Source organism: Syngnathus acus, chromosome 3, assembly GCF_901709675.1.
Source record: "Syngnathus acus chromosome 3, fSynAcu1.2, whole genome shotgun sequence".
NCBI classification, from domain to species: Eukaryota; Metazoa; Chordata; class Actinopteri; order Syngnathiformes; family Syngnathidae; genus Syngnathus; species Syngnathus acus.
Genome location: NC_051089.1, coordinates 19,846,000 through 19,970,364, shown reverse-complemented (window position 1 = coordinate 19,970,364; position 124,365 = coordinate 19,846,000). Strand labels below are relative to the sequence as shown.

The window sequence follows — 124,365 nt, the reverse complement described above, 5'->3', positions numbered from 1 at the left end:
GCTTTGTTTGTAAGTGACATGGAGGACGAAGAGTTTGAAGGATTTAATGATTTGGAGTGACATAGAAGGTTTGAAAAACTATTATGGCTTTTACGCACACCCGGTCCTACTCTACGGTGCTTTCTTTCACCTCCATGGATGGAAGCAGGGGGCCGGCGCTTGGCCGGGTGGCTGCCCGGGGACGGTGGATGGGGCTCAGACATGGCTTTTACACACGCCCGGTCCTACTCTACGGAGCTCTCTTTCACCTCCGTGGATGGAAGTGGGGGGCCGGCGCTCGGCGGGGTGGCTGTCCGGGGACGGTGGATGGGGCTCGGACATGGCTTCTACGCACGCCCGGTCCTATTCTATGGAGCTCTCTTCCACCTCCGTGGCTGGAAGTGCCACCTCCGGGGATGGAAGTCCACGCCGTCACACGACTGTTAGTCGACGGCGGTGCTTGGGGCCGTGTGGTGGTGAACTATTTATGTTATAGTTATTTGATATATTTTATCCCCTCCGTGAGTCGTCACCTTATCGTGGTGGAGGGGTTTGCGTGCCCCTATGATCCTAGGAGCCATGTTGTCTGGGGCTTCATGCCCCTGGTGGGGTCACCCATGGCAAACGGGTCCTAGGTGAGGGGCCAGACAAAGCACGGCTCAAAAAGCCCCTTATGATGAAAAAGATATATGGACACAGATTTCCCTCGCCCGGACGCGGGTCACCGGGGCCCCCCTCTGGAGCCAGGCCTGGAGGCGGGGCTCGAAGGCGAGCGTCTGGTGGCTGGGCCTTCGCCCATGGGGCCCGGCCGGGCACAGCCCGAAAAGGAAATGTGGGTCCCCCTTCCCATGGGCTCACCACCTGTGGGAGGGGCCAAAGGGGTCGGGTGCAGTGCAAGCTGGGCGGCGGCCAAAGGCAGGGACCTTGGCGGTCTGATCCCCGGCTGCAGAAGCTGGCTCTTGGGACATGGAATGTCACCTCTCTGGCTGGAAAGGAGCCCGAGCTGGTGTGCGAGGCAGAAAAGTTCCGACTAGATATAGTCGGACTTGCCTCCACGCACAGTTTGGGTTCCGGTTCAAGCCCTCTCGAGAGGGGCTGGACTCTCTTCCACTCTGGAGTTGCCCACGGTGAGAGGCGTCGAGCAGGTGTGGGTATACTTATTGCCCCCCGGCTGGGCGCCTGCACATTGGGGTTCACCCCGGTGAACGAGAGGGTAGCCTCCCTCCGCCTTCGGGTGGGGGGACGGGTCCTGACTGTTGTTTGTGTCTATGCACCAAACGGCAGCTCAGAGTACCCACCCTTCTTGGAGTCCCTGGAGGAAGTGCTGGAGAGCGCTCCTTCTGGGGACTCCATCGTTCTACTGGGTGACTTCAATGCTCACGTGGGCAATGACAGTGAGACCTGGAAGGGCGTGATTGGGAGGAACGGGCCCCCCGATCTGAACCCGAGCGGTGTTCTATTATTGGACTTCTGTGCTCGACACGGATTTTCTATAATGAACACCATGTTCAAACATAAGGGTGTCCATGTGTGCACTTGGCACCAGGACACCCTAGGCCGCAGTTCGATGATCGACTTTGTAGTCGTGTCATCGGATTTGCGGCCGCATGTTTTGGACACTCGGGCGAAGAGAGCGGCGGAGCTGTCAACTGATCACCACCTGGTGGTGGGTTGGCTCCGATGGTGGGGGAAGATGCCGGTCCGACCTGGCAGACCCAAACGCTCTGTGAGGGTCTGCTGGGAACGTCTGGCGGAATCCCCTGTCAGGAAGAGCTTCAACTCCCACCTCCGGCAGAGCTTTTCCCACGTCCTGGGGGAGGCGGGGGACATTGAGTCCGAGTGGACATTGAGTCCGAGTGGACCTTGTTCCGCGCCTCCATTGTTGAGGCGGCCGACCAGAGCTGTGGCCGTAAGGTCATTGGTGCCTGTCGTGGCGGCAATCCCCGAACCCGCTGGTGGACACCGGCGGTAAGGGATGCCGTCAAGCTGAAGAAGGAGTCCTATCGGGCCGTTTCGGGACTCCGGAGGCAGCTGACAGGTACCGGATGGCCAAGCGGAACGCAGCTTCGGCGGTTGCTGAGGCAAAAACCCGGACGTGGGAGGAGTTTGGCGAGGCCATGGAGAATGACTTCCGGACGGCTTCGAGGAAATTCTGGTCCACCATCCGGCGTCTCAGGAGGGGGAAGCAGTGCGACGTCAACACTGTTTACAGTGGAGATGGCGTGCTGCTGACCTCGACTCGGGACGTCGTGTGTCGGTGGGGAGAATACTTCGAAGACCTCCTCAATTCCACCGACACGCCTTCCATTGTGGAAGCAGGGCCTGGGGACTCTGAGGCAGACACTCCAATCTCTGGGGTCGAAGTCACTGAGGTAGTTAAAAAACTCCTCGGTGGCAAGGCCCCGGGGGTGGATGAGATCCGCCCGGATTTCTTAAGGGCTCTGGATGTTGTGGGGCTGTCATGGCTGACACGTCTCTACAACATCGCGTGGACATCGGGGACAATGCCTCTGGATTGGCAGACTGGGGTGGTGGTTCCCCTCTTTAAGAAGGGGGACCGGAGGGTGTGTTCCAATTACAGGGGAATTACACTCCTCAGCCTCCCTGGTAAGGTCTATTCAGGGGTGCTGGAGAGGAGGGACCGTCGGGAGGTCGAACCTCGGATTCAGGAGGAACAGTGTGGCTTTCGTCCTGGCCGTGGAATAGTGGACCAGCTCTTCACCCTCAGCAGGATCCTCGAGGGTGCATGGGAGTTCGCCCAACCAGTCCACATGTGTTTTGTGGACTTGGAGAAGGCGTTCGACCGTGTCCCTCAGGAGGTTCTGTGGGGGGTGCTTCGGGAGTACGGGGTACCGAGCCAACTGATAAGGGCGGTTCGGTCCCTGTATCACCGATGCCAGAGTTTGGTCCGCATTTCCGGCAGTAAGTCGGATTCGTTCCCAGTGAGGGTTGGACTCCGCCAAGGCTGCCCTTTGTCACCGATTCTGTTCATAATTTTTATGGACAGAATTTCTAGGCGCAGCCGAGGCGTTGAGGGTGTCCGGTTTGGGGACCTCAGCATCGCGTCTCTGCTTTTTGCAGACGACGTGGTGCTGTTGGCTTCTTCAGGCCGTGATCTCCAGCTCTCACTGGAGCGGTTCGCAGCCGAGTGTGAAGCGGTCGGGATGAGGGTCAGCACCTCCAAATCCGAGTCCATGGTCCTCGATCGGAAAAGGGTGGAATGCCCTCTCCGGATCTGGGATGAGATCCTGCCCCAAGTGGAGGAGTTTAAGTATCTTGGGGTCTTGTTCACGAGTGAGGGGAGGATGGAGCGCGAGATCGACAGGCGGATCGGTGCAGCGTCGGCAGTAATGCGGACTCTGTACCGGTCCGTCGTGGTAAAGAGAGAGCTGAGCCAAAAGGCAAAGCTCTCAATTTACCGGTCGATTTACGCTCCTACCCTCACCTATCTATGGTCACGAGCTATGGGTCGTGACCGAAAGAACGAGATCCCGGATACAAGCGGCCGAAATGAGTTTTCTCCGCAGGATGTCCGGGCTCTCCCTTAGAGATAGGGTGAGAAGTTCGGTCATCCGGGAGAGACTCGGAGTAGAGTCGCTGCTCCTCCACGTTGAGAGGAGCCAGATGAGGTGGCTCGGGCATCTCATCAGGATGCCTCCTGGACGCCTCCCTGGGGAGGTGTTCCGGGCATGTCCCACCGGTAGGAGACCCCGGGGACGACCCAGGACGCGCTGGAGAGACTATGTCTCTCAGCTGGCCTGGGAACGCCTTGGGATCCCCCGGGATGAGCTAGATGAAGTGGCTGGGGAGAGGGAAGTCTGGGAGTCCTTCCTGAAGCTGCTGCCCCCGCGACCCGACCCCGGATAAGCGGAAGAAGATGGATGGATGGATGGATGATATATTTTATTTCGTGTAGCAACTTGTATGTTTTTATCGTTACAGTTCAGTAGTCGTTGGCTCGTTGAACTCTTGTTTTTTTAAATAAAGAGCCGTTTACCAAACCCACGTCTTTCCTTGTACTTTGTTAACGCTACAATATAGTTATATACTAGATCTGTGGAATAACGACGATGCTTACGTCAGGGCGCACGCGCGGCGTTGTTGACAAAGGACGAGGAATTTGATCGATGGATTTAATGATTTGGAGTGACACAGATGGTTTGATAATATTATTGCTCATATAATAGTTATTTGATATATAATTTATATCTCGTTATATGGGCCTGTGGAATATTTTTAAGTGCAAGCACTGTCAGCAGCACACACCCGGCCGGCATTGTTGACATAAAGGACGATCGATGGATTTGATGATTTGGAGTGACACAGATGGTTTGATAATATCATTGCTTATATAATAGTTATTTGATATATAATTTATATATCGTTATATGGGCCTGTGGAATGTTTTGAAGTGCAACCACCGTCAGCAGCGCGCACCAGGCCGGCATTGTTGACATAAAGGATGATCGATGGATTTAATGAATTGGAGTGACACAGATGGTTTTATAAACGTGTTATTTATGTAATAGTTATTTGAATAACTCTGAATGTTACGTCAGGCCCGTTCTCAGCTCTTCGTTTGTGTTTATGTCACGTTAGCATACCTATCGTTTAGCCTGTTGTTGCTCGTTCATGTCTGTTCTTGGTGTTGGATTTTGTTGAATAAATTTCCCCAAAATGCGACTTATACTCCGGAGCGACTTATATATGTTTTTTTTCACGTTATTGTGCATTTTCTGGCTAATGCGACCTATATTCCGGAGCGACTTTTAGTCCGAAAAATACGGTATATGTTAGGGTTTACAGATTATCTTGATCGTATGATTATGTTGGAATGTAACCTGTAATAATTAACCTAGCTTGTCCTGTCTTAACAAAAGTAGTAGAACAAAGTGCTAAGATCTTTTGAACTGATTGACTAGCTGCAGAGGAAGCAATCAAAGTTGCTTTGTTTACACAACGTCGTAAAATACCCCCTGCTATGCTTTGATCAGCAGGCCAGGGGCTTCAACCCCATCCTGTCCACTCTCACCCCCACTCTCACCCCCACTCTCAATAAAAACGCTCCTGCAAGAGGCCTGGGTCAGACCTCATTTGATCATCGCTGTACGCACAGCGACGAATGACTCTCCACCTGCAGGTGTTTAAAAGGGCATACTGTCTCCCGTGTGGTTCTTGCCAAAATAAGTTAGAGTGAGCACCACTCTAACAGTATTCTTTCATCGATTCTTCAAGACGATATATTTGGTCGGAATGTTTGCCATTTGATGTGATTTCGCCTCATAAAATATACATCTTTCATTAATCTGACCTGCAGGCACTGAAGTGATGGAGACTGTTATTCATAATACCGTTTTTTTCCATGTATAATGCGCCCCCATGTATAATACGCACCCTAAAAATGGCATGTCGATGCTGGAAAAAAGCCTGTACCCATGTATAATACGCACCCAAATTTTGACTTTTTTTTTTTTTAAAGTCCCAATGATCATCACACACGCATCTGGGTGTGGTGAAATTTGTCCTCTGCATTTGACCCATCCCCGTGTGATTTTGATCCATCCCCTGGGGGAGAGGGGAGCAGTGAGCAGCAGCGGCGCCGCGCTCGGGAATCGTTTGGTGATCTAACCCCCCAATTCCAACCCTTAATGCTGAGTGCCAAGCAGGGAGGCAATGGGTCCCATTTTTATAGTCTTTGGTATGACCCGGCCGGGTTACTTAAGTCCGTAAACGTAAAATTATTTCAGAAAAAAGATTATCTTTGGGAACAACCGGATGTTATTCTGCCGGTCAGTATCAAGCAAACTCGATAGCGAAGAAATATGTGAGACTCTCAACGGGATCACCAATATTTGAGTGATGTTCCAGTTATTTATCACAATTATTTATTATTAGAATAATAATATATATAATATATATAATAATTATTTATTATTCACAATTGTCATGGTGATCTTTCTGGTGATTTCTTAACTAGGCTGGATGTATTTTTTTTGTTGGTGTTGATTTCTCCGACTGCCCAGAAAGGCACCACCGCGATCACTTAGGTTAAAATGAAAAGAGAGGAAAGTGACGTTGTAAAGAACCATCCGTGACAAGATTTTCTTCAAAAATTGTTGTACCATGATTTTCTTCAAAAAAAATAAAAAATAAAAAAAAGAAAAAAAAAAAAATTGTACCCATGTATAATGCGCACCCCAGATTTTAGGACAATAAATTAGTTAAATTTTGCGCATTATACATAGAAAAAAACGGTATTATATTTTACAACAGGGGTCTCAAACTCCAGTCCTCGGGGGCCGCATTCCTACATGTTTTCCAAGTTTCCCTCGTTAAACACACCTGATTCAAATGATCAGTTCATCCTCACGTTCTGCAGGAGCCTGATAATTGAATCGGGTGTGTTTAACGAGGGAAACTTGGAAAACATGTAGGAATGCGGCCCCCAAGGACTGGAGTTTGAGACCCCTGTTTTACAATATAATATATAATTACTTAAATGAATTAATGTATATACTAGGTCATCAAATCAGTGTCAGTTGAGTCTGTCAACTACGATGCCTGTAGTATTTTTAAGGTAAAGCGGGTGTCGCGGGTGTCAGCAGCCAGCGACACAGTGTCAATACAGTTTGCCAATGTGTCGGGACGACACACGACGCCTCATGGACCCATCACTACCGTAAACGTACTCAGAAACATTAACGGAACAGCCTATTTTGAAATGAAATAGCCTCGCGGGTACAACAGCTATTCAGTGACGCCCCCTGACCACGGTTGCCGTAATGCTGGAAAGCGATGCAACCTTGTAATTTACTAGTTGTACTAAAACGTACTGAAACATTTTGGCAGACCACTGTGTACAACCAGTATGGATCAACAAATTCATCAATTGATCCATATATAAGGGGCTCTGCATTATAAGGCGCACTGTGTTTTTTTGAGTAAATTTTAAGTTTTTAAGTGCGCCTAATAGTGCGGGAAATACGGTAAGCAACAAACAAACACAACGACTGAGTTTGCCCGTTAGTGATTGGATGTAAGGATTGGTTGAAAATTTCCCATCCCATTCGTCCTCTCACTTGACGTCACCTCTTGCCTTTATCCATATTCGTAATGGGATGCAATTTTACAGAGACGATGCCACCCTCACTCTTACAAATGAAATACAAGTGGGGGGAAAATAATGAATGGACCAAAATACAAAACAGAGCCAATGGAGGAAGAAACATACAAACAAAAACAAAACAGTCTATGTAAGGAAAACTGAACAAAAAACATTTCAAAATGTTTGTATTAAAAAAAAACATTTATTTTCATGAAGTGAAATTGAGAAATGTACAAGCTGTTTTTAACAACGCAGTGAACAGATCATAAATGGGAGTTCTCAGCATCCAAAGAAATTAATCCCGAAATGATTTATTCGTTCAACAATAAACGACCTCGAACTGAGACCTACTCCTGTGGTCCTGCAGCCTCTCAGACAAATCAAAAGCCGACTGCCATTCTATCATAGCTCCTGTTTCCCACGGCTGGCTCTGTTACCTTCCAAATCTAGCTTGGCGCTCTCCGTCTTCTTTTTGCTCTTCTTCTTGGCGGTCACTTCATCCCCCTGCTTGCCGTCGTCTTTCTTGGCAGCCTTCCCAGGGAAGACCTGTCCTTCAACCGTGACGTCCAAGCAGCGCTCCTGGGTCAGCAGGAAATCTTTGACTTCCCAGGCTAAGCTGCCATCTCGCAACATGAATATCACCCTATTGGACCCCACCACAAACCTGCAGGGGGACACAGAGAACATGTGTACTGTTTTAATTTTATCAAGCAAAAATAAAGAGGAAATTGATAAAAAATCAAACATGGTCAAATACGTGTCATACCTTTGGATGTCATAGTTTGCATTGAAGAGGCTGCCCTGCCACAGGCCTGTGATCTCCTCCGTCTCCTTCTCAGTGGGTTCCCCTGACACTGTAGCAAAGACCATCAGCGTGCGACCCTTCTTGGACATTTTCAGCAGATCCTCAGGTTTGGACTGGTCAACCTTGGAAAAGTCAATAGGAGGAGGAGCTCGCCGGTGCTCTGGAAGATCACCCTCCTCAATGTCATCATCTTTCTGTGTGCATAGGAGGAGAAATGTTGTAAGAAGCGGTATTATTTATTGCACTTGGTCTAATTCAAAGTCTGTGGACTGTGAAACTGTACCCTGTATTATCAAACTGTTTTAAAATAATGTTTCATTTTTACTACACATTACTCACCATGGTGTTTTTTAATCCTGCGCACAAGCAAAACGTTTTTAAGGAAAACTAATACCAAAACTGACTTTAAAAAACAAAAATCACTCTGAAATCTAATTAAAACTAACTAAATTTGAAATGACAAAACTTAAAACTATATGAAAACTAACTAATTAAAATTCCAAAATTATAATAATCCTGCTCTGGAAGTGATTATTTATTTTACGTTAAATTTGTAATAAATTAAAAACAAAGTACCAGGCTTCCAAACCTACGCATTGGAGATTTCAACATTGTATCCTTTGTCCAGAACCTAATTTTCACACTTCTTTAGTCATTTGTGACATTTGAGGAAATAGATGTGCATATACTAAAGCAATTTATTTTCACTTATAACGGTTGAATGAAATCTCAGAATTTTCTGAAGGAATGTAAATGCTATTTAGTACCCTTACAAAAAATATTTTTTAGCTTAACAATGTTAAATAATTGCAGATTTAACAATAAATCATTTTTTATCATTATTACACATATATTTGGAATAATTATACAGGACTGTCTCAGAAAATTAGAATACAGTGGAGCCTCGGTTTTCGAACACAATCCGTTCCAGAAGGCTGTTCGAGAAGTGAATCGTCCGAATTCCGAATCATATTTCCCCATTCCAAATAATGAAAAAAAAACTAATCCGTTCCAAACCCAAAAAAACCCGCCTTCTTTAACCATTTTTTCATTTGCGCATTTTTGTCCAATCGCGCAACTGCAGCGCACCGCCGAACGCGCAACCGTAGCGCGTCGCCGACCGCGCAACTGCACCGCGCTGGTCGCATTATTGTGACAGAGCCGTCGCTGAAATTTAGAAAATATTTTTAAAGTCCTGATGTACTTTCCAAAATTTAAGAGGACATCAGTGCGCAGGGAGCTTAATTTTGTCCGATCGCGCAACTGCAGCGCACCGCCGAACGCGCAACCGTTGCGCGCCGCCGACCGCGCAACTGCACCGCGCTGGTCGCATTATTGTGACAGAGCGGTCGCTGAAATTTAGAAGATAATTTTAAAGTCCTAATGTACTTTCCAAAATTTAAGTGGACCTCAGTGCGCAGGGAGCTTAATTTGGTCCGATCGCGCAACCGCAGCGCGCCGGGCGCTCACTGTCTCATTGCTTTAGGAGCGTCTTTGTGTTTTAGGATGGCTTTACTGCTCCCACTTGCTTCCTTTGGAGGCATGATTAGAGTTAAATGCAATCCTCAGAGAACGAGAACGTCAGCAATCAGCAATATTAAAATAATAAAAGGCTTGCAATATTTCAGTTGATTTGTAATGAATCCAGAATGTATGACATTTCTGTTTTTTTAATTGCATTACAGAAAATAAAGAATTTTATCACAATATTCTAATTTTCTATGACAGATGATGCAAGCTCTCAGGCTGGCAAGGCTCTACAGCAGTGGTCCCCAACCACCGGGCCGCGGACCGGTACCGGTCCGTGGGTCACTTGGTACCGGGCCGCGGAGCCGCACAGGAAAAAAAAAATAAATTTTTTTTTTGTTTTTTTTTATTGACGATCAATTCATTCATGTTAAGACGCTCGTCCCGGTCACGTGACATGTTTCCCCAGTCGAGCCCGCAAAGCTAGCAAAAATGAGTAAGAATTTATTTTGAAAAATATAAAAAATTTGGCGAATCTCTCCCAATTACATCTGTCGGTGCATCTGAAAAATAAGGACTCTTGACACAGGGCGCTCGTCTCGGTCACGTGACATGTCACCACAGTCAAGCCCGCGAGGCAAGCAAAAATGAGCAAGAAACAGAGAAGTTTGGAAAGCTTCTTCGGAAAGGGAAAAACGTCCAATGAGGACACTGAAGAAGAAGAGGCTACGACTTCTCAGAAAAGGAAAGCTGCATTTAAAAGAACATTTCTGGAGTCCTACTTAAAATATGGATTTATCGCCACAGGTGACTCTGACGCGCCAAGTGCACTCCGCATATGTGGCGAAAGGCTAGCTAACGAGGCAATGAAGCCTTCAAACCTGCTTCGGCACATGGAGACCAAGCATCCTGCATTTAAAGACAAACCTTAACCACTTCGGGTGTCATTGTCTCCGATTACGCCTAGATGGGAACGGCTCATTTCTGAGAAAAGAGCTCGGTGCTCCCACTAATTCAACGTTTTATTTTTATGTGGTTTATATTTGGTTTTATGCCAGTCGTATCATTTTATTTCATCCTATTTATATATATAAATATTTAAATAATAAATATATAAATATATTTATTTATATAAAGGCCGGTCCGCGAAAATATTTCTGACACGTAACCGGTCCATGGTGCAAAAAAGGTTGGGGACCACTGCTCTACAGTTTACATTGACCAGACGGTGCCATAAAATTGTCACCATCATTCTCTTAATTATTCAGAAGCATCCTAGTCATCAAAAGTGCTACAATTATCAAATAAAGACAATGATGAAATCACTCGTTTTAAATTCACAACTTTCTGTTGGTGAATTTAAACAAATCTGACAGTCAGGTTGCTGATTGCTAACGTAACAAGGGACCTATAAATTAATTTGAAACTATTTTTTATTTTACAGAAACTAGAGATGTATGAGACGTACACAGTGGTACCTCTACTTACGAAAGCCTATACTTACGAACTTTTCGAGATACGAACCGCAACCTCGCAAATTTTCTTTTTTTTTTTTGCATCCACTTATGAACCAAATTCTGACTTCCGAACCGGTGCCCCAAACCCTGCCCACCCAACCTGTCTCCTTTACGCAGCCATTCCCTGTTCGTCTTAGCGCGTTAGCAGTGTAAAAAGCAAGTAGTGCAGTCGAGTATGTCTCCTAAGTCTATTGTGATGAAACTCAAAATCCTAAAGAAGCAAGGCGAAGGTATGCGTATCGTCGAGCTTGCGAGGGAGTATGCTCGGTGTTGTGCCAAAGTAGGTACCCCGTGAAAACTGGTATCACCTGCCACGGGAGTGCGCACGCATTGAGTGAAAAGCAGAAGCCGTTGCCGTGCGGCAAACTGTGCCAGCTTGTTTTCAATAAAAACATGAATACACTTTTGTGTTTGTGGATTTTCATCTTTAGAAGCGAGGTTCCTTATCTTTTTTTTTTTTAGGTTCGCCCTCGCTTACTGCGCAAGGTGCGTTCAATGACCATTCACACAGTCAGAAAACTCAATAATTATACCTAAAAGCAATGACAAGTACATGAGCACGTCGAAGCAATTTACTAGCCTGACTTTTTCTATTCTTCTCGGGGTATTTTATTTAAGTGTAGAAAATTAGACCTAGTTGCCCCCCTTTCCAAGCAAAAAGAGGTAAAAAAAATGGAGTGATATTTATTTATTTTTATAAAGACTTGAAAAAACAAAAATTAAACTGTTGTTTTTATCTTCTGAGTCTTTTACATAGTAATAAGGTAAAAAGTGTGACTTTTGGAATAGTGTGGCTATTTGCTTTTATATTTATTCCTATGGGAAACGTTGCTTCTACTTACACACTTTTCGCCTTACAAACCAGATCGCGGAACGAAACAAGTTCCTAAGTAGAGGTACCACTGGACAATATCAGGTCCACCAATATTGTCTTTTCCATATAATTTGCAAAAATCAAATTCCACACTTTTGTGCACTTTCGTACTTGCAGAGGAAGCCTGCGATAGCAATGGTTGGTTCGAAATCTGTACCATACATGCATAACCATTTGATATAATTTGAGGATCACCATCCCACCGATACTTATGTTTGGCAAGGGAACTTTGTCACAGTCGATCCAACGACGGCTAAATCACACCCAAGGGTAAATTTGAGGATGACGTTAATGTGTCTGAATATCGACAGTGACTATTTGGACATTTGAAAACGTGTACTGTAGCTATTTTGTTAAACATAAGCTATGCTAATAATGATCGAATGAATGAAAAGTAGCATGTTGCAGTACCTCCCACTGCTCAAGAAGACGAGCCATATCTGCATCATTGTAATCTCTTATGTCCTTCTTTTTCTTAGGTTTATCTTTACTGTCGGCCGCTAAAGAATGAAACAAACAAGTACAAAAGAGGAGCGCTACACATTTCCACCGAAAGGCAGACGTCATGTTGGCATATGGTCCCAGCTGATTGGCTGCGGCTTTTGCCGGTCACAAGACAGTGGGACACGTCTCAGCGGTAAAATTCCACGGGAAACAAAAACATTATCTGGGGTACTTTCAAAATAAAACCATATCGTCACCGGAGATGTACTGTGCAAATCTCAACGGACTAGGACACACACGTACAAGCCGTTAGTAAATTAAATTAGCTTGTCTTTATATGATTGTAAAAGTTCGAGCCAAAAAAAGCACATGAATTAAGATGAATACAAGCAGGTGGATTTTTCCGCATAATTGATCTTCCCAAAATGCAAAATCATTCGGATTATTATTGACCAGTGGGGGTGCATAGAACAGATTATTGTAAAGAAAACTCTTGACTTTATTTTCTCTTTAAACCTCCTCACATTGACTCAGTTGTGTCAAACAGATACCCTCTTATCAGGAAAAGGGAATAGGGTCTTCCAGATGTGACATACACAAAACAAGGGCGTCCAGGAGACATCGTAACCAGATGCCCCGAACCATCACATTTGAGTCCTCCCAATGCAGAGGAGCAGCCACCATGATGAACGTCTCACCCTCGGCATAGAAAACTCCGTTCTTATCTTCGTTACCTTGTTCAACTCGTGACCATAAGAGTTGAATGTAGATGCTTAAGGTAAATAAGACAACAAAATGCGACTATCTTTATTCGCTTTTCAAATTCCTCACGTCTGAAGCGACAGAGTTCATCATTGGACATTTTTTTCGTTTTCCTACACTGTTGGATTTGCAGGAAGCAAGTTTGAAATGTTTTCTCTTATAACCTACAATAACTGGCGTTCCTACATTTTAAAGTTTTGTAACTGTCATTGAAAGTGGAGTGCGCCAAAAATTCCCATAGAAATAACGCCGGTTACGCAAAAACAGAAGTGCCTCCCACATGCAAAGGATCATGAAGTGTCGGAAGAGGTGGATAGAATAACAGTGTGCGTGTGTGTGTGTGTATGTGTGCGTGTGTGCGTGCGCGTGTGTGCGTGTGTTAGAATGGACTTTAGACAAAAAGTTAGGAAAAATAAGAGGGCACTGATCTAAAAGAATCACTGGGTTATTCATTCATCTTCCAAATGTTATTTAGAATCTAATTTTGCAGTTCATTTTCTGTACAAAACCAAACTGTTGTAATCTATTCAAATAATTGGTTTGACATTTGATAATATAAAAGAAGGTTATGACACATTGTTAGTGTAGTCAAGTCAAGTCAAGTTTATTTGTATAGCCCTAAATCACAAGCAGTCTCAAAGGGCTTCACATAGACAAAAATTGACAATTATTCTCAAAGCATCCCCTGATCTTAAGCTCCCAAAAGGGCAAGGAAAAACTCAAAACCCCTGCCCGGGGAAAATGAGAAACCTTGAGAAGGGACCACAGATGGAAGGATTCCCCTTTCAGGATCACCAGGTTGTAATGGATGCAGAGAGGGCACAAATAATACATAATATGAAAATCAAAAGTAGATGTCCAAGTCAGAGCGAAGGGCTGCCAGAGGAGCCCTCTGCTATCCTGGCTGTGGAGGTTGAGCTGCAGTTCCCCCAGTGTAAAGTTAAAGTTAAAGTTAAAGTCCCAATGATCGTCACACACACACCTGGGTGTCGTGAAATTTGTCCTCTGCATTTAACCCATCCCCATGTGATTTTAATCCATCCCCTGGGGGAGAGGGGAGCAGTGAGCAGCAGCAGTGCCGCGCTCGGGAATCAGTTGGTGATCTAACCCCCCAATTCCAACCCTTAATGCTGAGTGCCAAGCAGGGAGGCAATGGGTCCCATTTTTATAGTCTTTGGTATGACCCGGCCGGGGTTTGAACCCACAACCTTCCAGTCTCAGGGCGGACACTCTACCACTAGGCCACTGAGCTGTAGTCCGCAAATTGCTTCAAATCAACCTTTGCTGATAAGATTTATGTGATAGGCTAGGGTAGGATAGTTTTGGATGAGAACAAAAATGTACACCAAACGCAATGTCCTATTAAAAACAAATATAAAAACTGGTCCAACGTTTAAGTTCTTTAGAACTTATCCTTCCCAATTACAATGCGAATTTGGCATCCACAGCCATTTGTCATGTCTCGTCCCCAGTTTTGTTATGTGTGTAGATTGTCATCGTCTCTGTGTGTCTGTGTGCTCGCCCCTCCCTTCCTGTGTGCCCATGATTAGTGTAATCATACTCACCTGCCTCTTGTTACCTGTGTTGTATTTAAGTTCTGTTTGTGTGTCACTCGCTGTCGGAGCATTGCATGCATGTTTGCTGCTGTCATGGTAATGCCACCCTATCTGTTTTGCCGCACGTCTCTGTTCGGTTCCTGTTGTTGATTTTGCCAGTAAGTTATGTCAGTCTACCAAGTCTGTGTTTTGAGTTTGCTTCAATAAACCCTGGTCCAAGCTGCACTTGGTCGCCCTGCTCCATTTCCTCCCTCCATCCGTGACAGAATGCTCCGACCACTACAGCGACCAGCGCTTGGACCTCCCTCCACCATCAGCTCCCACTGCGACGCCTGATCCACGTCCATCGTCCGAGCAGGTTCCAGCGCCATAGGCTTCGCAGCCGCCATCGGACGCCGCGACGCCGGACCCGCGGCCGCCATCGGAGTGCCTCCCGGCTCCGCGGCCGCCATCGGACTTCGCTCCCGCGACGCCGGACCCGCGGCCGCCATCGGAGTGCCTCCCGGCGTCATCAGACTCGCGGTCGCCATCGGGCTCCACCTCAGCGTTGCAGGACCCGCGGGCGTCGCCAGATTCAAGCCAGCTGCGCCGGAGCCGCGATCGTCCATGGCCCCACCCCCACTGCTGCAGCGCGTGCTGACTCTTGCCGCTGCGCACAGCTCCGCCTTCCAATTGCCGCTGATTGCCGTCCGGACTTCAAACTGCCGCCAATTGCGGCTCTGACTTTTCAAGTTTCCGCCGAGCACGGTTCCGTTCCCAGAGTTTCCGCCGAGCGCGGTTCTGTCCCTGAGTTGCCGTCGTTTGCGTTTCATGTCCCCCAAAGTCGCCGCCTGAGTGCGGTTCATGTCCCCCAAAGTTGCTGCCGATTGCGGTTCAGGTCCCCCAGTGTGTGCCGCGAGTGTGGCCCTGGGCCCCTGAACGCCGCTGAGTGCAGTTCTGTCCCCGAGTCGCCGCCCGAGTGCGGTTCTGTTCCCCAAGTTGCTGCCGATTGCGCGTCACGCCCCCAGTGTGTGCCGCGATTGTGGCCCTGGGCCCCTGACCGCCGCTGCGTGCAGTTCTGTTCCCAAAGTTGCTGCCGATTGCGCGTCAGGCCCCCAGTGTGTGCCGCGATTGTGGCCCTGGGCCCCTGACCTCCGCTGAGTGCAGTTCTTTTCCCCAAGTTGCGGCCGATTGCGCGTCAGGCCCCCAGTGTGTGCCGAGAGTGTGGCCCTGGGCCCCTGACCTCCGCTGTGTGCAGTTCTGTTCCCCAAGTTGCTGCCGATTGCGCGTCAGGCCCCCAGTGTGTGCTGCGAGTGTGGCCCTGGGCCCCTGGAAGCCGCTGAGTGCAGTTCTGTCCCCCAAGTCGCCGTCGAGTGCGGTTGTTTCCCCAGTCGCCGCCGTGCGCCGTTCAAGCTATTTCGAAAACCAGTAGGGCCATTTGGACTGGTGCGTTATCCCCCCCCCCCCCCCCCAAGCTGCACTTGGTCGCCCTGCTCCATTTCCTCCATCCATCCGTGACACCACTCATGAACATGGTCACAATATTACAAGGTAGAATACAATGGCAGTGACCTTGTTGTAAAGATCAGAGTTACAGCCCGAGTCATGCATATTTTAGAGCTGTTTCCCTGTGCTGTGTAGCACTCACGCTACAGTCATTACAAACGGTAACCGTAAGTTGCACAGGGATTAGTTTATACTGTATGTAGTATGTAAAAATTTGTGGGAAAAAGAAACATTCCTGCAGTTTGGTTATAATTCCAAGATAATTACTCCTATGCACAAAAAAGAAACAATTTATTTGGCAGCAATGAGCTTGAAAAATATCAGTATATTATCGTATATTTTAAAAAGTACCGTTTTTTTCCGTGTATAATACGCCCCCATGTATAATACGCACCCTAACAATGGCATGTTGATGCTGGAAAAAAGCCAGTACCCATGTATAATACGCACCCAATTTTTTTTTTTTCTTTTTTTTTTCTTTTTTTTTTTTTTTTTTAAAGTCCCAATGATCGTCACACACGCAGGGAGGCAATGGGTCCCATTTTTATCGTCTTTGGTATGGTCTTAACTAGGCTGGATGTATTTTTTTTGTTGGCGTTGATTTCTCCGACTGCCCGTAAAGGCACCACCGCGATCAGATGAAAAGAGAGGAAAGTGACGTGCGGACATGTGAAAAAGGCGGCTCTGTATGGGAGAGACGTTGAAGAGGAATAAAAACACCCTTGGAAACCAAAACTTGCCCCTCGTCGTGACTCGGAGCCGCAACAAATGTTTCGGATTTGTGTAGGGCAGTGGTCCCCAACCTTTTTTGCGCCACGGACCGGTTGCATGTCAGAAATATTTTCGCGGACCGGCATTTATATAAATAAATAATACATTTATATAAATAAATAAATAAATAATACATTTATAATAAATATATAAATACGATGAAATAAAATGATACGACTGACATAAAAACAAGTACAAATGACAAAAATAAAACTCACCATTATGTTGAATTAGTGGGAGTTTGTTTCTCAGAAACGAGCCGGTCCCATCTAGACTTAATCGGAGACAATGACACCCGAAGTGATTAAGGTTTGTCTTTTATTGCAGGATGCTTGGTCTCCATGTGTTGAAGCAGTTTTGAATGCTTCATTGCCTGGTTAGTTAGCCTGTCACCACATATTAGCTTTGCGGGCTCGACTGGGGAAACATGTCACGTGACCGGGACGAGTGTCTTGACCTGAATTAATTGATCGTCGATAAAATTTTTTTTTTTCTGTGCGGCTTGGCGGCCCGGTACCAAGTGACCCACGGACCGGTACCGGTCCGCGGCCCGGTGGTTGGGGACCACTGGTGTAGGGTACATTGTGACAGCAAACGAGCAGGTGATCGAGCAAGCGTCTGATACGAGAGCATTGCGTTCGTATGGAGCGTGTTTGAAGTGAACAGCAGAGACGAAAGGAACAAGGCAAAGTGTTGTGAAATAAAATATTACCTGTAATACGCATTTTGTTATTTGCTGATTGTATTAAACTATCACATTCATTGTCAGTCAAGAAGAGGACTATTATCCCTTCTTTGACGAAATGACCAGAGCACAGTACAAACACACTATTGTTCTTTCGGTATTTATTCAACCCACATTCTTTCACAACATGACAAGAAGAGAACAATACATAAATCAATACTCGTACCAGTACCATGATTTTCTTAAAAAAAAATAAAATAAATAAAAAAAAAATTAAATTAAAAAAAGAAAAATTAAAAAAAAATTGTACCCATGTATAATGCGCACCCCAGATTTTAGGACAATAAATTAGTTAAATTTTGCGTATTATACACGGAAAAAAACGGTATTTACCGTATTGGCCCAAATATAAGATGACCCTGACGACCCCCTCTTTTTCAAGACTCAAGTTGGAAAAAAGACTTTTTGAACACCAAATTTAATTTTTATACAGAAAATATTTACAGTACATCTGAAACAAATGATCCTGTCGAGCTCTTGAAAGCGTCCGCTCTGAGGACCACGGAAAGCTTTTCTCTGATTGTGAGCATTTTTTAGGCGATCTTTTTGAGCTCTCCATCTCCGTACATTACATTCTGTGATACCATATTTCACAGCCGCTTTGCAATTGTTTGAAGACTCTGCCTCATTTATCACCATCTTGAAGTTTGCATCATAACTTCTCGTAGGCTGCCGGTTAACCTGGCCGATCTTCGACCCACTTTTCTCCAGATTGTCGCCACGTTTCTGTTTGGGAGCCTGAGGACTGTATAGGGGGTTGGCTCGGAAGGTTTTCGCCCCCGGGTGTCGGTCAGAACACAGGAGGGAAGACGCGGTTCAGTTTTGATTGCTTTACTGAATTATTGGCAAAAAAGTAACAGGCACTGTGGCTCATAGGGGCATACAGGCAAACTGGCAAAAGGGTATAGGCACACGTTTGGTCGTAAGGATGTGAGAGCAGGTGCGTGTAGTGTACATGGGTGAGTGTTTGGGTGTGTGAATGTGATTCTTGTGTGTGTGATTATTGTATGAAGCGTGTGAAGGGTGTGTGGAGTGTGTTTGTGTGTGTGTGGTGTGTGGGTGCGTGTGTGTGTGTGCGCCTGTGTGTGTGTGTGTGTGTGTGTGTGTGTGTGCGTGCGTGTGGTGTGTGGTTCTGCAACAGACAGAAATATAGTACGTAAGTCAACGCTCAACTTCTGACGTCACACAACACTAGTAGACGGCACACATTACATAACTAACTACGCGTAACGCTTCCGCTATACTAAATAACCATAAATGAAATACTCTTGGCAACACACCAAACTTAAGTCATCGATCGAGACTACAAAATACATTTGCTGGCGACCGTTAGTCGCCGCGGCGCTGCGTAACGGCTACTCGTACGGTGCGAGGGAAACTTAAAGGAGCGCGCCAAAGCTATCAATCAAACGGCGCACACACGAAACAAACCGCGATCAGACAAACAGCACAACAGTAGACAGTAGTAACAATGAAATGTATATATACCCACTTTTTGTCAAAGACGCACACGATCACAGCAACACACTCAGTCGATACCAGCAACCTTTAACTTACCGCTGCGCACAAGCTCCAACAACTGTGATAAGCTGAGGTAACTCACGCGAGACTTGAGGCGCGGTGACGTAACTGTCCAAAAATGTATAATGTCTAGACCCCGAATGTAAAACGACCCCCACTATTTCAGTCTTATTTCAATGCAAAAAACCCCGTCTTATATTCGGGCCAATACGGTATGTATTTTTATGGCAGAAACTTGACTGAACTGACAGTATATTGGGGGGACAGCAGTGGCTCATCTGTAAGGATTTGGGCTTAGGAGCCAGAGGGCTAAGCTTAACGTACTGCTGTGAAGAAAAAAGATGTCAAAACGCAAACAATGCTGCCTTGTATTTTATCATTATCTCTTGTGGGGAAATTGAACTCACACACTGCTGTATATTTGTATTGCACACCACACAGCGAGGCAAGTATGATTGAACAGGATGTGGAAACAGTGCTGCTGCACCTCTTGAGTTTGGAGTGGTTGTGCTTGTACGTGGTTCAAAGGCGCTTCACCAGGAGTCAGGAAACAGACTAGCATGTCTCCAACAAGTAATTATAATTTCTCTGCATCAGGATACAAACAGCATGTTGTTCATGGAAAGTTGTCAACAAGTAATTATAATTTCTCTGCATCAGGATACAAACAGCATGTTGTTCATGGAAAGTTGTCAACTTGCAATTTGTCCTCTGCATGTTAAACATGGACGGATAAGCGCTCTCTTTTCAAATGTAATGGTATGCAATTGCAAATGACATTTTACTTGATGATACTGTCACTTCTTTTTCATCTTCTATTCCGAACCACATATCCTCACAAGGGTCATGGGCATCCCAGAGCCTAACCCAGCAGTCTTTGGGCAGTACATGTTTGTGTTCACGCAAAAACTTCCCGCTTGCTTAGTCACAAAGCCCTAGCTCCACCGAATAGTATTGATAACAAAAGCTGCCGTTCACAATGGCCACATAGTACTTTGGGAGGGTAAGCAGCGGCTGTAATTCTTTATCTTTGAGTACCGTTTTTTGCCATGTATAATGCGCAAAATTTAACTAATTTATTGTCCTAAAATCTGGGGTGCGCATTATACATGGGTACAAATTTTCTTTAATTTTTTTTTTTTTTTAATTTATTATTATTTTTTTTTTAAGAAAATCATGGTACAACAGGACTGAACGACAACAGTGTGTTTGTACTGTGCTCTGGTCATTTCGTCAAAGAAGGGATAATAGTCCTCTTCTCTTCTTGACTGACAATGAATGTGATAGTTTAATACAATCAGTAAATAACAAAATGCGTATTACAGGTAATGTTTTATTTCACAACACTTTGCCTTGTTCCTTTCGTCTCTGCTGTTCACTTCAAACACGCTCCATACGAACGCAATGCTCTCGTATCAGACGCTTGCTCGATCACCTGCTCGTTTGCTGTCACAATGTACCCTACACAAATCCGAAACATTTGTTGCGGCTCCGAGTCACGACGAGGGGCAAGTTTTGGTTTCCAAGGGTGTTTTTATTCCTCTTCAACGTCTCTCCCATACAGAGCCGCCTTTTTCACATGTCCGCACGTCACTTTCCTCTCTTTTCATCTGATCGCGGTGGTGCCTTTACGGGCAGTCGGAGAAATCAACGCCAACAAATAAAAATACATCCAGCCTAGTTAAGACCATACCAAAGACTATAAAAATGGGACCCATTGCCTCCCTGCGTGTGTGACGATCATTGGGACTTAAAAAAAAAAACAAAAACAAAAAAACAAAAAAAAAAAATTGGGTGCGTATTATACATGGGTACAGGCTTTTTTCCAGCATCAACATGCCATTTTTAGGGTGCGTATTATACATGGGGGCGCATTATACACGGAAAAAAATGGTATTTTGGGTTGACTTTACTGATGTATGTGAGTGACATTGAGAGATGTTTGAACTTAGGGAGGGATAAGCTAATTACATTTGTCATACCTACTAGTAAGTTTGGCAACTATTAACATTTTTCTAGGGATGCATTTTTTTCAGACCAATTCCAGTACAAGTGCTTGCGTAGTCACCAATACCAATATAGAATAGAATAGAATAGAATAGATCTTTATTTGTCATTGTCACATGTACAACGAAATTTAAAAAGTGCCAACCGATCCGCGCATGCGCTAAAAAATAAATAGAATAAATAGAATAAAAAGATAAAAAAAACAAGATAAAAACCCACAGAAGAACATACACAGACATAATCATTTACGTTTAGCTGCATTCAATGTGACTACCGTTGTAGGGTAAAAACTGTTGGCGAATCTGCTAGTCCTCGACCTAATTAATCTGTAGCGTCTGCCTGATGGCAACAGTTCGAAAAGGGAGTGGCCAGGGTGGGAAGTGTCCTTCAGAATGTTCTGTGTTTTTTTGAGACAGGGGGTTCTGTGTAGGTCTTCCAGTGTGGGGAGAGGGCAGCCAATGATCTTCTGTGCTGTGTTGATGACCCCTTGGAGCTTTTTCCTCTGAGCAGCAGTGCAGCTGGAGTACCAAACACATATACAGTACGTTAAAGTGCTTTCTATGGAGCAGCGATAGAAGGACACCAGCAGTCTCTGTGTAATGCTGTGCCTCCTCAGCACCCTTAAAAAGTAGAGTCTCTGCTGGGCCTTTTTAAGCAGCTCAGAGGTGTTCACACCCCAGGTGAAATCCTCCTCGATGTGGACTCCCAGGTAGCGGAAGGAGGACACCCTCTTCACACAGACCCCGTCGATGATAAGTGGTGGAATGTCCGTTTTATTTTTCCTCCTAAAATCAATGACCAGTTCTTGGGTTTTAGCCGTGTTTAGAGGCAGATTGTTCTCTCCGCACCACTCCGATAGCTGGACCACTTCGTCCCTGTAGGCAGACTCATCCCCCTTTGAGATGAGCCCCACCACGGTTGTGTCATCCGCAAATTTCACGATGGTGTTGCTGCGGTGGGCGGGGGTGCATGCATGTGTGTAGAGCGTGTAAAGCAGTGGGCTCAGTACGCAGCCCTGTGGGGAGCCGGTACCAAGACTGAGAGGTGTGGATGTATGACGGCCCACTTTCACCCTCTGGCTGCGACCCGTCAGGAAGCTCTTAATCCACCTGCAAGTATTATGTGGAAGTCCCAGGCCCTCCAGTATGTCCACCAGTCTGTGGGGGAGGATGGTGTTAAAAGCAGAGCTAAAGTCCACGAAGAGCATCCGCACATAGCTCCCCGGCTGCTCCAGGTGGGACAGTGCAGCGTGGAGGGCTGTAGCTACTGCGTCCTCTGTGGATCTATTTGCCCTGTAGGCAAACTGGTGGGGGTCAAAACCTCTGAACAGGAGTGCTGTGATGTGACCCCGTACCAGCTTTTCAAAGCACTTCATGACCACCGGGGTGAGTGCGACTGGCCGGTAGTCATTGAGGCTGGTGATGTGGCGTTTCTTGGGCAGGGGGACTATAGTGGAGGATTTTAAACAGGATGGGACGGTGGACTCGGTAAGGGACTGGTTGAAAATCTTTGTGAAGACTCCAGCCAGCTGATCTGCGCAGTCCTTCAGGACACGCCCAGTGACGCCGTCAGGACCCGCAGCCTTCCTCGAGTTGATGGTCCGCAGCGTGCGCCTCACCTCGTGCTCCTTCACTGTGAGGGTGAAGCTGCTGCGGTCTGTGGGATGTGATGTGGCCGCTTCAGGTGGCTCGGACTCGAACCGGGCAAAGAAGGTATTGAGGACCTCTGCCAGTGAGGCGTCCCCTTCAGCAGCTCCGATGGTGGTTCTGTAGTTGGTGAGATGCTGGACTCCCTGCCACACCTGCTTGCTGTTGTTGCTGTCCAGGTGATCCTCAATCCTCTTCTTGTAGGCAAGCTGGGCCTCTCTGATGCCTCTCCTCAGGTTGGCTCTGGCTGTGCTGAAGAGAGCCCCGTCCTCAGACCTGAGGGACAGGGCGGTGTCCCTCTCCTCCAGCAGCCGAAGGACCTCCCGGGTCATCCAGGGCTTCTGGTTGGGGTATATCCGTATAGGTTTGTCCACTGTGACAGTGTCTGTGCAGTGCTTGATATAACACAGAACACTGTCTGTGAACACGTTCAAGTCCCGGTGTTCGAAGATGTCCCAGTTAGTCCTGTCGAAGCAGTCCTGCAACTGCTGAGAGGCGTCATCAGGCCAGGTTTTAACAGTTTTAGTGATGATAGGAGCTGATTTCCTGATGGTGGTATATGCCGGGATTAGTGGAGTGACATAGGGTCAGACTGGCCCAGGTGAGGTAGCTGTTTTGCCCTGTAGCCTAGCTTGATGTTGGAGTAGACCTTGTCCAGAGTGTTAACTCCTCTAGTGGCACATTTAACATGCTGATGGAAACTAGGGAGTGCTGCTTTCAAATCTACATGATTAAAGTCCCCTGCCATGATGTGGACTGCGTCAGGATATCTGCTCAGCTGGCTGCTAATACTGCCATGTAATAGTCCAATAGCTAGCTTAGCATTAGCCTCCGGAGGTATGTAAACAACAGTCGCCATGACTATGGTAAATTCACGAGGGAGGTAAAAGGGCCTGCATTTAATAGTCACGTACTCCAGGTCCGGGCAGCAGTGACTGTCTACAGTCACCATATTAGTACACCAGTTGTTATTGACGTACATACAGAGCCCCCCCCCTTGCTCTTGCCGGAGTTCTCAGTCCTGTCATGACGCTGTGTGGTGTATCCTGCTAGCTCGATAGCAGAGTCCGGTATGAGTGGATGAAGCCAGGTTTCGGTGATCAGTACCATGCAGCAGTCCTTCACGGTCTGGTTCGCAGACATCTGTAGCCTTAGTTCATCCATTTTGTTAGCAAGAGACCTGGCGTTGGTAAGAAACAGGCTAGGGAGCGGTGGTTTGAACGGCTGCTTCCGTAGCCTGGTTAGCGCGCCGGCCCTGCAGCCTCGTTTTTGCCTCCTCTCTCTGCGCTGCCTTCGCTTCCTCCCAGCGGGGATGGTGATCCAAGGGGAGCCGGGGCGCCTGATGATATCCTCCGGTATGTTTTTCGAGCGGTGAAACTCCGCTGCGACACTCAACTCGCAGCAAACACCTATCCTGAGGAGCTCCTGCCGGTTGTAGGTGGTGTATGATCGACATACAGTGGGTACAAACACTAACAAAAAACAAACAATGCTTAGATCGGGAGAGCACTGAGCCGCTGCAACTGCGTGCGCCGCCATCTTTCCTTACCTGCAAACCTGCAAGCACCAATAACACTAGTATTTTTGATACATACAATTTCCCCAAAAAACAATAACATATTTTTTGAAAGACCTTCATATCCCGATATAGTATTTTCCTCAACATTACATAAGATTCATTCAAAATTTCTAGTCTTCTAATTTCTAGTTTGTGATTGTAAAACAGCCACAGTGGTGCGGCCAATACTGGAATCGGCCAACACTGCTAATACCGATACCATGAAATATGTCAAAACAGAAATTGATACCTCACATCAGTACTCGCCCACCCCTAAATGTTTCTCAAGGTTTGATAACTCAGAAGTCTGGGGACTTGCTTGGCACAGACTTATAAAAGGCTCAACTTGACTTTGGTTTGTATGAGGATTTTGACTCTGAATTTGATATACAACTTAACAAATGGCGCACTGGGTAGCACGCCAGCTCACAGAGGTGGTGGGTTCAATTCTTACTCCGGCCTTCCTGTGTGAAATTTGCATGTGCTCATGGTGCTTTGGTTTCCTCCCAAATTCCAAAAACATGTGTGTGAGTGCGTGCGTGTATGTGGATGGTTGTACGTCTATGTGTGCACTGCGATTGATTGGCAACCAGTTTAGGGTGTGCCTGAAGTCAGCTGGGAAAGGCTCCAGCATACCCGAGACCCACGTGAAGAGGACCGGTTCAGAAAATAGATGGATGGATGGACTTTTAACCTGTTTGGCCTACGTTTGAAAAAATGCATTTGCTTTGTTCTAGAATTTTGTCGTTGTCATTGTGCACACCAAGCTGGCAACCCACCAGTACACTATGATGTAGCATTTTAACAAGTCACAATATTAGTCTGTATGTAAAGTTTTTCCAAACTGAAATACATTAATCAGCAGGAGGACTTTCGTGTTGAGCAAAGTTTTTCACGATTTAAATAAAACTGACAACTGGTAGAAAGGGTTTCTACTATAACTTTTTCTCCACCCAAGTACATTTGTCGAGGAAGGAAAGGAAACAAAAAGGCCCGGATCAAAAATGCACCGCCCATCACTAATTAAACCCATAACACAGGTCAGGTACGTTAGCTTCATGTTTTAGCTCACTGACAACAGGTCACACATTAACTCAATTTAATGATTGTCATGTGTCTGTACTGAGAAGACAACAATAATGTGAAGAATAGTTTGGGACATTTATTTTTTTAAAAACTATGTATTTGTGAACATTTTAGTACAGTTAAGTAATGCAAGTGCAGTTACTGAGTGAAAAGACTGTATGAGCAGACTTGTGACTTGCTTGAAATTTAGAGGGAATTTGACTGTTTGATTTTTGCCACATGCCTTGTGTAAACTTGAAGGTTATGACTTGATTTTTTCATTTGAATTGTTTATTTTTTTTATTTTTATTTTTTTTTTTAAAACGTTTATTTCGAACATTAAAGAAATACAAGAAAAAAATAAAAATACAGAAAAATGATAACTCCATAGCACAATAGAATATAAAAGAAAAAAGATATTGCATTATAATTTTCCTTTATCGTAAAATCATATTTGTTCAAAAAGGGAGTAGAAGGAAGCCTAAGCTTATCTGACTCTACCCCATGTAACTACATGTTTCTATTTAATTCTGTCAAGAAATTGTCCATAGTCAATATATTAAAGAAAAAAAAAAACATATATACATTTTATACATATATATATTTATATATATATATATATATATACATATATATATATATATATATACTATATATTTTCTCATTAGAATACAAAAGCAACTTAAACAACTTCACAGCATGTTACGGTATCCCGTCAATATTTTGTCCTTATACATTTTTTTAAACTTAGGTAAGGTACTACAGTTCTTTAATTCGTCACTGCTGGTGTTCCATAGTTCCACACCTCTAACTGTTATACAATGTAACTTTAAGTTTGTTCTCACCAAATCTCTTTTAAACATACGTGTTCCTCTTAAATAATGGGTACTTTCCCTCCACGCAAACAACCTCTGGATACTGTTTGGTAATTGATTATTTTTTATTTTGTACATGAGTTGGATGGTTTTAAAGTCGACTAGGTCGTTGTATTTCAGTGAGTTCAATTTAATAAAGAGAGGGTTAGATGGTTCTCTATAATCAGCATTATTTACAAGTCGTATTGCTTTCTTTTGAAGAATGAAGATTGGATCTGTGTTAGTTTTGTACGTATTGCCCCACACCTCCACACAGTACATAATGTATGGGAGTATGAAGGAGCAGTACAAGGAATATAATGATGACTGATTTATAAGGTCTTTTACTTTATATAATACTGCTAGTGATTTTGAAATTTTTGATTTGATATACATTATATGTGGTTTCCAACTTAATTTATTATCTATAAGCACTCCAAGAAATTTTACTTCATTTACTCTTTCTATTTCTATATTATTTATTGTAAGAATTTTGTCTGTGTTGGTCGGACGGTTTCCAAATATAATATACTTTGTTTTACTTAAATTTAGTGTTAGTTTATTTGTATCAAACCAACTCTGTAATTTTCCCATTTCAATTCCCACAGTATCCAGTAGTTGATCCAGGTCCTCCCCACTGCAAAGCAGGTTTGTGTCATCTGCAAAAACTACGGCCTTGAGTAACCTGGAGACCTTGCATATATCATTGACATACAAAATAAATAACAAGGGGCCTAATATTGAGCCCTGAGGAACCCCACACTTTACCTGCTGTAGTTTTGATTTACAGTCCATAAGTTGCACATATTGAGTCCTGTTTGATAAATAACTGTTTAACCAAGTGAGTGACATACCTTGTATCCCATATCTTTCAAGTTTTGTTAACAGTATTTCATAATTTACAGTATCAAAAGCCTTTTTAAGATCCAAGAAAACACCTACAACATATCGTCTATTTTCAATAGCTGTAGTTATTTCAGCTACGAAATCTAACAAAGCTAGTGTGGTGGTCCTATTTTTCCGAAATCCATACTGTTGGTCACACAGAATATTTTGTTTTGTAATAAAATCATCAAGCCTTTTATAGAATATTTTTTCTAATATTTTGGAGAATTGTGGGAGTAGAGATATTGGTCTGTAATTTGAGAATATATGTTTGTCTCCAGCTTTATATATCGGAATAATTTTAGCAGTTTTCATTTCACTCGGAAAAACACCATTTGTCAGAGATTGGTTGCAGATATGTGTAAGGGGTTTCACCACACATTCAATAATATTTTTAACAAGTGACATATCTATCCCGTTACAGTCGGTTGACTTTTTACCTTTAAGTTCTCTAACAATTTCTATTATTTCCTTCTCATTCGTTCCCCTTAGAACCATACTTTCGGCTATGGGTACATCCTTAAGTAGGTCACTTGTACTCCCTTTTTTTGCTACTTCCTCTGCCAAAGTAGGCCCAATACCAACATAGTAATCATTAAACTCCTCAGCAATCATAGTAAGATCATTTATAGTTATGTTATTACTGTTTACAAAGTAAGAAGGATATCCTGGCTTTCCAGTTCTGTTTTTAATAATCTCATTTAACACTTTCCATGTTATTATTGTATTACTCTTGTTTTCCTCCAGTATCTTGCTATAGTAGTCCCTTTTACTGTTTCTCATTATTTTAATCAATTTGTTTTTGTAGATCTTATATTTTAATTCAGCTTCATTTGTTCTTATCTTTAAGAAATCTTTGTATAATAGGTTTTTCTTCTTGCAAGCACTTAAGATTCCCTTTGTCAGCCATGGTTTTTCCACCGAATTTAGTTTAACTGCTTTCTTTACAAGAGGACAGTGTTTGTCATAAAGTTCGGATATAATGGCCATGAATGTGTTGTAGGCTTCATTTACATCACCCACATATACCTTTTTCCAGTCTTGTGTTAAAAGATCATTTTTGAATGAGTTAAATGAATTACCAGAGTTCATTCTACACATTTTAAAAGTTATAGCATCCTTTTTTTTCTTTGTACAGTCCTGGATCACTGCAAACACTGGCAGGTGGTCGCTTGAATCATTTATTATCAGTCCAGTTTTGACTTCCTTTTCAATTACATTTGTAAATATATTATCAATTATTGTGGCACTGTGAGATGTAATTCTAGTCGGACGGGTTATTGCAGGGTAGAGACTCATACTGTACATTAAGTTAATAAATTCTGTTACTGGAGTCAGCTGAAGTGGGTTCAATAGATCTATATTATAATCGCCACAGACGTACACCATTTTCGTATTGATTTTTCTTTCATACATTCCTGATAATAATTCACTAAATGTCTCAATACATGAACCTGGACATCTGTATACACAGCTCACCAGAATGTTTTTAGATGATTCCATTTCTATTTCAACTGTAATACATTCCATGATATTATCTATTGCTTGAGACATACTTCTTACTATCTTACACTTATAGTTTTTATCTATGAATAGAGCAACTCCTCCACATCTTTTTACCTTCCTATTTAATGTATAACTCTCATACCCCTCTATGTCAATCTTTTCAGACTGATCTTCCTTTAACCAGGTTTCAGATATTGCAATTACAGTAAACGGATTATTCATATCTTTTAAACATTGTTTGATCTTAGAGATGTTTGCTTTCAAGCTCCTACTATTAAAATGTATAATTGATAATGCTCTATTTGTTGTCACATTCTTGTTAAATTGCTCCACAGTATAGTATTTGCTGTTCCTTTGAGTGTAGTTGATGAAGAAGTTATTCTCAGGATCAATATTGTTCTCTATGTCAAATCCCTTATGGTCAGTGAAGTCAAATGTTTTCAAATCAAGTTCTTCATTTTCAGTTATCAGTGCTTGTTTGTTAAACACACCAGTTGGAAATGAAAGGCATTTGTCAGTACTATTCATGGTGGGTTGATAATTTCACCAGGTTTTTACATTCCATGATCTAAAGGTACCACAACTTGAGGTTCAACAGAAAGATGTACAGGTTACTAGTCTCCTTCGTACCTCTTAAGTTGCTCTATGGCACTGATGCAGAAACCATGAGAACTTTCTGCTGCCCCAACAGGTTTGATGAACACCTTACAACCAGCAGTCCAAGTGGACTGTATTTTACCGCTTTTCTTAAGAGCTCTTGCTTTCTTAGCTATTTCACCATTTTTCTTGGTGAGGTGTTCATTAATGTACACGTTCGTGCCTTTTAGTTTTCTACCTTGCTTGAGCAGATTTATCTTACTTTTCCTGTTTGTAAATCGGACAATTATAGATGGTATGACAGGCTTACCATTTAGACTCTTAGTTGGTAGAGTGTGGCATGCCTCAATATTGACAATGTCAATGGCGATGTCTTTACTCTGGAGGAAAGTTTTTACCTGCTCCTCTGTTGTCTCCTCATGTTCAGGATTATCCTCTGAAGCAAGGCCTTTCACAGCCTGCTGGTAGCTCCGTGGTTTGATCCTTAGACCACTGATGATAACATCGCTCATTCTTGAGTACTGCTCCAAATTGTCTAATCTAATTTCCAGGCTGACAATTTTCTTATTTTGTTCAATGTTTAATTGTTTGAGCTGCTTCACCTCTCCCATCAGCTCTGTTATAATGGCCTGTTGTTTCATTATGATTTCCACATTTGAAGACATCACTTGCATTGATAACTTCAGCTCCTCCATATCCTTCTGAAGCACTTTCATGGCCATCCCGGCTATCAATCAATACCTGATGGTAGCTCTCCTCCTGGGCTGGTGGTGTTAGCCTACTAGGCCTGATGGTGGGTGTCCTCTTGGGGCTGATGGCGTTTGCCTACTGGGCCTGGTGGTAGCTGGCCTCCTGGTACCTGGTGTTGGCTAGGCTCCTGGAGGGATGATCGCTGGTCCGGCGCAGGTAGCTAGAGGTCCGGTGAAGGCCGCGGGTCCGGCGTTGCTGGCACGCAGTCCGCCGACGGCCGCAGGTCCGGCGTTGCTGGGACGAAGTCCGGCAACGGCCGCGGGTCCAGCGTTTCTGGCTCGAGGTCCGGCGACGGCCGCGAATCCGGCAACGCTGGAGTGGGACCCTAATGCGGCCGCGAGTCTGATAGCGCCGGGAGGAACCCCGGTGGCGGCCACGGGTCTGGAGTCGCTGGAGCGTAATCCGACGCCGGCCGCGGAGCCGATGGCGCCGGAAGGCTCCGACGTCTGGTGGCTCGGCGACCTCCCGACAGGGAAGAAGCCTCGGCGTGATCGCTCCTCGACGAGATCGCTCCTCAATCAAAGTTCCCGAACAATGAAAACAAACCAAAAAGAAATCTTGCTGCAAGAACAATGGTCCGCTGTTGAGATCCCAAGCGAGGTTCCTGCAAAGTCTCCGAGGTTCCTGCAAAGTCTGAAATTTAAAAAAAAAATCCCTTCGAAACAAGTCCAGCTAGGGTACTTCATCAAGTACAACACACTTATTACAACTTCATTTCACATTTTATTTTACATGACTTGTCGAAAAGGGAATCGGGTTGAAGCAATTCTGCTTATCTAGTCCCGTCCCGATTACAGCCAAGGTTTCATATAATCATGTATAGAGAGATACAAAAGAAAACTGAAATTTGACCAGGGTAACATGATTTGAATACAGCAATGACAAATAAAGTTTGAATATGATTTGAATACAGCAATGATTTGAATACAGCAATAACAAATACACTGAAAGTTTGAATATGAGTTGAATACTGTCACGGGCAGAATGGAGCAGGGTGACCAAAATGCAGCTTGGACCAGGGTTTATTGAGGGAAAAGGGTGGTAGAGGAGCGGATGAGGGGAACAAGCAAGCAGGAGTGCATCAGGGATGAGAACGGCAAATGAAAAAAAACACTGAAAAGTAGCCGGGGTCTGGGGCCGCATGCCCCACTGGGGGGGCCGCAGGGGGCCAGGGGCCGCAGGCCCCCCCAATGGGGGCCGCAGAGGGCCAGGGGCCACAGGCCCCCTATATTGGGGGCCACAGGACCCACAGGACCCCATTGGGGGCCGCAGGGGGCCAGGGGCAACGCCCCAGAGGGGGCTCAGGGGGAAACTCCTGGATTTTGGCAGTATAGCAACCCCAAAACCATTAATTTCATCACTCAATTTCAACAGTTTTGTTAAACAATATTCCTGCTTGGTGGGCTACCAAGGTGAATATAATACATCAAAATGGCACAATCAATTCTGGAGTTCTTCCTTTTGATGAAAACTGTTAATTTTTTGCAACATCTGTCTGTCTGTCTGTCCGTCCGTCCGTCTGTCTGTCTGTCTGTCTATCCATCTATCTATCACTGAAGATTTATTCTTTAACGATATCATGACAATAGCCTAACATTTCGGGTAGATGGAGCCCGTCAGCTTGGGAGGGCAATCCATCTAGGGCAGTGGTCCCCAACCACCGGGCCGCGGACCGGTGCCGGTCCGTGGGTCACTTGGTACCGAGCCGCCAAGCCGCACAGGAAAAAAAAAAAATATATATGTATATATATTTTTTTATTTTTTTTTTCATTGACGATCAATTCATTCAGGTTAAGACGCTCGTCCCGGTCACGTGACATGTTTCCCCAGTCGAGCCCGCAAAGCTAGCAAAAATGAGTAAGAATTTATTTTGAAAAATATAAAAAATTTGGCGAATCTCTCCCAATTACATCTGTCGGTGCATCTGAAAAATAAGGACTCTTGACACACGGCGCTCGTCTCGGTCACGTGACATGTCACCACAGTCAAGCCCGCGAGGCAAGCAAAAATGAGCAAGAAACAGAGAAGTTTGGAAAGCTTCTTCGGAAAGGGAAAAACGTCCAATGAGGACACTGAAGAAGAAGAGGCTACGACTTCTAAGAAAAGGAAAGCTGCATTTAAAAGAACATTTCTGTTCCGTGAGTCGTCACCTTATCGTGGTGGAGGGGTTTGCGTGCCCCTATGATCCTAGGAGCCATGTTGTCTGGGGCTTCATGCCCCTGGTAGGGTCACCCATGGCAAACGGGTCCTAGGTGAGGGGCCAGACAAAGCACGGCTCATCAGCCCCTTATGATGAAAAAAATTAATGGATCACGTTTTCCCTCGCCCGGACGCGGGTCACCGGGGCCCCCCTCTGGAGCCAGGCCTGGAGGCGGGGCTCGAAGGCGAGCGTCTGGTGGCCGGGCCTTCGCCCATGGGGCCCGGCCGGGCTCAGCCCGAAAAGGAAACGTGGGTCCCCCTTCCCATGGGCTCACCACCTGTGGGAGGGGCCAAAGGGGTCGGGTGCATTGCAAGCTGGGCGGCGGCCAAAGGCAGGGACCTTGGCGGTCTGATCCCCGGCTGCAGAAGCTGGCTCTTGGGACATGGAATGTCACCTCTCTGGCTGGAAAGGAGCCCGAGCTGGTGTGCGAGGCAGAAAAGTTCCGACTAGATATAGTCGGACTTGCCTCCACGCACAGTTTGGGTTCCGGTACAAGCCTTCTCGAGAGGGGCTGGACTCTCTTCCACTCTGGGGTTGCCCACGGTGAGAGGCGTCGAGCAGGTGTGGGTATACTTATTGCCCCCCGGCTGGGCGCCTGCACATTGGGGTTCACCCCGGTGAACGAGAGGGTAGCCTCCCTCCGCCTTCGGGTGGGGGGACGGGTCCTGACTGTTGTTTGTGTCTATGCACCAAACGGCAGCTCAGAGTACCCACCCTTCTTGGAGTCCCTGGAGGAAGTGCTGGAGAGCGCTCCTTCTGGGGACTCCGTCGTTCTACTGGGTGACTTCAATGCTCACGTGGGCAATGACAGTGAGACCTGGAAGGGCGTGATTGGGAGGAACGGCCCCCCCGATCTGAACCCGAGCGGTGTTCTATTGTTGGACTTCTGTGCTCGACACGGATTTTCAATAATGAACACCATGTTCAAACATAAGGGTGTCCATGTGTGCACTTGGCACCAGGACACCCTAGGCCGCAGTTCGATGATCGACTTTGTAGTCGTGTCATCGGATTTGCGGCCGCATGTTTTGGACACTCGGGCGAAGAGAGGGGCGGAGCTGTCAACTGATCACCACCTGGTGGTGGGTTGGCTCCGATGGTGGGGGAAGATGCCGGTCCGACCTGGCAGACCCAAACGTTCTGTGAGGGTCTGCTGGGAACGTCTGGCGGAATCCCCTGTCAGGAAGAGCTTCAACTCCCACCTCCGGCAGAGCTTTTCCCACGTCCCGGGGGAGGCGGGGGACATTGAGTCCGAGTGGACCTTGTTCCGCGCCTCCATTGTTGAGGCGGCCGACCGGAGCTGTGGCCGTAAGGTCATTGGTGCCTGTCGTGGCGGCAATCCCCGAACCCGCTGGTGGACACCGGCGGTAAGGGATGCCGTCAAGCTGAAGAAGGAGTCCTATCGGGCCGTTTTGGCCTGCGGGACTCCGGAGGCAGCTGACAGGTACCGGATGGCCAAGCGGAACGCGGCTTCGGCGGTTGCTGAGGCAAAAACCCGGGCGTGGGAGGAGTTCGGCGAGGCCATGGAGAATGACTTCCGGACGGCTTCGAGGAAATTCTGGTCCACCATCCGGCGTCTCAGGAGGGGGAAGCAGTGCAACGTCAACACTGTTTACAGTGGAGATGGCGTGCTGCTGACCTCGACTCGGGACGTCGTGTGTCGGTGGGGAGAATACTTCGAAGACCTCCTCAATTCCACCGACACGCCTTCCATTGTGGAAGCAGGGCCTGGGGACTCTGAGGCGGACTCTCCAATCTCTGGGGTTGAAGTCACTGAGGTAGTTAAAAAACTCCTCGGTGGCAAGGCCCCGGGGGTGGATGAGATCCGCCCGGATTTCTTAAGGGCTCTGGATGTTGTGGGGCTGTCATGGCTGACACGTCTCTACAGCATCGCGTGGACATCGGGGACAGTGCCTCTGGATTGGCAGACTGGGGTGGTGGTTCCCCTCTTTAAGAAGGGGGACCGGAGGGTGTGTTCCAATTACAGGGGAATTACACTCCTCAGCCTCCCTGGTAAGGTCTATTCAGGGGTGCTGGAGAGGAGGGTCCGTCGGGAGGTCGAACCTCGGATTCAGGAGGAACAGTGTGGCTTTCGTCCTGGCCGTGGAACAGTGGACCAGCTCTTCACCCTCAACAGGATCCTCGAGGGTGCATGGGAGTTCGCCCAACCAGTCCACATGTGTTTTGTGGACTTGGAGAAGGCGTTCGACCGTGTCCCTCGGGAGGTTCTGTGGGGGGTGCTTCGGGAGTACGGGGTACCGAGCCAACTGATAAGGGCGGTTCGGTCCCTGTATCACCGATGCCAGAGTGTGGTCCGCATTTCCGGCAGTAAGTCGGATTCGTTCCCAGTGAGGGTTGGACTCCGCCAAGGCTGCCCTTTGTCACCGATTCTGTTCATAATTTTTATGGACAGAATTTCTAGGTGCAGCCGAGGCGTTGAGGGTGTCCGGTTTGGGGACCTCAGCATCGCGTCTCTGCTTTTTGCAGACGACGTTGTGCTGTTGGCTTCTTCAGGCCGTGATCTCCAGCTCTCACTGGAGCGGTTCGCAGCCGAGTGTGAAGCGGTCGGGATGAGGGTCAGCACCTCCAAATCCGAGTCCATGGTCCTCGATCGGAAAAGGGTGGAATGCCCTCTCCGGATCGGGGATGAGATCCTGCCCCAAGTGGAGGAGTTTAAGTATCTTGGGGTCTTGTTCACGAGTGAGGGGAGGATGGAGCGCGAGATCGACAGGCGGATCGGTGCAGCGTCGGCAGTAATGCGGACTCTGTACCGGTCCGTCGTGGTAAAGAGAGAGCTGAGCCAAAAGGCAAAGCTCTCAATTTACCGGTCGATTTACGCTCCTACCCTCACCTATGGTCACGAGCTATGGGTCGTGACCGAAAGAACGAGATCCCGGATACAAGCGGCCGAAATGAGTTTTCTCCGCAGGATGTCCGGGCTCTCCCTTAGAGATAGGGTGAGAAGTTCGGTCATCCGGGAGAGACTCGGAGTAGAGTCGCTACTCCTCCACGTTGAGAGGAGCCAGATGAGGTGGCTCGGGCATCTCATCAGGATGCCTCCTGGACGCCTCCCTGGGGAGGTGTTCCAGGCATGTCCCACCGGTAGGAGACCCCGGGGACGACCCAGGACGCGCTGGAGAGACTACATCTCTCGGCTGGCCTGGGAACGCCTTGGGATCCCCCGGGATGAGCTAGATGAAGTGGCTGGGGAGAGGGAAGTCTGGGAGTCCCTTCTGAAGCTGCTGCCCCCGCGACCCGACCCCGGATAAGCGGAAGAAGATGGATGGATGGATGGATTTCTGGAGTCCTACTTAAAATATGGATTTATCGCCACAGGTGACTCTGACGCGCCAAGTGCACTCCGCATATGTGGCGAAAGGCTAGCTAACGAGGCAATGAAGCCTTCAAACCTGCTTCGGCACATGGAGACCAAGCATCCTGCATTTAAAGACAAACCTTAACCACTTCGGGTGTCATTGTCTCCGATTACGCCTAGACGGGAACGGCTCATTTCTGAGAAAAGAGCTCGGTGCTCCCACTAATTCAACGTTTTATTCTTATGTGGTTTATATTTGTTTTTATGCCAGTCGTATCATTTTATTTCATCCTATTTATATATATAAATATTTAAATAATAAATATATAAATATATTTATTTATATAAAGGCCGGTCCGCGAAAATATTTCTGACACGTAACCGGTCCGTGGTGCAAAAAAGGTTGGGGACCACTGATCTAGGGGACGGAAAACCCTGATTTTCAAACCCCCACTGCCTTGTGGGTTACCTATTTTCGGGAAAGGCTTTGGGAGACAACCCTGAGGAAAAATTTGGAGTGGAGCCCCAAAGACGGTTGGATAGTCGACGTCGACATCTCTCCGGCAGCTCCTGCAGCTAAACCAGCTCCAAATGTAATGCGCAGCGTTCCCTTGGATCAAGTTGGAGCAGCCGAGAGTGGAGTCATGTTTAATGGGCAACGCATGATCTTCAAAAATTCTGCCCTGGCTAGCGCCCTGGAGACTCCATGGCGCTACCATTGTCTCTTGAGACAGACGGATGCCAGAGGGATAGCCTAACATTAGCTTACATGTAACATCATGCTTGTAAAAGTAAAAACGTACCTTTGTGATTTTTTTGTTTTGATGTGCTCCTTAATGTTCGAAGCGCCGCGACCTCCATAGCTTATCACATCTTAACAAAGAATGCACAAAACCTTCCCCGGGACATCTAATTTACGGATATGTTCCATCAGGCAGGTGGTTACGGACTGTGTTCCGAGTTGTAAGATGACGCTGCTCTCGAGCCATGCCCATCTGAAGCAGTTCCTGATCCCGTTCGATTTGTCTATTTCCCTGGCACGATCCTCGTCTTTTTTCTCTAAGACTTTCGCCATGCTGGCTAAAACCTTTGCTAATTAGTAGGGGTGTAAATCGCGGGTTTTGTCACGATACGATATCATATCGATACAAAGAACCACGATACGATATTTGCCGATATCTTAAAGCCTGCTGTGATTCATTCACAATACATCACGATATAGTGCTCTACGATCGATATTTTTATTTTTATTTTATTTTTTTAAATAAAAAATATAGAACAATATCCTGATTTATAACAATTCATACGCAAAATCAACAAGGTACTGCAAACTCTTTATTTAGGAAATTACAAGAGTATTGTAGTATACAAAGTGCTTATTTTAACACTGAACTTTATCAAATTCCTATATTTTTTCTCATATAAGTAAAGAAAAATGAATATTCTTTCTTTTTTTGTAATACCATTAACTTTAAAGTGCATTACTGAACTATTTATTTACAATAATTTTAATTGTCCGTTGAGCCATCTTTTCTTTGGAATCCAAAGTGCTTCCAAACGAATGACTTGAAGCCCAAAGGTGAGCGAATTTCCTCGTCTTCTTGGACACTAGCCATAGCACCAGCCCAGGAGCCGCGTAGTTGTCGGCTCCCCTTTCACGTGCCTGCTCTGCTCACAACACAACACGCCGCGTACTGCTCCCGGAAAGAGGAAGCAAGCAACAATGAACTGGATTTCAAAATAAAGTCGCGTCTAATGTCCGAGGTCAAACACGGCGATATAAATCGATGTTTACGTTTAGCATCGATGCCAATAAATCGTAGAGCATTATATCGATTAATCGATGTCTATCGATGAATCGTTACACCCCTACTAATTAGGCAAATGAGTAGGCAAATGATGTGACGAAAGTAGCGCCAAAATGCTGCCGAAAATAAGGCGGCTGTTTTCGCAATACTGCTGCCAGCCGCTCCCCCCCATATAAAAAAAAATTCTCAACGGAGCTACACGATTCACGAAAATGATACTCCCGACGGAAAAAAACACAGAAATCCGCGGAAGATTCTCATCCCTGGTGCATGGTAGGACTAACCGGCAGGAACTAACGGGACGGGAAAACAGAGCTGACTGCAGGGGTAGCAACAGAACGATCCGACAGGGAGGACTTAAATACAAGACTGGTAACGAGAGGCAGGTGATGGTGATTACATTGATTACTGGTAGGACACAGGCGGGGAGGGGCGAGTGCACAGACGCGGGACAGAGACGCGAATGAAAACTTTGAAATCACTGGCACACGAGGAAACGATGAGGAGCGGAGATGAGACGTGACAAATACAGAAAGTTTCCATAACAACTTATCAATTTGTTTTGAATACAGCCAAGTTGATTTAGTTACAATATGTTTTAACAGTTTGATTTGAAAACGAAGACAGTTTAATCAATTTCGAGAGGGTTTGAGTCACAATCCCGAAGGCACCCCGGGAATCGTCTCCACCGACGGCCGGCATTTGCACCAACCGATCACTCAACTAATGGCCTACCATGCTGGCCTCAGATTGCATTCCAACGCTGGAAGTCCCTCCAGCGATGCCAGCATTTGTTCGTTGCAGCTTATTTTTTAGGTGCAAGTGCAACCCCATGAGGGTCAACGTGGAGTGGAGATAGTCTGGTCGATTTCACTGACCCATTTTAGGAGTTCCATAGCTTATGATACAGTTGCGGAACTGCCTGTTCCTGCCGCTAGGAGATCTGCGCCCGGTACGCCCTCAAGGATGCAACTCCCTCTTATTTATGTATTATTCAACATTCCACAATATTGTTTATCTATTTCGGTATCAGCATTTGACGACAGTGTTGAAGAATTTCATAATAACATTTGCACACATCAGCAGTTCAGGCACCAGTCTGTATTGTAGACATAATACAAGAGATATCTGTTCACTGTAATCCCAGTAGTACCATATGATTTTCACTTACCCTACTTCCAGTTGCCCCTCTTGGGAAGAAGTCGACAGAATCCGCATTTGCCTTGTCCTGCGCTGTTTTGTTGTAACCACTTGCTGTTCCACGGATCGATTGTCTACCTCGTCTCTACCATCGGTCCCATTGTCTCGGTGAGATCTTGATCATTCATTTTATATTGTTGGTCGATATCTTCCACTGTTGGTGAGAATTTTTATCGGCTGGTCTTTCTTGGAATTCTCAGCTTTGAGAAATGCAATCTCTTCCATCTTGGTTTCTAATACAGTCATTCGAGCCTCCATTTCCATTATACACTTTTTATTATCTCTGATGTCTTCACCAGTCTCTTGAAGAGTGTCCAGAGTTTTCTGCTGATTTTTTTCCAGAGTTCGCAGAGTTTTCAGCTGATTTTTGATTTCTTCCAAAGCATTGGACATTACCTGATCCTTTTTTGGCACCATCGCTCAAAAATTAGAAAAAGAAAGTATTTCTTCTGCTCCACACTTGTACAAGTAAAGCTATTTTGTATTGAGTAATTTGTATTTTGCATGTCCGTGTGTCTGTATGCCTCTATCTCTCAGTTTGCAGCATAACCTTGAGAGCAGAACAAAGCCTCCTACCCGCACGGCTGCCTGAACTGAATTACTACTACTACTTCTTATAATTTTCAACTAAACATACACTTCTAGCAGTATTTAATACAAATTATGGGAAAATTAAAGTCTGCGTGTAATTGTATGAACCTGTACACCACTAATAATTTTAGACAATTGCCTAGCATGGGTTGTCAGGACCTGTCACCTGTGTCAATTTTGTAAACCCGAACAGGGGGACTCATAGAAATGTGTCTGTCTGTCTGTTACTCTCTCTCTCTCTCTCTCTCTCTCTCTCTCTCTCTCTCTCTCTCTCTCTCTCTCTCTCTCTCTCTCTCTCTCTCTCTCTATATATATATACCGTAATTTTCGGACTATAAGTCGCGTTTTTTTTCATAGTTTGGGTGGGGGGGCGACTTATAATAAGGAGCGACTTATATATGTTTTTTTTCAAATGGTTTCCCAAAAAAAAAAAAAGTGAAACCGCGATAAACGAACCGCGATGTAGCAAGGGATTACTGTAATTTGAATTTCAAGTGACGTCAGCAGCGCGACACAGCCTGGCGCGGCGGTTGTTTACATAAAGGACAAAGATTGATCACGGGATGACGAAGATGACGAAGGGCCCCACGTACTACCGGCATCATTAGCGGCTTTGTTTCTAAGTGACACGGCGGACGAAGAGTTTGAAGGATTTAAGGATTTGGAGTGACACAGAAGGTTTGAAAAACTATTATTGCTTTTACCCACGCCCGGTCCTACTCTAAGGAGCTCTTTCACCTCCGTGGATTGAAGTCGGGGGCCGGCGCTCGGCCGGGTGGCTGTCCAGGGACGGTGGATGGGGCTCGGACATGGCTTTTACGCACGCCCGGTCCTACTCTAGGGAGCTCTCTTTCACCTCCGTGGATGGAAGTCGAGGGCCGGCGCTCGGCCGGGTGGCTGTCCGGGGACGGTGGATGGGGCTCGGTCATGGCTTTTACGCATGCCCGGTCCTATTCTATGGATCTCTCTTCCACTTCCGTGGCTGGAAGTCGACGCCGCCACACGCCTGGAAGTTTGATTTGTTAAATAAAGAGCCGTTTACCAAACCCACGTCTTTCCTTGTACTTTGTTAAGGCTACAATATAGTTATATACTAGATCTGTGGAATAACGACGAGGCTGACGTCAGGGCTCACGCGCGGCGTTGTTGACAAAGGACGAGGAATTTGATCGATGGATTTAATAATTTAGAGTGCACAGATGGTTTGATAATATTATTGCTTATATAATAGTTATTTGATTTCTAATTTATATATCGTTATATGGGCCTGTGGAATATTTTGAAGTGCAAGCGCCGTCAGCGGCGCGCACACATTGTTGACAAAGGACGATCGATGGATTTAATGAATTAGTGACACAGATGGTATTATAAACGGTGTTATTTATGTAATAGTTTTTTTTAAATAACTGAATGTTACGTCAGGGCCGTTCTCAGCTCTTCGTTTGTGTTTATGTTACGTTAGCATACCTATCGTTTAGCCTGTTGTTGCTCATTCATGACTGTTCTTGGTGTTGGATTTTGTCGAATAAATTGCCCCCCAAAATGCGACTTATACTCCGGAGTGACTTATATATGTTTTTTTTCACTTTTTTGGGCATTTTATGGCTGATGCGACTTGTACTCCGGAGCGACTTATAGTCCGAAAATTACGGTATATAGTATATATATACATCACCACAATATATATATATATATGAATCAGGTGTGTTTAACAAGGGAAACTTGGAAAACATGTAGGGATTCGGCCCCCGAGGAAAGGAGTTTGACACCCCTGCTTTGGAGGCATGATTAGAATTGATGCAATCCTCAGAGTAACGAGAATGTAATAACGAACGGAGTCAGTTGGCATGCGGGTCCTCTCGGCTCACCTCCCGAGGTTCGACAACCGAAATTTCGTCCGACATCCGAAGCAAAAAAATCTCGATTTTTTTGTTCGAATACCGATTTGTTCGAGAACCGGGACGTTCGAAAACCGAGGCTCCACTATATATATATATATATATATATATATATATATATATATATATATATATATACAATATATATATACAATATATATCATAGTACATACTGAGAAAACAACTTTTACTTGCTTTTACAAATATTTTAATACAAATACAAAACAAGTCATTCTTCAGACACCACAAATCTTCAGAAATGAAAATAAAAATAATGAGAAAAACATAGTTGCCAGGAAGATTTTGTGGGGCTTTTTCATAACTGCCATGAGAGTCATCCTATTTGAATTGCAAAGTGCTGAGGAGTTTGTGCCTCTGGATAGAGGAACAAGACTGACACAAAAGCAATCTACATACTCTACATATATGCTCATGTTACCGCATATTGAATACATTTATCCCACAATACTTTAGGTGTCTCGTATTTATAAAAGTTCGAATTTATTGGAAAGAACCAATACAATCAAGTTTGACATTTATGCATTTGTTGAGTGTATATAATTGTGGACCAAAATAATCCTAAACGATTTTAACTAAATTTGTTTAGTGTTGAATTTTAACTTGTACTAAATATCATTCTCAACATTTCTACACAGAATTTAACGTTTTGTGCCTTTATTTTTTAAACATCCGGTATGTGTCGGCTCGGTGAGTTGGTGTTACACTTGACTCGGGGATGTCTCATGGCAGAACTACGAGGAGTGTGAAAGAGCAAATTTAAAAACGCCTCTAAATACGCCGACCATGATCATCAGATCGCCTTCTTGAAGTCTTATTTGGTGCTGTGGAGTTCCCAAAAGTGGAGCGTGGCTCGTCGTACGCAAATGGTGCCTTGTATCAGTGTGTCGCTCCAAGTTGGCTCACTCCAGCGGCCGTTCAGCGCGACCACACCCTCCCCGCTTCCTCAAAGTACTGCAGTGGGAGCGCGCGACGCCGCTTTGAATCTCTGGGAATAAGGGCCACCTCTTGCAAACCAATTTTTACTTTTGGGGACACTGCCGCCTGTACTCGCAACACGTGGGACGACTACCGAACGGTATGGGTGTAAGAAGCGAGTGGTCACAGAGTCTCTGCGGGGTTTCACGCGCTCTGGTCCCGGGTTAAGACGCCAAGGAGGAGGTTGACGTACGGGCGATGCGTATGGAGTCGAAGCGACCGCTAGAGTGTAACCCGGGCTGGTGTTTGAAGAAGACGAGGTTGAAACTGGATCGTGGGGTCGGGGTGAATGGACTTTAACCGAGAGGATTGATTTATTTTTCTCCAGTGGGATTCATGAAACGATGGCGCTGGAAGGAAAACCACCTTTTCTCGCTGTCCAAAAGTACTGCCCGGATGGTGTCCCGTCTGTAACCAGCCTGAGTACGGCAGACCGGTCAAACTTAACGGGAACCAGTCGGGCAAGGTGCTGTTCAAGATCCGCCCTTATTCGAGTGGACACAAGATGATATCCCATTGAGTTTAACCGAAAGAGACTTCAGTTAGTTATCGAAAAAGTTTGAGGGTTTTTTTCATTGTCACAGATAAATAGGTGTAATCTATAATTTTACTAAAACAGCACAGTTTTCAAATGTATTCAAAGTTTTTTAACTTGATTTTTTTGTCCCTTTCCTATGTAAATTGCATAATGGACCATTTTCCATCTGCACTTTGCCTATCAGAAGGCATTTAGTTGCAGTTTGTGATTTCATTTCAAATTCAATCTGTGAATTTTTCTGTTTCTGTTGCCTGAGGCTATACTGATACTTGTATTTTTAACTCAGGGCATTTACATTAATCGGTCAGCACAAGCTCTTCTACGCTAATATTAGTAACTGACTGAAGTAAATAACAGGAGGACAATTGGATTGTCACTTCAATAATGCAGTACATTTCTTTTGCTTTTCACCAGTGTTTACAATAGCATTATAACCAATAACTCCAGTGTAACAGCATATAATGTACAATTGATTTGCCATATTCTGAAGGAATTTAAGGAAGACTTTTGGCCAGTTGCTTTTTGTTTTGCTCTGAAATTTTAAACTGCAGTGAGCATCGGCTTGGAACTTCTTCAACAGAACAATGCAATTTGCAGCAACAGCGGAAAACTATAAATAACCTTGTCAAAAAGAGCAGTTTGACCACCCCAACTGGCACTCCCCTCCTTATTATGGCTAGTGGTGGCTCTGGCAAATCGACTAGTGAGGGATCCATCAGCACACCCAGTGGCAGTCTTCAGCAGAGAAAGCGCCTTTCGTCTATCTGTGACACATGTAAGGGCAAAATGCAGCTGGTGGCCGACCTCCTCCTGCTGTCCAGTGAGACCAGGCCAGTCATGACTTCTGAGGGTGTGGCAGTGGCAGACACCTTTGACCAGTGTCGCGATACGGTCATTGCAAGGACGAAAGAGCTCTCTATTCTCACCCATGACATACAAAGCCAGCTCAACATGGGCCGATTCACAGAGGTGGGGGACCGCCTGTTGGAGATGGCTGATCTAGTGGTTTCTTTGACTGAGTGCTCTGCCCATGCTGCGTATCTGGCAGCAGTAGAGACCACCGGCTCACAGCCCTGCTTGCCTGGTCTTGTGGACCGTTACAAAGTGACCCGTTGTCGGCATGAGGTTGAACATAGCTGCAGCGTCCTCCGAGTCACCCCACTGCTGAACCTCACTCCCCAGCTCCTCCTCGAGCTCTCCCAGAACATCTCCACCAACCTCAAGACTCTGACAGACATCTCGTCGCTGGCCAGCGAAAGGTCCAGGGACCGCTTTGGAAAAGAGCAGTTCAAACTAAGCGTCAAGAGCATGAGCACTAGCGGCACTGCTTTCCTGGCTTGCGTGAAAGAGGTCAAAACTCAGCCCAGCGAGCTAACAAGGAATCGTTGTGTCCTCTTCAGTGCCGCACTGGTCCAAGCAGTCAATACGCTGGTCGGCTTTGCCACAGAGCCTCAGTTCCTGGGGAGAGCTGCAAGTATTTCTACTGAAGGGAAGGGTGTACAGACTGCAGTGTTAGGGGGTGCCATGAGTGTGGTTTCAGCGTGTGTCCTCCTCACCCAGGGACTCAGGGATGTTGCCCAACACCCTGAGAGCAGCTCCAAAATGGCCGACTACCGGGAACGCCTACGGAACTCGGCGTGTGCTGTGTCAGATGGCTGCACCCTGCTCACACAGGCACTCAGAGAGCGCTCGTCTCCTAGGACTCTGCCGCCAGTCAACTCTCAATCTGTGACCTAGTTCAGGGAGAGCCAGTATGATTTCTGGTCCAACTCTGTCCTATAAGAACATACCAAAGAGACATATTATCCCCGCTCATCAGGTTAGGAAAAGGTTCCGACAAACGTGCTCGGAAGTCTGGTGTTCATGAAGAGCGCTGAAACATCAATGAGCAATTCTCTTCAGGGTTTTGTGTCATGCTGGATGTGACTCTTAACCTATGTAATCAGGCCACTTTGACACCGTCACTCTAAAGTGAGCTCAGGCCCACTTCCTGATCTTCACAAACTGGCGTCACCCTCCTAACCTGAAAAGTTTACCTCAGTTTTCAGTTCTGGTGAAAATACCAGCCCTGATGTAGGATGGATGTAGCCTTGCTATGTGAACCTATGATTGACTGACCTGCTCAAGCTTGGTAGGAGTGACAGGTGTCTCGATTTTGCTTTGTTCAATGTGTGTGAATTCCTACTTGGTAAAGCTGCTGTGAGTGTGCCACAGGTTTTTACACATTTTTAGACTTCATGTAGTATTTCAATGTGTTCGACCATGCATGTAATGGAGTATTTATTTCAACAATTAAAATGTTTCTGATAAGTTGTTGCTTGACTCATTTATTTATTCAATCAAACCATGATTTTTAATTTCACTCAAATACCAGTGGAGGCAATTACCCATAATATACATATTAAAGGGTCTGTTTTGATTGATTTTCGTTAGACTTCAAAGGACTAGTTTTGTTTGAAAAGCTGGGTCTTTAGGTTTCCAAATGTCATCAATCCTATTCAACTTAAACTTAAGTGTTCTTGTAGACTCTAAAGTCTCCCATAGAATTAAGGTAGCACAACTTGATGTTGTTGGTTAGAACTAACTTACAAGACAATAGTGACCCCACATATATACATACAAGTATTTAGGTACAGTAAATAATAATTTTCAGTTAAAATTTTACACTATACTTCCTTGAGGAGTAGGACTTCATGTCTCTGTGTCAGCAAACAGAAGCTGAAGTGTTGTGCAGCAGCACAGAGGCTCGAGGCGAGTGTCTACTCGCCTCGAGCCTCTGTGTCTAGCTATGTAACTTAAAGATGCACCTGTGAGTTGGCATTATGTGCTGCCAGTAAATTGCCATTAATACTAAATAAAAAAATGCTTCAGATACCAGGTTCTCTTCAAAATTTTTTTGTTAATTTCAGAAAATAAAGGTAACTTTTGTGTCAGATTACTATGCAGGATAAAAGAAAACTGGCGTGCAACCCAAATGAACTAACAAACATGAACAAAAATAACAATTTGCCCTGGTTTGTCAGTAAAATCTTTGTTATTAATATCAACTTAATTATTTGAGTGTTAAAGTTTTTTACTTTACTATAAGAAAAATGTGAATTTTGACTTAGTATGGAAGACTTTACCTAAAAAATACAATGTCATTTTAACCTAACAACCTAGCTCATACAATATAGTTGAACAAAAGTTGTTTGAAAAAGGTTTCCTTCAGTTTTTTGCACACATAGATCAATAATTGTAGTTTGAAATATCTTATGGTAATGGAAGACATTTTTGTCCATCATGGGGTGTGTTTCCCTTTTTTCCTTGTGTGTGTTTTTAAATCATATTTAATTATATAATATAATTATATAATTATAATTTAATTATATATTAAATTATAATTATTTTGTGTTTTTATAAATCATATTTAATTATATAATATAATTATATAATTATAATTTAATCATATATTAAATTACAATTATTTTGTTAGCCCTGATTATTTTCAGTAAGCCAAGAAATCAAAAATACTTGTGGGACCAGGAGCCAAAGTGTGTGCACACATTTAAATGTCTATGTGTATACAATTATGACAAAAGCAGCTCACTAGCTGTTTGTGCTATGATCCCGTACAGGAGTAAACTTTAGGCAGCTCATGTCCCAGCATTCTTCAGCCTTCCTGCCTGCACAAAACCATTGGCCTACAACAGGAAACCTTTAGCCTGTGCTATCAGGAGTGGCTTCCTTCACATGACAAAGGACTGGAGTCATAATTTTCAGGCAAGGCTTCGCCCATTTCCTGCTTCATGAGAGGAACACTTGCCTATCCGTTTCCCCCAAGGGGCTTCCATCCGTCGACCCAAGGACAAGGATGCTGATTCACAAACACAAAAATCATTGTTTACATTGTTTGTTACCTGGAAACCGGATGCCTGTAGTTAGGAAAAAATGACAAAAGGAACTTTCCAGTTTTTAACCTTTTAGCACTAAACAAAATCCATGTGATACAAGAGCAGAACGACAAAACTGATGTCATCTCCGTTTACTTTGTAACACACTGTTGTGGCAACCCGATAAGAGCAACTGATCCTGTTTAAATAATGTATACCTTTGGCTGATTGAGTGGCATAGCAGCCATTCTACTGTTGCAGCCAAATTCACAATAAAGCATGTTACTAAGAGATGCATGGCCCCAAGATTTCCACCATTAACTCGACAATGACACTAAAAAGAAAGATAACTGCATCAATCAAACCATTCATATCAGACCTGAGTCAGGTTTGTGTTCTAAATGTGTGAAATTTGTGACAACCACAACTGTGTTAGTTTAAATATTATCTTTCCATTATGATTAACATAATTGCCCTGTAACAGACATACTCAAATTAAGCACTAACGTTTTGTATAGGTGATTATTTATTTATTTATTTATTTATTTATTTATTTATTTATTTATTTATTCATTCATTCATTCATTCATTCATTCATTCATTCATTTATGTCATAAATAAGGTAATCAAATTATTCGATTACATCTCTTATGATGGGGTGAAATCCAACTGTGGCAAATGTGAACTACAATAACACACTTTGTGGAATTCATACCCCTGCCAATGAGAACTGAGCATTCTTGTCATTGTAGTTGTATACTTTTTGACAAAATACCTACGTTAAGAACTTGACCTATTTCAGGCTATGTTCTTAAAAAAAATAGGAGTTGTTTTCTCTGTAGTAGCACGAGCCCTAATATTTGTCATCTGTTGCAATTTTGTGTACACTTTCAATACCGTTGTATTTGCACAAAGCCACTATTAGCTTATTCTTAGGATTTTGACTGAAAGAGGTGCGTGATCATCAAGAAGCCGAACCCCACTTGTCAATTTTATGTCCAATTCGTTCATGTGGTTGCAACAGGCAAATCGTCAAACACAAAGCTGCACTAAGAGTGGATGACAGTAACGTTGATTGATCAAATGTTGAACTCCATTATTCTGTTGGTGAGAACAACATTTCAGCAGAAGATGGCAGCAAACCTCGGGCCACGCTCGGGTGCGTTCTAAAAAATCTCAATGTGCCCTGCCTCTACATACTGCTCTCACATCAGCTGTGTACAAATTCGCAGGCTGCGTCCTCCAAGGCCAGTTCGAAGGCTGGGTCCTTCCTTCGCGGCCCTAGAGGCTCCGCCTCCGTGCACAGCACAAGCCGTGGCCAATTTGGACAGGCGGAACAGCTCCGTACAAATTAATAGATAGCGTCCTACAAAGTACTTCGTGGCGATGGCGTGGCGTCATTTCCGGCGCGACAAGACCGCACCCCAGGTGTCCCAATTCACGCAGACGACAACCAGCCGTCAAATTTGGCCGTGGGTTAAGGCTACGAAAATGTGACCTTCGCAGCCTCCATTTTCTCTGTCTTCTTCAACGCTTTACTGACCTGGGCGTTTAATGCGGCTCGAGTGTGTGACGTCACCACTTGAGCGCCGGACATACTGGATGCTTTAACGCTGGTGTGTTTACGTTGCTTCCACTGCGCGCCAAGGACGTACAATCGCCTAGTCGTGTTCCTCAATTTTATTTGGTCTGCTGTGGTCGCACGTTGCTGTGTCGTAGGGTGCAATAGCACAAGCCGTGACAGTAAGGTGAGGGAAATCGACAATATTATTTCTTTTTCCCGTTTTGCTCTTTAAAGGAGCCTCCGCGGAGACCACGTGTCCAACATAAAGCGTCGTCGCCTCGCATGGATCACTGCTGTAAGACGACCAAACATAATTTTCCACACAATCCTGGTGTCGATGAGAGTGTGTTGTGTGCTCTGCATTTTCATAAATTACTACCCAGAGATGTGGTGTTAGCTGATCGCGGCTTTGATATTGAGGAGAGTGTGGGACTTGTGTGCTGAGGTAAAAATCCCGACCTTCATAAAAGGACACTGTCAGTTGGAAGCAAGAGATGTGGAAAACACAAGGAGGATTGCCCATCTCCGACTTTATGTGGAAAGGGTCATTTGAACTGTCAGAAACATACACATTTTTGTCAGCAAAAGTACCAATCGACAGTGTTGTCATGCCAAGGTGAAGACAAAACATTCTTTGACAAGATTATGTCTGTATGTAGTGCTCTGACCAACATGAGCAAGAGTGCTGTGCAAAGTTGAAGGTGTCTGAAATAAATATGCCATGACTTGGCTGTATAAGTGTATGTGTTTCATTATTTATTTACGAGTAACATGATAAAACAGTCTAAAGTGACATTAGAATGACTGTGTAAATACAGTAAAGTGCAACTAGCGATAACCTGAGAACACACAATACTGCGTTCCTGTGCTGATGTACTGAGCTTCTTCTTGTGTTACAGCTGTGATGTGTCAAAGTCTGCTTTATTGTCAATTTCTTCACATGTCAAGACATACAAAGAGATCGTAATTGCGTTTCCCACTATCCCATGGTAGAGACAAGACATATTACACCCAATTGGTCCACAGACAAACAAAACATTCAAGTAAACAATACAAAAAGTACAAATAAGAAGGCACATACAATGAATAAATAAGAGCAACTTGGCTGAAATGGAGCAATTGTGCATACAGCAGACAGTCAGTATTATAGCGCAAAAGTACAAGTGGAGTAGTGCAAGGCAGCCATCGTGGCCCAAAAGGCCAGGATGTTATGCAGCTGAGGGTGGAGGGGGGAGAGAGTTCAGGATCCTAACAGCCTGGTGTATGAAGCTGTTGGTGAGTCTGGTGGTGCGGGAGCTCTAGCTTCTGTACCTCTTCCCAGAGGGCAGTAGATCAAACAAACTGTGAGCGGGGTGACTCACATCACTCACAATTGTGGTCGCCTTGCCGGTGAGATGGGAGGTGTAAATGTCCTCCAGGGAGGGGAGTGAAGCACCAATAATCCTTCCAGCTGTGTTCACTATGCGCTGCAGGGCTTTCCTGTTGTATTCAGTGCAGCTTCCACCCCACACAGCGATACAGCTGGAGAGGATGCTCTCAATGGTGCCTCGGTAGAATGTGGTCATGATGGCTGATGGAGCACTTGCTCGCCTGAGTTTCCGCAGGAAGTACAGGCGGCGCTGAGCTTTCCCCCAGGAATCTGGTGCTGCTCACTCCACCACAGCACCGTCGATGGTCAGTGGCAGGTGTTGGGTGTGACCCTTCCGGAGGTCAACAACAATCTCCTTGGTCTTGCTGACGTTCAGCAGGAGGTTGTTGTTTTTGCACCACGTGGTCAGAAGGTCAACCTCCAACCTGTATTGAGTCTCGTCGCTCTTGGTGATGAGACCCACCAGAGTCAAGTCGTCAGCAAATTTCACTATGCAGTTGTTGCATAGTGTGTGTCACTCTTGCAATGCTAGAAGATGTCTGTTAATGAGGCGTTAATTCAACCCGGGGTCAAGCAGGTGGACTTGAATTTTTGCTGGCTGGACATGATCAGCATATTCAGTAGCCCTCCATTGTTGACATACACGCTGCCCGTTTCTTATGCAGTAGCGCCAGATCAGCCAGTGTGATTCGTGGTGTGGGTTATGTTCTGGGCTGTTTCCGTGGGCCAGGCATGGGAATGTCATCATTGATTACTCTATTCATAGCAATACATTTGGCTGACGTGAAGTCCATCTTGAGACCAACCTGTCCACGGACTTTCCTGATCCCAGATGGAATTTTCCAGTAAGCAGGGACCATCACTCACAGTCTTCGCTTCTCAGCAGCGGTCATGTGCCTGTATTGCGTTGAGCAGAGCACCAACATGAGTACAGGACTCTGCAGTTCCAGCAAGCGCGCCGGGCGCTCACTGTCGCATTGCTTTAAGAGCGTCTTTGTGTTTTAGAATGGCTTTACTGCTCCCACTTGCTTTCTTTGGAGGCATGATTACGGGTTAATACAATCCTCAAAGTAACAAAAATACAATAACGAACGGAGTCAGTCGGCATCCGAAAAGTCAAAAGTCAAAGTCTGCTTTATTGTCAATTTCTTCACATGTCAAGACACACAAAGAGATCGAAATTACGTTCCCACTATCCCACGGTGACAAGACATAGTACACAATATATATACAAGTAAACAACACAAAAAGTAAAAAGAAGGCACAAACAATGAATAAATAAGAGTGATGAATAAATACTAAATAAACAAATAACATAATAAGAGGAGCAAAAATGGAGCAAGTGTGCATACAGCAGACAATCAGAATATAGCGCAAAAGTACAGGACGCTACGCAGAAGGGGGGGGAGAGAGTTCAGGATCCTAACAGCCTGGAGTATGAAGCTGTTGGTGAGTCTGGTGGTGCGGGAGCGCAGGCTCCTGTACCTCTTCCCAGAGGGCAGAAGATCAAACAAAGAGTGAGCGGGGTGACTCACATCACTCACAATCGTGGTCGCCTTGCGGGTGAGATGGGAGGTGTAAATGTCCTTCAGGGAGGGGAGCGAAGCACCAATAATCTTACCAGCCGTGTTCACTATGCGCTGCAGGGCCTTCATGTTGTATTCAGTGCAGCTACCACCCCAAACAGCGATACAACTGGAGAGGACGCTCTCAATGGTGCCACGGTAGAATGTAGTCATGACGGCCGGAGGAGCACTTGCTCGCCTGAGTTTCCGGGCCGCGCGGTCTGGTTTTCTCGGGTCCTTTCGGCTCATCTCGCGAGGTTCGACCTCCGAAGCAAAAAAGTTCGAATTTTTCGTTTGAATTCCGATTTGTTCGAGAACCGGGACGTTCAAAAACCGAGGTTTGACTGTATGTCATGTAGGTGCTGGGAGTGCATGACCTAAGGAGACAAAGATGGACACACATTGTTCATTTGCCTTAAGTAGGAAAACAGTAACAGTAGAATACCACTTAACATTGTAACAATGACAGTTAATGTCAGTACGTTTCATGCTGTGCAGAAAACACTAACCAAAACTTCTTAGTAAACCACTAGCTCAAAGGCTAACTGTCACGTACCAGTGTTAGGATGCTATACTCATTGAAAGAATGTTAAGGGTAGAGGCTGAGCTGTTTGCGACTTCTGTCTGAACAGTTTGTGGTGTAACTATAGTTCAGTGACAATTGCGACTAGTCAGGATGACATTTTGTCAGGAACCTTGGGTCATTTAAGACAGGAACGTATCTTAATGTTAATATTTATATCATAGGACGTGTGCACATGGCTACATGCTTTTACTGAGATACGGGTGGATGTTTAACGTTAAACCTAGCCTGTGAGCCTTAAGTATACTCTTTTAAAACACGTGAAAACATATGTATTGAGACAGTAGAGCTTGGCTTACCTCTGCTCTATTGACCTATTCTCATTCGGTATAATGAGCTTCATTTCGTGTATATATCGACTTGTCAGCTGTTTGTACGCTTCTAGTGACTTGTAAGATCTAAACTGTTGGTAAGGTAGGCAAATACGTCCGAAATGGTGAACGGCGGCAGTAAATCTTTATCGACACTCTCGTCCCTGCTTGGTACTTCGTAAGGGTCCAGCCCTTTTATAATTCCAATCTTCTGTTCGTACCGATCTCTGGCTTCCTTCTACAGTCTGTCCCGGTATATCCCACATCCTTTCTCAGACATGTCTTTCTCTTTCTCGCTCAAACTGTGCTTCCATCTACCCCCTCTGTCTCCGGCTCTGGGTTTGTTTACAATAGAACTAGCATCCAGGATGGCGGCCGTATCCCAGAATGCAACGCGTGTGCCCGAGCATTGACACGCCACATGTGTCTGGAACTTCAAAGTAAATGCTCCACCGGAAACACCGAACAAACGCGTGCAAAAGCTTTTTCATTTCCGTTTCCGACAAGTTTGGGTAGGCGTGTCTAGCAGTGTGAAATCCATTGCTGTAGTCGGGAGTGGAGCAACGTGGGCGTCACGAAAGTCTGCTACGAAGCCGCCGTCACAAATATACGGAGTGAAAAAAAACCCCAAGCGAATCAAAAAATACTTGTGTTACCAATGCAACGAATCTGAACAAATGTAAATTTCTAAGATACTGCTGGCTAAATAGCATGTTGTTAAATGTCGATACATTAACCAGAAACCTAATTTATATGTGTAAATATTGGTCAATCCACAAATTCCAAAGCACACAAAACCTTGCATTTGAGTTCTTTATTTCTTTAGCACTATGTTTGACACCTACTGGCAGTTTTGTTTACATGTTCTGAGTTCCTAAATAAATACTTTAAAAAGTATTAATAAGAAACAAGCCTGTCGCTATGGAAACAAAGGCTGGTTTCAAGGCTGCATTCGTGTCTCACGTGACGTACCATCGGGTTGGTCAGGAAATGACGTAATATAGACTGAAAACCGGTCGAGTAAGCGGCCTCCGTAAGAAAAAGCCTGTGAATTTGGGCACAGGGGTCGTGTTCGGCGTCAGAGTGAATTTTTGAACGCGCCCCTCTTGCGCCCCTTTCCAGCCCACAGACAGAATGGACTCTTGCTGCATTCGGGGAAAGTTGGAAGTCGGATTGACTGATTGATTGATTGATTGATTGATTGATTGTGTTATTCCGAATATTCAAATAATACCGAGCTTCCTGTTTGTTCTCAGATAAAGTCCTTGCATAAAACCAAAATTAAGTTTAGGAAGCCAAATAAACACGCAGAGAGAAAAAGAAAAAGATATTCGGAAAAGAGTGAGAAAAAGCAGAGCTTTTTAGCTCACCCCTTTATCGAAACATAATATATATGCATGTATATACATGTATACATATCTATTCGCATGCATAAATATTTATACCCCTATACACATATACCCACAAGTACACATCTCCATGCAAACATACATACATCTCCATGCACGCACACACACACACACACACACACACACACACACACACACACACACACACACACACACACACACACACACACACACACACACACACACACACACACACACACACACATAAACTCCATCATGTCTCACCCGCCATATGACCAAAAACCTTGAGATAGGCACATTCAGTGCACCACCAAACTCTCGTCGAGTTTTTTCCCACTGCCCTTTGAGTAGCGCACACCGAAAGGAGCAACTTCACTCGTGAAAACAAATGAGGGATTTGTGTTCAAGTGTAAATTGAAGTGGGCCACAGTGAATTCATTCATACTCGGCTCCCAACACACGCTTACACACATGCAGGAAAAGCCTTGTAAGACTACAGCCAGTGTGTGATGCAAAAAAAGGTGTGTGGTCAGGCCCTGTTAAGAAAGGTGTTTTTTCTTTGGAGTTGGCTCACAGAAAAGGGGGAGTGATTTTTGAGGGGCTTTTCTGAGACACACTACGGTAGTCTTTAGGCTGAGGGGGTGGAAACTGCCTAGAAGGAGGAGAGGTACATGCACTCTCCCCCAGCTGAATCGTGTTAAGGAAGCATGCTTTTGATCTGATTTTTCTGTTTTTGATCTTTAGTTGATGTTTTCCATTTGTCCTGCTTCTTTTCATGGATAAAGTCTCTTGTTTGGGTCCCCTTTTTTTGCACCATTGGTAGAAGCATTTGAAGCTCACTGAGAGTTAAAATGATCGACTACGGTGAGTTAGTGTGCAGCATTTATTAATTTACCAATAGTTACATGCCAGGTTGGAAATATTGCATGGAATTATTATGATAATGTTGTCTATGATTTAATAAATGAGTATAAGATTTAATCAATGATTGCAAGGAATGACCAACCATATATATGAAAAATTAGAGCCCCAAGAAATATTAGTGGTTTACTTGTTGTCTTGAAGGCTGGATATACAAAACATCATCCATGCCAGTGTGTGAATCTTTGTAGCACTTTTGACAACCTCTTTGTCTATGGCCTCATATGCACCATGAACCCACAGCGGATGCAATCATGTGGCTAAACATTTTGTGAACCATGACCGAAAGTTTCCTTCTTTCTTTTACTGATGATTGGAGAGCTTACTTTGGCTCACTGACTGGAAAACTCCCGTTGCAAACTCCAAACAAGACACATGTTGTTCAGCTGCAACTGAAAGCAACTGAAAGCTGCAGCTGAAACCCCACCCCTTTCACCAATCCAGGTCTTTTCAACTGTAGTGCATTTATATCTAAGGCTATAGATATTAGGGTGACCAGACATCCTCTTTTTCCTGGACGTGTCCTACTTTTGAGCCCTAAAAAAATGTCTGGGGGGAATTTCAAAATTGTCCAGGATTTTGTTGGACTGCCTCAAACATAATACATGAACAGTACATTGCCAATAGAATTGCCACTCCGTTCCATTTCACTCAATTCCAGGTTTTTCTGTATCGTTCGCAAATAATTCACGCCCTTCTCCTCAAATCTAGTCACTGCTACGAAGTAGGGTGGGCTGACGAGTCTACACCGAGTGTTAACAGGCAATGCCAAAACAAAAATGCACGTTCAGGGAGGAGTTGAATAAAACAATTCCCGTGCTTTCGCCAGGGTCGTGATCCTTATGAAGCTGAGTGCTTGACATATAAGGCAGGCACTTAGTACGTGTCTGTGGCAAATAAAGGTGCCAACGCACCCTGCAAGAGGAGGACTGAAGAGGAGCCCTTTTTTTTCTTCAAATGCACCGATGGCCGTATTTCTTTTGTCTTTTTTTTTTTTTACTTAGTGTACCACTATAAAACTCAAAAATGTCCGTGTACACATGTTTTTGTTAGTGTAAATATGTTTTGACATCCGATAGTGCCACCGCCCAAATATCTTAACGGATCCTGTTTTACAAATGGTATGAAAACAAATTGCACACAAGCATGCACCATATAGGACATTCCATTCATTGCAGCCGCCCTGTGTCAGAAGGTGGATGCCTGGAATTTTAAGCAGTAATCTCACGGTCCATACCCTAATACAAAGGTCAGAGAGATTGTGTGTCGTTTTAATGTTAGGGTATGTGTCGTTGAATTCAATGCAACTGATGGTCTTGAATGCCTCAATAAGAACATCACAGTTCGGCCAACTCGAACTGATAAGAAGGCTTGGCTTCTTTGATGTTGGCAAAAAGGGGTTCTGGAACAGACATATTTCTTTTGCATTGACATTCATGGAATCTCACACTGAATTCCGCCTTCAGCAATTTCAGTTCTTCTACAAACCGGATTCGGTTGAAGTTGGGAAATTGTGTAAAATGTAAATAAAAACAAAATACAATGATTTGAAAATCCTTTTCAACCTATTCAATTGAATACACTACAAAGACAACATATTTAATGCTCAAACTTGTAAACTTTATTTTTCAAATAATAATTAACTTAGAATTTCATGGCTGCAACATGTGCAGTAGAAGTTGGGAAAGGGCATGTTTACCACTTTGTTGCATCACCTTTCCTTTTAATAACACTCAATAAAGGTTTTGGATGAGAGGAGACTAATTCTCTTAGCTTCTCATGTGGAATTCTTTCCCATTCTTGCTTGATGAACAGCTTCAGTTGTTCAACAGTCCGGGGTCTTCCCTGTCGTATTTTACGCTTCATAATGCGCCACACATTTTCAATGGGAGACAGATCTGGACTGCAAGCGGGCCAGGGGAGTACCTGGACTTTGAAGCCATGCTGTTGTAACACATGCAGAATGTGGCTTGGCATTATCTTGCTGAAATAAGCAGCGACGTCCATGAAAAAGATGTCACTTGGATGGCTGGCAGCATATGTTGCTCCAAAATCTGTATGTACTTTTCAGCATTTATGTTGCCTTCACAGAAATGTAGTTCACCCATGCCATGGGAACTAATGCACCCCCATACCATCACAGATGCTGGATTTTGAATTTTGTGTTGATAACAGTCCGGATGGTTCGCTTCCTCTTTGGTCCGGAGGACACGACGTCCAGTGTTTCCAAAAACAATTTAAAAAGTGGACTTATCAGACCACAAAACACTTTTTCATTTGACATGAGCTCGGGCCCAGAGAACCCGGCGGCGTTTCTGGATGTTGTTCATAACCGGCTTTTGCTTCGCATGGTAGAGTTTTAACCCGCACTTACTGATGTAGTGACGAACTGTATTTACTGACAGTGGTTTTCTAAAGTTTTCCTGAGCCCATTTGGTGATATCTTTTACACACTCATGTCGGTTTTTAAGGCAGTGCCGTATGAGGGATCGAAGGTCATGGTCATTCAGTCTTGGTTTTCGGCCGTGGCGCTTACGTGCAGTGATTTCACCAGATTCTCTGAACCTTTTGATGATATAATGGACCGTAGATGTTGAAATCCCTAAATTCCTTGAAATTTTGCTTTGAGAAATGTTGTTCTTAAACTGTTCAACTATTTTCTCACGCAAAGTGGTGAACCTCACCCCATCCTTGCTTGTGAATGACTGAGCATGTTTGGGGAGGCTCCTTTTATACCCAATCATGGTACCCACCTGTTCCCAATTAGCCTGATCACATGTGGGATGTTCCAAATAGGTGTTTGATGAGCTTTTCTCAACGTTCTCAGTATTTTTTGCCACCTTTCCCAACTTCTACTGGATGTGTTGCAGCCATGAAATTCTAATTATTATTTGGCAAAAACCAATTAGGTTTATCAGTTTGAACATTAAATATGTTGTCTTTGTAGTGTATTCAATTGAATATGGGTTGAGAATGATTTTCAAATCGTTGTAGTTTGGTTTTATTTACATTTTACACAATTTCCCGACGTCAACCGAATCCGGTTTGTACAAACCTTTCAGGTTGGAATGGGACCGCTGGATTCTTTGCAGAGATGTTTTGGTTAGCAGCGAGGATGGATGAAGATGTGCTTCTTCACTTGTTCTAAAAGCAGTGCCAGTTTCACCTCAAAGACGAATGAATACATGTGGGAATATTTGTTGGAAATTAGTTTTTCTTGGCATTGTAGCTGCAAGGTTATTTAGCATTTCTGTTACAGCTGTTAAAAATGCGAGGTGCCATTTCCATTCTGGGTTGATCTGGTCTGGGACCATTTTGTCTTCTGGACGAAAAGATGCTTTAATTTTGGGTAGTAGCTCCACAGCGTTAAAGACATGTTTGTTCTCGGGACACACCTCATCCGTGACATAATTCAGACATTTGTTGCAAATTCTCCACAAGTTACCACTGCCTGCTATCAGATGAGCAACTTAAAAGTTGGCTCAAGCTTGGCATACAAATGTATCTTGCTGACCTAACAGTCCAATATTTAGCTTAGAGAATTTCGTCAGCTTTGTCGCATTTAGCCTTGCAAGCTATCATACCGTCTTTGTGATGGTATTCATAATGTCCATGCAAATTGTATTTGAATACCACCACCCCTTGACAGATGAGATGAACAGCCTTTTCTTTGCACTGAACAAAAATATTGTTTGGTCACAGCAGGTTGAATAGTCTAACTTCTTTTACCTTACCTTTTTGCAACTATTCTGTTTTATTCCGTCTGCACGTGTGTGTGACGTAGTGAGTACACCCCCAATGCCCGGCTGACGCTAGGAAACAGCTCGGAATGCGTTCAATCTGAATTCAGCATCAGCCTCGATCACACGACTGAAGTCTCTGGTATCGGCAGGCCGTGGGCGACAGTTTTGGGGGCCACTGGCATAAGCAATAAAGTTGTCATTCTCAGCTTGTCTGTTTATTGTTAGCTTTGACTTTTGATCATTGGCAATTTAATTAAACAGCATGCGTTATAATTAAAACAATATTGATTCTAAAATAGTTATGCAAGTACATCTTAAGTCTGACGTTTAACGCATTTCCAAGGGGCAAATAATCCCTGACAATATACTGCAGCTCCAAGCATCATTCTGGCACTTCCAGAAAGGGCTTTACGAACCATTGCATGTGTTTACGCAATATTCATGGGGAGTCTGAAAGGCACCCACAACAACATGTATAATGCATCTGAACATCATTCGCTAATGTGATGTTGAAGAGTACAGGCCATTAGTCAATCCTATCCATCATTGGGGAGAGTTGTGCAAGGCTAACACCATTATCTCTTCACAAAGTAAAGATCGCGTGAGCAGTAAAACAGAGAGAGAGAGACAGAGCGACAGAGACAACAGGGACAGAGAGAGAGAGAGAGAGAGAGAGAGAGAGAGAGAGAGAGAGAGAGGGCGAGAGAGAGAATCAAAGCTGTTTTATGATTAAAGTCTATGATTAAAGTCCCAATGATTGTCACACACACATCTGGGTGTGGTGAAATTTGTCCTCTGCATTTAACCCATCCCCATGTGATTTTAATCCATCCCCTGGGGGAGAGGGGAGCAGTGAGCAGCAGCGGTGCCGCGCTCGGGAATCATTTGGTGATCTAACCCCCCAATTCCAACCCTTAATGCTGAGTGCCAAGCAGGGAGGCAATGGGTCCCATTTTTATAGTCTTTGGTATGACCCGGCCGGGGTTTGAACCCACAACCTTCCAGTCTCAGGGCGGACACTCTACCACTAGGTCACTGAGCTGGTTATCTGATTCAGTGGTGGTCATGAGGTCACTAAAAAATGTTTTTCTTCCAAAGCAGAATAAAATTGCTTTAGTACTTTAACTGTCAATGTCTCAAGAATTGGCTTAGTAGTCTCATACCCATGATACAGTCAGACTGTCCTAACTTCATTTTGTAATTGCTCTCCAGAGCGCCCCTCTCCATTAAGCTCTGGACCAGGAGTAAGTGGTGTACTGGTTTCCGAGCTCCCAGTGCACACATTTCGACACACACTGGCAGCCATGCCTCAAAGATACACCCACCAGAGGAAGAAATCCACCACAGCTGCTGCAAGAAGGATGGAGAGGAGAAGCAGGGACCAGCACAAGACTACAAACACAAACAGCGGCCATAATCACCGTTCCAAGAAGCTGCCCATGCTTTCCAGGTATCAAAGGCAACAACTTGACACAGCTCTCTTTTTTCAGCTGTTACATTTATTGTGACTGATTTTTTTCTCCCAAGGTCCTTGATTCTGTGTCACTCTAAGACCAATGATGACTGCACAAGTTCTGAAGGGAAGGAGGCTGGTAGGAGGGAAGTGTCAGACGAAAGAAGGATGTGGAGTTTGGGCTGGAGGGCAGATGTGGCTACTGAGGATGAAACAGGATATAGGAATATCGAAATCAAACACTGGAGGACGCGACAGTCAACTCTGGTGGACACAAAAGGAGGCACAGTGGTCCCCGAAAAACTGCTTCACCCCACCTCTTTATGTGAAAACAAAAGGAGCTTGCTGAGATCTTTTAGCATCAAGGTATGAATACAGGGGTTGTCACTCAATGTAATTGTCAGAATCAAAGAACAAAATTATGTTGTAAGAAATTTGCTTCAAAGCTGGGGTAACCAACTTCGGTCCTCCAGAGCACCTACAGTGCCTTGCGAAAGTATTCGGCCCCCTTGAACCTTTCAACATTTCGCCACATTTCAGGCTTCAAATATAAATATAAAGATATAAAATTTTAATTTTTTGTCAAGAATCAACAACAAGTGGGACACAATCATGAAGTGGAACGAAATTTATTGGATAATTGAAACTTTTTTAACAAATACAAAACTGAAAAGTGGGGGGTGTAATATTATTCGGCCCCTTTACTTTCAGTGCAGCAAACTCACTCCAGAAGTTCAGTGAGGATCTTTGAATGATCCAATGTTGTCCTAAATGACTGATGATGATAAATAGAATGCAACTGTGTGTAATCAAGTCTCCGTATAAATGCACCTGCTCTTTGATAGTCTCAGGGTTCTGTTTAAAGCGCAGAGAGAACCATGAAGACAAAGGAACACACCAGGCAGGTCCGAGATACTGTTGTGGAGAAGTTTAAAGCCGGATTTGGATACAAAAAGATTTCCCAAGCTTTAAACATCTCAAGGAGCACTGTGCAAGCAATTATATTGAAATGGAAGGAGTATCAGACCACTGCAAATCTACCAAGACCCGGCCGTCCCTCCAAACTTTCATCTCAAACAAGGAGAAGACTGATCAGAGATGCAGCCAAGAGGCCCATGATCACTCTGGATGAACTGCAGATAACTACAGCTGAGGTGGGAGAGTCTGTCCATAGGACAACAATCAGTCGTGCACTGCACAAATCTGGCCTCTATGGAAGAGTGGCAAGAAGAAAGCCATTTCTCAAAGATATCCATAAAAAGTCTCGTTTAAAGTTTGCCACAAGCCACCTGGGAGACACACCAAACATGTGGAAGAAGGTGCTCTGGTCAGATGAAACCAAAATCGAACGTTTTGGCCACAATGCAAAACGATGTTTGGCGTAAAAGCAACACAGCTCATCACCCTGAACACACCATCCCCACTGTCAAACATGGTGGTGGCAGCATCATGGTTTGGGCCTGCTTTTCTTCAGCAGGGACAGGGAAGATGGCTAAAATTGATGGGAAGATGGATGGAGCCAAATACAGGACCATTCTGGAAGAAAACCTGTTGGAGTCTGCAAAAGACCTGGGACTGGGACGGAGATTTATCTTCCAACAGGACAATGATCCAAAACATAAAGCCAAATCTACAATGGAATGGTTCACAAATAGACGTATCCAGGTGTTAGAATGGCCAAGTCAAAGTCCAGACCTGAATCCAATCGAGAATCTGTGGAAAGAGCTGAAGACTGCTGTTCACAAACGCTCTCCATCCAACCTCACTGAGCTCGAGCTGTTTTGCAAGGAAGAATGGGCAAGAATTCCAGTCTCTCGATGTGCAAAACTGATAGAGACATACCCCAAGCGACTTGCAGCTGTAATTGCAGCAAAAGGTAGCGCTACAAAGTATTAGCGCATGGGGGCCGAATAATATTGCACGCCCCACTTTTCAGTTTTTTATTTGTTAAAAAAGTTTAAATTATCCAATACATTTGGTTCCACTTCACGATTGTGTCCCACTTGTTGTTGATTCTTGACAAAAAATTAAACTTTTATATCTTTATGTTTGAAGCCTGAAATGTCGCGAAATGTTGAAAGGTTCAAGGGGGCCGAATACTTTCGCAAGGCACTCTATATATATATATATATATATATATATATATATATATATATATATATATATATATATATATATATATATATGTATGTATGTATATATATACATATATATATAAATAAATAAACAACGCCGTATATATATATCTATACACACGCACGCGCACACACACACACACACACACACACTCACACACACACACACACACACACACACACACACACACACACACACACACACACACACACACACACACACACACACACACACACACACACACACACACACACACACACACACACAGATGTATCCTGCACAGCACAATGTCAAATGGACCAGTCATGTGACCATACACATCCAAAATAACATCTACATTTCGAATATCACAACTCAGATGACAGTTTTGCATGTTTCACACATGTTTTACACCCTAACATAAAACCCTTTAAGTCTCTTATTTATTGTCTTAATATTTAGGATCCTGTTTATTGACTGTCCATAACTTCATGGACTTCAATCTATTTTGCATTTATGAAGCATGTAAAACAAAGTGACATATGAAATGAAATCTGTTACACTGAAGGCTACAATATTCCGCCATTTGTTACATTAAAAGAACAGAACAGCATTTTGAAAATATATTTTGTATACTGCTATAAGCTTGAATACTAAAATGTGGACTGTACTCCGGGTTCCCAATTTCTGATCACATGCTTGAGTTAGTGTGCTCAGATATTCAGACAAAGGCAGGGTTTGTTGTTTCTTGCTCTCTACACAGCGAGGCCTTACATTCCACTAAAGTCAACAGCTTATCACTAAACAATAATGCAAAAAATTATGACTGAACAATACAGGTTCGTCTGATGTGAAAACAAATTCTATATTGGTAAAGTATTGGGGCAGCTGGCTATTTCTCCTACATATGATTAAAGTACAGTAATCCCTCGCTACATCGCGGTTCGATTATCGCGACTTCAGTACATCGCGGATTTCCCACCCCCAAAAAAATTCACGAATTCAAAATAAACCTTCTAAATTAAGGAATTATGGCATGAAAGTTAACCACACGCGAGCAGAAGGCAGGGAGTGTCCACACAATTACAGTATGTACACTTGTTTTTATAAAAAAGTTGTTATAATAATAAGAGTTCTAAAAACATATTTACCATATTTTACAGGCATTTTGTAAGCCCTTTGTGATCCAGGGTTAAAGCCATGACCGAGCCCCATCCACCGTCCCCGGACAGCCACCTGGCCGAGCGCCGGCCCCCACCTTCTATCCACGGAGGTGAAGGAGAGCTCCGTAGAGCAGGACCGGGCGTGCGTAAAAGCCATAATAGTTTTTCAAACCTTCTTTGTCACTCCAAATCCTTAAATCCTTCAAACTCTTCGTCCGCCGTGTCACTTAGAAACAAAGCCGCTAATGATGCCGGTACGTGGGGCCCTTCGTCATCTTCGTCATCCTGTGATCAATCTTTGTCCTTTATGTAAACAACCGCCGCGCCACGCCGCGTCGCTGACGTCACTTGAAATTCAAATTACAGTAATCCCTTGCTACATCGCAGTTCGTTTATCGCGGTTTCACTTTTTTTTTTTTTGGGAAAAGTTTTGAAAAAAAACACATATAAGTCGCTCCTTATTATAAGTCGCCCCCCCACCCAAACTATGAAAAAACCCGCGACTTATAGTCCGAAAATTACGGTACGTATTAATATAGTATTTGCATGTTTGAAACTATTATTTAATGTTCTAATGATAACATATGCACTTATATGGTTTAATATACACTTATTGATACACAAACAATGTATGTAGGTTAAAAAAAGGGTGACACTACTTCGCGGATTTTCACATATCGTGGGTGGTCTTGGAACCAATTATCTGCAATAAATAAGGAATTACTGTAGAAGAAAAAGCAAATCACTGAGGACAAGTTAGTTATTTTCCATCTATAAAAGAGTTATCGCTTCTGCTTGGAATAATACTCGAACTATGATCTTAGAACTCAGTGATGCATAGCATTTTGGATCTTAATAGTTGCGATAGATTTCAAGGATTATATTGAAAGCTGAACACGATGTCAGTATTCACCCATGAAGGCAGACTTCCATCAACATCAACGTTGTTGTATGGATGTCCACAGCTACAATCGATCCTTTGAATTTGTCTGCTACTTGGAGGCACGCTTCTTCAATGAAATGTTTCCACAATTAATCTTATATGGCCCAAATTTCCTTGGTTTGCTCCAAGTGAGCCCCCTAATATTACTGTGATGTTTCAAACTGCGCTACCTTCCCTAAAATCTTCACTTAAATAGTGCAAATTAAACATTATTCATACAAAGAGCAGTGACGGTAGTACAAAACATCATGGATTTAATCCGCAATTGTTTGCTCATAAATGTATCTGTCCTGAGGTGTTTGAGGTGCAATTTTAAACGTTTTTTGTTTAAAAAAAAATAATCCACTAAAATGGCGGCTTTTGTTAGGTTGCTTTTTATTGATTGATTGATTGAACATTTATTGATCCCGGGGGTTGGGAAATTCAGGCCCCAGCAGTATCCATACCACAGAGCGGGTATACAAAAGACACACCGATGGCATGAGCGCAACTCAATAGGCTCTCATAAGGCTGCCACACAACGGCATCACAAAGAAAGCCAGAAAGTGCGAAAGATAAAAGCCATCAAAGCAAAGCAAAAAGACAAAGGAAAAAAAGTAACAGCGGCCAACCAGCACCCCTCAATATCAGAGAACACCCGAAAACACACAAAACAGCCTCCACGGGGTCCATAGACAGGTGTAAGGGCAGTCCAGTTCAACAGCGCCCAATGGACCGTGGTCGTGAGTCGGTGAAAACATCACAAAGCAGGCAAACGTGTGAGCAGCGTTCTGGGCACCCAGTCGGGGGCACGTGCAGATGGTCACCACGGGGCTAGCACGGCGAAGGTCGTTGGTTCCGAGGAGCACGAGGGAGCGGACTCCCCACAGGGGTCGCGGCTGCGAGGCCAAGGCGAGGGACCCGGTCAGCACCGGCCGGATAAGCAGGAAGCCGTCGTAGAGTTACGCCGGTCTCGACCGATGTGCGCAGCTATCCCGGTCCCAGGGGAAAGAAAATATCCGATCCGAAGCGATATCGAGGAGCGGTAGAAGGCCTTCTGCTGAGTTAGACATGTAACCACCACCTCCTATAATGCCCTCTTCATAGCTCATCATTTTTTTAAATTAAACTTAAGTCTCCCGCTGTAAGCTTAATGAAAAAGTAAGGTTTTAAGGCCACTCTTGAACAGAAGATGCTTGCCCTGGAAACTGGGAGATTCTCCCAAATAGGCCTTTCCAGAGCTCACTGTCATTGCCCACATGAGCAGTGAAGTCCCCGAACAGAACGAAGTGCCCAGAGGGAGCGCTCACCAGCAACTCCAGCGTAGGCAGAGTCCAACCCCTCTTGAAACGACCAGGACCAGAGCCCAAGTTTAACCATGTCAAAGAATGAAAGAAATTTGTGACAGCTGCAGCTGTTGTGAAAGAGCTACATAAAAATCGTTAAGTTGAAGCACTGATTATTGTATTATATTATTGTATCATTCCTGTATCCCAATTGTTTCATACATGGGGTTAATTTCGAACAGATCATGTTACAAGTTGATAAGCGTAATCACAGGCAAAATCATCTTTCTCCGTAAAAACACACAAGGAGCAAGGAAGTCCTAATACAACAACACAATGATCTCTCATTTTTACGGGAGATGCGTTCCAGAACCACCCGCAAAAAACAAAAATTAGCTAAAAAGCAAGAGTATATACAGTATTTAGCAATTTCAACCCCATTGTGACGAAACACCACTGTGTTGAAATTCCCAACACGTAGTATTTTAGAGACTTAGACAAACTTTATTGTCATTTTGTCAACACTGGGTGAACACAAAACGAAATTTCGTTGCATACGGCTTTCAACAATGTAGTGGTATTGCGGCTGGTTAAAAAGTGACATTCTATATAAAAATATGAAATAAGATAAGTATAAAGTACAAAGTGCAGCAGTGATAAAGTATGTAAACAGTGCAGGAGACAAAAGCAGTATTTACAAGTGTGCAGAGGAATGCTACGTTTGAATGCTCAACAGTCTGACGACAGCAGGGAAAAAACTATTGCAGAACCTGGTGGACCTGCAGCGGATGCTGCGAAACCTCTTCCCAGAGGGCAGCAGGGAGAACATGGTGGGGGTGTGATGGGTCACTGATAATATTTCGGGCTCGGGACACGCAGCGCTGGGATGACAAGTCCTGAATGGAGGGAAGAGGAGCCCCGATGATCCTCTCTGCTGTCCTCACCACTCTCCTCAGGTTCTTCCAATCGGAGGCGCTGCAACCTCCACACCACACCGAGAGACAGCTTGTCAGAATGCTCTCTATGGTGCTTCGGTAGAACGTCCTCATGATGGGTGGGGGCAGGTGGGCTCTCCTCATCCTCCGCAGGAAGTACAAGCGCTTCTGTGCCCTCTTGACCAGTGTTGTGGTGTTCACAGTCCAGGTGAGGTCGTCTGTGATGTGGACTCCCAGGAATTTAGTGCTGCTGACCACCTCCACAGCTGAGCTGTTGATGATCAGTGGAGCGTGGTGAGGCTGGTTCTTCCTGAAGTCGACGATGATCTCCTTCGTCTTCTCCACATTCAGGATCAGGCTATTTTCTTTGCACCAGCCCACCAACTGCTCCACCTCCTCTCTGTAGTCCAGGTCGTTGTTGTCCCTGATGAGGCCCACCACCGTTGTGTTGTCTGCAAACTTCACGATGTGATTGGTGGTGAACCTGGGGGCGCAGTCGTGTGTCATCAGGGTGAACAGCAGGGGGCTCAGGACGCAGCCCTGAGGGGAGCCTGTGCTGAGGGTGATGACATCTGAGGTGTTCTGTCCGACCCGGACTGACTGAGGTCTGTTGGTGAGGAAGTCTAGCAGCCAGTTTCGAAGGGGGGTGCTGAAGCCCAGGTGTTCCAGTTTTTCCACCAGATGTTGTGGAATGATGGTGTTAAACGCTGAGCTGAAGTCCAGGAACAGCAACCGCGCGTGGGTGTTCCTCTCCTCCAGGTGAGCCAGGCTCAGGTGAAGAACGGAGGAGATGGCATCCTCAGTAGAGCGGTTCTGCCGGTAGGCAAACTGGAACGGATCGAATGTTGGGGGGAGTCTGGAGACGATGTGTTCTTTGAGCAGCCCTTCGAAGCACTTCATCATGATGGGAGTCAGTGCCACAGGTCTGTAGTCATTCAATGAGGTGATTTGAGGTTTCTTCGGCACCGGAATGATGGAGGCAGCCTTGAAGCATACTGGCACTTTGGCTTGGTCCAGCGAGATGTTAAAAATGTCTGTGATGACACCAGCCAGCTGGCCTGCACATTCCTTGAACACCCGCCCAGGTATGTTGTCGGGGCCTGGGGCCTTACGTGGGTTAACTCTTCTCAGAGTCTTCCACACGTCGGCTGAGTCAAGGCAGAGGGCCTCCTCTTCCTGGTGGGGAACAGTTTTAACTGCAGGAGTGCTGTTTAGTGCCTCAAAACGCCCAAAGAAGTTATTTAGACCATTTAGGAAGTCAGCATCAACCTCACCCACCGGGGGGGAGGGTAAGTTGTAGTCCGTGATCGCCCGTATGCCTTGCCACATACTCCTGGTGTTATTGGCGTCGTGGAAAAAATCCTGAATTTTTCGACTGTGGCTTCGCTTCGCTAGCCTGATGGCACGGTTCAAGTTGGCTCTCGCTGTCCTCAGTGCCTCCTTGTCGCCAGACTTGAAGGCTGAGTTCCGTGCTCGTAGCGTATGACGTACCTCCTCAGTCATCCAGGGTCGTTGGTTGGCTCGGGTGATGATGTTCTTAGTGGTGCTGACGTCCTCGGTGCATTTGTTGATGTAGGCTGACACAGTCATGGCGTACTCATCAATGTCGATCTGATTGTCATATGTTGCTGCTGATTTGAACATGTCCCAGTCAGAGCACTCAAAGCAGTCCTGGAGTGCCTCCATGGCCCCCTCAGACCACACCCTCACCTGCTTCACTGTGGGTTTTGCTCTGATCAGCAGGGGCCTGTATGCAGGGATTAGCATAACAGATAGGTGGTCTGAAGAGCTGAGGTGGGGGCGGGGGGCTGCTCTGAATGCATCCTTTATATTGGTGTAAACCAAGTCCAGAGTGTTCTCTCCCCGAGTTGGAAAATCCACGTGTTGGTAAAAATGAGGGAGAATAGTCTTCATGTTAGCCTGGTTGAAGTCCCCAGCAATGATGAAAACACCCTCTGTGTGCGTGGATTGCAGCTCACTGATTGTCCGATAGAGAACACTCATGGCCTCTTTAGTATTAGCGCTAGGAGGCACATACACAGCCGTGATGCTAACAACAGTAAACTCTCTGGGCAGGTAGAAGGGTCTGCAGTTAACAGTCAAAAGCTCGATGTCCGAAGAGCAGAAGCTGGCGACAGATCTAGCATTTTTGCACCAGTTGTTGTTGATGTAGACACACAGCCCACCTCCTCGGGATTTACCGCTTAGCTCGCTGTTTCTGTCGGCGCGGAATGTAGCGAGCCCCTCCAGGCTAACGGCGTTGTCCGGTATTGATGAGTTCAGCCATGTCTCCGTCAGGATGAGAGCGCAGCAGTTTCTAACCTCCCTCTTTGAAGAGAGTTCCAGTTGTAGATGGTCCATTTTATTATCCAGTGAGCGGACGTTGGAGAGGAAGATGGATGGAAGCGGCGGTTTGTAGGGGTTAGCTTTAAGCTTAGCCGTTAGCCCACCTCGACAGCCGCGCTTTCGCCGCCGGTCACACCGCCTACGCTTACTCCTCCTCCGGCGTGTGCTGCCCGGCGAGCCCGCTGCCTCGTGAGCTTCTGGGGCTAGCGCCCTAAGCACTCCGAGGCTACGTAAACAGACTAGGGTAGTTGTGGCTACGAGTCCGAAAACACTTGATGACCGTACCTCCAGCAGGCGCTGGCGATCATATACTAATCTACTGGATGGATAAACTAAACTTTGTGTTGTTTGTAGTGTCCTAGGCGACATATTTTGTGAAAATACTCGTCGGTTGTTGAGAGCCGTCGCGGCCGCGGCCAACTGGGGCGCCGCCATCTTGGATGTGATATTTCTTGTTGTCCGTTAGAGAACATGGGTATATTGTAACTTAATTGGAAGTATGGTTTACTTTGCAAAGCATCCATCTTCAGAACTGCCACACTGCACTAACCCCGGGACATCATGCATAGCAAAACCAAAGTGAGTCACGGTTGTGCATCAATCTCCTGTTGCATTGTGGTCCAGTACATAATATTAAAGCTTTTTAAACCCTCCCCAATACTTTTACGCTACATAAACCTTTTCCATTCCCTTAATAACCAATAAAAGAACAAACACGTGATATTGTCACGTGTCCCGACGTTGGTGCTTCTTCCCTCATGCGTGGCCATCTGCCGCCTCCCGCGCTTGAACTCAGTCACGTTCGCAGTGACGCACATCGCTCAGAGGCACGCCCCGCGCTATCAGGGCTCAATGTCGCTGTCCTGACTGCTGGACCGCAGTGCTTTTTTCCTATGTGCAGTAGCCAGCCGCGCACCCAGTGCTTTGTCCTCAGTGAAGCACATTGCTCAGAGGCACGCCCTGCGCTATGAGCGCTCATTGCCGGCCGCTGTCCTGACTCTTTCTCCACGGCGGTGATTTTTTCCTTGGTACGTGGCTGTGTCATGTCTCCACTCTCGCCCTGCTGGCCTGCAGATGCGCACTCCACAGTAGACCACGGGGGCGCATGTCACCAGTACGGAACAGCGCGTGCTAATCAGCGCTGATTGCCACCACCTGTCCCGTGTTACCTGCTGATTAGGGCGTGTATATAGACGCCGTTCGTCACCGGTCAGCCCATGCCATTTCGTCTGCTTTGACACACACACGCCTGTTTGCCTAATCTGCTGTGTAGCAGTACGCCTGGCTTAAGATGGCGCCGCGGATGGCCGCCCCGTTGACCCGCTCTCTGCTCTCTTCAATCTTTCGAGCAAAAAAATTCATGAACTCGTCAGCTGAGTGGAAGGAGCTATTGCGGGTCGGCTGGCGTAGTGTTAGCTTTGCCACTGTATCAAATAGGTATTTAGGATTGTTTTTATTGAGATTAATGACTTGCGAAAAATACCGAGTTTTTGCTAAGATAAGCGCATCTTTATATTTCAGGAGGCTGTCATGCCATGCCTGATGGAAAACCTCAAGTTTGGTTAAACGCCATCTGCGCTCATGCTTTCTACATAATTGCTTAAGCGTACGTGTTCCATCTGTGAACCACGGAGTAGGCAATCTACGGCGAGTTTTCAGACGTAGCGGCGCCACAGAGTCGATGGCATTTAACAATGTCGCATAGAATTAATTTGTAAGATTATCAATAGAGCCGATATATGCGGGAAATATGGCAGTTGCCGGCGACAGTAACTCAGATAGCGCAGTTGCAGTCATGGAGTTAATATTACGGCTGCTATAATTCTGATTGCTCTCTTGTCTTTGACAAAGAACTAAAATTTCAAATTTTATTAAGTAATGATCAGACAAAACAATAGTGTATGGCAGTACTGTTATATTTGAGGTTGCAAGTCCTCGGGATAATACCGGATCTAAGGTATTTCCATTCTTATGCGTTGCTGCCTGTATGGCTTGCGTAAAACCAAACGTATCAGTTAAAGTCTGAAACGCCGAAGTAAGTGGTCATTAGGTTTTAACCAGGTCTCGCAAAGACCAAAAACGTTTAGATTATGTTCCGTGATGAGGTCATTAACGAGATCTGCTTTCGTATGAAGCGATCTAATATTCATAAAACCGAGTTTAAGTGTAATCGGTCGATCAGGGTTCGTATCTATCGAAGGATTTTTAAACGAAATGCGAGTAAGATTGTGTTCTCTTGGCCTGACATCACCTCTCAAATGTTTATTAGTGTGGTGGGACGATACGACCGTGGGAATTTGATAGTAAATATTTGTTACACATGTAAAATTATCTGAAACAGGCACCGTTTCATCAGCGATACCGGTCGGGGTGGAGTGATTGGATTTGTCTACTACCCCAGTAGAAAGTGTGTTCACGTGTACTGTAGCACTCTTCAAACTGTGACGCTCTAGTCTACACAAGGAGCTATGTGCATGCTGGAAGTCTAGCCTAGCGCTAGTTAACTTTAATTTAACAGATTCCAAACCCATCCTAACATGTGGTCTAATCACCTGTGCCTCGGCCTGCTCTAAAGTGACCTGTCATGAGTGGCTCAAACAGTAATCTATATTCCTAGAAAGAGTGAAGGCGCCTTCACGGTTAGGATGAAGGCCGTCCTTCCTCAGCAGGTCGGGGCGGCCCCAGAAGGAGGATCAGTTATCTATAAAATACATCCCTGCTTTTTACAGAACCCAGCCATCCATCCATCGATTAAGGGAGACTAATCTACTAAAACTCTCATCAGTGCCTCTCCCAGAAAGGGGGCCAGAGACAAATACTTGATGCCGACTCATCTTTCTGGCGAGATCACAAGTCCTCGCTGTTTTTCTTTGTGATCTCTGATTGTCTCATCCTAACATCATTGGCGCCGATGTGTATCACTATGTCCGAGTAACTAGTGTTGTTGGAACTACGCTGTTGACTAGGCCTATTGCAAGTCAGCTCCCTAAGATTAGCTTCTATGTCGGGTGCTCTGCCCCCAGGAATACACATTACCGTGGCTGGATTTTTAAGCGTAATATTTCGGGTAATGGAGTCACCTATGACCAAAGTGCGAGGGCCAGTAGTCCGAGATGACTTTGGACGGCCATGCATCTTACCTGGCTCATCGCGATTAGCAAGCCGCTTGGGGCTAATGCTAACTGGGCTAGCGGGCTGACTACAGTCCGCGTCTGTGTCCGCCACATCTACTGTTATCGCACTATTCTGCTCTAGCTGGCGGACACGTCCCTCTAGCAGGGACAACCTCTATAAGAGAAGGGTGCAGTTGGTGCACGAAGCCGTACAAACCTCTTGATCCGCAACCCTACTTTATGTGTCCGATGATCGACGGTAGACAAACGGCCACGAAGCCTCCGCTGAGAGCCGAATTACAATACTTCCACAATACTTTGTAAAGCTTTAGCAGCACTGGTTCAATTTATTGATTACATTTTGGTGAGGACCTTGAATAGTTGGCAGATTTGAGTTACTATGGCAACATTGGAACTGGCTACCCCCCAGAATCCTAATGGCATTGCATGTCTGTTCATCATCCTCCATGAAGAAAAATGTAACCTGCTAAAACCTCTAACTCCTCTCTGTGCACTCACAGATTGCACTGTTTATTTTCTCTGTCCTTGACTGTGATCCCAATACCCTTGATGCTACCGTGCTCATAAAGCTTGCTTTATCTCCCTGTCATGAGTCACCACAGGTTATGGTTGTTTACGCTCTCTTCATCGCACTCTGTTTATCTTTGTTATAGGAGAGCAGTATTTGGAAGATGTGTGTTGCCACAAGTCCAACAGAAGAGGTGGGGATACCACAATTGGCAGATCATTTCGGCCTGATTGAACATGATGACAATAATGTGGAGTCAAGAAGACATGGAGGGGATTCATACAGGTATAAAATTACTGGACTAAGAGTTAAAGTTTAATTGAGCACATCTTATTTTCTCACACAACACCACCTCCCACTGCGTTAAGCACATTGGACAATAAGACAGTCTGAAATACGAAATTCTATACATGTGTATTGTATGAGATACTACTGTGATATGCTTGTGTGAGAATCTAAAAGAAAATTATTTGGATAACATTAAGCATCTTCGCTAGAGCTAAAGCGATCCATTTCAAAGTAAACATTGAAATTAAAAAAGTTTGCATTCATGCCTTCACATAGGTAAAGCCGGGTGAAGTTGTAGTTTGCAAAGGTTTATACCCGCATCAAAGAGGCAAAGTGTTTCTAATATTTTTGAAGATACCTATGATTGAATTTTTAAAATATAAGAAGCGGTTCTCTGTTTGAAGCAGAGGAGTAACTCGTAAACAAAAACAAGAAAATTGTCATGCCAGAAAATAAAACAAGCAAATCCAGGAGAGGGCTGTCACTTGGAGAAGTTTATTTGAATGGGACAACTTGTCTGAATTAAAAAAAACTAAGTTAAACCTAAAAGCCAGGAAGTAGCAGGCATTCCCCCCCCCAAAAAAACCCCAACTATATCACTGAAGATCAGCTTGTATGGAGACACATGTAAGAATTACCGAATTTGAGGAATCTTCTGAGACGGGTCTGTCTGCAGACTGCAAAATGGGGGTGTGGTGTTAGAAGAGACAAACCTCTAGACAGAGGCGGACCCCCAGAAAGGGGCGTCAACTTGTGTTTATGACATATGAGTGAGCCAACGGATACTACTGGCTATGACGGCTTTAGTGGGTAAACCTTGTCGTGCAAAAAACATGTCGTCCCCGTTGACATTGAGTTGAAATTCATTTAATTTCATGAATGTAAGTATATACGTAAGACCATAAGCATATTTTTGTTATCTCATTTATAATCAGCTCAAAAAAGTAATAACTTGTAAAATATACAAATGTAACTTAAATGACAATATTTTGCATAATATTCCTATAAATGTACTTTATGTGATTTCCATTTGTCCATCCATCCATCCATCCATCCATCCATCCATCCATCCATCCATCCATCCATCCATCCATCCATCCATCCATCCATCCATCCATCCATCCATCCATCCATCCATTTTTTGGAATGTGGGAGGAAACCGGAGTCCTTACTGACAAAATTATTCAACCCCTTAAAGATGAGCAAACTTTAGTTTCAATCCAAGTGTTTTCAATAAGGAATTGACAAAAGTGTGGATGTACGTAGGTCTGAACAGAACCATAACGGTCGAAACTTCAGCAAATTTAAAAGCACTGTCATACTCTTCCTTCTCCAGACAGTCAATGGCACCTTTGCAACATGGCGAAGTCCATAGAATCCTCAACAGAGAACTTAATTTCTCTTCCTGAGCAGAAGCTACGAATATAAAATGATAGCAAGGACACTAAACATTTCAAGAGAGACAATAGGAAATGGAATTGGCTAAAATGGACCATCCCAGCTCCATTGCTTCTTTAAATCTAAAGGCACAGTGGGAACGCAATATGTGTGCGACCAATGCTGGACGCCACCAACAACTGCTCTCCTAAAGCAAAAGGTGCTGAAAAAGTCCCTGCATGACAGTTGAGGTGTCACGAACGAGTGGAGCAAGGGCAACCAAATGCAGCTTGGACCAGGGTTTATTGAAGGGAAGGGAAGTGGGCGAACACAGACACAAGCGGGACAGAGACTCACGGACAGCAGACAGGCAAACAGAAGTCCACTCGGACACGGAACAGATTCTGCCCATGAGCCTCCACACTAGACCAGGGGGAAAATGAACGAGCAGGACAGGAACACAAGGCGCAGACACAGACGGGAGACAACAGTAGACACCGACGGGGGACACACACGGGCAGGGTTTAAATACATTGGACAACAAGAGGGAGCAGGTGACAGACATTATGGTAATGAAGGGATGTGGCTGAGGGAAGTTGCCGGCCAAGCGTCCTCTGGCACGGACGCAACATGATGACCTGTGAAAGGACTTGTCAGAGAGAGGTACTCATCTTTCAACCAGACAATAAGGTTAACTGCAGTATCAGAATCGGAATCAGAATCAGCTTTATTGGCCAAGTTTGTGCATGCCAAACAAGGAATTTAACTCCGGTTGATCCCAGCCTCTGTACAACATTTAAGTGACTAACAACATTCAGGTGACTAACAACATTTAAGTGGCAAGAGCAGGATGTTATTGCCCAGTGATGTCTCTGAGATTCTATGAGTGGTGTGAGTTCATCAGAGCGACAGCCTGGGGGAAGAAGCTGTGTCTGTCTGCTGGTATCAAGATCTCTGTGCAAGAATTCTCTGGTGCATGCCCCTGTGACTCCAAAGCACAAGAAGAGTTGACTCCAGGATGCCAAAAACCACGTAGACAAAACAAAAAGATTTGGGAAGACTGTTCTCTGGGCTGACGTGACACAATTTTAATTTAAAGCTATGTCTGGAGAAGGAAGAATGAGGTCTATAAAGAAAAAGAGCACCTTACCTATTGGGGGGACCTTGGCACCAACGATTGGGGAGTACCAGCTCCTGCAATGCTTTACCTCGAGTTATGTCATACGCAGGGATCTAAAGGGAATCAACTTAAGCCCATAGATGCTAAGAGGTCAGTTCTTGGATCTTGGCCACACGAGTGCCAACAACAACTTTGTGGTCAACAACAGTGGTCGAATGAGTCCACATGAACTCCAGGGTGAGTTTGTTGTCTAGTGGCTTTGGCATCTGAGATCCTGTTAGCACGATGCACAATTCGAGTCAAGGCATTGAGTGCAAGCTCAGCAATATTGTGGAGAAGTGGCAGCTGAGGCTGAGACTTCATTCAGGATTGTCTGCCTAGTTGTGTGAGAGCAAGAGCTCGGCACTGTCGGACCGAACATTTTCTGGAAGGTGGCTAATGACGCAAGGTTCGTTCTGGCCCACTCCTTCTCTCAGCGCTTGATATTTCAGAGCTGTCCGCGGGTAACAAGTTTGCTCGGGCTTGAGGGAGGTAAACTCACCAGGTTCTTTGTGATTGAGATCAGGAATAGTTTTACGGGAGCCATGGTAGGCTGCATTCATACTGATGCTCTGATTTGAGGGCCAGGCATAGGTTGGTGCCTGCTTGGGTGTGTACAGAACATTGCAAGGATCATGGACAAGGGGCTAGCATGAAGTGGCCCAATGTGAGTGAAGAGACAGTAGAGCGTGCCCAACATTGGCTCGTAATTGATGTCTGTATTAAACAATGATGTCAGGACTACAATTCCCCCGGGAGAAAAAACTCAAAAGTGATTCAATGGTATTTTGGGTTACTGGCGGTGGATTTACTGACCACGCACTTTTTGGATGGAGTCTGCTTGATTAACACATCAGCCAGAGAAGGCTTAGTCAACGAACGTCCTGTTGTATTGTCAATGAGGGGCGGCTCGGTGGCACACTGGTTAGCACGTCCGCCTCACAGTTAGGAGGGTGCCGGTTCGATTCCACCTCCGAACCTCCCTGTGTGGAGTTTGCATGTTCTCCCTGTGCCCGCGTGGGATTTCTCCAGGCACTCCGGTTTCCTCCCACATCCCAAGAACATGCTTGGTAGTCCAATTGAGCACTTCAAATTGCCCCTAGGTGTAAGGTGTACTGCCCGATGACCGCTGGGATAGGCTCCAGCATGCCCGCAACCCTCGTGGGGACAAAGTGGTACAGAAAATGGATGGATTGGATGGATGAATATATAAAAAATGTTGTGGCGGTACCAATCAATCCTTTTTTAAGATAACGAAAAAGACAAACAAAAAAGTAACGGAAAAGTGCATACAGTACTGTATTTAACATGTATTTTTTTGCCATTAAATTTGTATGTCTAACAACTATCGTGTTCTTAACAAGTGTTCTTTATTTTCTGTTTTCTCAGCGGTCCCAACTTCCCGAGCCAAGACAAGCTGGTACCTTTTAACGGACAGTATTTAAGCAGTGGTGCGTGCATAGAGGGTTGTGGAACTAAAGGTTTACATACTAGAGCCTATAGAGAGGTAAGAACATTTAAGTGATCACACATAAGTAACAGTTGTTGAGTTGTCTAATTTCTTTACATACCAGAAAATACAACCTTAAAGTGGTTTTATAATCCGAGGACCCCTTGTGGTAAAACACTTTGGGTGCAATCACGCTTTGTAAACTGTTTGAGGTCTCTTCACTTTTCACAGTTTTTAAATATTTTTTGTTGCCACATTAATTGCAGTTCATTTCACCGTGTGAAGATGCTCTACATCAGCATATACTGACCACAAGTCTTCAACACCCATCTCTTATTTCCACGTCAGATCAGTTATCAATGTCTGCATACTTACTAGATAAAGAACTTTTAGCCAACAACAACAATCTCAAGGTAAATACTGTATGTTTTATCACCTCAGCTAATATTGTGAATACTACTGCATTTTGGTCGTGTTTTTATGCTCCTTTTCTGTTTGTGTGTGTGTGTGTGTGTGTGTGTGTGTGTGTGTGTGTGTGTGTGTGTGTGTGTATGTGTGTGTGGGTGCGTGCGTGCGTGCGTGTGTGTGCGCACGCGCGTACTTATGCGTGCGTGTGTGTGCGCTTGTTCAAGTTGCCTATTCCAGAGGTCAATGAAGAAAGTTGCCACAACACAGAAAGTTGTCAGCAGAGTCCACCAGGCCAGATGAGCAGCAATAAGACGTACTTCAATTCACATAGTGTGTATAAAGTTATACTCTCGTGTATTTTAGATATTTATTTACCAACAGCAAAAACCCACAAAGCAACTGTCCTGTTTTGGTGTGTGTATATCACCTGGTAAGATTTGAGATTGGGGTAAAGTAAAACCTAAAGTCTGTATATTCGGCCCAATACTTTTGTCACGGAAAGATCTTTACAGTTTCTCACCCACCCCACCATGCATAGTTGCAGTTAGGGTATGCTATAGAAATGTTTGTAAGATGACAATGATAATAATTTAGCTAATGAATTGATCTCTACAAGTATTCAGGGAACGTCTCACAGTGTGCTGTTATTTTGTCTGAAAGAAATTTGATGAAGTCCCAAACATGGTAAACCAGACCTTCCCAGCACGAAAATGAAGATTTTGGCGGCTGTCTATGATTATAGTGCCCAAATTGTTGATTGCTGTAACATTTAGGTGATGGCACCACTTTAAATTTTTGTCCTCCTCGCTCAGGTCTGCAACAGCGTGGATGGTGCTTGCTTGACTGACTTGTCGATCGACTAATCGCCAAATACACACTTAGGACCAGCCCATCATTTGAATAATATTTCAGGACCAAAATGAAACCAAAATAAATAAAAGTGAAAATAAAAATGAATATAGAAAAATAAATATGGATATAAATAAATAAAAGACATAAACACAGTCTTATACACACCTACACACTTACACACCTACACGCACACACACACACACACACACACACATACACACACACACACACACACACACACACACACACACACACACACACACACACACACACACACACACACTCCGTGAGTCGTCACCTTATTGTGGTGGAGGGGTTTGCTTGCCCCTATGATCGCTCAGGTCTGCAACAGCGTGGATGGTGCTTGCTTGACTGACTTGTCGATCAACTAATCGCCAAATACACACTTAGGACCAGCCCATCATTTGAATAATATTTCAGGACCAAAATAAAACCAAAATAAATAAAAGTGAAAATAAAAATGAATATAGAAAAATAAATATGGATATAAATAAATAAAAGACATAAACACAGTCTTATACACACCTACACACTTACACACCTACACGCACACACACTCACACTCCGTGAGTCGTCACCTTATCGTGGTGGAGGGGTTTGCGTGCCCCTATGATCCTAGGAGCCATGTTGTCTGGGGCTTCATGCCCCTGGTAGGGTCACCCATGGCAAACGGGTCCTAGGTGAGGGGCCAGACAAAGCACGGCTCACACAAGCCCCTTATGATGAATAACATGAATGGATTTGGTTTTCCCTCGCCCGGACGCGGGTCACCGGGTCCCCCCTCTGGAGCCAGGCCTGGAGGCGGGGCTCGAAGGCGAGCGTCTGGTGGCCGGGCCTTCGCCCATGGGGCCCGGCCGGGCACAGCCCGAAAAGGAAACGTGGGTCCCCCTTCCCATGGGCTCACCACCTGTGGGAGGGGCCAAAGGGGTCGGGTGCAGTGTAAGCTGGGCGGCGGCCAAAGGCAGGGACCTTGGTGGTCTGATCCCCGGCTGCAGAGGCTGGCTCTTGGGACATGGAATGTCACCTCTCTGGCTGGAAAGGAGCCCGAGCTGGTGTGCGAGGCAGAAAAGTTCCGACTAGACATAGTCGGACTTGCCTCCACGCACAGTTTGGGTTCCGGTACAAGCCCTCTCGAGAGGGGCTGGACTCTCTTCCACTCTGGAGTTGCCCACGGTGAGAGGCGTCGAGCAGGTGTGGGTATACTTATTGCCCCCCGGCTGGGCGCCTGCACATTGGGGTAGCCTCCCTCCGCCTTCGGATGGGGGGACGGGTCCTGACTGTTGTTTGTGTCTATGCACCAAACGGCAGCTCAGAGTACCCACCCTTCTTGGAGTCCCTGGAGGAAGTGCTGGAGAGCGCTCCTTCTGGGGACTCCATCGTTCTACTGGGTGAGTTCAATGCTCACGTGGGCAATGACAGTGAGACCTGGAAGGGCGTGATTGGGAGGAACAGCCCCCCCGATCTGATCCCGAGCGGTGTTCTATTATTGGACTTCTGTGCTCGACACGGATTTTCTATAATGAACACCATGTTCAAACATAAGGGTGTCCATGTGTGCACTTGGCACCAGGACACCCTAGGCCGCAGTTCGATAATCGACTTTGTAGTCGTGTCATCGGATTTGCGGCCGCATGTTTTGGACACTCGGGCAAAGAGAGGGGCGGAGCTGTCAACTGATCACCGCCTAGTGGTGGGTTGGCTCCGATGGTGGGGGAAGATGCCGGTCCGACCTGGCAGACCCAAACGCTCTGTGAGGGTCTGCTGGGAACGTCTGGCGGAATCCCCTGTCAGGAAGAGCTTCAACTCCCACCTCCGGCAGAGCTTTTCCCATGTCCCGGGGGAGGCGGGGGACATTGAGTCAGAGTGGACCATGTTCCGCGCCTCCATTGTTGAGGCGGCCGACCGGACCTGTGGCCGTAAGGTCGTTGGTGCCTGTCGTGGCGGCAATCCCCGAACCTGCTGGTGGACGCCGGCGGTAAGGGATGCCGTCAAGCTGAAGAAGGAGTCCTATCGGGCCGTTTTGGCCTGCGGGACTCTGGAGGCAGCTGACAGGTACCGGATGGCCAAGCGGAACGCGGCTTCGGCGGTTGCTGAGGCAAAAACCCGGGCGTGGGAGGAGTTTGGCGAGGCCATGGAGAATGACTTCCGGACGGCTTCGAGGAAATTCTGGTCCACCATCCGGCGTCTCAGGAGGGGGAAGCAGTGTAACGTCAACACTGTTTACAGTGGGGATGGCGTGCTGCTGACCTCGACTCGGGACATACTTCGAGGACCTCCTTAATTCCACCTACACGCCTTCCATTGTGGAAGCAGGGCCTGGGGACTCTGAGGCGGACTCTCCAATCTCTGGGGTCGAAGTCACTGAGGTAGTTAAAAAATAGGGCTGTGGACTCGGTCGGATTTTTGCACCGAGTCCGAGTCCGGCCTCTTGGCCATGAGTCAGAGTCCGAGTCCGGCTGTCCATTTTTTCTGTTAATTCATGTGACTGCTTAGTCTTTATTCAAGGCTAATTTAGATCAAAATCTAAATAATTACAACAGTTTTGTGATGGCTTTGTCTTTATTAAACATATAAACGAATACAATAAACAGATACTTTCAAGTTTTAATCATTAATTACACCATTATAGCTCAGACATTTATCTAAACACAAATAATTAGTGACGACCCCTTATTTGGAAAGCGAAAAACCCATGTCGTACGGCGTCAGCACTATGTTGTTTTCAATAAAAACATGAAGAACTCACGTTTGCGTCAGTCAATTTTAATTTTTATAAAGGATTATTCTCATTTGATGTCTTTAAATTCATCCGCGTTCTGCCATTGAAGCGGGGTGCATTCAAAGACCAGTCGTACAGACGGAACACTCATTCACTTCACCAAAACGCAACAATATAATTACGTGAGCTTTTTGCATAAACCTCGATGCAAAGAAACTCCTCTTTTTGGGTACAGGCTACAAGGAGTATATATTACAAAGGAGACTTTATACTTAATTGTGATCATCATTCATCCATCCATCCATTTTATTTTATTACTCAGGTATTTTCAAAGCAAATTAATATTGTTGCATTTATTAATTTGCTTTAACATGACAGCGCAATATAATTAAAAGCTGACACGATAGCAATGTCAAACGTGTTCATTTAAGAAAAAGCCACACACGTTTTGTGATCAAAACTTTCATAACGAGAATGATTTGAGTGAATTGATTTTACCATTTTATCCCCCCTCCCCACCATCTGTCACTTTGCTTGGGACAAAAGGAGCCTTCAGAACTGAAATTTCTTCTCAATTATTCATTCAAATCAATTCACTCAAATCATTCTCGTTATGAAAGATTTGATCACAAAACGTTTCCGTATGTACGACTGGTCGGATGAATTTAAAGACATCAAATGAGAATAATCCTTTATAAAAATTAAAATTGACTGACGCAAACGTGAGTTCTTCATGTTTTTATTGAAAACAACATAGTGTTGACGCCGTACGACGCCGTACGACATCGGTTTTTCGCTATAATTCGGTATAATTCGAGGTAGTCCACCCTCACCCAAAGTTAAGGTTTCATGGGAATATTATTGTCATAATTGTCTGGACCATATATGATAATTGTTTAATGGTAGTTATTGATAGATCTTGAAGATGTCAAGTTATAGGTGCATAAGACTATGTTGTTCATGCATATAGCACGTTCATTGTAAGAGGGGAAGAGATGTTGTGTATTTTGGGCTAACTCAAATTCCGTAGTAGAAAAACCCCGGAAGTGGGATGGGCATTCTGTGTTGTTCTGGTACGCCCTGTGAACGCACTGTGAGTAAGGAATAAAGCAGTTATCATTCACGTCGTTGTCCGACCTATTCTTGCTATCTAAGAACCTGGAAAATAGTAAGGATATAACATATATCACGGGTCATTACGACGAGTTTGGTGGAGTTTTTACTGCTTCTTCCAACTCCTACCGCGCTGACTGTAACCTGACACTCTCTGGCTGCGTCTTGCCTCTTTTTTTTATTGTCGGACTCGGTGGACTCGGTCAAAATCAGCCCCGAGTCCGAGTCCGAGTCCGGCAAAAATGACCGAGTCCGACCGAGTCCGAGTTCCCGAGTCCGAACCGAGTCCACAGCCCTGTTAAAAAACTCCTCGGTTGGAAGGCCCCGGGGGTGGATGAGATCCGCCCGGAGTTCTTAAGGGCTCTGGATGTTGTGGGGCTGTCATGGCTGACACGCCTCTACAACATTGCGTGGACATCGGGGACAGTGCCTCTGGATTGGCAGACTGGGGTGGTGGTTCCCCTCTTTAAGAAGGGGGACCGGAGGGTGTGTTCCAATTACAGGGGAATCACACTCCTCAGCCTCCCTGGTAAGGTCTACTCAGGGGTGCTGGAGAGGAGGGTCCGTCGGGAGGTCGAACCTCGGATTCAGGAGGAGCAGTGTGGCTTTCGTCCTGGCCGTGGAACAGTGGAACAGCTCTACACCCTCAGCAGGATCCTCGAGGGTGCATGGGAGTTCGCCCAACCAGTCCACATGTGTTTTGTGGACTTGGAGAAGGCGTTCGACCGTGTCCCTCGGGAGGTTCTGTGGAGGGTGCTTCGGGAGTACGGGGTGCCGAGCCAACTGATAAGGGCGGTTCGGTCCCTGTATCACCGATGCCAGAGTTTGGTCCGCATTTCCGGCAGTAAGTCGGATTCGTTCCCAGTGAGGGTTGGACTCCGCCAAGGCTGCCCTTTGTCACCAATTCTGTTCATAATTTTTATGGACAGAATTTCTAGGCGCAGCCGAGGCGTTGAGGGGGTCCGGTTTGGGGACCTCAGCATCGCATCTCTGCTTTTTGCAGACGACGTGGTGCTGTTGGCTTCTTCAGGCCGTGATCTCCAGCTCTCACTGGAGCGGTTCGCAGCCGAGTGTGAAGCGGTCGGGATGAGGGTTAGCACCTCCAAATCCGAGTCCATGGTCCTCGATCGGAAAAGGGTGGAATGTCCTCTCCGGATCGGGGATGAGATCCTGCCCCAAGTGGAGGAGTTTAAGTATCTTGAGGTCTTGTTCACGAGTGAGGGGAGGATAGAGCGCGAGATCGACAGGCGGATCGGTGCAGCGTCGGCAGTAATGCGGACTCTGTACCGGTCCGTCGTGGTAAAGAGAGAGCTGAGCCAAAAGGCAAAACTCTCAATTTACCGGTCGATTTACGCTCCTACCCTCACCTATGGTCACGAGCTATGGGTCGTGACCGAAAGAACGAGATCCCGGATACAAGCGGCCGAAATGAGTTTTCTCCGCAGGATGTCCGGGCTCTCCCTTAGAGATAGGGTGAGAAGCTCGGTCATCCGGGAGAGGCTCGGAGTAGAGTCGCTACTCCTCCACGTTGAGAGGAGCCAGATGTGGTGGCTCGGGCACCTCATCAGGATGCCTCCTGGGGAGGTGTTCCGGGCACGTCCCACTGGTAGGAGACCCCGGGGACGACCCAGGACTATGTCTCTCAGCTGGCCTGGGAACGCCTTGGGATCCCCCGGGATGAGCTGGATGAAGTGGCTGGGGAGAGGGAAGTCTGGGAGTCCCTCCTGAAGCTGCTGCCCCCGCGACCCGACCCCGGATAAGCGGAAGAAGATGGATGGATGGATAAAAATGAATATATAAAAATAAATATGGATATAAATAAATAAAAGACAAACACAGTCTTATACACACCTACACACTTACACACCTACACACACACACACGCACCCCCCCGCCCACACACGCACACACGTTAATGACAACCAGTTCAGGGTGTCTTTTGCATGAAGTCAGCTCTGAGAATCCCATTTTCTGGAGGTCAATACCCTTTGTTGATTGTCATTGTTAACCTATAGACCCAAATCAATCCACTTTCATCTTGAGACCGAAGTGGCTATTTTGTTGTTTGTCTGATTCTATACATGTTGTATCAAGGTGTTCATCCTTATTGGATTGGTGATTTGGACAGCATCATTATGAAGAACGCTGACATGTATACCAACGACTCTCCTGGCAATTGTCATTTATATGGGAACAGAACTTCCCTATCCCAGCAACTGAACCTTTTGCACAATTCACTTCAGGTACAGAATCTTAAGTGACATTTTTCAAATCATGTATAGTTAATATAAACATACTAAATATTTTAAGACAGACATACCAACTGTCACGAAACTGACCAAGGACTGTAAACTGGAATGTGTTTGTACATTTATTTCATTGTCTCTAGCATGGTCACCCTTTGCGCTCGCTGAGCTCTACACAGCTGACCAACCCCAGCAGCAAAACCCAAGCCTTTATTATCTGTAACATTGTGTTGATGAAGGGCCATGGCAAGGTAGGGACTGTTCAATCCTATCATTACATTAAAACGGATATACTGTAATATCTATCCACACTTGGACAAAATTGTTGGATTGAAAACAAACCTACAATGCTTACTAAAATAGCTTGTGGGTATACCAGGTAGTGAGGTGCATTCCAGTTCTTTTAGGTGAACTGGATCTTTAGAATCAGTTCACTCAAAAGATTCGTTCAAACGAATCGTTCAATGAATCCCCCCCTAACCCTTAATTTTGGGGACACCAACTCATATAACAACGTAAAACACATACATATTGTCATATAAAGCAGTTAACCAAATGTCTGATTTTTATGTTTTGAATGGGGAATATAAAAACAAGGAATAAAACACCAGACAAGTTATAACATAAAAATGTTTATAATAATAATAATAATAAAAGTACATTTCAAACCAGCAATCTAATGTGGAACTGCAGTCGATATATTGGATAACAACATTTAGGCATATGTATGCATACACGTTATTTAAAACCTACTATAAGTAAATCGTAAATCTACATTCTGGCTTCGATAGTTTACGCCAGGAGACGCAACATATTCACTGACTGATCCGTTGATGCACAAGAAGGCATTTCACTCGTTGACTCGTTCGCGAACGGGAAAGCCAGGATTCGTTCCCTCACTGATCCGTTCTCGCGGTGAACTGGAAATGCGAATCACTCACTGAGTGAATCACTCACTGAGTGATTCGTTCACTCACAGATTCGTTCGTTGGTGAACGGGAAATGCAATTCACGACTCGTTCGTGAACGCGAAGTTACGTCACTGACTCGTAAAGTCCCTCCTCCATCTAACGCTCGCTGGCGCTGCTGATTGGCTGATTTTCTTCTTCGTTTTGTTTTACGGCGAGATAGCACCAGCTTCAATGGGCATTACTGACATCTACGTTATATATGAAAGGAAAAAAGAACGAATCACTTTAGGAAGTGATTCGTTCACTCTCGTTCACTGAAAACATTCGTTCCTTTTGAACGAATCGTTCACTCACGAGCCAACACTAATACCAGGAAGCTTGGTCTCAGCTGCAAGTCATGGGTACTCAAATAGGTCAACGACACAAACCACATAGCTAGTAGCTTATAACAAAAAATTAAATGTATTTTGAAGAGACTTGATCTAAATCCTACTGAATATCTGCAGTACAAAAAAGCTGAAAGATTCAGTCTGGAAAAAGCATCCTTCAAATTTGAGACAGTTGTAGCAGTTACATAAATCTCTTCATTGTGTTGGTCTCAAAAGGCCGTGACAAAAAAAACCAGTCATTGTTTTTTGTTAAAACATTTTAGCCACCCTTTATAGTTTATATTTTTGTTGGCATGCAATTTAAAAGTCAAAAGCGAGTCAAAAGCAGTGCTTTGCTTGACTGCTCTTCTCCTACACTGCTAAAAAACAACCATTGGACAATTGTAATTTTCTTCTATAGCTGTCTATACAATGACAGATTAGTTGAGAACATATCTTTTTTTTCTTTTACATTTGTAACAATACTTTTGCAACAAATGTATTTTCAGGGTCTGGGCTTCAGCATAGTTGGTGGGAGAGACAGCATGTATGGACCAATGGGGATTTATGTTAAGACCATTTTTCCTGGTGGTGCAGCGGCTGCTGATGGAAGGCTACAAGAGGGTGAGGGCTACTTTTTTAATATGTAAAAGCGATCCTCGGCTTTGCCAAGGAGTCCTATTCCTACAGTTGCAAAGTCAGTACGTGCCACGGTCTGTAATTAACCTAATGCAGCAATTAAACAGTAAATACTGTAAATATTTTAAGAACAAAAATAGGTTGGGATTAAATACAAAACACTAAAACTATGGCAGTAATTGTGCAGGCCTTCTTGTTCTGCTTCACTACAATACAATATACAGCGCTGTGCAAACTGGTTCATTGAGTGATGTTCAGAATCTGGAGTGAGGACCCTCTGTCCTCAACCTTTAGACTGACAACCCCTAATAAATAAAAGAGTAGCACAATATTTATTGCCCCTGTGCTCAGATGTGTGATAAAGATGCAACAATGAGTATAAATATTATGATATTGTGTGTAGGTGATGAGATACTCGAGCTCAATGGGGAGTCACTGCATGGATTGAGTCACGATGATGCACTTCACAAGTTCAAAGTAAGTCGCCCGCCTCTTTACTCCGTCCGTCTGTCCATCCATCCAATCGCTTATCTGTGTGAGGGCATGCTGTTTGAACAGAACGCCTGCCCAACCTTTGTTGACCTGATAATTTCCTGCCATAAAGAGAGGCTAAAGGGGCGACAGACCAATACATACGGAAATACATAATTTGGAAATAAAATGCTCGAGGGGCTTAACTGGGGTTGCACACATTTCTGACGGGGCTACAACCCCCGTAGCCCTGGTGTAGTGCCATCCCTGTTGTGTAGCTGCCCGCTTTCGCCATAACGGGACAACGTTGTCTCTGTGCGTCACATTCAGGGGCTAAAAAGGACATCCAGTCAAGGTCTGTTACATCGTTAAAACAAAAAATAACTAAACCATGGTAGCTTCGTTCCCAGTTCTTTATCTTTAATGCTCGCTATGCTAACAGTAATTACCAAGAGGCCGCCTTCACAGTTCGACTATTTAATGTATGCCAGAATGACCGATGCACAGCTGTGGAGCCTTTTCTGCGAGATGTGGAAGAAGGTCTAACTCCCAGCGCCAAGGTTCCTGCTCTTATACTACTCTGGGCCGCCTTCCTGCAAGGAGGCGACTCTGCCTAGCCTGTGTGATAATGTGTGACTTTGTAGTCTTAACTGAGAGCGACTTCTACATATATGCAAAGAGTGAGAAGAGAAAGCTAATGAAGCAAGAGAAGGGTTACAGCGATATAACGGCGTAGCTCAAGCTACCTAGCTAATCACATGTGCCAAAGAGGCCTATTCTAACAACCATAAGGTGATCAAACCGCAGAGTTTATTAATTTTTCTTACCAATACCATGCCATCAATGTCTGGCATCCCTCGAGTACCTCTCTGTAATGATGGTGGTCAATGTCTGGGAATTTTTCTCCATATCTTTTAAATAAATCACTCAATTAAAAAAAATATTTGGTCCAAATTGCTGTAAATCTACATTACATTACTTCAGCTACAATATTGTGCCTCAATAAATTAAAAAAATATTAACATCCTGACTCTTATGTAATGAGGCACAATACCGTATTTTTCTGACTTAAAGTCGCTCCGGAATATACGTCGCATTAGCCATAAAATGCACAATAACGTGAAATAAAACATATATAAGTCGCTCCGGAGTATAAGTCGCATTCTGGGGGAAATTTATTCGACGAAATCCAACACCAAGAACAGACATGAACGAGCAACAACAGGCTAAACGATAGGTATGCTAACGTAACAAACACAATCAAAGAGCTGAGAACGGGCCTGACGTAACATTCAGAGTTATTCAAATGACTATTACATAAATAACACGTTTATAAAACCATCTGTGTCACTCCAATTCATTAAATCCATCGATCGCCCTTTATGTCAACATAAATGCGCGCCGCTGACGGCGGTTGCACTTCAAAATATTCCACAGGCCCATATAACGATATATAAATTATATATCAAATAACTATTATATAAGCAATAATGTTATCAAACCATCTGTGTCACTCCAAATCATTAAATCCATCGATCGTCCTGTATGTCAACAATGCCGGGTGCGCGCCGCTGACGGCGCTTGCACTTCAAAATATTCCACAGGCCCGTATAGCGATATATAAATTATATATCAAATAACTATTATATAAGCAATAATATTATCAAACCATCTGTGTCACTCCAAATCATTAAATTCATCGATCAAATTCCTCATCCTTTGTCAACAACGGCGCGCGTGTGCCGCTGACGTCAGCCTCGTCGTTATTCCACAGATCTAGTATATAACTATAATGTAGCGTTAACAAAGTACCAGGAAAGACGTGGGTTTGGTAAACGGCTCTTTATTTAACAAAACAAGAGTTCAACGAGCCAACAACTACTGAACTGTAACGATAAAAACATATACAAGTTGCAACATGAAATAAAATATATCAAATAACTATAACATAAATAGTTCACCGCCACACAGCCCCAAGCACCGGCGTCGACTTCCAGGCATGTGGCGGCGTGGACTTCCATCCCCGGAGGTGGCACTTCCAGCCACGGAGGTGGCTGGGACCTACGGAGAGTAGGACTGGGCGTGCGTAGGAGCAGTGTCCGAGCCCCATCCACCGTCCCCGGACAGCCACCCGGCCGAGCGCCGGCCCCCGACTTCCATCCACAGAGGTGAAAGAGAGCTCCGTAGAGTAGGACCGGGCGTGCATAAAAGCCATGTCCGAGCCCCATCCACCGTCCCCGGACAGCCACCCGGCCGGATGCCGGCCCCTGACTTCCATCCACGGAGGTGAGAGAGAGCTCCGTAGAGTAGGACCGGGCGTGCTAGTCACTCCAAATCATTAAATCCTTCAAACTCTTCGTCCTCCGTGTCACTTACAAACAAAGCCGCTAATGATGCCGGTAGTACGTGGGGCCCTTCGTCATCTTCGTCATCCCGTGATCGAATCTTTGTCCTTTATGTAAACAACCGCTGCACCGCGCCGCTGACGTCACTTGAAGTTCAAATTACAGTAATCCCTTGCTTCATCGTGATTTGTTTATCGCAGTTTCAAAATTTGTGAAAAAATTCACATATAAGTCGCTCCACAGTATAAGTCGCCCCCCTAAACTATGGAAAAAAACGTGCCTTATAGTCCGAAAAATATGGTATATTGTGGCAGACGTGAGGAACACGTCTTTATTCCATGACTGACTGCCAACAAGTCAGACAAGACACAAGTCATCAAAGTAAAAAAGACAATATGGTGTATCAAATGACACATATAGAACCCCTCCCCTAACTGCAGGCCTGCTGCGAGAGGCCCAGTCCTAAGGTCGCCACACAAGAATATTTTCTTTCTCGGCATGTTAAATTTTGCAATCATATTGATATTGCAATATCCAACATCCATATTGCATATTTTTCCAATATTGTGCAGCCCTACACTGTATAATGTTTTATGATGGATCTGTAAATGATCATGCAAGTGCTTAATGGCGTTAATAAGAACCTTCAGCTGCAGAGAGGCTTCTCATTTCTCTTAAATCAGACACGGAGAAACTAATCCTTGTGATATGTTGAAGTAGTTATAAGTAGAGATGTCCATGTAAATTTTGGTGCCAACTGATAGCTGTTTTGGGACATTTTAAGTTATAGGGATAGACTCGGTCGGATTTTTGCTCCGAGTCCGAGTCCGGCCTCTTGACCACGAGTCCGAGTCCGAGTCCGGCTGTCCATTTTTTCTGTTAATTCATGTGACTGCTTAGTCTTTATTCAAGGCTAATTTAGATCAAAATCTAAATAATTGCAACAGTTTTGTGATGGCTTTGTCTTTATTAAACATATAAACGAATACAATAAACAGATACTTTCAAGTTTTAATCATTAATTACACCATTATAGCTCAGACATTTATCTAAACACAAATAATTAGTGACGACCCCACAACTATCGAAACACATCAATGATATAAGCTGGGTGACATAATCGTCCTTGACATTGGTACATAATGTAAACATTAGCCTAAGTGCAACTCAACCTAGCCGCATTGATCGTAACTTACGCTCCGTTTCCCCCCCAAATCTAGAGGCAAAACATTGTTCTCTCGCTGCTCCCGGGTTCTTCCATCTTGGCTGCGCGCGGGGCATTGTGGGTCTTGTACGTGCACGCACGCAGGCAGGCAGGCAGGCGCGGGCGCGCACGCAACAACTAAATTTGTCTTCATAACAAGCAAGCAGGGCTGTGGACAGTATTCCTACGCGCATTCTCAGCAGCATGATGAAAATAAAATTGAACGTATTTTTTTTATTGTCGGACTCGGTGGACTCGGTCAAAATCAGCACCGAGTCCGAGTCCGGCAAAAATGACCGAGTCCGACGAGTCCGAGTCCCCGAGTCCGAGTCCACAGCCACAATGATTTCCAATGGGGAAATTGTGATTCCTTCCTTCTGCAACGTCATCAATGAAGACAAGTAGGGGAGGGGTGTGTGGCCCTACTCTTGATTAAAAATGTGTGTTTTTAAATGGAAAAAAATAGAAAATGCCAACTTTATTCCTTTTCCTGGTTAAAAAATACATAAACTGGGCTTTACCGTCCCTTTAATGTTTTTTACAGCAGATCAAAAAGGGCCTATTGACTCTAGTGGTGAGGACAAGCCTTCGAGTGGGAGCCTTGTGTGGCCAGGCCCAGGTCGCTCAGCTGTGCAGATCACGCTCACTCAACTCCACCACGGGTATGGCTGGACTCAGTGATGAGATGAGAGATTACGACTTCAAAACTTGCAACAATTCCATCATTAACATTCCAAGTGCACCCACTAAAGCAGGGGACCGTATCATGATGGAGATCATCCTGCATAAAGGTCAGACTCACTAGAATTGTGATCAGGTTAACTGTTGTTTTTCTCCATTGTTTTAATTTAATGCAAGCATGGAAATTACTTTTTCATTAACATGGGATGGTTAGTTTTTGTTTGCGTGTGACAGCTTTTGATATCTCAACTTGGATTGCTTTCGGAAGTGAGGTTCAAAGGAAGTTCTATTCAGTGCCATAGGCCAAAAATAACACTTATCCTCTCACATACACCATAGTGATTGGCAAATGAAGCTTCAAATCAGCTTCATTTGCTGTTTTGAATCCTCTAGATCAGTGGTTCTCAAATGGGGGTACGCATACCCCTGGGGGTACGTGGAGGTACTCCAGGGGGTATGTGAGAGTTTACAAAAATATATACCGGTATTAAAACAAAGAAACCAAAAAACAGTAAGTCTGATTGTCTTGAGAATTAGTTATAAAAAGTTTGATGAAATACAAATGTATGTTTTAAATTCAGTATTCAATTTTAATCCTTAATAAACGGACTCTCCACAAACCAATAGCAGTCACCTGCGGTTGCCTTGATGACGCACTGTAACATGGAGATGTGGCTAAAGCGTAGCAGCGATGCTGCTGTTGAAAACACGGAGAAACAAGTAAAAATGAAGGCAAAACCGGAGCCGACGAAGTACCAACAGTACATGGAAGACTATTGTTTGATGGGATTTACGTCCACAAGTTGTAACCCACCCAAAGCGCTGTGCTTTTTTTGCGGGGAGCAATTAGCCAACGCTAGCATGAAGCCGGTACATCTCCAGCGGCATCTCACCACAAAACACGGATGCCATGTTGGTAAGCCACCGGAGTTCTTCAGGAGGAAACTTTCTGACTTCCAGTCATCCCAAAACACAATGCAAAAAGCCTCCACTACATCAGCCAAAGCCCTGGAGGCTTCTTATGCGGTTTCTTTGCTCGTAGCTAAAGCCAAAAAAACGTTCACCATAGCTGAAGAGCCGCTGCTCCCCGCCTCTGTTGTATTGGCCGAAACTATGCTAGACAAAAAATCTGCGGATACATTAAAAACTGTGCCTTTGTCAAATGACACCGTTTGCCACAGAATAGACAGAATGGGTGCAGACATTGTCGAACAAGTTGTGGGAAAACTTGGCGACTCTTTTTCACTCCAGCTGGATGAATCCACAGATGTCAGTGGAAATGCACAGCTTGTTGCTTTTGTGAGATACATTGAGACTGACGACATTTGTGAACACATACTTTTCTGCAAAAGTCTGGAGGGGAGAACAACCGGAGAGGACATTTTTAATGTCGTTAACGCATTTTTCTCTGAAAATGGTATCAGTTGGAAATCCTGCAGCAGCGTTTGTACAGATGCGGCTGCATCAATGACGGGCAGTGCGAAAGGGCTCATTGCGCGGATTAAAAAGGAAAATCCCGACATTAAGTGTACTCACTGTGTGATTCACAGGCGAGCGTTAGCGTCCAAGAAAATGAGCCCCGTGTTGCATGATGTTTTGAACTAGTCAAGTCAAGTCAAGTCAAGTTTATTTGTATAGCCCTAAATCACAAGCAGTCTCAAAGGGCTTCACATAGACAAAAATTGACTATTATTCTCAAAGCATCCCCTGATCTTAAGCTCCCAAAAGGGCAAGGCTAAACTCAAAAACCCCTGCCAGGGGAAAATGAGAAACCTTGAGAAGGGACCACAGATGGAAGGATCCCCCTTTCAGGATCACCAGGTTGAAATGGATGCAGAGAGGGCACAAATAATACATAATATGAAAATCAATGAAAAAAAGTGGATGCATCAAAGTGATCAACTTCATCAAGTCAAGGCCACTTAATGCACGTTTGTTCCGCCGCCTCTGTGAAAACATGGGAGCTGAACACACGCAACTCCTCCTGCATACAGAAGTGCGCTGGCTCTCTCGAGGGAAGATACTCAACAGGCTGTTGGAGTTACGAGCTGAAGTGCACACCTTTCTGACAGAGCACGGATCTCCCCATGCCACCTTGTTCGAGAACACGGACTGGCTTGCAAAGCTTTGCTATCTGGCAGATATATTCAGCAAACTGAACGAACTGAATGTGTCTCTGCAGGGCAAGGACACCAGCATCCTGAACCTGTATGACAAGGTGTGTGGTTTCCTGAAGATAACAGAGCTGTGGAAAAGGGCATGTGGTTAGGAGGATTTCACCTGCTTTCCACAGGTGGATGCTTTTCTCTCCAATGAAGATGTGGAGACAGCTCCAGTGAAGTTAGTCATAGTGGGACATTTGGCTAATTTGATAAAGGGCTTTCATTGCTACTTTGCTGACATGGAGGAGAAATCTGCACGGCTGGATTGGGTGAAAAACCCATTTCTCTTGTCTGAAGCAAAGAGAAGAAAGGAAAAACTCACCAGGAAAAACGGATGGAAGTGGCATCTGACCGTGGCCTGCAGATGAAGTTTGGCGCATCCACTCTCACACAGTTTTGGGTGTGTGTGAGGCAGGAGCACCCTGAGCTGGGACAGAAAGTTTTGGAGCATCTGCTGCCCTTTGCCTCCACATATTTATGTGAGACCTCCTTATCTGCAATGACTGTGATCAAAACAAAGCAAAGAAACAGACTGAGCCTGGAGAAGAACTTGATCACAGCAGTTGCCTCCCTGCCACCAAGGATGACAAAGTGAGGTACAAGCCCATGTTTCTCACTAAAATGTAGTACGAGTGCAAAAGACTCATTCGAGCTTCAAGACTGTTCAATGCTTGTTCAATGCTTGTCAAATCAAAATCAAATGTTCAATGCAACAATTCAATTTTAAGAGAAAAAAGTTTCTTTTTTTTAATCCCAAAAGAGGTCAAGTTGATTATTTTTTATGAGCAAATCTTTATTTATTATTAAGTTATCAATTTATTTTGTAAACAAGATATTATTTATTTATAATTAAGTTAATCTATTTTTGTGAACAAATTTTTAGTTATGTATATTTGTATTTCCGCACTAAAAGGCGCACCGGATTATAAGGCGCACCTTCAATGAACGGCCCATTTTAAAACTTTGTCCATATATAAGGCGCACCGGATTATAAGGCGCATAAAATAGAAGGTATACTGCAACAAACTGAGGTTGACTAGGGTTGCGGTATGCATCCACTAGCCAATAACCAATCGCGTTTCTCAAACGATTTCCTATAAAATGATCGGAACTGACTAAAGTTCGATCTAACGCATTGGTACTACTTACCTATGTTTCCCTTCCATATCGATCCGTAGATTTACTCGAAACATTAACAGAGCAGCCTATTTTGACGTGAAATAGCCTGGTACGTATAGCAGCTATCGTTATAGCATTAGCCATCCGCAAAGTCCCATGAGCCTCAGCTCGCAATCTCCCATGAGCCTCAGCAAAGTGTAAACAATCGCGTTTCTCAAACGATCTCCTATAAAATGATCGGAACTGACTAAAGTTCGATCTAACGCATTGGTACTACTTACCTAGGTTTCCCTTCCATATTGATCCGTAGATTTACTCGAAACATTAACAGAGCAGCCTATTTTCACATGAAATAGCCTGGTACGTATAGCAGCTATCGTTATAGCATTAGCCATCCGCAAAGTCCCACGAGCCTCAGCTCGCAATCTCCCATGAGCCTCAGCAAAGTGTAAACAATCGCGCTTCTCAAACGATCGCCTATAAAATGATCGGAACTGACTAAAGTTCGATCTAACGCATTGGTACTACTTACCTATGTTTCCCTTCCATATCGATCCGTAGATTTACTCGAAACATTAACAGAGCAGTCTATTTTAACATGAAATAGCCTGGTACGTATAGCAGCTATCGTTATAGCATTACCCATCCGCAAAGTCCCACGAGCCTCAGCTCGCAATCTCCCATGAGCCTCAGCAAAGTGTAAACAATCGCGTTTCTCAAACGATCTCCTATAAAATGATCGGAACTGACTAAAGTTCGATCTAACGCATTGGTACTACTTACCTATGTTTCCCTTCCATATCGATCCGTAGATTTACTCGAAACATTAACAGAGCAGCCTATTTTGACATGAAATAGCCTGGTACGTATAGCAGCTATCGTTATAGCATTAGCCATCCGCAAAGTCCCACGAGCCTCAGCTCGCAATCTCCCATGAGCCTCAGCAAAGTGTAAACAATCGCGTTTCTCAAACGATCTCCTATAAAATGATCGGAACTGACTAAAGTTCGATCTAACACATTGGTACTGCTTACCTATGTTTCCCTTCCATATCAATCCGTAAATTTACTCGAAACATTAACGGAGCAGCCTATTTTGAAATGAAATAGCCTCGCGGGTACAACAGCTATTCGGTGACGCCCCCTGACTACAGTTGCCGTAATGTTGGGAAGCGATGCGACCTTGTAATTTACTAGTCGTACTAAAACGTACTGAAACATTTTGGCAGAGCACTATGTACAACCAGTATGGATCAACAAATTCATCAATTGATCCAGATATAAGGCGCACTGGACTATAAGGCGCACTGTCGGCTTTTGAGAAACTTTTTGGTTTTTAGGTGCGCCTTATAGTCCGGAAAATACGGTAATATAAATTAGCAGTGTTGTGCATACAGTATTTGAGTTTTGAAAGGGTTTATGCCTTCTTGGTGGTCACTGTTTACTGTTCATCGTTTTTGTTTCTATATGCAATGTTTGAAACATAAATGTGTCTGTCAGGTACATTGCCACAAGTTGTTTAACTTTAATAAATCAAACACTGATGGGACAATCCTGTACCTCTTTCTTTTCGACCAGAAATGTGTGGCGCTGGGTACTTGGCTGAAAAAATATTTCAAAGGGTGTACATCAGGGGTCTCAAACTCCAGTCCTCGGGGGCCGCATTCCTACATGTTTTCCAAGTTTCCCTCGTTAAACACACCTGATTCAATTATCAGGATCCTGCAGAACATGAGGATGAACTGATCATTTGAATCAGGTGTGTTTAACGAGGGAAACTTGGAAAACATGTAGGAATGCGGCCCCCAAGGACTGGAGTTTGAGACCCCTGGTGTACATCACTGAAAGAAATTTGAGAACCACTGCTCTAGATGGCACCTTTGGTTGAAAGATAGTAGTTTAAGAATGGCAATTGAGTGTGCCTTTTTGATTGATTGATTGATTGATTGATTGATTGATGTCTTTATTTTGAACATATTTAAAACATAAAAGGAGGAAAAAAATAAAATAAAATACAATAAATAACACTTCAAAGTGGCCATATTTAAGTCACAAAAAAACAAAAAAAAACAAAGAATGCTCGAAACGGAGTAGGAGGAAGCAGAGCTTTTTAGATTCCTACCTCTTTCTCACTTAATCCATTAAATAAAATGGAAAGCCATTAAATAAAATATTCAACATATAAATCAATAAAACAGAATACAAGTAGACACAGTTCCAGACTTATTTTTCTGTTTCCTTTTGGCCTGTGTGTAGTCAGTTTGGCTGTTATTCTTTTTCTCATACATGTCAAGAAACCAGTCTTTATATACTTTTTTGAACAGTTTTATGTTTGCACTATTTTTGCGCTCACTTTCTAGACCATTCCACAATTTCACCCCACAGACAGTTATACACATACTTTTCATAGTTGTTCTGACTTTTACTCTCTTAAAATGTATCTCCCCTCTCAGATTGTACCCACCCTGCCTTTCCATAAACAGATTTTGTATTCCGCTCGGAAGAAGGTTATATCTTGCTCTGTACATAATTTGAGCTGTCGTGTTTAATCAGATCCTTGAATTTCAAAGTTTGTGTTATTATGACTAGTGTGTTTGTATGCTCCCGATATCGCTTGTTAGTGAGTATTCTTATTGCTCTTTTTTAAAACATGCCCAATGGCTTTAGGTTGGACTTGTTGCCTTCAAGCCTATATTGAATAGAGCAGGGGTGGCCAACCAGTCAGAGACTAAGAGCCACATTTTTTACTGTGTCATCGCAAAGAGCCACATGAGCACACATGAACACCCCCCCACACACACACGCACACAAACACGCACGCGCACGCGCACGCGCACGCACACGCACACGCACACACACACACACCCCTCTGCTCAGCCAAATTTATTGTGTGACATTATTATGTCACACACCAACATGATAATGACAAATTGACTCCTACAGTACTAAAACCACAGACCAAAGACCACATTTTCAACAATGAACATTGTGTGCATTGTCTCACACAGAAAAACTCTCAGTTCAACAAATTCCACAAACAAAAACATAATAAGTTTTTTCACTTACTATGTGTGGCGGGACAGACCATTCGTTTGAGTTCGTCGTTTTCAGGAGACAAGATTTCAATAACGTCACTGAGGCATATTTTAACGAACTCCACTTCATTGTATGGCTTTTTAGCCCGTGCAATGTTCCAAGCCAGTTGAAACAATGCAAGTGTGACAGTCTCTGAGTGCTTCGTAATTTTTTTGAAAAACTGTACCTATTTTTCTGCCTGACTTTTCAAAGTCTCCAAACTTGTGCTTGCGAAATTCAGTCCCTTTTGCAAAGTCCTTATCGATATTGGCATGAAGTGAGCTGAAGTGGCGCTGACCATTTGTAGCTTTTAAATGCGCCAATGACGTCCGACATATCAGGCAGAATGGCTTGCCATAGCGTTCAACAAAAAACAACTTTAACTCTGTTAAAAACGTCCTGTGTTCATCGTCATATATTCGTTTAGCTGTGCATTGTTTCCTTGCCATTTTGGCAAGCGTCTTGTCAGCTTTTCTGGACCTAATGGGCCCCCGTAGTCACAGTCGCCATTCATTAAAAAGCCAGCAAAACCAATCGCTCTGTTTGTCCCTCCTCTGCGGGATTTCACCTCACGCGCATGCGCGTTTGACCAAAATACCATATTGAACTCAAGCGAAGCAAATACGCACGAAAAATAAACACAAATGTTGATATGAACGTAAAAGAGCCGCATGAAACTAGCCAAAGAGCCGCATGCGGCTCGTGAGCCGCGGGTTGGCCACCGCTGGAATAGAGTAACATCTTGAGAGGCTCAATAAACGCATTGACTAGTTCATGACTTGAAGCCCCATTTTCCCATCACTATCAAAAACATTTCACACAACAAAAATAAAACACTTACACACAGCAAAAAAAAAAAAACAGTCTCTGTCTCACTCTCCCCTCACTCTTCCTGTGCAATATAGAAAATGAATATCAATATAGTGTAGGTTTCTGTTTTATTGTAGACTAATTCAATCACAAGTTGTTAAATACCCAAGGAAAAATACAATCTATTTAAATCTTTTTTTTTTCCTAGAAGCCAGTGTTGGTCTGGGCATCGGACTGTGCTGTGTTCCATCCACTGACAGATGTCCTGGAATCTACATACATACCTTATCACCCGGATCTGTTGCTCACATTGATGGAAGACTTCAGTAAGGGCTCGTAAATTATCCAAATAGAAGTATATATATCTAAGTATATAGTGCTTCTGTGAACCAGACACCAGTCATGAATATTGTGTGTTGCCCAACAGCGTTTCATTAAAAAGTAGATTATAAAGTGCTACTACAAATCAGTAGGTTTCAGAAAAGTACTAAAGAATATTGCACATTTTTCATCTACGAAACACATTCAAGAGCTACTAGGTACAAATAAAATGAGAATTCTGCATATTGAACTGCACAAGAAACTACAAATGGCTGTTTCGTACACTGAAGACAACATTGGTGTAGTTGGTAACACATGGCCACAGATCCGCTCTCCGAGATGCTTCTTAAAGGGGACCTTCGGGGCACCAAAGGTGTGCTCCCATATTTGTCAGCTTTCTTAATTGACATTGAGACGTCTTGACAAATACATTCGATAATAAATTTCCTTTAATACAAGTGTTGCCAGTAGTAATAGATTGCTCGTCAACTGCCACTCACATGGTAACATGAGTTGGTTGGGCTTGACGTGCTGGGACAGCTTGTACAAAACCCTAAACCTGCCTGGTCTCGTGGTGTGAGTCTTTAATCCATTACCTGGAGGGCAAGAGTATGTAGGGGAGAGGACTAACAAACCAAAATCCACCCACCCCAACTGGTCAGGAATGGCCATTGGTTTGACATAGGGCATTCTGTAAAATATCCCATATGCTACAGAGGCAGCAACAAAAGAAACAATGACATCTGGATGTGAAGGCCCACAGGAACACCAAACTCGTATGTCCGCCTCCGATGAAATCCCTTGGGAAGTTGGTGGTGCGAAGAAGTGGGTCCTGAGCACCAAAAGCAACCTCGATTTTGACTGGAATGTTCAAAGCATGTTTGAAGCGGGAAGGTTGGCGCAGATCACCAAGAAAATGAGACGCTACTACTTCAATATCCTCGGGATGAGTGAAGGGAGATGGACTGATTCAGGATCAATCAAAACAAATACTGGAGAAACAGTTCTATACTCTGGGCGAGACGATGACCAGCATCAAGAAGGGGTTGCCATCATTCTCAAAAAGAGCATAGAGAAATCACTCTAGAACACAATGGAATGGAAACCCATTGGCAACAGAATATTATCAGACAGATTCAAGGGGCAACATCCTTACAATTATACAAAGATACTCTCCCACCAATTATACCAAATAAGAGGAAAAAGACAATTTATATGACATCCTGCAATCGGAAGTCCAAAGAACATCTGCCCAAGACCTTCTTATAGTCAGCGGCGACCTAAATGCAAAGGTTAGCAGTGATAACACCAACTACGAAAAAACACGGTTGCGGAATAATGAACGACAAACAAAGAATAGCTTCATTCTGTCTAGCCAACATTGATCATTGGAGGCACTCTGTTTCCCCATAACAACATACACAAACTGACATGGCTTTCACCAAATTAGAGAGACCAGAACAAGATTGACCATCCAATGATCAATAGCAAATGGAGACATTCATTGAGAGATGTAAAAGTGAGGGGAGGAGCAGATGTCTTCAGCGACCATCACCTTGTAACAGCAACATCAAATTAAAGTTGAAAAGATCAGGACCGACACCCAAAGGTCCCCCAAGATTTGACGTCGGCATGCTGAAAGACCCATCCATAAAAAGAAAACTCATAATACAACTCCAAAACAGATACCAAGATCTCTCCTGTACTACAACGGACAATGTTAGTGAGACTGGCATCAAACAGCATTGGACAAATATTGTCGAAATATACAAGGAAACCAACAAGAAGACTATCCAACACAAGAGTAGACGGCATAAAGAATGGCTCAATAGGGAATCATGGCAGACTATTGAAGAGAGAAAGAACTTGAAATCCAGAATAAAGAACACCAAATCAGCCAGGATCAAGCAAGAACTCAAAAGTCCAGTACCGAATTGACAATAAAGCTGACTCTGACTCTGAAGTACCAACAAACAGGTTAAAAAGCTAACAAGAAGAGCCTACCTAGAATTGGCAAGCGCTGCTGAAGAAGCAGCATCACATAATCAACGGGGAAAAGTTTACAAAATAACAAACCTGATACGTTTTGCATTTTTATTTCAACCATGACCATGGTGTCAGAAGCAATGACTTCTCTGTGTTGATACAAATTTGAACCTTGTTAACTCTCGATTCTGTAAATGTGAGAAGTGCACTTATTGTTATTGCGTACAGTAAAATAAATGAGAGATACATGAGCAAGCTTCTGGTCACTCCTGTGTCTGGGAGCAGATAAAGGTCCAAAATAACAGCTGCACTTTGGGAATAAGCAAATGAAAACCCAAGTCACGTTTTTGGCAGGTTGACGTTAAAGAGACGTGCATGGTGCTCAGTGTGCAAGATGCTGATGCTACATTACAGAAGTAGAAGGAAATATTTCTTCAGCCTGAGAGTGGAGCACGTAGTGACAGCAACCAAAGCTAATTGGCCAACATAAAAAAGTTACACAAATCAGAATTAATCTCTTTCTTTAATCTTCTTTTTTGTGTGTGTTCATAATTGTTTAAATTGTGGCTCGTTTGAATAATGAGGAATTGTGTTGCCTGGGTTAGGATTAGAGTTAGGGTTAAGTTTTTTTTTTTTTTTTTATATTTTTTAATTGATCGATACATAACTACATGTCAAATCTAAAAAAAAGGTCTACTTTTGAATTGCTCTGCATATATTCCTAATGGAGTTTTTCCCTGTTTGTTTTCTATCTTTGGTTGGACCTGCTATTTTCAGGTGTGGGGATGAGATCATGGAAATTAATGACAATGTGGTTTATAACATGGCACTAAATGACGTCTACACAGTCCTGAGCCAGTGCACACCAGGTCCAGTTCAGGTTATCATCAGTCGACACCCTGACCCCAAAGTATGTAATTCCACTTAATTGTTGTATACTTTTATTATCTAATACACTACACTATATAACCACACTTACTTGCAAAGTTATGGCTAAACTTTGTTGTGTCTTCAGTTTCTGAAACAAAACTGTGCAAACTGCCTATACTAGCTTTCCTTCAAACTCTGGTAGTGTTTCTGACTATTATTATTTTATAGCGTTCTAATTTCTGTCTTGAGAGATAGGAAGGAGATTGGCATGACTGGCAATGGTTATTGTATGGCCTATCAATCAGTCCATTATACTGGACGTAACTACCGTATTTTCCGCTCCATAAGGCGCACTGGATTATAAGGCGCACCCTCATTGAATTTTTTATTTTAGAAATTATTTCATACAGTGCCTTGCGAAAGTATTCGGCCCCCTTGAACCTTTCAACATTTCGCCACATTTCAGGCTTCAAACATAAAGATATAAAATTAAAAATTTTTTTCAAGAATCAACAACAAGCGGGACACAATCGTGAAGTAGAACGAAATTTATTGGATAATTTAAACTTTTTTAACAAATAAAAAACTGAAAAGTGGGGTGTGCAATATTATTCGTCCCCTTTACTTTCAGTGCAGCAAACTCACTCCAGAAGTTCAGTGAGGATCTTTGAATGATCCAATGTTGTCCTAAATGACTGATGATGATAAATAGAATGCGCCTGTGTGTAATCAAGTCTCCGTATAAATGAACCTGCTCTTTGATAGTCTCAGGGTTCTGTTTAAAGCGCAGAGAGAACCATGAAGACAAAGGAACACACCAGGCAGGTCCGAGATACTGTTGTGGAGAAGTTTAAAGCCGGATTTGGATACAAAAAGATTTCCCAAGCTTTAAACATCTCAAGGAGCACTGTGCAAGCAATTATATTGAAATGGAAGAAGTATCAGACCACTGCAAATCTACCAAGACCCGGCCGTCCCTCCAAACTTTCATCGCAAACAAGGAGAAGACTGATCAGAGATGCAGCCAAGAGGCCCATGATCACTCTGGATGAACTGCAGATAACTACAGCTGAGGTGGGAGAGTCTGTCCATAGGACAACAATCAGTCGTGCACTGCACAAATCTGGCCTTTATGGAAGAGTGGCAAGAAGAAAGCCATTTCGCAAAGATATCCATAAAAAGTCTCGTTTAAAGTTTGCCACAAGCCACCTGGGAGACACACCAAACATGTGGAAGAAGGTGCTCTGGTCAGATGAAACCAGAATCGAACTTTTTGGCCACAATGCAAAACGATATGTTTGGCGTAAAAGCAACACAGCTCATCACCCTGAACACACCATCCCCACTGTCAAACATGGTGGTGGCAGCATCATGGTTTGGGCCTGCTTTTCTTCAGCAGGGACTAAAATTGATGGGAAGATGGATGGAGCCAAATACAGGACCATTCTGGAAGAAAACCTGTTGGAGTCTGCAAAAGACCTGAGACTGGGACGGAGATTTATCTTCCAACAGGACAATGATCCAAAACATAAAGCCAAATCTACAATGGAATGGTTCACAAATAGACGTATCCAGGTGTTAGAATGGCCGAGTCAAAGTCCAGACCTGAATCCAATCGAGAATCTGTGGAAAGAGCTGAAGACTGCTGTTCACAAACGCTCTCCATCCAACCTCACTGAGCTCGAGCTGTTTTGCAAGGAAGAATGGGCAAGAATTCCAGTCTCTCGATGTGCAAAACTGATAGAGACATACCCCAAGCGACTTGCAGCTGTAATTGCAGCAAAAGGTGGCGCTACAAAGTATTAGCGCAAGGGGGCCGAATAATATTGCACGCCCCACTTTTCAGTTTTTTATTTGTTAAAAAAGTTTAAATTATCCAATAAATTTTGTTCCACTTCACGATTGTGTCCCACTTGTTGATTCTTGACAAAAAATTAAACTTTTATATCTTTATGTTTGAAGCCTGAAATGTCGCGAAATGTTGAAAGGGGGCCGAATACTTTCGCAAGGCACTGTATATGGGGCGCACCGGATTAAAAGGCGCATGAAATAGAAGCTGTACTGCAACAAACTGAGGTTGACTAGGGTTGCGGTATGCATCCACTAGCCAATAACCAATGGGCCCTCAGTAAACAATCGCGTTTCTCAAACTATCTCCTATAAAAGTGATCGGAACTGACTAAAGTTCGATCTAACAGATTGGTACTGCTTACTTATGTTTCCCTTCCATATCGATCTGTAAATTTACTCGAAACATTAACGGAACAGCCTATTTTGAAATGAAATAGCCTCGTGCGTATAGCAGCTATCATTATAGCATCAGCCACCCGCAAACTCCCATGAGCCTCAGCTCACAGACTCCCATGAGCCTCAGCAAAGTGTCATGGCGGCCCCCTGTAAACAATCACGTTTCTCAAACTCTCTCCCATAAAAGTGATCGGAACCGACTAAAGACTGATTTAACACATTGGTGCTGCTTATTTACGATTCCGTTGGATATTGATCGGTAAACGTACTCGAAAACATTAACGGAACAGCCTATTTTGAAATGAAATAGCCTCGCGGGTACAACAGCTATTCAGTGACACCCCGTGACCACGGTTGCCGTAATGCTGGGAAGCGATGCGACCTTGTAATTTAGTAGTCGTACTAAAACGTACTGAAACATTTCGGCAGAGCGCTGTGTACAACCAGTATGGATCAACAAATTCATCAATTGATCCATATATAAGGCGCTCTGCATTATAAGGCGCACTGTGATTTTTTGAGTAAATTTTAAGTTTTTAAGTGCGCCTAATCGTGCGGAAAATACGGTACATCAAATACAATATAATCCAATGTTATTAAACTAATATAAATATTTTAAGGACATGTCACCAAGTCTGACTTGTATGAACTGAGTGAGCTGTTAAACTGGATTTAGATTGAAAATGTAATAACTCTTCTCTTCTCATATCCCAAATTGTTAACATGTAACCAATGCGACTCAACTGTGCCTCTACTCTTTTTGTATTCTTTAGGTATCAGAGCATCAGCTGAATGATGCCATAGCTCAAGCTGTGGAAAACAGCAAACTGAGAAAGGACAAGAACCAGTGGAGTATTGATGGTAATTTTAAATCCCCACCCGGCATCTATTATACAGTCTTTACATAAGGGGTTATTCCTTACCAGCACCAAAATTATGATCACCTATTAACTCATCAACAGATCAAACAGGAAATAACCTGAACCCTAATAGAAGTTTGAGGTGGATTTATTTTACTAATGGCATTCACCGTATGTGGCAGTATATTAGAAAATGCATCTCAAAAGAGTTGGCCATATATTCTAAAATTAATAGCAACATGTGGATGGTAAGATTATTTCTATGTATTGATTAACATACAGTATTATAAAATACACTGCTGTCCAAAAGAAAAAATGTAAGTTAATTACATTTATACCTTGATTTACAAGAGTGTTTAATCAACAGCAGTCCAAATCACATTTTGCATGACATTCATTATATTAATGGCTGTCCGTTCATCCATCTATCCATCGGTACCTTGTACTCCGAAAGCATACCCCACAGAACTCCCAGAGGGACGCAGTCGAACGCCTTCTCCAAATCTACAAAACACACGTACACTGGTTTGGTGAACTCCCATGCATCCTAGAGAATTCTGCCAATTGGACGTAGAAGAAATCTGTGTTCTTTAATTGATTGCTTTTCTTAAAGTAACTTAAAGGGAGGGTCAACCGAGGATGGTTCATTTTTCACTAACTAGCCCCGTTTATGTATTTTTTTAATCAGGAAAATGAAAAAAATGAAAATGCCCACATTTAGCTCAGTGGTCTAGTGGTAGAGTGTCCGCCCTAAGACTGGAAGGTTGTGGGTTCAAACCCCAGCCGGGTCATACCAAAGACTATAAAAATGGGACCCATTGCCTCCCTGCTTGGCACTCAGCATTAAGGGTTGGAATTGGGGGGTTAGATCACCAAATGATTCCCGAGCGCGGCACCGCTGCTGCTCACTGCTCCCCTCTCCCCCAGGGGATGGATCAAAATCACACGGGGATGGGTTAAATGCAGAGGACAAATTTCACCACACCCAGATGTGTGTGTGACGACGATCATTGAGACTTGGGACTTTTTAATGAGGAATTGGGCCACGCTCCCCTCCATGTCTTGGTTGATGACGTCACAGAAGGAAGAGATCACAATTTCCCCATTGGAAATCATTGTAAAGACTATTGCTTAAAACTTACAAAAACGGCTATTAAAAGCATTAGCCTTTCCGTGGCTGATTTTAGAGAAACTAGAAGCCTCCCTGCAGCTGAGGTGCCTTGCCCAGTCTGTTTCCTTTCACCAGTCACCAACATACGCAAACACGATGTGTTTCGAAGGCTTTGTGGAAGCTGAATTGTTCATACATCGTTATATCGTCAATTGAAATTGGTAAGGGTTCATTTGACTGACATTTCCCCTGAAGTCCTTGTATGGGGTTGTTAGAATAGGCCTCTATGGCACATGTGATTTGCTAGATAGCTTAAGCTATGCCTTTATCTTGCTGTGACCCTTCTCTTGCTTTCACTGGCTTTCTCTTCTCTATGACACTCTTTGCACATACATAGGAGTTGATCTCAGTTAAGACTGCAAGGTCACACATTATCACACAGGCTAGGCAGACTCGCCCCCTTGCAGGAGGGCGGCCAAAAGTATAAGAGTAGGAATCCTGGAGGTGGAGTTTAGACCTTACTCTGCAATCTCGCAGAGAAGGCTCCACAGCTGTGTCTCGATCTTTCTGGCATACATTAAATAGTTAACCTGAGAAGGCAGCTCCCTGATTACTATTAGCATAGCGAGCATTAAAGATAAAGAACTAGGATGAAATATAATAGGGTACCATCTCCGCCGCCTATTTGAAAAGGAGGCGTTTTAAACGGCCACACTCAGCTGGAAGTCTGGTGCTGGCAATAATTCCAACAAGACAACCTCCAGGCGTTGTGACGTGGTCCGGGTTGAGCCTGGCTGAGTCCGGACTTGGCTGGCACTTATATGTTTGTAAATTTCCATTTTTATTCATTATTCATGTCATTCATTTTCGTTTTTTTCTTTTCTTTATTTCCTTTTCCTCATTTTTATTTTATTTTCCTTGTTCACGTTCTGCAGTAGAACGTAGGTGTGTTCATAGACCACTCACACAGTTTGAAAACTCAATACTCTCATGGATGGAATGCAGCTTGGACCAGGGTTTTTTGGAGAACTCAAAGACAGACTATAAAAAGCTCGACTAGGGACAAGACTAACTGACCAAAAAGACAAGATAAAGACAGGAACGACGACAGACGAGACGAGACGAGAACAATCCGACAGGGGTGTGACACGCATACAGGACTTATATACGCGACAGGTAACGAGAGGCAGGTGACTGTGATCAGTACATAGATTGAGAGACACAGGAAGGGAGGGGCGAGCACACAGACACTGACAAATACAAGCACCAAAAAGCAATGACGAGGACATGAGCACATTGCAGGGGGTACGTGGAAGCAAAAAAAGACTGCATAATAATTAAATGCGGAAAATAAGGCAATGTAAAACGTTTTCATTTAAGAAAAAGTCACACAGGTTTGCATTCGTTATATCAGCAAAGATTTGTGATGAAATTATAAATGAGTATTCCGTGGTCTTTGAATGTTCTACTGTAGAATGCGAACAAAAAGAAAGAAAAAAAGAAAAGAACCAAGGAGCGTGGGTTTGGTTCCCACTCCCACAGTGATGGTGTGAACGTGAGTGTAAATGATTGTTTCTCTCTAAATTTGTCCTGTGGCTGAATGGTGTTTAGGCTGTTGTCCCCCTTTTGCATAAAGTCTGCTGGATAGGCTCCAGCACCCCTGCTGGATAAATGGTTTTCAAAATGGAAGACTCTTTCAACAGTTCAAGACAGAAACTAAGACAAACAATACTTAATAGATATAAATATATATAAAATATAATACAAAAGGAGCACTGCAAATCCAGTCCTCAATTAAGTCTGTGCGTTTAATGCAAGTCAGTCTCCTGCCTGTTTCCTCTTGGAATTGAGAAAAATTGCAACCCCTTTCCACTTTGATTCATACACCCGTTCACGAAACAGCTAGGTCTGTTGATATTGTTTGGAACTACTAGAGTGGAGCCTCGGTTTTCGAACGTCCTGGTTCTTGAACAAATCGGTATTCGATCAAAAAAATTCGAGTTTTTTTGCTTTGGATGTCAGACGAAATTTCAGTTGTCGAACCTCGCGAGATGAGCCGAGAGGACCAACTGACTCCGTTCGTTATTACATTCTCGTTACTCTGAGGTTTGCATCAACTCTAATCCTGCCTCCAAAGGAAGCAAGTGGAAGCAGTAAAGCTGATCATGGCGAAAAGAGGAAAGTAGTGCGCAAAACGATTGAATTTAAAAAAGAATTAATCTCAAAATATGAGTCCGGTGTGCGTGTGTCAGAGTTGGTGCGGGAGTTTTGCATGGCAAAATCGACAATAAGCTCGATCATGAAAAACAAAGACTTTGAACAGTACATATACTGTATGTTATCTTTCATTAGAATTTCTGCAGTTTTTTTTGGTTTTGTTTTTTGAAAATAAGAAAACGTTTTTGCTGTTTTCTTTCACATGATCTTTGAAATGTTGTCTTTCATTGGTAAAAATAAAAAAAAATGTTTTGATGTGCTTTTCTTTCCCCTCACAATTTAAAAATATATCTTTTACTATTAGAATGAAACACACAAGCGAGTTGCTACAGATACGGCAATACATTCCCCAGCCTAGCCTACTATTAATTCAGTTTATTATTTATATTATTTATTTATACATTACCTACTCACTTATTTATGCGGTTTATGGTGTAAAATAATGAAAAAATGCTTTAAAAATGCTTTAAATTTGATTCCATTATTTGTAATGGGAAAACATGATTCGGAATTCGAACGTTTCACTTCTCGAACAGCCTTCTGGAACGGATTGTGGTCGAAAACCGAGGCTCCACTGTATTCATAAACAATAACAATACCACACACAAAAAATCTTCCCATCCATACATTCATGTATGTCTGCAAAAATATCAGTCTAGCACCACTGAAGTTTAGTGTTAATGTTTAAGTTCAGCTTCACCACCATTTTCTGTCGCAACTTTCAATTAGTCTTCCTCAAACATTGTTTTGTTTATATTTCATTCGAGTATAGCAATAATGTAAAATATGATTTAATCTGTGGAGACAAATGTATTGTATAATTGTATGTAACAGGATTGCGAAAGTTGGAGTCATGTTCTCATGGCCGGCCAAGATGCAATCATTGCTTGGAAAGAAGCTTCAGCCAGGTCACAGTTTGTCGAGTTCAAAAAACCATGACTCGCTCCTGCAGTGACAACACAAACAACCGCGACCGCCTCCTCAACATCCACAGCTTTCCCAACACACATCATAACCCATCAGCCCGTGTCCACAGCCTTGACGCACCAAAGGTAAGTTTGGTCACTGGCTGTTATAAATTGAAATAAATGTTATTTAATGGTTAATAAATACATAACCCTTGATTGCATGAGTGAATGGTTGTTTTTCTGAGTGTGCCTTGCTATTGGCTGGTAACTAGTTCAGGGTGTATCCCGCCTGTTGCCCTAAAACAGCTGATAAGCGGTTCAGAGAGAGGATGGATGGATGGATGGATGGATGGATGGATGGATGGATGGACGGACGGACGGACGGACGGACGGATGTGCGCGTGCATCTGTACGTGTGTACTTGAGCACGAGTAGGTGTGTGTGTATGTGTATTTATGTACATTCCATCTGGCATCATCATATCTGGCTGAAAACAAAAGAGATAAATGAGAATAATGTCTTAATCATTGCCAAAATTCCAGACTTGTATTTTCATTTTAACTGATGTTTGCCACTTCCTTTTCTCATGATCAATGACAAAGACATGGTCCGACAACAGACTCTCAGTGCCTGTGTATGCTGATGACGACTACAATGTTCCATTTACCTCTTCTGTTGCCATGTCTAGTCAGAAAACCCTTGATGAGACCTTCAGGGGCAATAAGGTAACTTGTTTTTTTCTCAATATAAGAATGTATTTTTTTTTGCCTGTTATTACGTATTAACTAGCAATTGTAATGTCATGGATAACTAGTTATTGGAATGTTATGCTGTCCTATAAGAGTAACAAGGACATTTGATGAGAGGGTTATTGTGGTATAATATTTACAAGTAACTGTGCTGCCTCAGCCAATGGCATGAGGAAATGGCTCTTCTCTTAAATTCAATGAAGCATCTGGCCAAAGGTACAGTGTTTATCTTGAAATTAGACAATATATACAATACATATAGTAAAATACAATATAGTAAAAAGATAACCAAAACAATGCCAAAAAAACGTGGAACAGTGACAGTAATAATAGTGAACTTGTGGAAATAATAAAAATCAGTTGAGTGGGTTTGCGTGTCCTTGTGATCCTAGGAGCTAAGGTGTCTGGGGCTTAATGCCTCTGGTAGGGTCACCCATGGCAAACAGGTCGTGGGTGAGGAACCAGACTAAACACGACTCAAAAGACCCCTCCGACGAACACAATAAAAGGTCTTGGTTTTCCTTGCCCGGAAGCCGGTCCTGAAAAAAAAACTCGGGAACATTTTTTGATTGCAAAAATGTACGCGCCATACACGTTGATGACACATTAATACCATCATCTCAAACAAAGCCAGCCACAAGCTCGTATGTATTTCCATCACCACAAATTCATCAAATGAATTACATACTTGAATACACATGAAAGTTGTGAATTACAGCACCAGTCCAAGGTATTCATTTTACTGATTAAACCCCGAGCTTTTAAAATGTTGGTTGCTTTAATCAGGGAAATGCCAACACCCAATTCACACTGACTGTGGAACGGACGCATTGCGATGTCCGTACAAAATCAGTACGGAATGCAGGTGGGTTGAAGGGAAGATGGATGGATGGATCCAGATTCACATGCACTGATTCCATCCTGAAGTTGCTTACTCACGGAGGCAAATCTATCATGGTCTTAGTTTATTTGGTTTTGATTTTGATTTTTGTTTGTGTTCCTTTTGTTCATTGTCAAGTTTTGCTTGTGTTCCTCATATTCAGTGTCTGTCATGTCAAGTAAGTGTTTCCACCGGTTCTTGTTAGCCCAAACCCTTGTGTCTTTCAATCACCTCTCACTCACCTCGCCACTTGTGCCTTATCCAGGTGTTTCTCGTTATCTCGTCTATTTATTTGTATTTAGTTCCCTCCTTTCAGTTCAGTCTCTTTTGGGTCATTGTCATCTGTCCTTTGGCCTATGTGCGACGTTTTGTGCTCTGACCTGCTCTGCTCTGTGCAGCCCCTTTCCAAATCCTGTCCCAGTCTGCTTTTGCTAAGTTTATTTGTTACTTTGTTTCCCTGTTGTTTTTGAATTCTTGTCTATTTAGTTTCCCTGTTCATTAGTATTAGTGCCTTATTTTATGGTTTCATTAAATCCATCAAGTCAAGTCAAGTTTATTTGTATAGCCCTAAATCACAAGCAGTCTCAAAGGGCTTCACATAGACAAAAATTGACAATTATTCTCAAAAATCCATCCATCCATCCATCCATCCATCCATCCATCCATCCATCCATCCATTAACCATACTGCTTGTCCCCACCGGGGTCACAGGCGTGCTGACGCCTATCCCAGCAGTCATTGGGCAGTAGGCAGTGGACACCCTGAACTGGTTGCCAGCAAATTGCAGTTCATAAAGAGACGAACAACTATCCGTACTCACACCTACGGGGAATTTGGAGTGCTCAATCGACCAACCATGCATGTTTTCAGGATGTGAGAGGAAACCGGAGTACCGGGAGAAACCCACGCAGCCACAGGGAGAACATGCAAACTCCACACAGGGTGGGCCAAACCTGCAACCTCTGAACTGTGAGGCAGACGTGCTAACCTGTGCGCCTTCATTAAATCCTTTTTGATCCCATCCCCGCTTTCTCGCTTCCCTGCACTTGGGGCCTCATTCCCCATTACCTGACACAACCATTAGATTTAAAAGGAGGCTACAAATCCGAAACATAATCAAATTTATAATATTGTAGCAGCGCCCAACTGTCCCCACACTCTCTGGTGTCTTCAGTTTCTTTCTTCTATAATGCCAGGGTTGCCAAATGTGTTTACAATGCAAATCTCGACCACTGTATTTGGCACCATACAACTGGTGAAACTGAACGACTGGACATGCCGCAATGTGATCCTGACAAGAAATGCCTGCCGTTCGCCAAGGCTGATTGCAGCGCACTACACAGAGACCAGCGATACACCCATTCCGCTGGACATTGCCCCCTCCGCCGTAGTCATCCACTAGAGGCGCGGGTGGCGGTAACAACAGTCTGCCTTTTTCAGTTAGTTTACCACAGAATGAATACCTATGATTCCACAAATAACATGTTGCCTATATAATTGTTCTTATTTTCACATATATTTTGTCATATAGTCAGTGCACATTACATTTTTGATTGTGTTAAGAGCTTTTTTTGTCAACAGAGACAATAGTTTGTCCAACCTGTATTTGTGCTTGTTATCATGCTTATTTATGTTATACTAATTCACGATGCGTGTGCAGTGACAGTTCCTGGCATGTGCGACATGTGGGCAGTCAATCCCCCCCACCCTCACAAAACATGTTTGCTGCCGGAAAACGATTTCTATGATGTAAAGGCGTGACAAGATCAACATAAATTATGAATGAAATGAAAAGAAAAACTACAGTTGTCCAGATCATTCCCAAATACTGATCTTTCAGCCTATACAACAAACAACGTGGTCACTAAGCAGAATACTGACAATATTCACGGTACAAACAAAATGACACAACACAATCAGTAGAGTCTGTGAAACACACAAAAGTACTTCTGCAACAACAGGGAACAAAAAAACAACTAATTTAAACATGCACATTCAGTAATTCTATTATTTCACAAAATGCCGCTCGGCATGCAGGGAGGTGCAACTCCAAATCCTGTAGTATTATTTATTGGTGAAGTCGACCCAGCATGCCTCGCAGCATTTGAAAATGACAGTAGTTAATTCCGTGTTTTATAATTTATATTTGATATTTCTTTGTGTATCCTGGTAGTGTAATAGTTGTGTGCGTATTCTACTTAGTAGTTGTCGTATTAGGTTAGTGTTGTTTTAGCAATGTGTTTAGTGAGGACCCATTTTGTTTCTCTGGCTCACTGCAAGCCTGCTTGTACACTCAAACAAAATAATTTTTTATCAAGTACGTATTGCAGTTGGCCATGACTTGAGATACCTGAGCTTCTTTCGTTAGAATTGTTATTACAGTTAAGATAATTGAGACCCATCATGAAATTCTTGGTAACCTCTCATGTATAGAAAAGATAGTTAAATGTTTAGTTATTATTGATAAAGCAATATATATATATATCGTAATACTATATGATCTGTATTTTATTTAGTCTGTCAATGAATTATTCTTTGCTATAGCTGTATTCTCATATATCTGTTTGAAGAATACATAAAGTCCGATACAGTATATTTCCAATTGGTGTGTCCATGCGTGTTTGTAGCGGCATGTGGGTGAGTGAGCGGAATAAGGCTGAGTTACAGCATTGTGTGACACATTATGTATGTCAAACAGGAAGAACAAATGAGAAAACAGTCAGAGGGGAGCAAAGAAGACTTCAGTTTAGAAGCCAAGCTACATACAGGTAAGATATCCTTGCATTGTGCATTTTCACGAGGGTGCTGGTAGTTAACATAATGTAGTTTTTCCAAGTCAATTGTAAGTTTAACACTAACACTACAAGATGATATTAAATAATGGACATACAATAAAAAAATGTTATGCTGGTAAAACCCATACACTGCTTTATGTTGTGTGGACAGGTGGGCTGTCAGCTGAGCTTTGCTTACAGTCAAAAAGAGGAGCTTTTAAGAGGCAAGTGCGAATAGGACAACAGCTTCAGGATCCTTGGGTTCGCCTTGTGGATAGTTTCCCTAAAGATTTGCCAGAAATCAGAGACCGACACAACTTTCTCCATTATACTGAAGACAGTGCTCAACCAAACAGTATCTACCATAAGCCTGTTACAATGAAAAATGAAGAGAAAATGACAAAGCTGAATTGCAGTGTTGCAGATGCAAGCTCAAATTATCTGTGTAACCTCACCCCTGAAGACAAAGATGAAATCCCCACAGAATCAAAAAAAGGGCCTCCAGTGGCACCCAAACCTGCTGGGTTTCGTCAGAGCCTCAGAAATTTTCGGCATGAACAAGACCAGAAGATGCAGAAGATGCAAAGTAAACCTGCAAAACCAAGGCATGCTGTTGGCTTCTACAGAAGCTTCAATATGAGAGTTGACTCATCTGTTTCCAACTTGTCCATAAAAGACAAAATCCATTCATTTGAGACGTTTTCAACCCCAGCCAGTTCAGACAAAGTGGACAGTAAGAAACATGTAGTCCCATCTACTTCACTTCCACTGATGGAGAGCGAGTTAGACAGAAAATATGCAAGAAACAAAAATAAAACCTCACAAGGAATTCAGAAGAAACAGTCTGCATCTTCTGGGGCAACAGACATATCAGTTTACACCTTTCCACCAATCATATCATTCAATTTTGAAACAAGCAGCAGCAAAAACCTTAAGTCTGAATCCAACCAGTCATCTCTAGATCACTTGCCTTCTCAGCCTGCTGCAGAATCTGGGACACTATTTTCTAATTCAGTTTCATCTCAACAAGCCTTGACTAACCAACCCAAAGAATTGCTTGTTTCTCAAATGCCAGACTTACAGGGAGTAGATGTCATCAGGTCTGCAGAATCCAAAACCTTCTCCACTCCAGGCCTCACCTCTGTGGGATACAGTCATGCCGAACAGGGCAGTTCCCCAGAATTGACTGAACAGGAAGAAGTAAAGAATCAAACAGAACATTGTAACTTGAATACAAGTGACAGTCCGATGACAGACAGAATCACTTATCGAGAACTGGAAGGAGAGAATTTTGGTAAAATCATTGCCTTTAGCAACCAGGTAATCTCACACACAAAAATGTTTTCATTGTGTTATTTTTTACGAAAGTAGCCTGAATAATAATCACATTGTACTCATACATCGTGTGATAATGTTGCGCATTTAAAAAGTATTCAAGTATTCTGTTATATTCCATTTAAATGCGTTGTTATGGTTCCAGGTCTCGCAAGCATTGATGCGGACCCTTCCAAAAATGTTTTAATTGTGTTGTTTTTTACAAACGTAGCCTGAATAATAATCACATTGTACTCATACATAGTGTGATAATGTTGAGCATTTAAAAAGTATTAAAGTATTCTGTTATATTCCATTTAAATGCATTTTTATGGTTCCAGGTCTCGCAAGCATTGATGCGGACCCTTCCTATGCCCACTGACAATGGTCTGGTTGGTTATGCTCCAAACCTCACAGAGTTCACTGCTGAAAATGTAATAAACCCGCATGAACGTGATACCATTTCAGATGTCACTGAGACTGGATTTTCTATTTGGTAAGTGAAAGCAGGTACCATCAAAAGACAGAGAGCTGTTTAGTCTCTGCTCAACAGGAAGTGGGTTTAAAACGAACAGTAAAATAAGCCACTTCCCATTTTATCACTGCTGTTGTGAGCAACCACTGCTGTTGTGAGCAACTACTAGCAACGACTACACTATGTGTGGTGATATGACTTGCATCAGTTTCTTTTCCCTTCATACAGCTTAGCCACTCTCAGAGCCTGCACCATTGAGTTTGGGGAGGGGGGATCTCCCCAACAAGTAGTAGTTCCCTCTGCTTGTGCTGAGTCACTTATCTCAGCCATCCCGTCAGAGGAAATAGAAATGATGATAAAAGAAGTGAGAGCTCTGGACAAAGATGTGCTGAAGGTAAAACAATACCGCACTGTGCATCAATATCCTGTTGAGTAGTTCCAGACAACTGGAGGTTAACCTGAGGTTACCTTTAGCAGGGAGCTTGTCCAGTCTGCAGGGAGAGGTACAAGTAGTACGAGCAATGTTGGTGGGGTTATGGTCTAGTAAAAGTAGCCATAGCCAAGACAAAACAAAAAGAAACCACTACAATGCATTGCACAAATACGTCAACTTGCTTATAGGTGAAGAGCTTATCATTTGACAAGCATGACATGTGACTGAAATTGGCAATATTTTCAATACAGTAGGCCAGGGGTGGCCAACCCGCGGCTCGCGAGCCGCATGCGGCTCTTTGCCTGGTTTCATGCGGCTCTTTTACGTTCATATCAACATTTGTGTTTGTGTTTTTATTTTGTGTGTTGCTTCGCTTGAGTTCAATATGGTATTTCCGTCAAACGCGTATGCGCATCAGGTGAAATCCTGCAAAGGAGGAGAGGCAAACCCATTTGAGGAAACAAATACCGTTTTTTTGCCATGTATAATGCGCAAAATGTAACTAATTTATTGTCCTAAAATCTGGGGTGCGCATTATACATGGGTACCATTTTTTTTTTTTCTTTTTTTTTTGAAGAAAATCATGGTACAACAATTTTTGAAGAAAATCTTGTCACGGATGGTTCTTTACAACGTCACTTTCCTCTCTTTTCATTTTAACCTAACTGATCGCGGTGGTGCCTTTCTGGGCAGTCGGAGAAATCAACGGCAACAAAAAAAAATACATCCAGCCTAGTTAAGAAATCACCAGAAAGATCACCATGACAATTGTGAATAATAAATAAATAATTATTATATATATTATTATTATTATTATTATAATAATAAATAATTGTGATAAATAACTGGAACATCACTCAAATATTGGTGATCCCGTTGAGAATCTCACATATTTCTTCGCTATCGAGTTTGCTACTGCATGCGCAGTGATACTGACCGGCAGAATAACATCCGGTTGTTCCCAAAGATTATCTTTTTTCTGAAATAATTTTACGTTTACGGACTTAAGTAACCCGGCCGGGTCATACCAAAGACTATAAAAATGGGACCCATTGCCTCCCTGCTTGGCACTCAGCATTAAGGGTTGGAATTGGGGGGTTAGATCACCAAATGATTCCCGAGCGCGGCGCCGCTGCTGCTCACTGCTCCCCTCTCCCCGAGGGGATGGATCAAAACCACACGGGGATGGGTCAAATGCAGAGGACAAATTTCACCACACTCAGATGCGTGTGTGACGATCATTGGGACTTTAAAAATATTTTTTTTTTTTTAAAAAAAAGTCAAAATTTGGGTGCGTATTATACATGGGTACAGGCTTTTTTCCAGCATCGACATGCCATTTTTAGGGTGCGTATTATACATGGGGCGCATTATACATGGAAAAAAACGGTAGTGTCAATTTCACTCTCAAAATGGCAGGGAGAAAATACACAGCTAAACAAAAATATGAAGATGAACACAGGACGTTTTTAACAGAGTGGGAAAGTTTGTATTTTTTTGTTGAACGCAATGGCAAGCCATTCTGCCTGATATGTCAGACATCATTAGCGCATTTCAAACCTTCAAATCTTCAGCGCCACTTCAGTTCACTTCATGCTAATATCGATATGGACTTTCCAAAAGGGACTAAATTTCGCAAGCGCAAGTTGGACACTTTGAAAAGTCAGGCAGAAAAACAGTTACAGTTTTTCCAAAAAATTATGAAGCACTCAGAGACTGTCACGCTTGCATCGCATCAACTGGCTTGGAACATTGCACGGGCTAAAAAGCCATACAATGAAGGGGAGTTCGTTAAAAAATGCCTCAGTGACGGTGTTGAAATCTTGTCCCCTAAAAACGACAAACTAAAACGAATGGTATCAGACATCCAACGAAAACAATTGCTTCGAGTAGCAACAACGGAATACAAGCCAGATTTGAAGACGATTGTGCAAGGAATAAGCAACATGCATAGTAAGTGAAAAAAACGCTATTGTAAAGCTATTATTTGAGAAGGACTGAATTAGCTTAACAAGCATGCTTTTGGATCGTGGTAGAAAACCCACGTAAGCACGGGCAAAACATGCAAACTGGAAAGCCAGAACTGAGATTTGAACCATGAACCTCAGAACTGTGAGTCATAGATTTGAACCTTGGCTAATAGGCTGGCCTGCTATTAATGGGTTTCACTATAGTCAAATTTACCTCTCCCTGCTGTAGACCTACTGTAATCCCAGTAATTATTTAATTATGCGGCCATCTGTGAGTCATCATGTTCCCAGCATCTGCTGAGTACTAAACAATCGATATCCATTCAGACAATACCATTTGCCTCACTTAAAAGACAAGTAATATGTGATTTAAGTATACTTATACAATTGTTAAGTATGTATACTGTGTATTGTCATGTCGGATCATATGTTTCAGACTTTATTTTTATCTGTCAATTCCAGATGTCTGTCCTCCACGTCTGTTGTGGTCTAACAAATCTAAAATGATAATTATGACTGATGTGAAACGAGAGCTTTCTCCTCAGCAACTGCAAGACATCCATGTTGTGATTCTGCATAAAGAAGAGGGAGCTGGACTGGGCTTCAGCATTGCTGGAGGCTGTGACCGGGAGAGTAAAGCTCTAACGGTAAATGTCACTCAAAACAACATTATCCTCACACACAGCATCATCTTTGAACAGGATGCGATTTCAGATTCCAATTCGGTTCATTATATCTATAGCTTTTTGCAAGTTTATTATTATTTTGCGAGAGGACCCAGAGTGATATTCCATGCAGCACTTTTTGATTATGGTGGTGGTTGTTTGAATGGCTCTTTTGAACTGCAGCCTGTCCTCAAGCGTCAACATGTCTTTACAACTTGCTCTCCAAAGCCCAAATGATGAACCACCCACAATAATTAACGAAAATCTGCGAAGCAGAAACAATATATGTATTTATTTAAGTATTTATGCACTATTGTAATGAATTTTTAAGCACGTTGTGTTTTTTGTTAGCCGTTAGGAGACATGAGTGTATTGCAAGAATGTTAAGTGTAGTTTACTTATCAAGCAATGCCAAGTATTTAACTTCAGAATTACTACACTACATTAACCTCGGGGACATCATGCATAGCAAATGAGTCAGGGCTGCGCATGAATCGCCTGTTGCATTGTGGTCCTATACATTATATTAAGGCTTTATAAACCCTTCCCCATACTTTTACACTACATAAACCTTTCCCATTCCCTTAATTACCATTACCACACTTTTCGGTGCATGTATTCTAACCCTTTACAGTAAATAAAAGAACAAACACATAATATTGTCACGTGTCCCGACTCCTCCTGTGCTCGGGTTTAGTGCCTTTCCCTCGCGTGCAGCAAAACTTGACACTCATTCTCGGTTCAGTTTATTTTCCATTTCCAAAACTACATTGGAAAAAAACAGTGCTAGCAGCTCAAAGTGCATTGCCAAACATTCACCCACCCATTCATTTTCCGTACTGCTTGTCCCCATGGGGGTCGCGGGCGTGCTGGAGCCTATCCCAGCAGTCATGGAGCTGTAGGCCAGGGGACACCCAGAACCGGTTGCCAGCCAATCGCAGGGTACACAACCATCCGCACTCACACTAACGGGCAATTTGAAGGGCTCAATCAGCCTACCATGCATGTTATTGGAATGTGGAAGGAAACCGTAGTCTGTCAAACATCCATTCTTTAAAATTAAATAATTAATAAAAACAACATACATAAAACATAAAATCTTAAAAACTAACCAAATTGCATGGTAAAAAAAGGTTGTTTTTCTTTAAACCCCAAAACACACATGGCATCCATTCCTTCAATTTAATGACCCTCAAAGTTGCTCCCACACTGTTGGTGTTTATGTCGCGACTTCACACTAACAAGAGACGCTGGCTGGTTTGCCCTGGTTTGCATGTATTAAATAAAAATTCTACTTTTTCTTTCTCGCTTCCCTTCCTGAGAAGGAAAACTGGGTTGAAATGCAGATTTCAAGCTATACAAAAATATGACTTGTAAAGTCATGTCGTTCAAATCTAAGTCGAGTCACTTAGATCAGGGGTTCTTAACCTTCGAATGATTCCAGACCCCCAATGGATTGTCCAATATGGTACCATACCCCCTTCAATTGACTGCTGAAATAATTATTAACCCTAACCCTAAAAAGAAGAGCAAGAAAGAAGAGCTTTTGACCTCATATTTACTTGCCTTATTATTCCTTCTGTGTTAATATTTTCCTTAGGGGAGGATGGGTGTGTTGTGGTGTAGTGAGTGTGATGCAGGACAAAATAACTGCTGTGGTGTGGGAGTGAGGCGTGAATATGAATGTTGTGGGTGAGGGGGCGGACGGCTTTTTGACGCTACAGCGATGTTGTGGTCAGTTATGCTGCTTCTGGTCCTGCCAGAGCTCAGCTGATGGCCAAGACACCCACTGCCTGTGCTGTCAGTGCTGCCAACTCTACAGATTAATCGTTAGGTCTGCAGATTTTTATGTTCATTTGAGATTGTCAGATTTTAACTACTTACAAGCATAACGACAGTGAACAAGAACATAAGCATAACTAAAAAAAAATAACCTGTGAACAATAATAGGTACAAAATAGAAGAAAATAACGAGAGATACTAAAAAAATACCTGATTACGAGAGATCGAGTCCCATACCCCCAGCATTTGGGTCCCATACCCCCAAGGGGTATGGATACCCCCGGTTAAGAACCCCTGACTTAGATACTAAGGCAAATCATTCCGACAGTTTTGGCGAGCAAGTCGCAACATGTTATATGACTCAAGTCCCCCATTTCTGGTTTTAAGTTATTAAGGCCAATACATTTAAAGGATAAGACATCCTATAATTGCCACTGCCAGTGAGGCCAGTGGGTCAGGAAAAACATGAGCACCAACCTCTCGTGCTCCTTTGAGAACCACATCAAAATTCTTCTGTGCACTGTCATTGATTGGTGTGATTAGTTTCAATGTTTCAAGAGGATCTCCTCTACAATATTAAATTGTGGCTACCATCTTGAATGGAGGACACAAAAGAGGTTGAGTTTTACCATTTGTCCCTGCCATTTGTATGCTTTATCACTAAACATGGTCTGCACTAGAAATGCCATCAGTGAAAACATTTCTTCTTTGTGCAGGTACACAAAGTGTTTCCCAATGGTCTTGCAAATCAAGAGGGCACTATCCAGAAAGGAGATGAGGTGTTGTCTATAAATGGCCAAACACTTCGTGGAGTCACACATGCAGATGCTACTGCGGCACTGCGGCAGGCCCGCACTCTAGAACTTGCTGTGGTAGTTGTCCGCAAAACAGCAGAGGAACAGAGTGAGGAGTCCAGTTGTGCAAGTACGCGAGTTCATCTAGTCTACAATCTCCCATTTCAATTTAAAACATCAATATTTTCAGTGCCAGCTGGTATAGGCTCTGTTTAGAATCAGAATCAATCTTTATTTGCCAAGTTTGAGCTTGCCAAACAAGGAATAATACAATAATGTCATAATATAATGCCATACGCTATTATGAAATGGCAATCAATGGAACCCTGTTGTATATTTTTCCTAAAATAATAAACTGGAAGGACTAATTTTGTATAAAGGCGATTGTCATTCAAACGTAGCATTCCTCTGCACACTTGTAAATACTGTTTTTGTCTCCTGCACTGTTCACATACTTTATCACTGCTGCACCTTGTACTTTATAATTATCTCATTTCATATTTTTATATAGAATGTCACTTTTTTTTAACCAGCCGAAATACCTCTACATTGCTGAAAGCCGTATGCAACGAAATTTCGTTTTGTACACACCTAGTGTTGACAAAATGACAATAAAGTTCTGTCTAAGTCTAAGTCTAAGTCAATTTATGAGAGGTCCATTCCTATGGCAGTGACTTGCAGTGTACATAAAATGTCTACATACACCTGTTCAAATGCCAGGTTTTTCTGGTAATAAAAAAATGAGACCACAAAAAAAAAATTTGAATCTTTTTCCATCATTAATGTGACCTATAACTTGTACAACTCGAAGAAACAAAAACATCATTTTCAAAGGGAGAATTACAAATGAACAGGTTGATGCTGTAAAAAGAGGGTGTACACATGTGCAACTACATTATCTCAGTTTTTTTTTTTTTTTACTACCCTTTGTGAGATTTTGTTTATCTTTAATTGAATTGTACTGGTGATAGGTCATGTAATGTTGTAATTTGTGTATTTGCAGTGGAGGAGCCAGGTACTTTGTTGAGTGTGGAGCTGAAGAAAGGTGGAGGTGGAGTTGGCTTCACTCTGGAGGGAGGAAGGGGTTCGATACATGGAGATAGACCATTAGTCGTCAACAGGATCTTCAAAGGTAAATGATGAGTTAAGTCAGTCATGTTATTGTACAGGATAGGTGTAGGGTTGTTTGCACCAGCGCTGGACTGGACAGATGTCTGATGGGTCGTCATCTTTTGGGGTCTATGGCGTTGAACTAAAATTACGCCACGGCAGGCTAAAATAAGGGAAGTTGAAACACTGATGACTGTTTCTTTAGCTGAATCCACAACATACGAAAAAGGCTGGCAGGCATTTTATTTGCTACACATGGTACCTCATTAAACAGAGCAGATCTTTCCACGACATGAAGGTTCCGTTTCGCGATCAGCAAAAATGTTCTTCCCCCACACTTATCCCACCGTAAAATCAAAGCCAGACACACTTACCACACACCGGTGAGTGCACCTACTACTAAGAAAGACCCCCTCCCCTAACCCTAACTCCCATTAAATTACCATTGGTTTTCAGGTGGAGCAGCAGAACAATGCAATCTTCAATGTGGAGATGAAGTTTTGCAAGTCCAGGGTACCAGTCTTCATGATATGACCCGCTTTGAGGCCTGGAACATGATCAAGGCTTTACCTGATGGGTCCATCACAGTGGACATCAGGAGGAGACACAGCCACTAGAACAGGGGTGGGCAAACTTTTTGACTCGCGGGCCGAACTGGGTTCTAAATTTGGACCGGAGGGCTGAACCAGGAGCAGATGGACGTAGTGTTTGTGTGAAGTAATATAAGCGACCTGTAAAGGTCATTGCATAAAAGATTTTGGCCTTTAGTAGGTAGTAAAGCATGGATATTCCAAACAAGTTTTTTGAAAACAAATGCATTTATTAACAGCATTTAAAAAAAAAAAATCACTAAAAAACTGCTATCAGTGATTCTCATAAAATACGACACTATTATTATGAATAACAGTCTCCATCACTTCAGTGCCTGCAGGTCAGATTAATGAAAAATGTTTATCTTATGAGATCACATCAAACAGCAAACATTCTGACCAAATATATCATCTTGAAGAATCGGTGAAAGCATACATCCAAATAAAGTAATCAAAACGGCAACACGGTGAGGGGTATCTGAACATCAGAGCAGAGTTTTAACTCACAAACACCTGGTAACAGAGGTGAGGAAACGGGAAACACTTCCTTAAAGTAAGCCTTAAGAACTTTACAGGTTAAGATTAGTCGCAAACAGGTGGTGCATCAATGTCCTTGAGCATCCTGCATTGTTTGAAAATGAGAATGGTCGCTAGTTTCAATCCCTGCTATGTGTACAAATTAGGGGTGTAAATCGCGGGTTTTGTCACGATACGATATCATATCGATACAAAGGACCACGATACGATTATTGCCGATATCTTAAAGCCTGCTGTGATTCATTCACGATACATCACGATATAGTGATCCACGATCGATATTTTTTTTTTTTTTTTTAAATAAAAAATATAGAACAATATCCTGATTTATAACAATTCATACGCAAAATCAACAAGGTACTGCAAACTCTTTATTTAGGAAATTACAAGAGTATTGTAGGATACAAAGTGCTTATTTTAACACTGAACTTGATCAAATTCCTATATTTTTTCTCATATAAGTAAAGAAAAATGAATATTCTTTCTTTTTTTGTAATACCATTAACTTTAAAGTGCATTACTGAACTATTTATTTACAATAATTTTAATTGTCCGTTGAGCCATCTTTTCTTTGGAATCCAAAGTGCTTCCAAACGAATGATTTGAAGCCCAAAGGGGAGCGAATTTCCTCGTCTTCTTGGACACTAGCCATAGCACCAGCCCAGGAGCCGCGTAGTTGTCGGCTCCCCTTTCACGTGCCTGCTCTGCTCACAACACAGCACGCCGCGTACTGCTCCCGGAAAGAGGAAGCAAGCAACAATGAACTGGATTTCAAAATAAAGTCGCGTCTAATGTCCGAGGTCAAACACGGCGATATAAATCGATGTTTACGTTTAGCATCGATGCCAATAAATCGTAGAGCATTATATCGATTAATCGATGTGTATCGATGAATCGTTACACCCCTAGTACAAATCATATTCAAAATGCATTTTTTTACAACAAACTTGAGAGCCTCCCCTTCATTTTCAGTGGGAACAGTGTTGTTGGTCTCCCTTTTTTGCTAGTGCATCATAGTCTGGAGTAAAATTTGTTGTGGCAATTCTTAGGAGAGATCCGTTTACCTCGATCTGTGACGGGTTGATGTGGCTGAACGTCACGTCGCGTACGTCGAGCCAAATTGGCCACTCTTTTAACATTCGGCACTCACTTCTTTTCTTCGGGCCACTCATTTTAATGGAAGGATTCCAGGGGAAGGTTTGTGGGTGGCTTTAGCGTAAAACTGTATCTGAAAGCTCAGCGAGCGAATTACAAGAATGCTGTCGTCACAGCCCACGCTCTAAATTCGGGACTGATACAAATAGAGCGCGAGTGCGCCATGTCCGTACTACTGAGTACGTACGTACACGCACTTGTGAGTGTGCACCGAGCTTTCTGACACGGCTTCCGGTAGTAAATGCGCAGGCGAGCGGTTCCCCATCTACTGGGGAAACGCAGTCATTGCAGGCAAAATGACCAAAATAAAAGTTTAATAATACAATTAATTCAGGGTTGGCGGGCCGGATTAAACGGTCCTGTGGGCCGGATGTGGCCCGCGGGCCGTAGTTTGCCCACCCCTGCACTAGAACCTCTAAAACCCGGCGCACACAAGGCAATAAGAAATAAGCGCTGATAGGTACGAGTGGGGCAGGCAACGAGCGGCAATGGCAATGAGCGCCAATGGGCCATGGCGCCTGGTGTGCGCTGGGCTTTATGTGTCAAGAGGCCCAAAATGCAACAATTGATTAAGAACCCCCTTGAAAATAAGATGATGCATCTCAAGAATCTATCCTTGAAATAAGAAAGATAATAAGCTTGTCACCATGGTTCAGCATCTGTTATCTTCGGACAACCTTGCTGTTAATTAATTGTTATATATAGTCGTGTGTGTGTGCGTTTTTTTTGTAGTTTTTTTTCACATGTCCTGAGTGTTGTTAGTCACCTAAATGTTGAACAGAGGCTGTGATTTACTGAAGGCAAATTCCTTGTTTGGCACGCTCAAACATGGCGAATAAAAACTCTTGAATCTTGAATATATATATATCTATACAGTGCCTTGCGAAAGTATTCGGCCCCCTTGAACTTTTCAACATTTCGCCACATTTCAGGCTTCAAACATAAAGATATAAAATTTTAATTTTTTGTCAAGAATCAACAACAAGTGGGACACAATCGTGCAGTGGAACGAAATTTATTGGATAATTGAAACTTTTTTAACAAATAAAAAACTGAAAAGTGGGGCGTGCAATATTATTCGGCCCCTTTACTTTCAGTGCAGCAAACTCACTCCAGAAGTTCAGTGAGGATCTTTGAATGATCCAATGTTGTCCTAAATGACTGATGATGATAAATAGAATGCTCCTGTGTGTAATCAAGTCTCCGTATAAATGCACCTGCTCTTTGATAGTCTCAGGGTTCTGTTTAAAGCGCAGAGAGAACCATGAAGACAAAGGAACACACCAGGCAGGTCCGAGATACTGTTGTGGAGAAGTTTAAAGCCGGATTTGGATACAAAAAGATTTCCCAAGCTTTAAACATCTCAAGGAGCACTGTGCAAGCAATTATATTGAAATGGAAAGAGTATCAGACCACTGCAAACCTACCAAGACCCGGCCGTCCCTCCAAACTTTCATCTCAAACAAGGAGAAGACTGATCAGAGATGCAGCCAAGAGGCCCATGATCACTCTGGATGAACTGCAGATAACTACAGCTGAGGTGGGAGAGTCTGTCCATAGGACAACAATCAGTCGTGCACTGCACAAATCTGGC

The 124,365-nt window shown here is 43.8% G+C and overlaps 3 protein-coding genes across 4 annotated transcripts; 2 read left to right on the top strand and 1 right to left on the bottom strand.

Annotated features, from left to right (window-relative positions):
* Positions 1–7,270: 7,270 nt before the first annotated feature.
* Positions 7,271–12,352, bottom strand: mesd (mesoderm development LRP chaperone). The gene is made up of 3 exons (XM_037246792.1): positions 12,159–12,352; positions 7,851–8,083; positions 7,271–7,748 (listed from the first exon to the last, which is right to left on the bottom strand). Exons 1-3 carry the CDS (start codon positions 12,312–12,314, stop codon positions 7,487–7,489), a joined length of 651 nt encoding a protein of 216 aa, XP_037102687.1. The 5' UTR covers positions 12,315–12,352; the 3' UTR covers positions 7,271–7,486.
* A 29,268-nt stretch (positions 12,353–41,620) lies between these two features.
* tlnrd1 (talin rod domain containing 1) lies at positions 41,621–44,762 on the top strand. The gene has a single exon (XM_037246791.1). It carries the CDS (start codon positions 43,119–43,121, stop codon positions 44,181–44,183), a length of 1,065 nt encoding a protein of 354 aa, XP_037102686.1. The 5' UTR covers positions 41,621–43,118; the 3' UTR covers positions 44,184–44,762.
* Positions 44,763–53,729: 8,967 nt separating this feature from the next.
* Positions 53,730–123,488, top strand: il16 (interleukin 16). 2 transcript variants are annotated; one of them, XM_037246784.1, is made up of 26 exons: positions 53,730–53,944; positions 58,957–59,194; positions 59,272–59,563; positions 71,752–71,891; positions 75,820–75,937; positions 76,147–76,293; positions 76,513–76,618; positions 83,088–83,236; positions 83,383–83,490; positions 85,028–85,142; positions 85,561–85,634; positions 89,722–89,968; positions 97,232–97,349; positions 100,108–100,240; positions 103,221–103,308; positions 107,470–107,687; positions 108,146–108,268; positions 111,871–111,940; positions 112,119–113,266; positions 113,602–113,756; positions 113,964–114,129; positions 116,684–116,785; positions 119,302–119,509; positions 120,383–120,511; positions 120,946–121,100; positions 123,176–123,488. In XM_037246784.1, exons 1-26 carry the CDS (start codon positions 53,932–53,934, stop codon positions 123,179–123,181), a joined length of 4,566 nt encoding a protein of 1,521 aa, XP_037102679.1. In that variant the 5' UTR covers positions 53,730–53,931; the 3' UTR covers positions 123,182–123,488. The 2 variants fall into 2 exon arrangements, with proteins under 2 accessions (XP_037102679.1, XP_037102680.1); XM_037246785.1 differs by lacking the exons at positions 113,602–113,756; positions 113,964–114,129; positions 116,684–116,785; ... (2 more) ...; positions 120,946–121,100; positions 123,176–123,488 and adding an exon at positions 113,427–113,541.
* The last annotated feature ends 877 nt before the right edge of the window (positions 123,489–124,365 follow it).

Bases quoted from the DNA above. Each gene is read 5' to 3' on its own strand.
- mesd (XM_037246792.1), bottom strand. From the start codon at position 12,314: ATGACGTCTGCCTTTCGGTGGAAATGTGTAGCGCTCCTCTTTTGTACT. The intron at 8,084-12,158 runs GTACTGCAACAT...CTATGCACACAG, and splicing joins GTCTTCTTGAGCAGTGGGAG to AAAGATGATGACATTGAGGA. The intron at 7,749-7,850 runs GTATGACACGTA...GTCCCCCTGCAG, and splicing joins GCAAACTATGACATCCAAAG to GTTTGTGGTGGGGTCCAATA.
- tlnrd1 (XM_037246791.1), top strand. From the start codon at position 43,119: ATGGCTAGTGGTGGCTCTGGCAAATCGACTAGTGAGGGATCCATCAGC.
- il16 (XM_037246784.1), top strand. The intron at 76,619-83,087 runs GTGTGTATAAAG...TGTTGTATCAAG, and splicing joins GACGTACTTCAATTCACATA to GTGTTCATCCTTATTGGATT. The intron at 97,350-100,107 runs GTAAGGGCTCGT...TGCTATTTTCAG, and splicing joins CACATTGATGGAAGACTTCA to GTGTGGGGATGAGATCATGG.